This window comes from Gopherus evgoodei, chromosome 10 (assembly GCF_007399415.2).
Source record: "Gopherus evgoodei ecotype Sinaloan lineage chromosome 10, rGopEvg1_v1.p, whole genome shotgun sequence".
In the NCBI taxonomy this organism is placed as follows: Eukaryota; Metazoa; Chordata; order Testudines; family Testudinidae; genus Gopherus; species Gopherus evgoodei.
This window is the reverse complement of record NC_044331.1, coordinates 38,792,543-38,902,052: the sequence shown is the minus strand read 5'-3', so window position 1 is coordinate 38,902,052 and position 109,510 is coordinate 38,792,543. Positions and strand designations below refer to the sequence as shown.

Below are 109,510 nucleotides of genomic sequence, written 5' to 3'. Positions count from 1 at the left end.
CCCTCTAGACTGGGTTTGCTGCAGGCAGGCAGGATGGGGCACAGAGGCAGCCTGGACTTTGCTCTCCTGTGCTGGGTGGTGGTGGGGTGACCTGTATAATCCCTGGGATTTCTCTAGGAGTGACTCAGCCATCTGGAGACCCACCCCCTTGTCCACGAGCCCATGTACCTTCTCTTGCCCAACCAGGAAGCAGTGCAGTGCGAGGGGCTCAGCTGGTGATCACTGTGCACAAGGATTTGTTTGGGACTGGGAGACTGATCAAAGCTGCTGACCTGAGCCTTGGCCCAGCTGCCTGCCGGTACACATCCCTTAATGCTACCAAGAACACACTGACCATTCAGTCCCCAAATGGGTTTTGCTTTGTGCCTCCATGTACTCTGTGAAAGGGCTGTGAATATCTCTTCTACTAGCGCAGACTCAAAGCTAAGGGGATGGAGAAATTCTTGGTGTGGTAATAAGGCTTCACCTTTGGAGACATGGGTTTAAATCCAGTCTGGGGACTACACTAGAAACTAGTACCCAGCCCAGAGCCATCAAAATAGCTAGACCTCTAAATTCCATTGACAATAGGAGCCTGAATACCTTTGTAGTTCTGAGCCCCAGTGAGCAGTTGGCTTGAACGTCCCAAGGCCCATGCAGGTGATCAGCCTGGTGTAATGAGTTCCCACATCTGAGCTAAATGCAGGGCACACTTGTCTGGCACTGGCCTCCTAAAATATGCCTTGTACGTGGGTTGAGTTATCAACTTTCATGGGATACGCCCTAGATCAGAGGAACTCCTATAAGAGTTGAGTCCTATTTAACTCTCTGCCATATGTGTAGTGGCAGGTACCTTTGGCAGGCCGTACCACCCCTTAGCCAGTCTGATCTCACTATGGGCCATCCATGACCTCCAAAGCCGAATGCCCTAGGTCCTGATCCCAATCTCCCTTGCAGTGATAAAACCACCGCTGGTACAAAGGATCTCTCAGCTTCGTATCCCTGTTGGGAGTGACTCCTTTGCCAGGAGCCTCTCTACACTAACTGGGCCTCCTGCCCCACATGCAGATGTAAACTGCAGAGTCAGGGGGTCTCTTCCAGCTCACAGTACAGCTGCACTGAATCTCCTAAATAGGCCTCCTGTGCAGCGTTTCTCCCTCTTCAGGAAGCAATGGCAGCTGGGCTTAAGTTGTGCTGCTCTCGCTGGGAGATGATGACTCTCTTCCAAGGTGACTCCATCAGCCCTGCAAATAGCTGATCCCAGCACAATCGCTCCCTCTGTAGACAGAGGAAACAAATAACTAAACTGAACAAGCTGAGATCCCACTGTGGCCCAGCATGTCCTGGGGTACTTCTGTGGCATGTCCTAGGAATGGGGCATTTGTTGGAAGTATTTGAGCTGAACTCAATCTCAGTACCTTTTCAGAAGAACTACTTGCTCTTAACCCTTCAATGTCTCCTCCTTCCAGCTGACCTCTGACTGCTGGGTATACTGTACAAGCTGAATGCTGGAGCTCTAGGTATAACTAACAGCATGAGCTAAAGGCAGTGAACCAGAGTAGGCCTGGCCTTGGCAAATACCACCACACTAGGTATTGCTGAATGCCATGTAAGCACATTCTTGACTGGAGAGGATGGTACAGAAACACCCAGATATCTCAAGTAACTACATAAATGCATTCCTAAGAGACGGTACAAGAACACACCGACCCCTTGTAAGATAACGAGGGGATGACAGGATAACAGATAAGGATGTTTTGTTCAACAGCTGGAGGGTAATATGAAACTTGTTTGTATCAGTGTGTAAAAGGAGAAGTGCTCAGTAGGGCATCTGTGTATAAGCTGTGGGGACAGGACCCTGGTGTCCTGACCTGAGTCTTTATCTTGTCACAGGCATGGATGTTAGTGTCCCTGTGACCAAGACTTGGCACTAGTACCGTGCTTTGCTGACAATACTCCTGGCCAAGCACCTTCACCACCCAACCGAGCATGGGGTCTCTGGTTATGAATAACATTGAGGTCTGCTGAATTGGTAAGCGGCATTCTCTGCTAGTGCAGCTGGCATCGGAGAGCCAAGAACAGCAACGCTGGCAGCAATAATTCTGCAGCATCAGCAAATCTCTGCAGCACTAACCTTGGCGACCCTCATGTTGCTTACTTGGTGTTAGCTAATATCTACTGTGGTGTTTTGCCAAGGCCAGGCCTACTCTGGTTCATAACCTTTGGTTCATACTGTTACACCTAGGGCTCCAGCAAGGCCTGACCCCAGACAGGGACTTCTCTTCCTGCTATACTGTTATTGACTACAGTGGGTAAGAGCTGGGAGCCCTTTCTAGTCTAAAACAAGACTGATCAGAGATTCTTACTGTCCCTTGGTTCTTCTCTAGGTGCCTGCTGGATGGGAGATCAGATGACACCATTTCAGCCTTCATATCCCCCAGGCCGAGGCAAGACACGCTGCAGTTCACCAGGTTTGCCGGAGATGCAAGGAACTTGGTGAGCTTTCAGCTTTCTGCTCCAAGTTGATCCCCCAGGCTAAGCAGGGGTTGGTGAGTGTCCCCTGGGATGGTCCTAGCCCCTCTCTTCCCACTTCCCCTCCAGATCTATAATCACTGCTGTCGGAAAGTCACTGCAGCTGAGCAAGTCCCAGATGCCTTGAACAAGGCTTGTTCCTTCAACAAACACGTAACATGTGAGTAGCTGGAGTAGGACTCCATGGAGGTGGGGTTGGTGGAAAGGGCAGCCTGGAGAGGAAAAGTCTTACTTTAAGTGACTCTACCCCTTCTTTTGGTCCATTTGGTCTCCAGAGGAAGGTGTCACTGTCTGGAGTGGCTCATGACTATGAGGGCCTATCTCAGGGCAGACACCCCAAATTGATGGTGTTCTAGAATTAGATTTCACCAAGCCAGTAACAAATGTGAGCTCCTTGATCACTATAACAGCCTTGCCCTGGAGTCATAGGCTCTCCAGTCTATCTTGCCACCCAGACAAACTGGACTTGGTGATAAATGGTCGCTCACACCAAAAATCACACCCTATTCAAGTTGCTTCCAGTCCTGAGAAACTTATCAGTTACCCCCAGATCAATTGGTACCCTAGATCTTACACCAAGGGCAGCACCTGTAACCAATCCTGTAACAAACTATCTAAAGGAATGTTATTTATAGGATGTCAAGGCTGATTCCCCACTCTGGCACTTTGAGAGCAGAAGGCGGGGCCTGCAAAGATTCTAACAATTAATACTGGCTACTGCAGGCTTGTATTAAACTCCCAAGGTTACAGCTTTACTCTGACCTTGGCTGGGTAGATGCTGCCACCACTCAAGTGCAAAACCCCTTTGAGAATCCAGGAAGGCACATTTGGGAATTCCTTCCTGTGGATACCCTTAAACCCTGTCATTCCCCCCCCTCCCCCCAGGAAGAGCTGAGGAAAAAAAACAAAGGAAATCAGCTGTTGCCACCAGCTAATTAAACAACATGTGCACAAACCTCTTAGGACACAAAAATCAAATCCTGTTCTTAAAAAAGGTAAATGTTATTAAAAACAAAAAGAGAGAAAAATTTACAGTAACTCCTCTCTTAATGTTGAGGGTGGGGACTCGGGTGCCAGGACTGTAAGAATGGCCCCGGGGGCAGGGCACAGGGTGGGGACTCGGGTGCCAGGACTGTAAGAATGGCCCCAGGGGTAGGGCACGGGGTGGGAACTCGGGAGGCTGGGTTCAATTCCCCTCTTGGCCCCAGGCTTCCTGTGGGACCTTGGGCAAGTCACTTCCCTGATCCTGGGCCTCCATTCCCCAACCCCTACATGGGGATAGCATGTCCCTGCCTGGAGGGTGTATCCATTAGTGACTGTGAAGCACTGGGTTCCTATGGTGACAAAGGTCAGATAAGCAGGGCCCGACTTTCAGTACAGCTCAGCATCCACCTGCTCTGCTTCTAACCCAGTGAGCTGAGCTCTTCTCAGCCGCGTCCAGAGTGGGGCTGGGAAGATCTCCAGGGAAAGGTGGCCCATGGAATGGTTTTTCTGCTGCCTCTTGTTCCATGCCCAGCTCGCTGCCTCGGGACAGCCCTGGCAGACACTGGCTTCCACAGCAGAGGTGCCTTCCTCCAAGGGGCTCTGCTGTGTGGGGCCACGGGGTCCCGTCCCGTCCCTGCGCTGCCTTGGCCAAGTCACTTAGGCCAAGATCCTCAAAGATATTTAGACTCCCAACTTCCATTGAATTTAAATCAAGGGAAGGGAGGAGCCTAAGTACCTTTGAGGATCTGGGCCTTAGTCTCTCTGCCTCAGTTCCTCTTCTGTGATATGCACTTCCCTCCCTTCCAGGAATGTTGTGAGGGCAAATACATTAAGAGCATCAGGTGCTCACAGCCTATGCAGCTGAGGGCCGTCGTCGCTGTACCTTAGCTAGCATGGTTAACAGGCCAATGGACATGTAGTTGCTCAGTCACTGATCTCCCTTTCAGAGTAGCCCTGGGGGCAGAGGCAAGGTCAGTGTTTGCTTTGCAGCTGGGAATAGAAGTCCTGAGAATCAGATCTGAAGGTCTCTGCCGCCCCCTTCTGGCAGCAGAGAATTATAGTGTTACCACCTGCTGCACCTTACTGAGGTGGTGCCTCCTTTAAGGGCTTGTCTACATCACAAAGTTGCAGCGCTGGTGAGGGGGTTACAGCGCTGCAACTTAGGAGGTATACACATCTGCAGGGCATCACCAGCGCTGCAACTCCCTGTTTGCAGCGCTGGCCGTACTCCCGTTTTGTCTCGGGTGTAGAGGATCCAGCGCTGGTAATCAAGTGTAGACACTTACCAGCGCTTTTCTTGACCTCCGTGGAATAAGCAGGTATCGCAGCATACCTGAAGAAGCCTCTCTGGTAATCAAGCAGGTCTCCTTCCCCGGTTTGCTCTCGCGTTCCCCGAACCCCCGAGCAAGCAGGTCTCCTTCCCTGTGGTTTGCAGGGGGGTTCGGGGAACGCGAGAGCAAACCGCGGGGAAGCAGGTCTCCTTCCCCGGTTTGCTCTCGTGTTCCCCGAACCCCCGTACAAGCAGGTCTCCTTCCCTGCGGTTTGCTCTCGCGTTCCCCGAACCCCCGTGCAAGCAGGTCTCCTTCCCTGCGGTTTGCAGGGGGGTTCAGGGAACACGAGAGCAAACCGCGGGGAAGCAGATCTCCTTCCCCGGTTTGCTCTCGCGTTCCCCGAACCCCAGTACAAGCAGGTCTCCTTCCCTGCGGTTTGCTCTCGCGTTCCCCGAACCCCCCTTGAAGCCGCCCAACAGCGCTGCAGTGTGGCCACATCTAACACCACTTGCAGCGCTGGTTGCTGTAAGTGTGGCCACTCTGCAGCGCTGGCCCTATACAGCTGTACTAATACAGCTGTAACAACCAGCGCTGCAAAATTTTAGATGTAGACATACCCTTAGTGTGTGTGATTGTTTGTCACATTGGGAGTGGTAAGAGCACCTTGACCCTCAGTGGTGGCTCTTTTATCTGCTCCCTTCCTTCCTGGCTCCTCCACTGTTAGTGGTTTACATTGAGTTTCTTATAGTTTTGCTGCCATGGCCCATCCTAGACTCTAGTACAAGGATAGGCAACCTATGGCACACATGCCAAAGGCAGCACATGAGCTGATTTTCAGTGGCACTCACACTGCCCGGGTCCTGGTCACCGGTCCGGGGGGCTCTGGATTTTAATTTAATTTTAAATGAAGCGTCTTAAATGTTTTAAAAACCTTACTTACTTTACATACAACAATAGTTTAGTTATATATTATAGACTTATAGAAAGAGACCTTCTAAGAACATTAAAATGTATGACTGGCACACGAAACCTTAAATTAGAGTGAATAAATGAAGACTTGGCACAGCACTTCTGAAAGGTTGCTGACCCCTGCTCTAGTACCTGGAGCCGCTGGTCTCTGGTCTGCTGGGAAGGAAGCAGAGAGAGGGAGGAACAGGGGACCAGGGAATAGGAGAAGAAGGAACCAAAATAAGAGAAAGGAGCAGGGATTTGTTTCTCCCCTTTTACTCCTAATGGCACTAAAAATCTAACATGGCTTTTACTTATTTTGCATCAGAACCAATAGGACAGTTCTCAGAACAGGCCTTGAGAGATAGCCAGGCCTGGGGCTAGACTACAGCATTGGACTGGGCCTCAGAAGATTTGGGTCCTGCTCCTGGCTTAGGGTTGCCAACTTTCTAATCACAGAAAACCAAACAGCCCTGCCCCTTCTCTGAGGCCCTGCTCACTCCATTCTCCTCCCTCCATCACTTGCTCTCCCCCAGCCTCACTCACTCACTCATTTTCACTAGGATGGGGCAGAGGGTTGGGATGGGGCATGAGGGCTCTGGCTGGGGGGTGCAGGCTCTGGGGTGGGGCCAGGAATGAGGGCTTTGGGGTGCAGGAGGGACTTTGGGCTGGGGCAGGGGGTTGGGGTGCAATAGGGTGTGAGGGGTGTGGGCTCCCAGTGGTGCATACCTCAGGCAGCTCCCAGGAAGTGGCTGACGTCCCTCTGGTAGACCTGGGGTGGCCACGGGGACTCTGCACACTGCTCCCATCTGCAGGTACTGCCCCTGCAGCTCCCATTGGCCACAGTTCCCACAAAGTCCCCGTGGCCTCCCCTCCACCTAGGAGCCAGAGGGACATGCTGGCCGCTTCCCAGAAGCCGGGCAGGGAGTCTGCCAGCCTCGTGCCAACTGGACTTTTAACAGCCTGGTCAGTGGTGCTGACCAGAACTGCCAGGATCCCTTTTTGACCAGGTGTTCTGGTCAAAAACTGGACACCTGGCAACCCTATCCTGGCTTGGCCTCACCTGCTGTGTGATCTTGAGCAAGTCACTACCTCTGGCCCTGTCATGCCTAGTTAGATTGTGACCTGTTCAGGATAGGGACTTTGTGTATGTACAGCACCAAGTACCATGGGGCCCTGATTTCAGCTGAAGCCTCTAGATGCTCCTGTAATCATAGGCAGCGAGTTATATGGCCCATGATGCCCATGCTCCACCAATATTTAGGAACGTGGGCCTGGCTTCACCAATGTTTGGGCTTACTGCGCTTTTGGGGAGCCCTGCTCTTCGCAGGGACGTGGGGTCCAGGGCGGCCTGTGGGGTTAGCGGGGGACCTGGTGCTGGCAGCAGCAAGCGACCTGGCCCCAGCCCACCCTGTTCCGCTCTGCCCCACCAGCTCCTAGCATCACTTGGGGGAGGGGGCAGAAGCCTGAAAGAGGTGGGGGCTTGGGGGAAGGGGTGGAATGGGGGTGGAGCAGGAGCTGGCTGGGGCCAGGTCGCTTGCTGCTGCTGGCATCAGCCCCCCCACTAACCCTCCAGGCTGCCCTGGACCCCGCATCCCTCTGAAGCACGGGGCCCTCCAAAGCATGGGGCCCAGGGCGGTTGCCCCAGTCTGTCCTATGGACGGACAGCTCTGCCTGGAACCCATGGCCCTCTGAAGCATGGGGCCCCCCCAAAACGCAGGGCCCGGGGCAGTTGCTCCAGAGATGGCTCTGCTTGGACCCGTTCTGGACACCACCAAAATTATACAAACCTGGTGCCCATGACTGTAATATAAATAATAACAGGCGTGTTAAATGCAATTGCACAAAAGACTAATGTTTAAGTCCTATATAAACATTGGCTTTTAACAAAAACCTGACAGTGAGAGAAATTGGACACAAGAGCTAGTTAAAAGCATGCTTGTTTTCTCTGCTAGCGTGCAATCCCTTGATGTGTTCTCGGGTGAGTCACTTAAACTCCCCATCCCTCAGTTTCCCCATTTGCTGTGAAAGGACGTGTGAGATCAGGATGAAGACAAGGTCTCTGTCCCAGACACTTTACAGGCTAACTATCCAGATGAAGGGTGGGGCAAAGGCTGCAGCAAAAACAAGCAATGGAGCAGTGACATTAATTCAGGCCTTGTCAGCCCCAAGATTAGTGTTTCAATATTTTTATGGCCATTTTGCTCCCGCTGCTTTGAACAGGAGCCCTGGGGCCAAGGGAAGAGAGGTCTCCTGGGACAGTGTTTTAAGGGGGAGAGGCAAGAGGTTGGGTCCATGTGGGAGAGGAAATGCTACCAGTGAAATCCTATTGAAGCCAATGGGGGTTTTTACTACTGCCTTCACCAGGGCCAGGATTTCACCCTACAAAGTTCAGCTTGCAACATTCTCATCATTTTGGGGGACTGTGTGTGGGAGGGGACTAGTCACCCCAGCAGAAGAGGCAGGGGAGTTGGTGCCTAATCCATGGATGTACCTGGCAGCTGCATAGCTCTCCCCAGCTCCTCTGTGCAAGGTGTGGTGCTGGCAGGGAGCTGGCACTCCTCCCTCATCCCCCCCACCCCTCGGTATGCCCAGGCTGGTTACTTCCCATGTGCAGCCACAGAGGGAACGATCTTTCCACTGACCTTAATCCTGGGTGTGTGCAAAACACTATGCCCTAAACCCTGCCTCTCAGTGGCTTCCTTATTTTTAGACCCAGCTTCGCCTCCTTCTGCAGAGCTGCTTTTAATTCCCTACAGCTGGGGGAAACTGTCCGCACAGGCAGAAATTGTAGAAAAACAACATCGCTTGCCTCATAACCTAAGTCGTGCAGAACGCAATGCCATCCACAGCCTCAGAAACCACCCTGACATTATCGTCAAAGAAGCTGATAAAGGAGGTGCTGTTGTCATCATGAACAGGTTTGACTACCAAAAGGAGGCTGCCAGACAACTCTCCAATACCAAATTCTACAGGCCACTTCCCTCAGATCCCACTGAGGAATACACTAAGAAACTGCACCAACTACTCAAGACACTCTCTACACTAGCACCAGAACAAATCAACATACCTTTAGAGCCCCGACCAAGATTATTCTATCTACTACCCAAGATCCACAAACCCGGAAATCCTGGATGCCCTATCACCTTGAGCATTGGCACTCTCATGCACTGAAGGACTCTCTGGATATGTGGACTCTCTACTCAGATCCTACGCCACCAGCACTCCCAGCTATCTCCGTGACACCACTGATTTCCTGAGAAAACTACAATGCATTGGTGATCTTCCAGAAAACACCATCCTAGCCACCCTGGATGCAGAGGCTCTCTACACAAACATCCCACACACAGATGGAATACAAGTTGTCAGGAACAGTATCCCTGATGATGCCACAGCACAACTGGTTGCTGAGCTCTGTGCCTTTATCCTCACACACAACTATTTCAAATTTGATGACAATATATACCTCCAGATCAGTGGCACCGCTATGGGCACCTGCATGGCCCCACAATATGCCAACATTTTTATGGCTGACTTGGAACAATGCTTCCTCAGCTCTCGTCCACTCACACCCCTTCTCTACCTACTCTACATTGATGACATCTTCATCATCTGGACCAATGGGAAGGAGACTCTGGAAAAATTCCACCACGATTCTAACAGCTTCCACCCCTGTCATAACATATTTCCCAGATTTGGACCTTAGCGTCCAAAATATGGGTGTTAGCATGAAAACCTCCAAGCTTAGTTACCAGCTTGGACCTGGTAAAGCTGCCACCACCCAAAAAATTAGAGTGTTTTGGGGCACTCTGGTCCCCCCCAAAAACCTTCCCTGGGGACCCCAAAGACCCAAATTCCTTGAGTCTTACAACAAAGGGGAATAAAACCATTTCCCCCCCCCTTCTCCCTTCCAGGTGTTCCCTCCCTGGGTTCCTGGAGAGAGACACAGAAGCAAGCTCTGTGAATCTAAACAGAGGGACTCCACCCTCCCCATTTCCTGGAAACACAAGTACTTCCCTCTTCACCCAGAGGGTATGCAAAGTCAGGCTTAGTAAATCTAACACAAAGAGATTTCCCCCCTGACTTCTTCCTCCCACCAATTCCCTGGTGAGTTCAGACTTAATTCCCTGGAATTCCCACTAAAGAAAAACTCCAACAGGTCTAAAAAAGAAAGCTTTATAAGAAGAAAGAAAAATACATAAAAATGGTCTCTCTGTATTAAGGTGACAAATACAGGGTCAATTGCTTAAAAGAAATATTAATAAACAGCCTTATCCACAAAGAATACAATTTAACACATTCCAGCAACTACACACATGTAAATACAAAAAAACCAAACAATATAAACCTACTGTCTTATCTCTTTGTACTTACAACTGGGAAACAGAAGATTAGAAAGGCAGGAGACAGAAAGATCACTCTCAGAGCCGAGAAGGTCAGACCCAAAACAAAGGACAAAGAACTTACACCCAAAACTTCCCTCCACCCAGATTTGAAAAAGTCTTGTTTCCTGATTGGGCCCCTGGTCAGGTGTTTCAGGTTACTCCTTTCCAGGTGAAAGAGACATTAACCCTTAGCTATCTGTTTATGACAACCCCACCATCAACCTCAGCCTGGACCAATCTACATGGGAGGTCCACTTCCTACACACCACGGTGCAAATAAGTGATGGTCATGTTAACACCACCCTATACTGAAAACCCACCGACTGCTATGCCTACCTTCATGCCTCCAGCTTCCATCCCGGACACACCACACAATCCATTGTCTACAGCCAAGCACTGAGGTGCAACCGCATCTGCTCCAACCCCTCAGACAGAGACCAACACCTACAAAATCTTCACCAAGCATTCTCAAAACTACGATACCCACACGAGGAAATAAGGAAACAGATCAACAGAGCCAGACGTGTACCCAGAAGCCTCCTACTGCAAGACAAGCCCAGGAGAGAAACCAACAGAACTCTACTGGCCATCACATATAGTCCCCAGCTAAAACCCCTCCAACGCATCATCAGGGATCTACAACCCATCCTGGACAATGATCCCTCACTTTCACAGACCTTAGGTGGCAGGCCAGTCCTCGCCCACAGACAACCCGCCAACCTGAAGCATATTCTCACCAGTAATTACACACCACATCATAGTAACTCTAATTCAGGAACGAATCCATGCAACAAACCTCTATGCCAACTCTGCCCACATATCTACACCAGCAGCACCATCACAGGACCTAACCAGATCAGCCACACCATCACCAGTTCATTCACCTGCATATCCACCAATGTAATATACGCCATCATATGCAGCCTCTGCTATGTACATCAGCCAAACGGGACAGTCCCTACATAAAAGGATAAATGGACACAAATCAGACATTAAGAATGGCAATATAAAAAAACCTGTAGGAGAACACTTCAATCTCCCTGGACACACACTAGCAGATTTAAAGGTACCTATCCTGCAGCAAAAAAAACTTCAGGACCAGACTTCACCGAGAAACTGCTGAGCTTCAGTTTATCTGCAAATTTGACACCATCAGCTCAGGATTAAACAAAGACTGTGTATGGCTAACCAACTACAAAAGCAGTTTCTCCTCCCTTGGTGTTCACACCTCAACTACTAGAAGAGGGCCTCATCCTCCCTGCTTGAACTAACCTCATTATCTCCAGCCTGATTCTTGCTTGTGTAACCCTTCTGCCCCTCTGAGTTGGCAGCAACAAGGGCCGGGTTCAGTATCCAGGGGTTCCGTTTCAGTAACACAATGCATAACCAGCTCGAGCCCCCACCCAGTGACCTGGGACACTCACATATCACACCCCCCTGGGCGCCTCTAGGAGGCAATACTTCCCCTCTCGCAAGCACGGAGTCTGAGTGTGGCAAAATCTTTTTAATAAAGGAAGGAATCAATGCGGCATCCCATTGGAGAAACACCACAAACAGGGTTATAACACAAACCATAAACAAAACCCACCTCCAAGTACGTTTGGCACTGTCCTTTTTCCCCTTAGGGTTTTAAGTCCAATCACCCCAAAGTCCAACAAACCAAAAGTCTCTGGTCAATGCCACCCCAGAGTTTGAGAGTTTATCTGTAGAGGTCCCCCCCCCAGCCTGGGTAGAAAGGGGCACCTTACGTGGTCCAGGGCCAACTGCCCTGCCTCTCCGTGGGTTCTGCTTCCGCCTTCTCCATGAACTGCTCCGCTTCACAAGCCGCTCCACTCTGCTCCTCCAGCCGTCCTCAGAAACTGCTCCGCTCCACCAGCTGCTCTGCTCCATGAGCTGCTCCAGTTCTCCCTGCAAACTGTTTGGCTTCGCTCACTCTGTGGGCCGCTCCACCCGTCCCACAGCTACTCCGCTCTGCCAGCCGCTCCGCTTCCACCAGCTGTCCCGTGATCCGCTCCAGCCGTCCCCACAACTGCTCCACTCCACCAGCCGCTCTGTTCCACAGCATATCTTCAGGCTCCCCCACTAGTTAGCATAGTACTCAGTGCTCTCAGCTCAGTAATTTCAGCTCTTTAGTGATTTCAACTCTCAGTGATCTCAGCTCTTAGTAGGGGAGCCCCAGTGCTAGTGCACCATTAGCCCAAAGTGAATTCAGCTCAGTAACCTGTATTTAGATTCTTGAGGGAATAAAAAAAAATCAACTCTGACATTCCGGGGGGGGGGGGGGGGGGCTGGTGCTTCTGGCTCCACAAGGAGACTGCACCCCCAGGCCCCTCAATTCACTGGTTTTGGAACCCATGTCCCTTGTCTAGCAAGTACCACCCAAGTGAGGGTGAGTCATTTGTCACCGAGCAGTCCCACAGCTCAGCAGTCCAGGATAGGGTAGGCGTGCCTATGCAAATACACTCTCTGAAATTCTTTCCACCAGATGTCAGGGTAGAGCTTATCCTGACTCTGCTTACACTTGCATATATATACTTGCCTCTGGAAATTCCACTGCATGCATCCGACAAAGGGGGTATTCACCCACGAAAGCTCATGCTCCAATGCATCTGTTACTCTATAAGGTACCACAGGAGACTCTGCTGCTTTTACAGATCCAAACTAACACAGTTACCCCTCTGATACTTGTCTGAATCAGGAACACAGGAAGGGGACCAGTGTCCCAGTGCAGCGTGGGGATATTCCTGGCCCATTACTGAGTGAAAGGGAGCTGAGGAGGGGAAAGGTGTGTGGGGCCGGAGGCTGGAAAGCCAATAGGTGGGCAGAGAGATAGGAAAAGGCTCTAATCAAGAGCCAGCCCACAGTCAAAGCCCGACTGACCTCACTCTCCACTGCCCATCTAAACTGTTAACCCTTCCTGCAGGCATTGATGCCCTCTCATCCCATCCCCAATCCCTCCTGCATTTCCTACAGCTGTGTTAAGGAAAGCATCAAGCTGGTTTGAAAGTGAATGCATCTCAGTAATGACACAGAACTACCCCATCCCCAAAGCTTCCTCTTCTTCCCCACTCTCTCAGGCAGTGTGTCATAGGCACATTTTTGGAAGAGCTTGGACCAAACCTGCTCTGGATTCAGATCAAAATCTGAACTCCCCTAAGACTGGACATGTTTGGATTTAGGGCTCTAGTCTGGTCCATCATAGAGAGAAACCCAAGCAATGATATTTGGATCAGATCTTCCCTAGAATTTGGGGGGGGTGGAGTTGGGTTCCCATTCTTTGGCCTTTATGTTGATTACCCAGTAAAACTGATCATTCACTTCTTTAATTTAGCAACAAAGCAGAATGCCGGATTTACTCTTACTCAGTTCACTTTATCAGCTGTCTCACTCATGACAATTGGTGCTTTGCCTTAAAACCCCAACTCATGGAGTCATGAGCTTATGTGAGACTCTCAGCTTCCATTTAAAAACCCCATCATTTTCCAGCACTGCATAGAAAAATCTTTAAAACGTAAGACCTGAAGACTCAAAAACCAGACACCAAATGAAGAGAACCCCTGACAGTAGGAGCAGTTTTTAAAACTCATGATTTTTTTGGATGCAGTGTTGTTCCAGCCGTGTTGGTCCCAGGATGCTAGACAGACAAGGTGGGGGACGTAGGGGGTGACCAGATAGCAAATGTGAAAAATCGGGACAGGCGGTGGGGGGTAATAGGCACCTATATAAGAAAAAGACCCAAAAATCACAACTGTCCCTATAAAATCAGGACATCTGGTCACCCTAGGGGGAGGTGATCGCTTTTATTGGCCCAGCTTCTGTTGGTGAGAGAGACGAGCGTACAGTGCCTGGCCCGAAGAAGAGCTCGGTGTGGCTCGAGAGCTCCTCTCTCCCACCAACAGAAGCTGGCCCCGTAACAGACATCCCCTCCCCTACCTTGTCTCAGGACTCGGTAACAGCCCAGCGGGCAGCTGCCCCCTGTGCAATCAGTCAGCCGCCCCTACGGTTGAAGCGTCACTAAATCTGCGCTCAGCTGACTCGGCTCAGCGAGCGGCTGACAGGCTGCAGCGCCGGGGGGTCTGTGGTCAGCTGACCGCGCTGCGAGATCAGCTGATGGGTTCCGGCCCTGCCGTGGGCGTGGTCAGGCGTTGCAGAAGCAGCAGGAAACAATGGTGAGGGCAGGCGCGGTGCATGGCTGGGGGGTGTCAGTGCTTTGCTGGGATTTGGGGGCTTGGGGCGATGCAGAGCTGTGTCCCCGGGGCAGCAGGGACTCCGGGTAAGAGCTGGAGCCATGGCTGAGGACTCCCCGTTGCTAGCCCAGTGCTTGGGATTAGCCAGGCGGGTGTCACTAGCTTCCTAATATGGGCGTCTGGGGGTGGGTTAAATATTGTGTCTGGCTTAAAAACTGCTCCCTCCCTCCAGTGACCTGAGATCAGTGAGGCCCCGGGAAGGAGCTGGAGCAAACAGAAAGAGCTGCCCCTTTGCAGAGTAGGTGATTGGCCCGGGGAACCCACAGTGGCAGCCCTTTGAGTTCTAATACCTCTCTTAGTTAAGAGTGCTCAGGATAAATTAATCTCATGCTTCAGGCTGCAGGCCAGTAGCCTGCAGGGGTCAGGAAGAAACGCTGCCTTCCCTGCCTCACCCCCACCCCCAAAGTGCTGCACTGCAGGATGGGGCCAGTGAAAACTCCTTGTAATGCATCTTTCCTCCGAAACAACCAGCTCTGGCCAGGGCTGGGGGCAGGATGCCGGGCGTGATGGGCTGTTGCTGTAGCAGCACCTGTGTTTCTAAAGCAGGGAGTAGTAAAGGCTTCAGCACTGGATGTGCAGGGGAACGAGTTGATGGGGAAAGGATCATTTCAGAGCCATGATAATGTTAAACACCTGAGGGGGAATCAACTGTCCTTCTTCCCTCAACCCAGATGTCTGCCCCCTGCTCCGAGAGGCTTATGCCTGGTTCTGTAGCCTGTGGACCTGTATACATGAGACGCCAGGAGCTTGTGCCCTTGCTATCGCTGTGTAACTGCAGCTGGTATAAAGCGGCTGCTCCAGGATGCAGGCTCATGGTCTGTACCAGCGTTTGCTGGTTAAACTGCTGAAGCTGCAGCCTAACTGGTAGTTATTAGGAACAGGAAGGGGCCATCTGCCCTGTCCCATCTTCACCCCACCCCTTCATCAGACGGATCCCTCTGGGCACACCCTAGCCCTGTCCATCTCTTTCCTTCTCCAGGATGAGTGTCTCTCTCTCAGACTCTGGGCCCAGTTCAGCCCGGGGGGAAGCCCATGAATTCAGGGCAGTTGTATGCCCTCGTGCCAAGGCTGAGCTTGGCCAGGTGCATCCGGTCATTCTCCCCAGGAGCTTGCTCCAAAGACTAATGACCTCCATGCACGGAGCCGCTGTGCCTGAGTTTGCAGAGGCGTTATACATTTGGGACTCAGGGCCTGAGGAGGAGAGTTATTTGTACTGCTCTGGATTGACCCAGCTGCCATCTGACTCTGCAGCAAACTCAGCCATAGCAGAGACTGGAGATGAGGGCAGCCAAGTACCCAGAGAGGAGAGAAATCTAGGGGCTGCTCTTTTGGTGCAGTGGGGGCAGGGCAGCAATAATGGTGGGAAATGAGGGTTCCCCTGCTCTGGCAAGAAGAGCTGGGCTGCCCTGCAAAGGACACTGTACCGCTGACGTCCCCTGGCCCAAAGGCCACCTGGGTCCTAACTGCCCCCGATCTTCTCCTTCCAGAGGTTCCGGTTCTGTGGAGACTTGGACTGTCCCGACTGGGTCCTGGCTGAAATCAGCACCTTGGCCAAAATAGTTAAGTGGAAGTTTTCTCTTTCTCTGTTTTCTTCTGGATTTTACCCGGCGCACTGGGATCTGAGCAATTTTTGCTCTTAAAACCTCCCCAGAGATGCTATCAGGTGCTGAGAACCAGACAATCAGCATGAAGCCTTGGCTGTCGAGAGGGGTATCTACGGCCTGGGGCAGCAATGGGAATATCTGAGTGATGCATCCTGATCTGAGCTCTGGGACTCGGGGTGTCTGGTGAAGCGGGAGAGCTCAGGTCCCTGAGCGACTGGCATGAACTCTGCGCCTGTCTCTGGCTGACCGGGCTTCCCTAAGAGAGCGGGGAGAGGCTCAGGAACATAGAACAGGCTTTGATTAAGGGCTCGAGCAATACACTTAGTACAGCACAAGAACTGGCTGGTGCTTTAGCCTGACCATTGCATCCAGAAGTCAGGGAATCTCTTTGTGGAATCCAAACCATGGTGTTCCCTAAAGTGGCAGAGAAGTGAGTGGTTTAAAAACAACCCAAACCAGTGACTGTTTGGCTGGGGCAGGGCAAGGTTGAGATGGGTCCCTCTGATGTGGCAGAGAGTGTGTGTTTTGAGGGGAGCGCAGACTCCTGCCAGGCAGTGCCCGCTGGGCCCAGTGCTGCAGTGGAGTTTTATTTTCTTGCTCTCTCCTTTCCAGTCCTCGGTGAAGCTGAAGCTCATCTGTGGCCAGGTGCTCAAGGATCTGCAGGGAGAGGGGATTGATGTAAGTGAAGGGTGTTCTTCTCCCACGTTCAGACCCGCTGAGCAGGGATCCAGCGATCGCAGAGACTAAGTCTCCCCTCCCCCTGGCTGAGTGGCGTGGGCCATGTTGACCTGGCCAGCCTCAGGGCAGGCAGTACGGTGGAGTGTGTGTGGAGCGGGTATCAGAGTGGGAGTCAGGACACCTGGGTTCCAGTCCCAGCTCTGCCACTGATCTTGGGCAGGGTGCCTAAAGCCTGTGTTCCTACCTGTAAAATAAGTCCAGTGACACTCCCCCATCAGGGAGATCTGCTGGTGGAAAGGGCCGTATGGCTGCTAAGTATTTACTAGTAAGTATTAGTGTCTGTTTTTCTAAGGGTCCTGTGTGGTCGGCTTCACCTCATCCACCCATTGGTCCTGCCGTTGTTAGGGGAGTGGCCTGTGGTTGACAACACGGATTCCCTTGAGGTCTCCCAGCAAGGGGGTTTGACCGCTCGGGGACATGGGGCTGAGCCATTTGTAATGCCCATCGCAGACAGCAGCGCCCGCTGTTTGGATCATGGAGGTTCCCTGTAGGACAAGCCTGGAGCACTAGCAGCCAGTGGGAATGGCCCATCCTGTACCCCCCCATTGTGAAGGCAGCTTGGGCTAGTGGGAGCCAGGAACCCAGAAGTCCTAGTCCTGATCACCCATGTGGCCTTGGGCAAGTTACTTAAGCGAAATCCAGCAGCTTCTAGTAATTTGGTCCCACCTTGAGACACCTCGGCCCCGTTACTCAGAAGTGCTGAGCCCCCACCGCTCCTATTGACTCCAAGTGCACCCGAAGCCAGATGCCCCTTGTGGAGTGTTGGCCTTACCTTGGCTCTGCTTGCCCCTTGGGGGATCTGCTCAGCGAGGGCTCAGTGATCATTCTGTGCCGTGCAGTGTGCACTGGGGGCGGGGTTCCCTGGGGCTGATGGACCTGGGTGTTGCTCTTCTCTTGCAGTATGAAAAGATCCTGAAGCTAACGTCGGATGCCAGGTTTGGTGAGTGTTGTTCCTTTCCAGAGCTGTTGGGTGTCCGTAGCCTGGGCTCCTCTAGTACTGTCTGTGAGGCTGTCAGGGTGGATTTGGCTCTTTGCCTCACCTACCTTCCAGGGAGCTTTGCTGGCTTCATTACTAGAACTGCCATTCCTCTGTCTGTGCTCACGGCAGGGAGGCTGTGGCAAGCCGGTGGCTTTGGGATGCTAGGCCAGGCTTTGGCTGACTTTTACCTCCCCCTGGCCCATTCCACACCCCAGTGCCTGGCCTGAGAACATTTTACCTGCAGCGTTTATGGGCGCCGGGCTTGGCTTTGTTAGCCACATTGCCTGAAAAGCGTCACTGGCTGGGGTCACGAGTGGAGAGGCACGTCCTGAACCAGTGAAAGCCTGAAGAGTTAATGCCCAGCCGTGGAAACCGACCGCACGCTGTGCTCGTGAACAAGCACAGGAGCCCTGCTAATCTCCCAGGGTCCTTGCTCCTATTCTGTTTGGGGGCGATGCTGCTAATCGGCAGCCTGACGAGTTCCCCCTGCTCACCCCAAACACTGCCCTGGCTTTATATTTGGGTGGTTCTGGGCCTTGCGTCAGGGGTGCAGGGGGTAACACCATTTCCCGAGTGTGTGGAAGTGCCCTGGGCCTGGTGGTTGTGGTGATCAGAGTAGCAATCCACACTTCCCAGGTGCTGCCCAAACAGCTGAACAGCCGCCGTCCCTGCTGTCAAGGTATTTTTCCCCCAGTTTGAACTTTAGCGTCCAAAAGTGAGGACCTGCATGGACACTTCTAAGCTTAATTCCTAGCTTAGATCTGATAGCATGCCACTAGCCAAAATATAGTGTCTGGCACACTTTCTGTTCCCCCAAAACCTTCCCTGGGAAACCCAAGACCCAAACCCCTTGGGTCTTAAAACCAGGAGAAATAAACCATTCCCCCTCCTTTCCCCCTCCCAGACTTTCCCCTCCCCGGGTTACCCTGAGAGGCTACACTGATCCAAACTCCTTGGATCTTAAAACAGAGAGGAATTAACCTCCCCCCTGCCCTCCTTTCCCCCCACCAATTCCTGGTGAGTTCAGACCCAATCCCCTTGGGTCTTAGGCAAGGGAAAAAAATCAGTTGGATTCTTTAAAAAGAAAGCTTTTAATTAAAGAAAGAAAAAAGTAAAAATTATCTCTGTAAAATCAGGATGGAAAATGTTTACAGGGTATTCAGATTCATATAGCCTGGAGGGACTCCCTCTCCCCTAGCCTGAGGTTCAAAGTTACAGCAAACAGAGGTAAAAATCCTTCCAGCAAAATACACATTCACAAGTTAAGAAAACAAACATAAGACTAATCTGCCTTTTCTAGCTAGTACTTACTATTTTGAACATGAGAGACTGTTTCAGAAAGATTGGAGAAAGACCTGTTTGCACGTCTGGTCACTCTTAGCCCCAAGAGCGAACAATGAACAAAACAAACAGCACAAACAAAGACTTCCCTCCACCAAGATTTGAAAGTATCTTGTCCCCCCATTGGTCCTCTGGTCAGGTGTCAGCCAGGTTCACTGAGCTTCTTAACCCTTTACAGGTAAATGAGACAGTAACCCTTAACCATCTGTTTATGACACCAGCCCTGCAGAATTTGCTGTTTTAGTGTGGCAATGGAGAGGGGAGAGGGAGGAGGGGTCCCAGGAACTCAGCCAGGTTAGCGTCACAAAGAGAAGGTTAAGGGGTGACTCGATGGGAGCCTGTAAGTACCTGCACTGGGAACAAACAGCTGATAATGGGCTGTTCAGTCTAGCAGACAAACGTCTAACATGAGCCAATGGTTGGAAGTTGAAGCTAGACAAACTCAGACTGGAAATAAGGTGTTTTTACAGGGTCATTAACAGTTGGAACAACTGCCCAAGTGCTCCCCATCACTGGCAATTTCTAAATCCAGATCTGCTCTGGTTCAAACAGGCATTAATTCAGGGGCACCTAGTGGGCTGTTACGCAGGTCAGGCTGGACGATTGAGGCCAGATGGAACCATGGTGTGAAATGTCTGGTTTGGTTTTTATGGATGAGCTGACCCTGGCTGAGTTGCCGTGCTGTGGCTTGGCCCTGTCTTACCGCCACTGGCCTGGTTATTGTGCAGTGCTAACCTTAGGCTTTGGCTGAACAAATGGTTAGTTTTGGGAAGCCAGGGTGTAAATCTGCCATGCGCTAGGTGCCCAGGTGGACCCTGCTCCACACCCTGAGTTCTGCAGCGCGCCTAGGAGCTGCCTGCTTGGAAACAGTAGGTGAAAGTGCCCTAGGGAGCTGTTAGTCCGCGGCAGCAGGGTCCTCACGGACAGGGCATAGCTGGCTAGGGCAGGGTAGCTTTACACCCCAGCTTGCCACGAGCTAAGTGTGCACTTAGACAGGCCCTTACGCCTCTGGCCCTTGGCCATTATTAGTATTTGGATCCCTAGCATCAATCGATTCTAGTTAGACTCCTGCCTATCCCAGGCTTGTTGAAATCCTAACCTGTTTTGACCCCTGCCGGTTGCATTGACTCCCCCTCCCCAACACACACACAGTCCCCTGCCCATCACTGCTTCTTACCCAGGTTGGTGACAATGAGCCCAGTTCTTTCTGCCTGTTTCCTTGCTGCCCCTTGTGGCCCATTGCAAGGTGGCGTCTGTGCGTGCACCCTCTCTGGTCTCTTGCAGGCGATGAACTGCAAAGGGCAGGCCATGGCAAGGGCTGTTGGATCCTACGTCAATTTTACGGGTCTGTCAAAGCTGCCTCCCTGCAGGGAAGAGCCCTGCTGCCAGGCAGATTCCCAAAGGTTTCTCCTCTCTCCAGAGTCTGGGGACGTGAAGGCCACTATTGCTGTGCTCAGCTTCATCCTCTCCAGTGCAGCCAAACACAGTGTAGACAGCGACTCTCTGTCCAGCGAGCTGCAACAGCTGGGGCTGCCCAAAGGTAAGGGAAGGTTCAGGGGATGGGTCCCTCGGAGAGGGCTGCAGCGCACTGGGGAGCCCTGGGGTCAGTAGCAGCAGCCTGACTGTCTTGTGCAATGTCAGCCAGAGGAGGGCACCGGGGAGCAGAGCAGAGTCTGTCTACGCCATGCACCAGGCTGTAACCCTGGATAACTGTATCCTTCCACCCTTGCTCCAGCACTGTGTGGACTTCAGTATGTTGGCTGTTGGGGAGGAGGCGATTGCTGCTGGGTTGTGTGTCCCCCGCACTCTTCCATCAGTGAGAAGTTAGAACTTGCTGTGTCAACCAGCAGGAAAGGCTTTGGAGCAGTAGCTGGGCCATCTTCTGACTGAAATGCCCTACGGTACCATCATCCCCCATTATCCAACGTGCGCCCCAATGTCAGTATCCTGCTAGAGTCCCCCTGCTAAACAGGCCAGCTCAGCAGTTTGCAGCCAGGGTCCCTTCTGAGCCCATTGGAACCAGAGTCGTGTTGTGTAGGGACCGATCTGATGCTCTTTGGTGGGTCGTTTCTTGGTCTCCTTGTTTTGTAGAACATGCCACAGGATTGTGCCGGTCCTATGAGGAGAAACAGAGCCCCCTGCAGGACAGCCTGAGGACACACAGCCTGAGATGTAAGTGTTCCCCCTCTGGCTGTGCAAACCTGACACTGCTCCAGGCAGCGGTTGGGAGATGGTCCTTCAGCAGGGATACAGGCTGGCGCCCACTGTCCCCACCCCTCTAGCTGTTCCCCTGTGTCCATGGATGGAAGTTCAATAGGACTTTCTCAGCCATTCTCCTCTGGGACTTCCTGGGACGAACTTGCTCCTGAAGACTGTGGGATAGGATCAGAGTTTGCTGAGGGCAGATGGGTTTTCAGCAGTAACCGAGGGGATGACCAGGAGCTGGGACCAGAACCCTGTTGTTTGACCCCCTTGGGCTGTGACCTTGTTGGCCTGACAGGTTAGGATCTGGCCAGGTTAGTTCACTTCCGGAACAATCCAAGTGCAGCAGGGAGTGGGGCAGGTGATGCACTAGGCGGTGCTCTGCCTTCTGCGTTATCTTTCTTGGCCATAAAGAGAGAGAGAGAGAGAGCTTAGGCGGTGCTAAGCACTTGGACTCATGGGAATCTATGCAACAAGTGGTGGTAGCTACATTATCCCAGCCACACTCCATCTCGGAAGGCTCCACTCCACTGACCTAAATTCCCTTGTTATTTCAACTGGAGACATTTCTTTCCTGTAATGTCTTACATTGTTGCTGTGGGCCGGTAAGACAGCTGCTGTGTTGCATACACCAGAGGTGGCTGCATTTCAGGAGTGGGTGAAGCCACTTAATGCTTTTGAAAAATGCTTCTCAAATCCATATTGCCAGCTTGTGCATAGAGAGGGTGTTTTACACTGACAGCGCAAACCTGAGACTGGCTCTACCTCTGTCCTCAGTGAACCATCTGGACTCTGTGTCCTGGAGGGTGGATCAGACGCTCAGCTCCAGTGAGCTCCAGCAGGTCAATGAGCCCCTTGTGCACCTGAAGTTCACCGTGCGAGATGGGGACCGAGGCATGATGGAGCCCTTTGCCATGACCGTGTCGGCAGAGAAGTTCCGGGTCTTACTGGCAGGTGAGTAGACAGCAGACGGGCAGCTTGGAATCGCTCGCCTCGTCCCCGCCCTGCCGACTGGTGCTTCCTCTCCTGTGTGCCCGCTGCTCTCCCTACTGGCTGAGACAGAGATCAGCTGTCTCCATGTCGTGTCATTTCTCTGTTCCTGCTCACAGCACAGAGGTATTCTCTGCCCTGCTGTGACCGGTGAATTGGCAACTGGCTGCAGTGCCCCCTGTGAGATTTAGGTCAGTGTGCCCCATTGGCTGTTTGCATCTCCTCTTCCACTTTCAGAGCTGAGACAGGCCCACGCCATGATGAAAACTCTCAGCTGAGGAGCCGGGAGGACGGCAGCGAGCGTGGAAGGAGCCGGCTGATTGTGCTGCTGCCCATCGGAGAGTCTGGAGGATGCGGTTCCTCCACTGGGGGAGCCTTTTGCTGCACACAGCCACAGACACTGCCTGGGCAGAGGTTGGGCTGGGCTCTGTCCTCCCTTCTCAGACCCCTGCAGCTGAAACTAACGACTGCTCTTCCCACTCTTCCTGGCTACTGTCCCCCCGCCGTCCACCCTCCAGCTCTCTTGCTGTGAAGCCTCCTGCCTGCCCCTCCTCCATCCTGCCCACAAGCCCTTGTGTTTCCAGGAGCCCCACCCCAGGATCCATCCCCAGAGCAATGGTGGATGGGAGCTTGGTGGCTTCTGCATCTGTTAACGAGATCTCCACCTCGAGACCAGCTTCAGCTCAGAGTTCCCATAACAAAGGCGTCCAAACCCATGGGCTGTGCCACCGTGTAACACACACGCCTCCGGAGAACACCCAGGCCTGCCGGCTGGAGGCTGCTTTAACAGTGAGAGACCCTGACATCCCCTGCCCAGCCCTTTGTTGGTGGCTCTGTTCCTGAACAGCTGCAGGGAGCTGATCTTTCCTTTTTGCTTCTGCCTACTCCAGGGCAGGCGCTTGGGCTCCCATGTCTCCTCTGGAGACTAGCATGCAGCAGCCCACCAAATGCTGCGGCTAGGCCAGCTCCACATCACCCACTAACTGAACTCCTGCAGCAATCCAGGATGCCTGTGGCTGGGGCGACTCTGCCAGTCGTACATAAGAAGTTGGAAAGTTTCATCAGCCGAAGCGCGGTGGAGCGTTCGCTAGTCCCTTCTTGCTCCTCTGCCTCCCTCCCTTAAAAAGCACTTTGCCTCTGTTCTTTCCACTTCCTTTAAAGGAGCCCCCAGCCTGGGGGATAAATGCAGCTTTTCTGTCTTTCCTTCCCCCCATGCTCCTGCCACCTTTCCCAGGGCAGCTCCGTGCATGGAATAAAGGATCAGCAGGAACGTGCATCTGGGAATCTCTCCATGCGTTTCCGGTTGGCCTTGGCACATGAAGCCAGTTATTTGGGATGTTTCCTATTTTGCCAGCGGGATCCAATAAAGCCACGTGGAGCATTTTGAATTTGCATCGCTGCCTCCCTTGTCACCCCTGCACCCTCACTTCTCACACCCTCAGACCAGGAGCAGAGACGTGTCTTTAAATAACTGGAGTAAATCTTCCCTATTTGAAAGGGAGAGATTGATGCCACAGACAGAATTCATCATAGGGGCAGGTGCTCTATAAGCTATTCCTACTCCCTGCAGCTCTGTCAATGTCTCTCCATCCCACATACACCCTCCCTGCTCCTTCAGTCCTGACCTCTTCAGAAACCAGAGCCGGGGTAGGCAAAGTCCGTAAACTATTCGCTTCCCCCAGCCTTGTCTCATAACAGCCCTGACTAGTCCAGCCCTTGCCCCGGGCACAGCTCCGGTAACAGCCATCGACGGACCAGCTGGGTTTTACTAATTTCATTTAAATTGTGCTCAGTTTAGATTGGCCCCTGCCACTGGTGCCCTATTGTGCTAACCCCCTTTCCCGGTTATTGCTCAGGGCTCTGATTTCCAGGAACTTCACAGCTTGGGATGATGCAGTTGCTCCTTTAGAGCAAAGCCAGCATAGCCTGAAGGCAGTGAAGTGGGTAAACATTTTAACTGCAGACTCTGAAATAATTTGGTAAATTGCTGTTAAACAGCAAACGACCGGGGCAGCCTTTTATTTTTAAGAACAAGGCTGTGCTCCATTGAATTGAAAGGCAATACAATTAAAATGGTACGAAGAATAGTTTGTTAGTAATAATACCTTACTCTTCTATCACACGTTCAGAAGTAAATCTCAACACACTTTAAAAAGGTGGTCCGTATCATTATTCCCAATTTACAGGTGGGGAAATAGGCAGTGGGAAGGAAATGACTTGCCCAAGGTCAGCCAGCAGCAGAGCTGGGTCTGGAAACGGGTTTTGAGTCCTAGTCTAGAGGACTGTCACCTCAGCCACACTGCCTAGGTTACACAACAGGTAACTAACCAGTGGAACTGCCTGTTGTAAGATATTGTGGCAAACAGGTAAATCTTACCAAGCTTAGTGTTACACATGGATAAGAGTAGCTTGGGTGGTAGAAGATAAAGTAAAAGTTACAACAGCTCCCACGGTTTCTGAAGCTGCCGCTGGAGGCAAAATTAGATGGTGCTGGGGAGGGAAGAGAGAGGAATCATCTCTATGAGTGAAGAGCTCGGGCATGTTGTGACATTGTGCCCAGCAAGTAGGTTATGAATAACTGCTCCGCAGGCAGGCTCTGGTAAATCTAACTGCGGGGCAGGGAGGTGACCCATCCACATGGGGAAGCTGGCAGCAGTGCTGCTGAGGTAGCTGCTGTAGGTGGGTGCAGGACAGTGGGATGCAGGGGTGTCCATGCAGCAGATGGTTGGGTGTGGGCGCAGGACAGTGGGGTGTATGGGTGTCCATGAGCTAGCTGCTCTGGGTGGGTGCAGGATAGTGGGGTGCAGGGGTGTCTGTGGTAGCTGCTCTGGGTGGGTGCAGGATGTTGGGGTGCAGGGGTGTCTGTGATAGCTGCTCTGGGTGGGTGCAGAATGGAGGGATGCAGGGGTGTCCGTGTGGTAGCTGCTCTGGGTGGGCGCAGAACGGTGGGGTGCAGGGGTGTCTGTGGTAGCCGCTCTGGGTGGTTGCAGGATGGTGGGGTGCAGGGATGTCTGTGTGGTAGCTGCTCTGGATGGGTGCAGGGGTGTCGGTGTGGTGGCTGCTCTGGGTTTGTGCAGGGGTGTCCGTGTTGTAGCTGCTCTGGGTGGGTGCAGGACAGTGGGGTGCAGGGGTGTCTGTGGTAGCTGCTCTGGGTGGGTGCAGGACGGTGAGGTGCAGGGGTGTCTGTGGTAGCTGCTCTGGGTGGGTGTAGGATGGTGGGGTGCAGGGGTGTCCGTGTTGTAGCTGCTCTGGGTGGGTGCAGGATGGTGGGGTGCTGGGGTGTCCGTGTTGTAGCTGCTCTGGGTGGGTGCAGGATGGTGGGGTGCAGGGGTGTCCATGTTGTAGCTGCTCTGGGTGGGTGCAGGATGGTGGGGTGCAGGGGTGTCCGTGTTGTAGCTGCTCTGGGTGCGCGCAGGATGGTGGGGTGCCGGGGTGTCCGTGTGGTAGCCGTTCTGGGTGGGTGCAGGACGGTGGGGTACTGGGGTGTCCGTGTTGTAGCTGCTCTGGGTGGGTGCAGGATGGTGGGGTGCAGGGGTGTCTGTGTGGTAGCTGCTCTGGGTGGGTGCAGGATGGTGGGGTGCTGGGGTGTCCGTGTTGTAGCTGCTCTGGGTGGGTGCAGGATGGTGGGGTGCAGGGGTGTCCGTGTTGTAGCTGCTCTGGGTGCGCGCAGGATGGTGGGGTGCCGGGGTGTCCGTGTGATAGCCATTCTGGGTGGGTGCAGGACGGTGGGGTGCCGGGGTGTCCGTGTGGTAGCCGCTCTGGGTGGGTGCAGGACGGTGGGGTGCAGGGGTGTCCATGTTGTAGCTGCTCTGGGTGGGTGTAGGATGGTGGGGTGCCGGGGTGTCCGTGTGGTAACTGCTCTGGGTGGGTGCAGGACGGTGGGGTGCAGGGGTGTCTGTGGTAGCTGCTCTGGTGGGTGCAGGATGGTGGGGTGCAGGGGTGTCTGTGTGGTAGCTGCTCTGGGTGGGTGCAGGATGGTGAGGTGCAGGGGTGTCTGTGGTAGCTGCTCTGGGTGGGTGCAGGACGGTGGGGTGCAGGGGTGTCTGTGGTAGCTGCTCTGGGTGGGTGCAGGACGGTGAGGTGCAGGGGTGTCTGTGGTAGCTGCTCTGGGTGGGTGCAGGACGGTGAGGTGCAGGGGTGTCTGTGGTAGCTGCTCTGGGTGGGTGCAGGATGGTGGGGTGCAGGGGTGTCTGTGCAGTAGATGGTTGGGGTGAGGGCCTGTGCGGTGCTTTTCCCCAGCCAGCCATAGAACACAAGGCACAGGACGGAGGAGGAGGAGAATTCCATTCCTTACCCGTGCCCCAGAGCCGCTCCTAGCAGCCACGCGGGGCTGGAGACCTCCCACTCCGCACCCTGTAGGCTGATGCTCCCCTGTGGAACTACAACTCCCATCGTGCCCCGCGCTACCCCCCCCCCCCCCAACCGTGGAACAGTGCGAGCGGGAGCTCAGGTAGGCGGCGGGGCCTGCTGGCCGGTCGGTTCTGTGCTGGGACAGGCTGCCGGGGAGCTGGCCCTGTGCTGGGGCTGTGGGCGGGGACTGCGGAGCCGGCCTGCTGCGGAGCCTGGTTGTGTAACTGCTCCAGCCCCGCTGCAAACCCGAGCGGGAGCGTTATAAGGGGAAACTGGCGGGGGGAGCCAGCCCTGTACTTTATGGGGGGGCAGGCTGGGGGGGAAGCTGGCCCTGTTCCGGGGGGGGCGCTTGCTGGAGGGGGAGCCGGCCCTGTTCTTGGGGGGCGGGGAGACAGGCGGGGGGGGGCGACAGGCTGGTGGGGGGAAGCTGACCCTGTTCCTGGAGGGGGGAGCCGGCCCTGTTCTTGGGGGACGGGGGGGACAGGCTGGTGGGGGAAGCTGGTCCTCTGCTGGTGGGGTGAGGGGGATACTGACTGGGGGGGAGCTGGCCCTGTGCCCAGGGTGGGGGAGGGACCACTGGCTGGAGGGGGAAGCCGGCCCTGTACTCAGGGCGGGGGGACAGGCTGGTGGGGGAAGCTGGCCCTGGGACAGGAGGGGGGATATTGGCTGGGGAGGGAAGCTGGCCCTGTGCCTGGGGTCAGGGGGGACCACTGGCTGGGGTGGGGAAGCTGGCCCTGTACTCAAGGCAGGGAGACAGGCTGGTTGGGGGGAGATGGCCCTCTGCTGGCAGGGTGGGAGGGATACTGGCTTTGGGGGGAAGCTGGTCCTGTGCTGGGGCTCTGGAGGGGAGCTTCCTGGCTCACGGGGACCCAGGGCCCATCTCTGTTCCTGGTCCTAGCCAGCTTGGTGGTGCCCATCTCCTGGCTGTGCACTGGCTTCTCATGGAGAGGTCGGTGGCTAAGCCCATGGCCTGGTGGTTCCTAATACCCATCCTCAATGGTATCCTTGTCCACTGGCTCAGCCTTGCAGTTGTCCCCTGCACACCAGCCGTTGGGTTCATGTTCACAGGCCAGGAGGGTCCAGCAAAGCCAGGGACGGAGAGAGCTGCCTGCCCTGATTGGTAAGATGCACGTGCTACAGTAGCTGCTCTGCCTTAAGCCTGGATCTTGCCTTCATTTGGGCAGGTGTCTAAGATGCCAGAGGGCCCAGAGCTGCACCTGGCCAGCTGCTACATCAACACGGTATGTGCAGGGCTCATCTTCTCAGGGAAGGTGGAGAAGTCTGAAGTGAGCAAGAACCCAGAGGTGCTGTTTGAGAGTGACGCGTACGTGATCTCTGCCACCTCACGGGGCAAGGAGATCAAGCTGACCCTGACACCACTCAAAGAGGAGAAGAACACGCTCCCTGGCAGAGGGAGGGACAGGGAGGAGCTGAGCCAGAACGGTCTCCAGCAGCCCATGGATCTTGTCTTCCGCTTTGGAATGTCAGGCAGCTTCAAGTTCACCTCCGCAGCTGAGCTGCCCAAACACGCCCATCTGCGGTTTTACACCAAGGAGAGCCCGCACCGAGCCCTCTGCTTCGTGGATTGCAGGCGCTTTGGGAGGTGGGAAGTGCATGGGACATGGCAGCCGGATCGAGGGCCATGTGTGATGCTGGAGTACGAGAAATTCAGGTGAGATCCACCATGACCTTTCATCTCTGCTTGAGAAACTGACCAGGAGTGTGTGTTGAGGAGGGGAGGGGAATGAATGATAGACACAATATTCTAACAGTGAATTCTGTGGGAAGCCTGGTGATAGAATATGGGGTCTTTCACCATTACAGGGACATTTGTAGCTCACGTTTATGGAAAAACTGTCTTGGGTTGAAGACTGTCTGGTGCTTTGCCTTCCCAGAGATCTCACTATGAACAAGGGAACAGGCTTGGTTTAAACATCCTCCTGTGTGGCTTTTTCTTATATAACAAGCAAACAGCACAAAAATAATTCTTAAGTATTGCAAAAGGGAAGAGCACAGCTGGGCGATTTAACCCTCACAGCAATGGCTCTCCAGTGGCTATGCAGACCACCTTGCTATCCACTCAGTTCAGCATGTTGAGAACCAAGCTGCGGGAGGCTGAATGGTTGGGAATGAGGTAGGTCCATGAGGTCTGTTACGCAAAGAGGGAGGCTGGAAAAAGCTGGAGATCCCCTGGGTTATCTATATGAGACCCAGAGGGCTTTGGTCGAGCTCTTGTATTACTTGGTACAAGTTAATGTTTCACTCTTAATATGTGTCTATTACAGTTGTGAAACAGTGCAAGAAAGCGAGAACCCTGCTGTAGCTACTTTAACACCCGCAAAATCCCATGGCAGGCAAGGAGGGGCTTGTAGCTTGATGGATAAAGGGCCTGGTCCCCAAAGAGATTGGGGGTCCTAACTTCTGTTGGAAGAGCCTAAATACCTTAGAGGTTGTGGGCCAAAGTGCCCACTTTGTATTTCACAGGTAGAATTCATAGCTGAAGGACGTATCACCAACTGACAGAGGTTGGAGATTGAAAGGGGTCATTGAGTTGTTTGGTGTACACACACATGCCTGCCTGTCCAGGTACCATATGGTACGTTCATTAGTGGATTTTCAGGGTTAGTTTTGAATTTGCTGAGCATTTGGATTTCCACCACTTCCCTTCCAATCTTTTTCCCCCTCCTATTCTTAAATCTTCCTTTCTCTAATTGTATCCCATTCAGTCCTCAGAAGCTTGGTGAGTTTGTTGATTAATTCCCTGAGCACCTTGTCAAAGGCAGGTTGCGTAAAAGGATTCCAGAGTCCCGGTATTGAGTCCTTGTTCATTTCCTCCCCCTCCTCTTTGATGAATGAGCTACTCCCTCTTCAGTGCATTTCTGCGTGGCTTATATTTATTTCCCTTTGGCAGCATTCCTTGAACCCTTGTCTCTCCACTGCAGACCTCACCTGGCTCTACATGTTGGTGTTCCCTTATCTCTTTGATGTGCAGATCTTAGAGCCAGCCCTTCATAAAGCCACTCTTCAAAGGCTCCTTCTTGTTCTTTGTATTCGTCAGTTTCGGAGGACTCAGACTGCCTTCAATGCCTTAATGGAGATGTCTCTCACTGTTCCTCCAGCCTTCTTTACGCTGTGGTGGGTCTTTAATGCTTCCTCTTATCACACTCAATTTCTTAATTTGCTTCCCTGCAATCAAATACCTTTATAACTTCTGCATTCCGGGAACCCATTTCCTACGGGGCTGAATTCAAGTAGCTTATAGCACTGCCCCTGCTAAGGAAACAGCGGGTCATCCCTGTACCTTGACCCAAAAGGTTTCGCCGCTACCTTTATCATTACCTGTCTTATTGTAACGCCTCTTGATGTCTAATGCTACCCACTCCTCTCTCCTACACAGATTGTTTGCATCTGTATTTACAGTCTTGCTATAAGATCCATCCCCCAAGGTTTCACTTGTGCCCGCTAGACCATAACCTCCATCATTTTTAGTTTCACTTCTCCCTCCTTATGTCTGGAGGCAGACCCTTCTGCAGCAGAAAACCCCACTGGAGAGCAACCCCACCTCCCATGTTAGTTACTGTGTTGGAAGCAGTCACAGGCGAGTGAGGTGGTCGTTTCCCCAGCCCCTCCTCCCTAGCTGACAGGCCCTGCTGTCTTCCAGGGAGAACGTGCTGAGGAACCTGTCTGACAAGGCTTTCAACAAGCCCATCTGCGAAGCCCTGTTAAATCAGAAGTTTTTCAATGGGATTGGCAACTACCTCCGAGCCGAGATTCTCTACAGGTGAGCAGGGTGCATAGCGGAGAAGAGGAGGCATGGCCTGAGGAGATGTGGTCCAGTTCCCTATTCCACCCCAGGCTCCCTGTGTGACCTGGAGCAAGCCAGGCCGTGTTTACACAGGGACGCTGAGGAAAGTTGTGATGAAATAGCTAAAGCTGTGAAGTTAATGCGTGGGACTTCGAGTGCATTAAACCCCCGAGGAGGATTCAGCTACAGCAAACTAAGGCCGCTTTACTTCTGAATGAGCCTCTTCAAATAGGGGGGTATGATACACTTTCACTGATGTGCCTTCACTTCACAGCTTCAGTTAACTGGTCTGAACACCCTATGGAGACAAGCCCATAGCCTCTCTGTGCCTCAGTTTCTTTATCCATACAATGGAGATATTAGCACTACCTCAGGGGTTGGGAGGATAAATACATTAGAAAGCATGAGGTGCTCATGTATGTATAGGGTCCCTTTTACATAGTATTAGGCAGCCAGACCGTGTGATTCCCATCCCTGTAGCTACGAGACCAGCACCATGGAAGGGTCCAAACTGTTGAGACGCCACCCATTTCCCTTGCTGAAATGCAGCCAGCCCGTGTCCATTCCAGCGCTAAGCACCCACAGACAGCACTGCCAGGGCACCTCATCTTTGAGCACTGTGCAGTTCCTGCACTACACTCGCTACTAACACAGCCCTGACCGGTTTTTTTCCCTGAGTGGCCTATATATGCTGGGCACCTCAGATTTGGCCTGCAGTGACACTTTCAGTCCGGGACCTCGCCTGGGGAGCTGAATTACACTGTGCTCACGTGCTGTAGTCTGAATGCACCAATGTTTTACTGTGTAGATTACATCCAGCTCGTAGAGGTGAAAAGCCAGTGTTTCCATCCACTGCATCAGCAATCTCCCTCCCCTCCCTTAGGCCGCAACTTCATTTGCACTGGCTGGCATTTGTGTTGGGGTCCTCACATAACACATGGTCTCTCCTAGGTTAAAGATCCCTCCCTTTGAGAATGCTCGGACAGTGCTAGAGGCTCTTCAGCATCGGAAGCAGGTGAGGAGGGTGGAGAAGGCTCACCACAAACACAGAAATGTTCCAGCTCATCACATAGAACTCGGGGTTTGGTGCTCGCCCTGTAGCGCCTGAGGATTGCAGCACATGGGGCATGATGGTGTCAGTGGCTCTCGGACCCTCTGCAGCCCCAGTTACGAGTTGTAGCTTTAACCCTAGAACTTCCACCTCTTCTGGTTTGGGTCCTGTTGCTCTTTCTTCTTGTTAGAATTGGCTGCTGTCTCGGAGGTGGATCCTCACCATGAATCAGGAGGCCAGACACTCTGCCTTCAGGGCTTGATCTGGGTCTCACAAAATCCCTTCTTACGGGGGATTCTCAGTTTAATTCTTCAGGCTTTACCCTCCCCGTGACATGCAGCCACACTGCCATGGCCTGGAGTCTGTCAGATCACCCCTGCTCAGCCATATCATTATGTGCATGGCTTGGATAGGTGGCCTGTGCAAACAATAGTGGTTCCCATTTAGCAGTTGGCTCTGAGTCAGGCCTGGAGCAGGCAATGCTCCAGCATGGTGTTTGGTGGGGTGGTTTTCTGGAGAGCTGTGAGACAGGGCCTGTTCCCATGTGGTCGTTAAAGCTCCTCTGGCACCTTGTCCAAGCAGGGATGTTAGCACCAGAACTCGCCAAATCCCAGGTCTGCTGACTGCATTCTGGCTCCTCAGTTAGCTACGCAGCTTGAGTGGGAGACGGAATTCTTCCCTCCCCGTGTTCAGACTTGTTGTGGGCTCTTTAACAGTTCAGTGAGTGCATCTGGCTCCTCCAGGAAAGAATCACTCGCTTCCTCGTGTGATGTACAGCACGTGTGTGCTTAGTTTATAAAGCACGTTGGGGTCCTTTGGGAGGACAGATGCTAAGCAAACATCCACTTATCCTCCAGTGCCTTTAACTCCTAGGAGTTGCTATTCAAAAGTGTTGTATGTAAAACTTGTTTGCAGATCTTGAGCCAGATGGAGCATGACTGCCTATCATGGCATATACGTCTATGGCTCCTGCGTTGTGTACACGCTGGCCTTTGCTGAGGGGGACTGCACACTGAAATATGCAAGTGGCTACTATACAAGGCAGTCACTTGACCATTCCCTCCCCCTACCAATCTCAAATGTATTCAAAGGGATTTAGGCACCGAACTTCCACTGATTTCAAGGGAAGTTAGGAGTTTAAGTACCTTTGGGGATCTGGGCCAAAGATCCTAGTTGCTGTGAAAATAACCCACAACTAAGAGGACCACTAGTTTAGGTTCCAAATCTGACTATTCTGGTCTAGTGCTGTGTGACCTCTGGAGGGGAAGTAGCTATTTAAAAAAAAAAAAACAAATACCATTTTTGTCTGATTGGCCTTTCTCCCTCCTCTCCCCTGGCCTGTCTGTGTAACAGCGGTTAAGTTACAAATACCTGCGGTGCAGTCAGTGATGCGTCCCAGCCATAAGAGATCTTTAGCTTTCAGATGCAGCCAGGCTAAATTCAGCCCTGCATAGAGTGGTAGAGTGACTGATGCATACAAGTGGGTACTTTACAGAGGCAAGTCAGATTCCTAACTGCATCAAAGTCTATGGAGTTAGCCCTGCTTATGCCAGGGCTGAATTTGGCCTGGCACCTGGACACAGGGAGCATTTAGCACCTGGAGGGAGAGGAAGCTGGGTTGGAGCACATGTCAGGGCAGACTTAGGCCGCTGGTGAGGGAAATCTTGGGGAGGGGCGAGGAGCAGGATGGCTTGGCAGCTATGGAGGAGTTGCCTTATAGGAAGGGCTGGACAGCTGGGAGGGGACTAGACTAGTTGTTTTTGGAGTGGGACCAGCTGCTACAGAGGGGCTTGGGAGTAAGATCTGCACTGCAGTCAGAGGTGTAAGTGCAGCCCGTGTTGACATGGCCAAGCTTTCTTTGATTCTGCCACCTCACTAAAACTAGCAGAGAGGCTGTGGCGCCCGGGCTAGCCACTCCAATACAAGTCTGCCTGGGACCTGGGGTATGTACGCCGATGGCTATTAGCAAGCTGGCTCAGGTATGTCTGCACCTGCTGTAGTTGCACCTCGGATTGCAGGGTTGGGCCTACCCTTGCTGGGAGGAGGAAGGGCTGGATGACTGGAGGGTTGGCTTGGGCTGTGTCCGGGCTGCCTGTTTGAATCACCTCCTCTCAAACCCAGCAGAGTCCAGACCTGACCTTGAGCAAGAAAGTGAAGTTAAAGCAGGAGAATCCAGACCTGCTGGAGCTCTGCCATGCGGTGCCCATGGAGGTCATTCACATGGGTAAGGAGGCAGCTCAGGGAGCACAGTCTCAGGTTCCTGCCCTGCAGCAGGCCATGGAGCCTGGGGGTGGGGGTGACTCAGCCGCACTGGTAGGAGGAGGTGCAATGAGATGTTGAAGTTGGGATTGGATCCCTGCTGCCTCCAGCTGGGCAGACTCTCAGTGACGGCGGAGGGGTGGGACAGAGCCCTCCTGGGGTGGCTTGGGGTGAGGGGTAGCAGGAAGCAGGGGTGCTGTATGAAAACGCTCGTGCTGGGCATCTAATGCCAGTGGGAGGAGGCTGGGCCTTTGCATGAGAGGCAGGATGACACCAGAGGTGCTGCATGGGGCGCACCAGTGGCCCCTGCAAAGCTACTTCCATCACGCTGAAATTGTTCAGGTTTCAATGGGTAGCTATTGTCATTGACCAGTAGCAAAACTCCCCAGCAGCCAGAGATGGGACACTCAATGGCTTGGGCTCTACGTTACTCTAGAGAATTCTTTCCCAGGGGTCTGCCTGCTGGGTCTTGCCCCCTTGCTCAGGATCTAATTGATCACCATATTTGGGGTCAGGAAGGAATTTTCACCCAGGTTAGATTGTCCAAGAATCTGGGGATTTTTTGCCTTCGTCTGCAGCATGGGGCACAGTTCACTTCCAGGTTTTAAACTAGTGTCAATGGTGGATTCTCTGTACCTTGAAGTCTTTAAATCCTGGTTTGAGGACATCAATAAGTCAGCCAGAGGAGTGGGTGGGTGAGGTTCTGTGACCTGCAATGTGCAGGAGGTCAGACTAGATGATCCTGGTGGTCCCTTCTGACAGTAAAGTCAATAATAGGAGAGACCCATGGTGGCCCTGTTTGCTGAAGAGCGGAGAGCAGGTTCATGTACTGTCCCCCTGCTCAGTGTTCTCAACACAGCGGTTGATTGCACAGGACAGACTTCACTCCCTGTCCCAGCTGGGATGTGTCCCTGACTCCATCTCTGGGACTAAGCGAGGAGAGGCCCCATGGTCCATCCATTATTATCCCTCTCTTGCATCCTTTCTGAGTCTGCCTCTGCTTCAGCCTGCTGTAGGTTGTGGCCAGACTTCCCCTGAGGATTTCAGCAGACAGACCCCTCCGCCCTGCCAAAGCTAACTGCATTGTGCTCTGGCTGTGGTGGCCAGAGCACAATGTGGGGGAGATGCAAAGCAAAGACGAGTGAGCCCGGATACAAGAGAAATCGATGACCTCTTGGCTTTTCAGAGCAGTCGATGTCTCCAGCTGGTGTGGAAATAGAGGCACTCCCTTCAAAACACCAAGCTCCAGAGAGCTGAATGCTTTCAAACTGCGTGTGTGCAGGCTGGAGAGGTGCAAATCCATCTCCAGACCATCTCACATGGTGTACATGAGAGGGATCCCCTGGAAGGGTTCAGAAAGGTGTAGCTGAGCATTGCTGCTGCCCCCAGCATGGGTCACTGTAGCATAGAGCAAAGCCCACAGCTGATCAGCCCCTCACTGCTGGAGTAGCAGGGGGAGCCCTGTAGCTGAGAGTTTTCCCTGATGCTCATTTTTGTGTCCCACCAGGGGGGATGGGTTATGGCCCAGAGCACTCTGACGATGCCGCGGCCTTTGAGGAGTGGCTGCAGTGTTACTGTGTCCCTGGCATGAGGTCGCTGCGTGATGGCAATGGCAGGACCATCTGGTTTCAGGTATGAACTGCGGTGGCCTTGCATTTGGCAGGGCTTGACTCATGACTCATGTGGGGCTTGACCCTGCTGCAAGAGGAGCCTGGCAGGATGCCTGCCCCTGAGCTGGATTAATGCAGGGGCTTAGGGGCTGCAGCCCAGGGCCTTGGGCTAAGAGGGGCTCAGTGGGCCAGATGTGGGCCAGATGTGGCCCACTGCTTCTTTTCGTTCAGGCAAGTCTCAGCGCTGCAGGCTGGACACCTGTCCCCGAGCCTTGGCACCCCACCCTGGAGCTGTGAGTGCCAGCTCGCTGATGTGCTCCTGTGGCCCCTAGGTGGAGGTGTTCAGGGAATCTCTGTGTACCAGCTCTGCAGCTCCCATTGGCTGTGTACTGTGGCTAATGGGAGCTGTGGGGGCAGCACCTGCAGGCATGGGCAGTGTGCACCGCGCAGAGCAGCCTGGCCGCTCTGCCTAGGGGCCGGACATGCCGGCCACCTCTGGGAGCAGAGCAGCGTGGAGCCAGGGCAGACAGGGATCCTTCCTTAGCCCTGTTGTGCCACCCAGGAGCCGCCCAAGGTAAGTGCCCGCCAGCCAGAGCCTACACCCCACACCCTAATCCCCTGCTCCAGCCCTGAGCCCACTCCCCACTTCAACCCCCCGTGGTCCCCACAAAATCTAATAGCCCTGGGCCCATGGGAGAGAGAATCCAGCCCGTCCCGCTCTGCATCACCAGGAGACATTAGTTAAGCCTAGTACAAAATCTGTCCCTTTGTTACCTGCACAAAATTCTCTCACTTGCACACTCTAGAGCACCCACCTCTACCTAGTTCCTAGGGCTCAGGTGTGACGCTCTTAATTTAGGCATTCTAACTTTACCCTTCCATGGACTCTCTCTACTCCTCCAGGCTCAGAGCAAACACCCATTCCCTCTGGACTCAGGGCCTAATCTTTCTGAGGGTTTGCAGGGTCTTTTACAAGTGAAGGAGCCTTACACAGTTAAGCTCTATTTATTAACAATCACCAGAACAGAATGCACATGCTACACATACAATGCTCACCACTCCCAATAAGACAGATGAACTTTCCCTGCTGGCCAGTCAGAATCAGGTCATCTGGGGACTCCAGTTTCTGCACGGTGTGATTGGCAGGGTGTTGTGGTCTGGCAGCTCTGATCGTGGGGCTGTGTCCTGGAGTTGGTTCCCAAGAATTTCCTTTTGGGCCCCAGTTTATATAGTGAAACTTGCATCCTGCTTAGCTAAAGACAAAACAATAAAGAAATGAGGATTTCCCAACCACAACTATAAGTGGTTTCTTGCCAGACGGAATGCTGTCAAACTGAGTCTTCTTTAACCATCTTAAGATCCGTTTCTTTATCTGGTGATAGTGGGCGCTATTAGGACAGGGTCTCCTTATCAGCCCAATGCTACATTCTTTTAATGTAATTTAGATGGAAAGTGAGGATGTGACTTCCTGCTTCTTAGCTAGTGGCTGCTGCTCTCAATATGGCTGCAGACAAAGGCCTTAGGCCTTACCATATGGCTACAAGAAAAGGCCTTGTCCTTACACTTAGAGACTCGGAGATCTCTCCTACTCACCAGCAAGGAGACCGGATGTGCTCAAGAAATCCTGTCTCGCTCACCTGGGCAACTTGGAGGAGCGGTGGAAAGAACTGGAGGACACAAACTCCAAGTCTAGGGTGCCAACATTTGGGCTTTTACACTATTTTGAGTGAGCTACTGCTGCTCCGAGATGCCATTCTGCCACTGCCTGTTGCTCTGGCTAATGTACGGGTGCCCCTGCTGCAGGGTCTGGCAGCATTGCTGATGCCTGATGGGGGTTTGAACTGCCCTTTGGATTGGGTTAGGGCACTGTCTAAAAGCTCTTTCTTCCTTTGCAGGGGGAGCCTGGACCTATGGCCCCGAAAGGTGAACATCAGCTTTACTCTTTCATGCTTTGCAGGGTTCTCTTGCTTCTGGTTGGGTTGGGAGAGGCAGGGAGAGCCGTCGCTTGCTGTGGAATTGTTAAGGAAACTAGCGATGCTCTTCTCAAACTCTAGCTCGCTACCCCAGAATCCAGTAGTGGTTACGCATCATTACCCCTGGGTGACAGTTCAGCAGCCCGGGTGAAAGGAGATAGTGAGTCTCCGAGGGTCCCATTATTGTTGGCAGCCCAGTATCAAGTGGCCTGTGTACCCTACAAGTGTCTGTGCATGTGAACGTGGGGAAGCTACCACTGTCGCTCTCTGTGCTATACCTGCTCTGTGGAGGGAGAGCTATGCAAACCAGCCCACTCTGAGCACCCTCAGTGCACTCAGTTCATGTATAGTCCAGGCAGGCCAGCTGTATCCTACCTCTCTCAGAACCATCTCCAAGCTTCCAGACCAGATGGGGGAGCTTTTCTTCCTTGGATGGCTTCCCAGAGGAACAGAGGGCTGGGGATTAGACCTCTGACTCAGCTGCAGTCAGGCCCCTTTCTCATCTCCAGAGTTAAACTATCATCTTAACATTCTGTCCTGAAGGAAAAAAGTCCCGCAAGAAGCACTCGTGGGTGAATGCTGACCCTGAGCCTCCAAGTCCAAAGGTACAGAGCCTTTGTCTAGACATCTCCTGTATCTCTCAGTTTTTATGGGGCCCCTCTACTCCCAGAGTCATTCTCCTGCTGCCCCATTGTGCATTTCATTGGATCTTTGTATGGAAGAAGCTAAACACCATCTCAGCCTTCACAATCCCCCCATTATTCCCAGATGAGAAAACTAGAACAGAGAGGGACCAATGTGTTGCCATTAGGGTTTGATGAATCAGGACTAGAACTAATAAACCCAACCTTGCACTCTTGTCTTCTAAGTACTACCCTGGATAATACCACCTCTCAACTAGCCCCCTAAGTCATGGACACTTTACTGACACGTATCCTGACACTAGATGTGTGTTTGTACATACGTTTGTACACACATCTCTGTAGAGAGGCTCAGCATCCCAGAGATATTCTGATAGCTGGGATCTCAACCCCATGCTCTCATTAAGCTTATCTCAGGATGAAACAAATGCAGTACAAGAATAACAGGTTACTTTATTTTTTAGTAGTCTGCTGGTTTGGCAGTTCTGTCATCCACTGGCCTCAGGGGTGGGGTTAAAGAAACACGCTTGTATTGTCCAGACGTTATTAAATCTCACGTTCGAAGGTGAGCAATGTACTGCAAATGTCTGTTACTTGAGTAAGAGACAAATCGCTAACAGGGTCATGCTGACCAAGGGGCATTTTTGGAACAATGGAAGTTGTGCAACTTGGTGAAAGGAAGCATCTTACGAGTGGGTACAAATGCAGCTTTTTTTAACTGCTTAAGTCCCTGCAAAATGTTTAATCAAAATACAGCTGCTATTGACCCGAGGCTGTGGCATGTGACTGGTACTACTGCCCTTGTTTGGGTTAATAGTGAAACAGCTAATCTAGTCCCCTTTGTTGTTAAACTGTGCAAATCCACAGACATCCCTATGCATCTCTGGCTGGCAGACTGTCAAAAACCTGTGTCTGTCTGTCTGCCTGTGTAACATAGGCACTATCAAAATAAATATTCTTTCTAAGGGCCAGCCAAGAACCCCACTGCACTAGGTGCGGTACAGACAGAGTAGTAGATGGTTCCTGCTCCTAAGCCAATGATGTGAGCTCTGTCTTTGCGTTGCACAGCACCAAATGTTCTCTCAGCATGTATTGTAAGGGCTGCGTGAATAGCTGATGATGTGCATTCCTGAGGTGGGGAACTTTAGGGAGAACAAGGCCAAATTTTCACATTTGGTGCCTGACTTTAGGCAGGTTAAGTTTTAAAACTTGCCCCAGTTTGCTCCTAGCGGATGTGTGTGAAGTAAACTCCATAGAACAGATGGTTCAAACTGTGCATCTGATGGTTGAGCCGAGAGCAGCTACAGCACTTCCCACAACAGCCTTTGCCCCTGGTTCCCCTGAACTTTCTAGTGAGACCCCAGAATGTACAGAAGTTAAAGTCATGTCCCCGTGACTGGGAGTGCACATTTCAATCATCTGCCCAGGTTACAAAGCCGGTGCCTAAGAGAAGTTCGAAGGGCAGCAGCAGCCAAGAGAAGGTAGCAAAGCGATCTGGCAGGAAGAAGGGGAAAGAGCTCATCCAAGGAGCTGAGAATGCCAAGGCACATGAAGCAAGAAAGCCAAACACCAGGTCCAGAAGGAAAGCATCAGCAAGTCAAGCGTCTCCCACGAACAAAGCTCCTGCTGCAGATAGGAAGAGGCAGGCATCTGCTCGGAGAAGCACAGGTTAGAATGCTGCACTGGCTCCAACATAAGCATGGGACAGGGATAGGCCCGGATGGCTTATGCCGGTCAAGGTCAATTTGGCTTTTTTTCAAAAGTGGAATAAAAGAGCTTGTGTTCTGCAGGGAAAGGGAAGCCGCATCCACCACCCACGCACTGTAGGATTGTTGGCCGGGCACTGGAGTTAGAAACTCTGAAGCTAATTCTCTGTGCACGTGTTGTGTGACCAGATCACTGACCGTAGGCATGGTGGGTCCGCAGCGAGTGATTCCTTAATGGACACCAGGATAGCAGACTGGTGGGTTGGGGCAGGAGATGCCTTATACAGGATCTTGAGGCCCCAGTTCTGCTGCTTTGACTGCAGAATTTCCAAGTATCAGGATGCAAATCTTTAAAATTGCCTGGTCTGCTCAAGGCAGGATGGGTACTAAGAGAGAGAAGGGTTAATCATGAGGTGATGAGGATGGCTTTGAGGACCCCAGCTGCAGTAGAGGGGAGGAAGGAGAGGACCTGGCCAGGACTGAGATCTGAGTTCTATTAGGAGGAAATTGGCACTCCCCCCCGCGCCCCCAGGATTCTCAGGCAGCAGAGGTAGCTTCCGACCCCCTTCAGTCTTCCCATGGGAGAAAGTGAATTTCCCCTGCTGCAGGGTACAGGCAACTTGACTGTCAAACTTTGCCCTCTCACTGCTCTGACTTTCTCCCCTGTCTTTTTAGGAGCAGTTACTGCTGCCCCAAGATCCAGGCGGGTGAAGGCTGAATGACTGGTCTGGCACGGCATCTGTCCTCGCTCCAGCCTGGAGTAACTCAGATGGGAGCTCACTTGCTACTGCTGCACATGCTGAGGGAGACGCGCTGGGAGCAGCTGCTGGGGTGATTCTTTTCTCAACTGGGCGTGCCCGCTGCATTGTTTCTTAGATCCCTCCTCAGAGGAGGCTTGCTGCGGGGGCTCTAAGCAACTGATGCAAGAACCCTGCCCCATGAAATGAAGAAGATGATGCCATGGCGTCAGCCTCCCTGCTCACCTTCCCCATAGTGTGGTTCTCTGACCCAACTGCCAGTGCTTTTAGCAATCTGATTTTAGTACTAACAATAAAATGTTACCATAAACAATCCCTTGTGTGGCTGCTTTGCTGTCACTGCAGGAGACTGACTGCTGTTCTGGAGGCCAAGTATTAGGGCAAAGCAGCAATACAGTAGTAGTGTGGCTTACAAGGCATTCTGCTGGGACCTACCCTTTCTGTGCCCTAGTGGTTCAGATGTGCCTCTTTTCCAGCTAGTTAAAGGGAATTCCTAGTGGCCATAGCTAAACTGTGCTGGATTCCTGTTGTGAGCATTCACATGGGGAAGGATGCTACAGAAATACCTGTCCATAAATGGAATAAAGAAGCCCTTCTAATAACTGGGAATTAATGGCAGATTATTCTGGCGCCAGTTCAGGTGCTAGCCTGGATCATTTGGCTAGAACAATTTTTTTCATGTCTGGAGAGAGTTGGAGGGGCCTTTGTGGGTGAGAACCCTGGCTCCCCATCTCAATTAGGAAACTGTTGAAGTGAAACTGAAGGGCTATTGAGAATGACCATGTAACAGTCTGTACCCTTATGCTCACCACTTTGTACAAGCGTGATCATGGTTTTGTAAAAGTATGCCTTGTGAGGTATCATTTGAAAGATCATAAATGTCTGAACATTATTGTCCTGGTAAAATATGTGCAGCAACGTTGTGTGTACAATTGTAAGATTCTACAGTGTGACTTTACTGGGACATGCTCCAAGTTTAGAAAAATAGTTTCAAAGTATTTGCCCAGAGACCAAGGCTAGTCAGCACCTCAGCCAGCTGTCAGCACAATCAAATGGACTATCGCCTGGTTAAGCAACCATTTTTTGGCAGTAAGAAAGGTATGAGCGAGAAATTTACATCTTGGCAATGGAACAGCTGGGCTAAACAGACTGGCTGTCACGTGAATTCCAGCTGGAGATGATCTTCAAAGAGGAGGAAAAGGTACAAAAATGAGGAATAGAGGCCCCAAATCACCTTTCTCCCCTCATCTCTACTCTCAGCATCGACAGTGTTTGAAAGACAAAGAACCTGGGGAGGGGTCCTGGCTTGGGAGGAATCCCGTGAGACTGTTGTAAGCCTATCGTGAGAGAAACCTTCTTGCTCCAAGTTCACTTAGCTTGTTAGGTTAGGTATTAGTTTGCATTTATTTCTTTGTAAACAAATCTGACTTTTATGCCTTATTCCTTGTAATCACTTAAAATCGATCTTGGATTGAAGTGTTTGGGGAAACTCCATTTGCACAGCAAGGTTTGTGCATATCATTTTCTATTAATGAAATGAGCTTTTATTGACAAGAAGGAGAGAGCTGGGCAGTGCAAGTCACCCATTTCTGGGGACACATCTGGGACTGGGAATTTGCTTGTGTCCCTCTGCAGTATAATTCAGGAGTGGCTAGCAAAGAGCACTTGTCTAACTCAGCTGGGAGTAGGTTACCTGCTGGAGGCTGTGAGCAAGCCAGGAGTGGTTGCTCTCACAGCAAAGTAGTGTAAAAGGCAGCCTATGGTGGAGAACTGAGGGGAGACAACTGTCCAACAATCCAGATTGTACCCTGGGTGGGTGAAAGTGAGCCGGTAGAGCGTATCGGTCAGGAGCCAGGACTGACCCATACGCAGCCCACGTTAAAGCTCTATGGGCAAAGCTTTAACATCCCTGTCCCTTTTGCCTTCTCTGTCTGCGGCCCTGCCCGTAGGGTCCCTACCGTTGCCCCTTCCGCCCCCTCCCCGGTTGGCAATTTAAAAGGGCCAGGGGCTCCCGGCCACTGCTGCTGCTGCAGCGGCCAGAGCCCTAAGCCCTTTTAAATCATCGCCAGAGCCCCAGGCGGTGGGGGTCAGGCAGCGTAGATGGGTTGGCTGGGGGAGGCTGACCTCCCCAGCTCCGCCCCTTCCACCCGAGACCCTGCCCCTTCTGGGGCTGTCCCCATACTAGTAAGAATTTATTATTACTTTTACCCTTGACTCTGGAGAATGTCACAACCCCTAACCTTTCCACTGCGTCATCTTTACCAACATCCAAGGCTCCTATGCTAACAGGCAAAGGCCAAGTCTTTCACCTAGGAAACAAGTGATCAAAGCAAGTTCCTACAGAAATGCAGCTGGTTTTTCATAGGAAATACTTCTCTTGGCCTGATGAATGATAGCACAGCTAAACTGTGCCATGCTGAGAGGTAACATCCTAGCCCCAAAACAGTGTTTTTCAGAAGTGACTTCCTGGTGCAGGGCATGGTAAGAGGATTCATGGCCCAGGGTGGCATCTACTGTTACGAAAGTCCCAGTTGAGCAGCAAATGCCCCCTGCACCTGGATTCCTTTCTTTCACATTTATGTATCAGTGATCTCACATGCATGTGTCTCTTGTGGTAAGTGGGAGACACACGGTCCAGTGGATCTAGCTTACCCACTGGCTTGCTGGGTGATGTTTAGTCCACCAGCCAGATTTAAAAAGGGGTCTTAGCGACCTGTCAGCTAGAAAAGTGTCATTGCTATCATGTTAGATGCATGCCTGGTGCTCATCACCAGGTGTATGGAGCTGCTGAAAGAGGATCAGTTTTGGTATATCATGTAATGCTTAAATGTTATTGGGTAGCCAATCTGGAAAAATTATAAAATCCCAAGGAGCAATAACTTGAAGCAACATAGTGTAATTTTGACCAGAATTGGCAGAAAACTTCTAAATACGATTGATAATGTAACTATACACTCAAACTAGTATTGGTTGGGAAATATTTAGCCCGAGGTGATACCTTTTATGCATTTTCCCTTACTTTTTTGCCTTTGGTTAAAGCAAAAGTCTGTAGTCACATGACAGCATGAGCTTGTTTGACTATGTGTTACACTGTCGACTGCATTTATGAGAAGTTTTTCTCCAGATATTTTATGACTATTGGCTACTGTCCAATGGTTCCTGCACTGGCAAATGATGATAATACAGTGTATACCATGAAGAACTATTTTCAGGCTATGTTCTGCTCTCTGGACCAAGACTGGACCTATGTTGTGTATGATGAAGCAATCTACTGCAAAGCACAGATTATTAAATAGAGGAATCAAAAGGAATTTGACCATGACCACCTTAATGTGGGAGGCATGTATCCTGCAATGAATTTCATGGGTGGTGTAAGCAGTATGATGCAGGAAAATGGGCAGCCACTATGGTGCTTCAGTCAGCCATACACTAAAAAGGACAGCATTAAAATCCATGAACTTATAAATGAGGCAATGAATTGCTTGAAATGGATGGCACTTGGTGATTCCATGGACAATAATGATCTCCCAGAAGATGAGACACATGTTGGAGAAAACTTGAACATGCTTTGAAGCTTTGGAGAAGGCACACAGAAGACAGAGTGGAAGCACAGAATGCTGTGGCAGATTTCATGAACAGAACCCAATCAGCTCATGGACTCTTATGTTACCCAATCTGTTCAGATACATTTCTGTTCTGGGAGAACTATGTAATGGATTTCTCCCAACTACCGATGGATTACATAGCAGCAAAGAGAGATGATAACAAGTCTATATATGGAACCTGAGACATTTATAGTGTGATCACATGAATTATGCTAGGTGGGGATGTGTAACTGTAGCAGAAGCCAGATTTCTGGAGGAGAAGCCAGCTATACATCATGCCGTAGCTGATAGCCAGGGAGCAGTATACTGGACTGCCAGACCTTTCAGTGGCATATGGTGTGACATGGCCATTGAGCAATCTTTCAGCAAGGACTGTGAGAAGCATCATCATCTTTGCACAAAAGATAAGGCTCTGACCAAGTATTACCTGACTGCACATTTTGAGGCAGCTGTAACAGCTATGAGAAAACAAATGTGTGGAATGCAACCTTCAGCAATAGAGCTCCACCAAGAAGCTACTACACAACGCATGGCTGAAGATGAAACTGCTGTCCCAGATATTAGAAAGGTTGTGACTGAATGACAAATCCTTTTAGCTCTGAACCTGGAATGAGCCCAGATGACAGATTGCAGTGTTCACACGTGGCTATGTGGACTGGGGCCCCACCTGAAATTGTAGAAAGTTTGTGCATGAGACGTGAGGATGGCTTACAAGAAAGGAAGCAGTTTGTAACCAGTAGGCTGCAAAGGGGTGAGGTAGATCTCTTTGATCTCATAGACAGGTCTAATCTCAAATCATTTGGTAATCTCAATCTAACAAAAGAAGCAGCAGACAGCATAAGGGAAAGCTACTGATCATCACATATTCCGCAAGCTGACAATTATCTAGCTCAGAGATGTTGGTAGCTAGGGTGATATGAAGTGTGAGCTGGCACCTGTTCTACTTTCCCTCTTACACTTGGATGGAACTCTAAGGGCTTGTCTACACTACCCGCCGGATTGGTGGGTAGCAATCGATCGGGGGAGTGGTCGATTTATTGCATCTAGTATAGACATGATAAATTGACCACTGAGCGCTTTCCTGTTGACTCCAATTCTCCACCAGAATGAGAAGCACAAGTGGAGTCGATGGGACAGTGTCAGCTGTCAACTTACCACAGTGAAGACACCACGGTAAGTAGATCTAAGTACGTCGACTTCAGCCACACTATTCACACAACTTCAGCTATGTGATCTTAGATCGACCCCCTGTGGTAGTGCAGACAAGCCAAAGAGCAGCACATTGTCTTGGCTGCAGGAAAATCTATCAGTGATTAAGCTACCAGCCTCCTGTAAGCCAATGTTAGCTATTACTGATGTCACAAGGATTCTACCAATGGTATGCACAGACCCTGCCAAGTGGAAAAACTTTTGGGGAGCTGTCTGATCAGCTATTGAACCTTTATCCTTGGACTAAAATGACAATACCCTGCTGTTGGTGCAAATGAAGAATCAATGAAAACTGGTGAGAGCCCACAAGGGGACTGTCCAAATGCAAGAAGTTTGGAACCAGGCTGTGGTAACACCATTACCAAAGCAAGACTTGAAGCTCATATCAAAGAATACACGTAACAATGCAAACTTTCTCCTCAGTGACTGGAGCAGGGAGTGTGAACAGATGATCAGCTGGTCATGAAATATACCTTGTTGGTGGGTTTCACGTCGCACAAGCAGTGAAAGTAGTGCCTGGCACCCATTCTGCAATACCAGAACTTGAGGCAGATCACAAGGAAGCAGGTTTGTGAGTCACATGCAAGAACATGCTTGAAAGTCTCAGGGAAGGAGAACACCAAGCTGGAGTGGAAGGAAACAATCCCAGAGTTAGGACCCTCCTTCCAGGTGATGACATGGTATCCTCTCATTAAGGATACTCCTCCATGGGAGGTAACCCCAGTTATTAGAAAGAGACAGATAATCATAGGACTGGAAGGGACCTTGAGAGGTGATCTAGTCCAATCCTCTGCACTCATGGCAGGACTAAATATTATCACTAGTTAGGTTTTGTGATGACTGGGAGAACTACATAGTGAATTGCCTGCAGGTTGCAAAGGATGGGGACCTGTCAAGACATCTAGATTGACCAATGTGCAGAACTGGGGGTGGAGCCATTGGTTGTGGTATGTGTTTGACCTAGAGAAAGGAAGGAGAGAGGTCCTACAGGCCAAACTTAGGCTGCTAGCTAACAGTTTGAAGTCCAGGAACTCCATAGTCACATTCCCTGAAATGCTTCCAGTTCCATACATGGGTCTAGACCAACAGCAAGAACTACAGGTCTCACTGCATGAATGAGATGCTGGTGTTTGGATTTAGGTTTATTGGGAACTAGGGAACCTTTGGGGAAAGGAGGAGCCTATACAGGAACGAGAAGCTCCAGCTAAACCAAAATGGAATGAGAGTGCTGGTATGTAAAATTAAAATAGGTCATAGTTTAAAAACTCTAAGGTCTAATAGCTGCAGAAGAGCATAGAGTTTGGACAGACCCATCCCTTAGGGGGGGATTAATTTAAAGGGGATACTCTATCTATCTCCTAATAAAGAGGAGAGGATAGAAGCTGATTAAGTGCAGGTAGGCACTGAAGAGTCAAAGAAAGAAGAGTCCCATTCAGTTACATCCCATGAAGGCAGACAACTAAATATTGATATTTTGTAAGTGCTTGTGTACAAATGCTAGAATTCTAAAGACAAAGTTGGGTAAACGTGAGTGCCTCGTATTAAAGGAGGCTAGTGATTCCTCGACATCACAGAAACTCAGTAGAATGATGATCAATGAGACAGTAATACTAAGGTACAAAATATTTAGGAATGACAGAGTATGTTGTGCTGGTGGGGGCGTGGCACTATACTGGAAAGAAAGCATAGAGTCAAATATAGTAAAAATATTAAAGGAATCAAACTGTACCACAGAATCTCTATGGATGGAAATTCCATGCTTGAATAATAAGACTATAGCAGTAGGGATGTTACCCCCTCCCCACCTGCCTAGGAAGGTGACAATGACTGTGAAATACTGAGGGAGATTAGAAAGGCTAGAAAACCCAGTAATAACTGGGAGATTCAACTATCCCCTAGTGACTGGGTCCATGTCACTTCAGGAAGAGCTGCAGGGAGAAAATTTCTAGACACCATTAAACGACTGCTTCTTGGAGCAGCTAGCCCTGGAACCCCCAAGGGGAGAGGCAATTCTTGATTTTGTCCTAGAGGACCTGGTCCAAGAGGTGAATATAACCAAACTACGTGGTAATAGTGACCATAATGTAATTAAATTTAACAGCTCAATAGAGGGGAAAATACCAGAGAAACTCACCACAGTAGCATTTAGATTCAAAAAGGGACAGGACACACAAGGAGAAGGCTAGTTAAATGGAAATTAAAAGGCACCACAAGAGTGACATGCCTGCAAGCTGCATGGCAACTATTTACAAACACCATAATAGAGGCTCAAATGAAATGTACTGTATACCCCAAATATTATTTTTTAAAAAAGCCTCCGTGGCTAAACCATAGCATAAAAGAGGCAGTTAGAGGCAAAAAGGCATCCTTTAAAAAAATGGAAGTCTCATCCTACTCAGGAAACTAGAAAGGGGCATAAACTCTGACAAGTCAGGTGGAAAAGGTCAGTCCAGAAAGAATTTGAAAAGTAACAGGTGAAAAGATTGAAAACTGACAATTTATTCCTACCCTTTGTTTTCTAAGTGGAGAGAGTTAAACAGTGGGGTCCCCCAAGGATCTGTACTCGGACCAGTGATGTTCAACATATTCCTAAATGGTCTGGAAAAGGAGTTAAACAGTGAGGTGGCAGAGTTTCCAGACAATTACTCAAGCTAGTTAAGTCCAGGGCCAGCGCCAGGTTTTCTGCCATCCCAAGTGCCCCCTGCCCCCCCAAAAGCCACAGCAGTGCAATTGCGCCGCTCCACTCTTTGGCAGCAGGTCCTTTGCTCCGAGAGGGACTGAGGGACCCACCACTGAATTGCCACCGAATACCCAGACATGCCACCCCAAGTACTTGCTTCTTTAGCTGGTTCCTGGAGCCAGCCCTGGTTAAGTCCAAAGCTGACCACGAAGAGTTACAAATAGATCTCACTAAAGTGTGTAACTAGGTAACAAAATTCAATGTGCAAAGTAATGCACATTAGAAAGCACAATCCCAACTGTTCATCCAAAATGATGGGATCTAAATTATCTAGTACCACTCAAGGACACGATCTTGGGGTCATTGTGGCTGGTTCTGTGAAAACAGCTGCTCAGTGTGTTATCAAACAAAATGTGAGGAACCACTAGGAAAGGGCTAGATAGGACAGAAAATAGCATCATGCCATTTCCGTGAATACTGCATGCAGTTCTGAACTCATCTCAAAAAATAGAGAGTAGAATTGGGAAAAGTATAGAGAAGGGCAAGAAAAATGATTAGGGGGGATGGAACAGCTTCCATTGGATGAGGAATTTAAAAAAAACTGGTCCTGTGCTGCTTAGAAAAGAGGTGATGGGGGGTCGGCTGATAGAAGTTTATGAAATCATGAATTGTATGAAGGAAGGCTCCTTTACTCCTTCACATAACACAGGTATCAGGGATCACCCTATTAAATTAAATAAACAGAAGGAAATGCTTCTTCACAAAACACACAGTTCACCTGTGGAACTCATTGCCAGGGGATGTTGTGAAGGCCAAAAGTATAACTGGGTTCAAAAAAGAATTAGATCAATATATGGAGTATACGTCCTTCACTGGCTATTAACCAAGATAGTCAGGGATGCAACCCCATGCTCTAGGTGTCCTTAAACCTCTGATTGCCAGATGCTGGGACTGGATTGCTTAATAATTACCCTGTTCAGTTCATTCCCTGTGAAGCACCTGGCATCATCCACTATAGGAAGACAGGATACTGGGGTGGATGGACCATGGGTCTGACAAGTTGTGGCTGTTTGTATGTTCAAAGCAAACACTCGAAGTAAGCAGAGTGATAATGTGGAACTTGGACTCAGGCAATATCTTGGAGACACACATGCATTATTCTTTAGGTGGTACTGCCAGGAAATTTGTTTACCCAATTCGTAGTTACTATGTAACAATTTTTTTTTCTTGCCTTCATGTTAGCTGCCATTCGTTTGTTGATTTTTACCTGTGTATTAGTTAAACGGTTTAGCAATGTTATGCACATTGTAAATGTTGTACAGTAATAATATAACAATACAGCACTCATGCAACTGGTTTGTGCATAGTAGCCAAATTCAATTAAATGACAGTTTAACCTGGTTCAGCTCGTGGTTTCTAGCTGCTTGCCAACTTAATTGTCCATATATGGTAAACTGAGGTGTAGTGGGCCAGTCTCTTATTTGTAAAGCACTTTATTTTTAGGTTTTTTAATGCTAAGGGGTTCCTTCACCATAAACTGATATCTTCTAGTGGCTTTGGTCTGGGGGATGCACTTTTAAACAGCTAGTTAGTTAACATAATAAAGTTTTTTGTTTTGTTTTACATTTCTTCTGGGTTTTAATAATACACATTTAATACACAGATTAACTTGGTCCTCATTACACTGTAAACAAACTAAGTCTTTTATAACACAAGCTATACCTTTGCAATTGTATAGATATTCATTTTTATTTGAGGTGCATTACTCATATTTGATACTAAATGTAATGCTTAATTGCTAGAATAGATGCTCACAATCTTCTATTAGAAGGTGTGCTGCTTTCCCCGGCCGAGCACTCTGTTTTAGCAAAAGTTAGTAACATCATTTACACCAACTTTTTAGAGTTAATTTGCTTGTGATACCAATTCCACTTTTAAGTATTTAGAAACACAAACTTTAACAACTACTTCCCTGCAACAGAACATAAAAGAAAAGTGTGTAACCATTAAACCAAAATAAATTTTAAATGCAAGTTCATGCAAACCCACTTTAAGGGTACTAAATTTTTATGACACTTTGTTGTGTTTGGGAGCCAAAGGTGGAAACCTGTTGAAACCCTTTGGTTAGCTTTATGAATAAAATTGTTAAACATTTTTGCTGACATTTTTATAGGGATATTTAAAATTCCAAACAAGGTCATAAAAACCCAAACAAGAAATTGACATTTTGTTAATATTACCTTTACCTTAATGCTGAGATTTACCCTTACATTTTTTTCTTTGAATTTAAAAAAACCCAAAAAACTGATTAATAAGAAGAGAATTTTTGGTTTTTAATTGTACATATATTTCTACCTCAACAAATAATGCATCTATTTATAACTGAGACCTTTTTGAACTTTAAAAAAATGGTGACAATAATATTGTGATGCTTATACCCCAAACATAATTGTAAAATAGTGTGGTACCACTTATATGTTTTTAAAAAAAGGTAGAAAATTGACTTCTGTTGCAACAAAATAAAGATAATTTTTTAAAAAGTGATGTTTTACACACACACACACACACACACACACACACACACAAACACAGGGCAGCATACATGATGTACATGACAAACTTACAATTAAAAACTAATGGTGCCAGACTTCTTATTTATACCTGTACGAAATAAAATATAAACATATTTTAAAAAATTAACAAAATGGTTAACCATTTAAATAAGTTATTACTTTTTTAATAAAAATCATTAATATTTGCAAAAATTGTTGTATTAATTTAGTAACAAGGCATTTTCCATAATTTTATTTTAAAACTCCATGATAATAAGAAAAGCCCATGTTTCAAGTATTAGTTAGTGGTTAAGATTAGAAGCAGAGTGTGCATTTCTGTTGCTTGGCAACCATATCTTCAAGCAAGTTAGGAGTAATTCATAGATTCCTAGACTCTAGGACTGGAAGGGACCTCTAGAGGTCACCGAGTCCAGTCCCCTGCCCTCATGGCAGGACCAAATATTGTCTAGACCATCCCAGATAGACATTTATCTAACCTACTCTTAAATATCTCCAGAGATGGAGATTCCACAACCTTCCTAGGCAATTTATTCCAGTGTTTAACCATCCTGAGTTAGGAACTTTTTCCTAATGTCCAACCTAAACCTCTCTTGCTGCAGTTTAAGCCCATTGCTTCTTGTTCTATCATTAGAGGCTAGGGTGAACAAGTTTTCTCCCTCCTCCTGATAACACCCTTTTAGATACCTGAAAACTGCTATTATGTCCCCTCTCAGTCTTCTCTTTTCCAAACTAAACAAACCCAATTCTTTCAGCCTTCCTTCGTAGGTCATGTTCTCTAGACCTTTAATCATTTTTGCTGCTCTTCTCTGGACCCTCTCCAATTTCTCCACATCTTTCTTGAAATGCAGTTCCCAGAACTGGACACAATACTCCAGTTGAGGCCTAACCAGCGCAGAGAAGAGTGAAAGAATGACTTCCCGTGTCTTGCTCACAACACACCTGTTAATGCATCCCAGAATCACGTTTGCTTTTTTTGCAACAGCATCAGTGTTGACTCATATTTAGCTTGTGGTCCACTATAACCCCTAGATCCCTTTCTGCCGTACTCCTTCCTAGACAGTCTCTTCCCATTCTGTATGTGTGAAACTGATTGTTCCTTCCTAAGTGGAGCACTTTGCATTTGTCTTTACTGAACTTCATCCTGTTTACCTCAGGCCATTTCTCCAATTTGTCCAGATCATTTTGAATTATGATCCTGTCCGCCAAAGCAGTTGCAATCCCTCCCAGTTTGGTATCATCTGCAAACTTACTAAGCATACTTTCTGTGCCAATATCTAAGTCGTTGATGAAGACTATTGCTATTGCATTCCTGAAGGGTTACAATTATTTATTTACAGGAGTTTTTTAAAGTAGAATATTTACCCTGGGTTTTCTCTGTTAGATTAAAAATAGAACAAAACAACAATCATTCAGAGGTTTCTGTAAAACTTACAACTTTTTGGGGGGGATGGGGAAAGAGGGGATGAAGAGCAACCTAGGAAGGTAGTGGGACCTGAGCCATGAGACATTAACTCTATAAAGTTATCTTAAGGTACAAGCAGCAGCAAGTTTAGCTTAGCTTAACTGTTTTTGGGCAACACCATCTGGTAATGCATCTTTTAATTTTGCTAGGGCCACCTTTTTCCATTTCTGTTCCATTCTTGAGGCACAGGGTAGCTACCTCAAGCTTGCTGATGACCACAAATATTTATAACAGGACAGCACATCTCTCTTTTTTGCGGGGGGGGGGGGGGTTTACAGCTGTTTCCATGCTTGCTGTCTCTGGAGTGCTTGCTGCCCTGTTAGGAGAGCAGGAGCATTCTAGGGCTCTGTGGCTTCTCCTGCTTTTTTTAATTCTTTGTTTCTGTTATTTGCCCTGCCAATTTTGTGGCATGTTGTCTTAACTATTTAACAGCCATGGTTATAGTTTGCAATATTCTACATTTGAAGGCTACAGTCTCAGCCCTAGCCTTACAGATTCCATTCCATGTTCCTTCCCCACGTGTCTCCGGCAGATCAGATAACCTCAAAATGTGTTTTATAATTAAGGAGTAGGGGGCCATATCTGCATAACTTCAGAAAAATGGCAGACAGAAAACCTTTTCTCAGATGAGTGCATTCTAGAATGACAAATATTTTGATGTAACACATGGTACAAAAACTCAATATGTATAAAATATATCATTGGGGGGTAAATATTTCCCAAGCATTCCAAACCAGTGTTATTTTGAATATGTAGTTCCATTACCAATTGTATTTCAAAGCTTTCTGCCAATTTTGGTCAAAATTAAACCACCTTTCTATGAGCTGTGGTTCTTTTTGTGATTTTATTATTTTTTCAGATTGGATGCCTGACAACATTTAAACATCATGTGATATAGAAAAACTGCACCACTTCCACCATCTCTATCCATGCTGGTGATGAACCCTAGATAGGTGCCTAATGTAGTAGAAACAACTTTTTTCTAGCTGATGCGTTACCCCTTAGCGCTCACCCAAGGTCCAAGCTAGTAGACTACTTGGTCAAGCCACAGCACCACTCTGTGCCTCAGTTTCCCAGCTGTCAAGTGGGGATAATGATATGGAAAGGGCTAAGGCCTGAATCCACAAAAGGGCCTGCGGCATCACAGTGCTTAACCTTTAGACACCTAGAAAATCACAGGAACAACCCTGAGGTAGGGGCCTCCACCATGAATGGGGTGAGACAGGCGCCTTTGATAACAATCCACAAAGCCAGCAAGGTGGGCGGGGAGTCAATGGAAGAGGCCAGCAAGAGGGATGTGCTAAGCCCCGCCCCTCTGAGTTCAGCCCCCAGGTCTGGGCTGGTGGAAAGCACCTATCTTTGGTAGCAATCCACAAACCAGGAGCAGACAGGGGTTTGGCTGCCTCAGTCACAAGTGGGGCCCAATCCACTGAGTGTACTCAGCTGCCGCCTAACTCCACAAAACATCAGGGACAAAGGGGGTTCAAGTCCCTCCTCTGCCAGACGAGAAGGGATTTGAACAGGCCACTGCCATGTCTCAAGTGAGTGCCCCAAGCAGAGTCATTCTAACTTTCTCTGCCCTTGTTAATTATTCAATTACACCTCTACCTCAATATAACGCGACCTGATATAGCACAAATTCAGATATAATACAGTAAAGCAGTGCTCCAGGAGGGCCAGGCTGTGCACTCCAGTGGATCAAAGCAGGTTCGATATAACGGTTTCACCTATAACATGGTAAGACTTTTTGGCTCCCGAGGACAGCGTTATATCGAGGTAGAGGTGCATTTAATTAAAGTGAAACTTCAATAGGAGAGATTGAGAGACTACATGAGAATATCCCATTCTCAGGGCCCTGCCTGAGAGGTAGCAGATCCCTGCTCAAATCCCTTCTCCTACCTGGCAGAGGGGAGACTTGAACCAGTGGTCTCCTCCCAGCACTCTAACCACAGGGCTTCAGCTGACAAGGAAAGGCCTCCCCCCACACTGGCTATCCGGTGGAGCTAGGCAGTCTCTGAGCATGTCCACTGGCCCCACCCATGACTCAGGGGAACACCAGGCTGTGGCTCACTCACTCTGGGGTGTAGGTGGGAGACAGGTGCCTTGACACCTCAAGTGAGACAACAACATACGTGTAGAGAGGCAGGATCCTAGCACCTACTGCAGAACCTGAGGTGCCTGCAGAGTTAGATGGCAGCTGAACAGAAGCTTTGAGGGTCACAGCTGAGCCTAAAAATCTGGATTTAGGAGCCTAGAAAGCTTTGTGGCTCCTACACTAGGGATTTTATTATCTGCCTGGTGCTGGTCTGAGTGAAGGGCAGTGGCTCCATTTCTGATGCCACAGGCAAAAGTCAAACAGTCAGAACTTTACTCAGCATGTGATTCCGTGTTTAATGCTGTTTTTACAGAAAGACCAAGCGAAAAGATGCTGCGTGTCTGCAGAAACAGTGAAGTGCCTGTAAACAGGGCAGCACAGGACTGTTAAGAGTTGTAGGACACGCAGTAAAAGGAACCGATTCTGCCATTATCAAAGCTCAAACCCCAGCACTGCTCCCCTGAAAGGGACAGGATTCTATTCATGATGTCCACTTGTTGGGTAAGTCAGTACATCACCCCCCTGCACCCAATCGAGATCTCCCCACCCCCTGGCATTACTAAGGCCATGGCCCGCCAGTCAGGCATTTACACTTAGAATCAGTGCTGACTTGAGCCCAGAAGCTGCTGACCTCTGTCCTGACTCCGCCCTTTGGCACACACTGAGAAGGGGCAACTCCTTACTACCCCACTGTGTAGCGCTGGAATCGACATGTCCATGATTTGAGAAGCGAGTGAATTGCACCAGAGCACGGTGATTTCTGCCTGATTCCGGGATTGGGGCTGGGCTGCCAGCAGCGGCGGCCCTCTTACTGCCTCAAGATCAAGAGGACAGAGCGCACTTGGAATGGCGTAAAGCAAAGCTTCAGGCCATGCTCCTCCAGCGGCAGATGGCTGCTCGGGTCTGGCCGTTCCAGAAGGTCACAGCTGGGGAAGGAAGAGAAAGAGAGAATGAAGCTGAAGCCCCAGAATACAAGGTCTCACAGCAGCCTCTCCCTTCCCCCACCTACTTACTTGATTGCTTCCTTCACAGGAAGGGAGGTCTGGAGCCACGTGACCACAGTGCTGCCATGTGACTCATACAGCCTGACCACCAGCCCGTCCAGCCTGTCCTCAGCCTTCATGGACAGAAAGAAACATCACTCTCAGGCTCAGCCAGATGACTGATGATACCTGACCTCCAAATACTTTACCGGGGGGTGGGAGGGGGGCAGCATAATTACCCCATATTAGAGACATGGAAACGGAGGCACAGAGAGGGGAAGGGACACACACTGAGTAGGCCTGTGGCAGAGCTGGGTCTAGAATCCAGGTCAGCTGAGCCCCAGTTCAGTGCTCTAGCCACTAGCATATGCTGCCTAGACAGCACAGTGCCTCCTCCCAATCATCAATGTGCAAGAGCAGCTTTGGTTCACCATTTCAACTAGAGGATAGCCAGCAGGAAGAGGTCAAACTCTGAACCTGGCTGGGTCGCCCCTTTTAGAACAGACGGACCCCGAGTTCTGTAAGTCCCTGCAGGAGTTGCTATTCTCTTCCAGAGCCCTCAGGACACTGACGCAGGCAGGAATTGTTCAGCCCATCTGGGCAATGGAGATATCCAGGCCTGAATTTCCAGAAGCAGCCACTGAGTTTAGGTGCCTGCACTGTGAGTGTTCACATTGGGCCTGATCTCCAGAGGAGCTCAGCCCCGTCCCCACCTGGCAAAGTATGCTGGATTTGTGGGCACTCAGCAACTTTGAGCATCAGGCCAAGACACTGGCAGCTGGGGGCCTAAAAATGGAAGAGAAGCTGCCACTGCTCTGGGTGCAAGATTTTGGTTAGTGTGATTCTCCCAAGTCCAAACAGTGAGCCAGGCTGCCTGACTCCCAGACTCCTGCTATAACCACTAGCCCACACTGCTTGCCCTGTCAGTGTAGGAAATTCCAGCTCAGCTGAATGTCAAAGATCTGGGAGGTGGGGGGCAGATTAAGGATGAATGGAAAGGTCCAATCACTGGACTAGGACTTAAGAGCTGTAGCTAACTCTCCTGCAAGGCACTTGGCCTCTGTCAATCCAAAGTGCTGTAACAATGCACGATGCTAATACAAGAGCTGCCAGTGCTTTTGTGTCTGCAGATACCGCAGCTGGCGTCTTTCAACACAGTGCTGCCCTCCTCATCTCTCTTTGGGGCACGTGCCTGTTTGACGGTTTCTAGCACAACCGCTGGTGAATGCACAGAGAAGGCACTCCAGGCTGGACACCGTGCTGACACAGCTGGCACAGTGTGCAGAGGGAAGTTCAAGTTGTAGGCATAATGGATCACACCCGCCTCCTGGAAGGAACCTGCACAGAGAACACAACAGCAGCTGTCAGGAGCTAAGCGTGCAGCACAGTAAGAAACAGCAACAGCGCCATCCCCAGTGAGACGGGAGCAGTCGCTGTGCCGTGGTCCCACATGGGAGAAGGCTATTTTCCTTGCCCATGTGCTCCCTTCAGGAATTGGCAGGCTCCTAGGGGGCATATCAGTGCTGTGCTGCTCAGCCTCCGAAACTCACCCCTGTGAGGCATCATGGCATAGGTGAACTCATGGGGTCCAATATCTGCAGTGGCATCTGGTGACTTTGGTGCTCTCAACCTGGAGGAGAGGGATGGATTAAAGGGGTGGAGCCTCTTCCACTGGCCATGCATAGAACCAGCCCCACTCCCTTTAAATGCTAATGCACATGCACTACCAGTGTCAAATCACCCTGCTGTTCCATCACGCAGCAGGGACCCATACAAAATGCACCACAGTCAGGCTCCGTGGCACTGCCCCGTTGGGGGAGGAGCTCCTGCCACAAGACTGCAAACACGTGCTGCACTCACATGCCAGAGGCCTAGGTTCTGTCTTGACTTGTCACCAACACTGACCCAACACTAGAATCAAAGTATTCAAGAAATTGATCCCACCACAGAGAGCAAGGGGCTGCAAGCTCAGTAACCAGATCAGTGATAGGCAATCCTTAGTGGCATGAATTCCTGACCACTGCAGGAAAGGGTTAAAACCTTGTCATCTCCATACTTGGGGCAGACAGCGGATCCTGTTATAAACGGGACACATTCTAAAGCGCAATATGCACTAGGACTTTCATTTCCAGTCCAATCCCACTACTATATGCAGGGTGCAGACCACAGCATTTGCAAAGTTAAACAATAGTGCACATGGGACTGCAGCAACCCCAGCAAGCAGAACTGTAAACCCAAGGCATCCATTGCCCAGACCCGCCCCCCACCCACTCACAGCGAGAGGCTCATCACGTTCTTGTGCACCGACGCGCCGTATTTGCAGTCATTCAGCAATGCCACCCCGAAGCCATGCTCAGACAGGTCCATCCACTTGTGAGTCCACACCTTGAGGAAACAACTGGTTCTAGCATTAGGGGGCTCTCACCTGAGATGGTTATTTGTGGAGTAAGGTGGGTGCCACACAAACTGTCCTACTGATCAAGAACACAAAGGGTGGCTGGGGGAGGCAGATGGCCCCTTGGGCTCTGTAGAGGGCCAATCCCTGTGAACAGCCTAGATACACCAATCAGGAGCGTAACTGGAAAGCTAGTCCCCATGAAGGAAAGGCAGCTTGGACTCCTTCATCAAACTGACCAGCAGCTGTAGTGAGGGCAGGATGCAAATTCCCTAGCTCTGGGGAACTGCATGACCCACTAACTCTGAAATGCAGCCTCGTCTGCCGCAGGCCTGCTCCACACAACAGCAAATCACAGGCCATTCCAAGACAGTTCAGCCCCTGTCTAGATCCCCTGGAGGGAACTCATGATTGGGCAATGGGAGGCTGGTACTTCGCTAGGTCAGTGTACAAAGCTGTATCTGCAGCCTGGCTAGGAAAGATGTGAATAGTGGCACCGACTCAGCGACCCAAAATTTTGTTCTCACTGCGGTCCATGTTTAAAGTTCGGCTCTCTTGGGATATGGGGACTCTGCTCCCTGCTGGGTTCACCTCTCCCCAGGAGGAAGCCTATCCATGCAGCAGTTCAGCAAGCAGGTATAGTCTGAGGCTAACTGTTCTCAGAAGGCACGCAGGGTGGGGAAAAAAGGGACCGTGTCGATCTATCAGGCCTATTTCTGCCTAGAGAGCTAGGGAAGGGGCAGGGCCAGGGCCCAGGCTGCTGCCCTCCTACCTCAAACCGAGCCCAGTCCCAGGAAGTGTTCCAGTGTGTCGGCCTCTGCAGGTGCCCAAATTGAATTTCATACGTTGCATTCATGCTCCGAACCCGCAATGGGAACTCCACCTTCAGGAATCGATGAGCCTCATTCCAGTCAACCTAGAGCAAATGGGGTGGTCAAAAGGAGGCTCAGGTCATTGTGGGGGAGATGGGAAAGAAGGCGTCATCTCCACCACAGTGGCTCCCCTGTGCTAAATTCCCCAGGAACTCCTCATTATTAACCCCACCCAACAGGTACCTGGTTCAAGGATAACAGCAGGAAAGTATCGAGCAAGGACTAAACCTGGCCCCAGGACTGTACTCTATTGCCTCAGAACGTGGGAGAACAGTCCATCCCAGTGGCTTTAAACAATCCCAAGGCTCTTCCGAAGTGCTTCGTTATACACGAGGGGTGGCCAAACTGTAGCTTGCAAGCCACATGCAGTTCTTTTACAGTTAAAAGGTGGCTCACTGAGCCCCCCCAACCTCCTCATTCTCCCCCTACCAGACTGGGGAGGAGAAGTGGGGGGAGGGCTTCTGTCCTGCAGTGGGGTGGTGGGGCTCACGGCTTCTGCCAGAGACGACTGGCACCTGCTGAGAGTGGGGGGCACAATTAAAACATTTGCCCCTCCAACAGCTTGAGTGATGCCCTCCCAAGCACACACACCCCTTACCCTCAGTGGCCCCTGCCTGCAGCTCCCAGGTGTTAGCTCCTTGTGGAGAGACAGTGGCAAAGAGTTGGGAGCTGCAGCAAGGGGTTGCTGCTTTAGCTCCATGGGAAGAGGCAGCAGCAAAACACCATCTCTGCAGCTCCCAACTGTGTGCCGCTGCCTCCCCCCACGGCTGCAGCTCCCAGCTTGCCAGCTGTAGCAGGTGCTGTGCAGGGAAGGGGCCTGGCAGCACCATGTGACTCAGTGGGGCTAGCAAACCCTGACAAATATCTGGGGGGGCATGTAACCCCACACTGCCCCCCTCACCTCTGGCTTCTGCCCAGCAGGGTGGGAGGTCTTGGGGCTCCAGTCCCTTGAGGCATGCCTGCCAGGGTGCAGGGCTTCAGCTGAAGCCCCAAGCGGCATGCCCTGCTCTCAAACTTCTGAAAATTGTTGTATGCAGCTAAGACTCTTGGTAAGTTTGGCCACCCGTTATACGCAGTAAAGGCTAGATGGGAATAGGGGCATCCAGGAGAGGCAGCGGAGGCGATGGGTGTTGCCTCCAGTGAGGAGACATGCCTGTCTTTGGTTACGAACATTCACTAACTTGGCTGTTGACTCTCCTCCAGTTCTGGTCTTGGCTTGCCTAGGATTTTCATAGATTCAAGGACCAGAAGGGACCTCAAGAGGTCATCGAGTCCAATCCCCTCCCCTCATGGCAGGACCAAATACTGTCTAGACCATCCGAGATAGACATTTATCTAACCTACTCTTTAATAACTCCAGAGATGGAGACCCCACAACCTCCTTAGACAATTTATTCCAGTGTTTAACCACCAGTTAGGAACTTTTTCCTAATGTCCAATCTAAACCTCCCTTGCTGCAGTTTAAGCCCATTGCTTCTTGTTCTATCCTTAGAGGCTAAGATGAACAAGTTTTCTCCCTCCTCCTGATGACACCCTTTTAGATACCTGAAAACTGCTATTATGTTCCCCCTCAGTCTTCTCTTTTCCAAACTAAACAAACCCAATTCTTTCAGCCTTCCTTTGTATGTCATGCTCTCAAGACCTTTAATCATTTGTGTTGCTCTTCTCTGGACCCTCTCCAATTTCTCCACATCTTTCTTGAAATGCGGTGCCCAGAACTGGACACAATACTCCAGTTGAGGCCTAACCAGCGCAGAGTAGAGCGGAAGAATGACTTCTCGTGTCTTGCTCACAACACCTGCTAATGCATCCCAGAATCATGTTTGCTTTCTTTGCAACAGCATCAGTGCTGACTTACATTTAGCTTGTGATCCACTATAACTCCTAGATCCCTTTCTGCCGTACTCCTTCCTAGACAGTCTCTTCTCATTCTGTGTGTGTGAAACTGATTGTGCCTTCCTAGGTGAGCACTTCGCATTTGTCTTTGTTAAACTTCATCCTGTTTACGTCAGACCATTTCTCCAATTTGTCGAGATAATTTTGAATTATGACCGTATCCTCCAAAGCAGTTCCAATCCCTCCCAGTTTGGTATCATCTGCAAACTTTATAAGGATGCAACCTTTCTTTGGCCCTCGCCCCGGTCATCCACCTTTGCCACCTCTATGCTCCATTCCTGCAACACACTCATTCTTCTGGGATTCTCTCGTCCCCCAACAGCAGTCTGTATAAGGAGCATGTGGTCTGAACAAGCCTTTCCAAACCTGGGTCAGGAATCGAAGATAAGGACACATGGCATCCAGGATGACTTCCTGGGTGATGACACTCCGCTCACTGATCTGCAGAGAGAACTTCACACTTCCTCGCAGGCCCCCAGTCAGTACAATCGCCAGAGGCTTCAGAAGGGTTGTGATTGGCTTCCTAAAACAGATGTCAAGCATAAGGGCTAAGATTCAGGGGGTCACAACTGTGTGTTCAAAAGGTTAATGTAAGGCTCCTACACTTGGAAGACAAGCAGGGATACTCCCCACCCACCTGAGGCTGCGTTTTTCTCAGAGGAATTCTTAGAACCCCTCCCCAGGTGCTGTGTAATTTTTCACTATTCTACACTACTCCCTTGGACAGAAAGAGCTGGAAAAAACAAGCACATAGTTTTCCATTGCACAAGTTTTGTCCTCTCTCTGGGAAGTTGGTTCTTTGCTACAATCCCAAGAGGCAGAGAGCTTTGCAGAGTCCTAAAGAAGTACCAGTACCCACAATGCACTGCTCATCTACCTGGTTTCCAGGTGATAATCCATCACGTCCCAAGCATCCCAGTACAAAGGAACATCATCAAATATCACAAACTGGTTAGCACAGTGACCATCCTGGACCGATTCTCTGAAACAAAGCAGAAAGGCAGAGGATCAGCAAAGGAACAAGAAGCTGTGGTGAATGACAAGAATTCTGTGACCTGAAACAACATTCCAATAGCCTGGAAACAGACATCTGCCACTTTAGCTTCTCTGGGAGGAGACTAGGTGGGAGAAACGAACCAGCCTTTCATTTGGCCGACTGATGTTCAAGCCCCACAGGTGGCCTTAGTTATGATGAAACTGAGGAGAAGAGGAGGCCTGAAATTAGTCCCCACTGGGTTTCACACCCTGGTCTGTCCAGGCAAGATGGAATCACTGGAAATGGTTTCTGTGAGAGCAGATCCACATTCTATGAACTTTAAGTAAAACCAATGTAGACAGTCAGCTCTTTGGGGCAGGGTCCATTTGCTCCTGTATTCGCTCACTGCCTGGCATAACGAGGGCCTAGTCTGGATTGGCCCTCATAGCTCCAAAAAATACAATGAATAATCATCATACCTCCCCGAGTGCACTAAGTAAAGTGACATCACGCGCCCCATAGAGTCCAGGTGAGCCGCGATAACCCCGTTCTCCATGGTCACTGAGCCATCTGCCTGGTGAGAAAGAGGAAAGAATCAGAAGAGAGCACAGGCTCCACACCAGCCAAAGAGTGAGTGAGTATGTCTGTGTGTGTGTGCAATGCTACAAGTTACTGAAAACAGTATTGCAAATCAAGCTTGGGCTTTGCCCATGGAGCTTTCTAATGTGTACGCAAAGAACCGCACAGGGCAGCTCACCTGTTTTGTCACCATCACAGGATGAGGGGATGTTAACGAATCCTCCACGGCAGAGTAGCCCATACTAGGAACCTTCACCAGGGCTGAAAGAAGAGAGGCAGAGTGGTTCACTCAAATGCTTTTTCCTTTAGGAGATGTTTTCTCTCTCATTCCATGCCATTGGGCCCCCTCTTCATTAGGAAATACCTCCCCGCTGCTTCGATGTCCAGGAGCTTCCCAAGTGAAAATAATTTTCCATGTGATGCTGAGGGAGATGGAGACTATTTCTAGAGATCATGGATAACCCTGATCTAGAGATAATGTATGAGTCAATGTCTGTCTCAGCTGTGCAAGAGGCAATGGCTCTGTATCCTCCATGTGACTGGAATTAGACAGCCATCACTTTGTTGGTCTAGTTTTCCTGGGCCATCTCCCCTCCTCTGCTCCTGTCCCTCCCATCAGAAGATTTAGGGTGTATCTGTGCTTTGTGAGGGACGATCAGCAAGTCTTTAGATAGGCAGAACAATGGCACCTAAGGTCTTTGCTCCAGTCCTGGAGATGACTTCAGTCCGTTCCCAGGGCAAAGTGTTCAGAACAAGGAGGCTTTCTGCTCTCTCCTGACCAGTTGGCAAAAGTTCTCCAAACAAGGACCGAACAGCATCTTTAATGAGGAGACCACCCATGCTACGGATTTCTGGGCAAAGAAAAGGCATTTCAGTTCAGAGCAGACTACAGTAACTCCTCACTTAAAGTCATCCCAGTTAATGTGGTTTCTTTGTTACACTGCTGACCAATTATGGAACATGCTTATTTAAAGTTGTGCAATGCTCCCTTCTAACATCGTTTGGCAGTCGCTTGTTTTATCTACTACTTGCAGGAAGAGCAGCCTGTTGCAGCTAGCTGGTGGGGGCTTGTAATCAAGGTGGACCGGCAGCCCCCCTATCAGCTCCCCGCTCCCCTAAGTTCCCTGTGCAACAGCTGCCTGCAGTTCAGCTGTCCCTCCCCCAACTGCCATGTGCTGCTCCTGCCCTCTGCTTGGAGCTGCTCCCCAAGAATCCTGCTTCTCTGGGGGGAGAGGGGGGAAAGGAGGGCTAATGTCAGGGTGCCCCTTCCCCCTGCTCCTGCACCCCCCTTATCCCATCTTCCATAGAACGGGGGGGGGGGGGGGGGGGGACGACACACCAGGGCTCAGGATGGAAGGTGCTTGCAGCAGCTGCAGTCTCAGCAAGCTGATCTAATTAAAAAGGCAGTGTACTTAAAGGGGAAATGAGCATCTCTCACACACATACTCCCTCCATTCCTACTGCCTTGCAGAGTGAGAGAGTTAACCCTTGATGGCTCAGCCAATTGCTAGTTCATCATTTAGCAGTAAGGGAAATAACCCCCCCTCTGACTCCTTCACTTCAACTAAGCTTCACAATCATCTCACTGTGTACCAGTATTAAATTGTTTGTTTAAAACTTATACTGTGAGTGTGTGCACCCACAATTATTATATATAGTCTTGTCTGGTGAAAAAAAAATTCCCTGGAACCTAACCCCCTCATTTACATTAAATTCTTATGAGGAAATTGGATTCGCTTAACATCGTTTCGCTTAAAGTTGCATTTTTCAGGAACAGCACTACAACATTAAGTGAGGAGTTACTGTATTATTTAATTATAGAGCACCCCAAAGTTGGCTAGGCCCTTCAGAGACATTCAAAAAGACAACGGAGTGAGAGAAAGGATGCAGTACACAATGGCTTAAGACTTGCTGCGCCTTTTGCCCCATCATGCCTAATCTTACTAAGCAAATTTTCTTTACCCTAATTCCCCCAACTCCCTTCCATTCATCTGGTGTGTTTAACTCTGGGCTGCATTTTTTCCAGTTCAACTCTGGATTCCCTCCTTGCACCATCCTAACATTCCTCTGTCCTCCATGCAAATTCAGACTGGCCATAAAACATACATTTTTTAAACAGGGAGGGTAATTACCCATTAGAACAACCTACATGGGTCGTGGTGGATTCTCCATCATTGGCAATTTTTAAATCCAAGATGGATTTTTTTTCTAAAGTATCTGTTCTAGGAATTATTCTGGGGAAGTTCTCTGGTCCATGCCCTACGGGAGGTCAGCGAATTCTTTCCCAGATATATGGCTGATGGATCTCACCCACTTGCTCAGGGTCTAACTGATCTCCACATTTGGCGTCAGGAAGGAATTTTTCCCCCCAGGTAAGATTTGCAGAGACCCTGGAGGGGTTTTGCCTTCTCTGCAGCATGAGGCACAGATCACTTGCTGAACTAGTGTAAATGGTGGATTCTCTGTAACCTGAAGTCTTTAAATCATGATTTGAGGACTTCTGTAACTCAGCCAGAGGTTGGAGGCCTACTACAGGAGGGGGTAGGTGAGGTTCTGTGGCCGGAAATGTGCAGGTCAGACTAGATGATCGTGATGGTCCTTTCTGATCTTAAAGTCTATGACACAGTGAGATGATCACAATGGTTCCGTCTAGCCTTGGAATTGATGCATCTCTGCAGCCATTCCTAGCAACCTCTGAACAATTCTCCCCATCCCCACTGCTCAAACCAATCCTTCACATGCGTGGTCTCTTCCAGTCTCTCAGGCTCCTGGGGCCTGCAGAGGAGTCTCCACCTGCCGGGATGGTGTGGGGGGAGTACTCTGCTTGTCAGACTCTGTGTAACCAGACATGGTTGGGGCTGGTTTTCTCTGCGTATCGACAAATGGCATAAGGCAGACTGGCTGAGTGCATCAGGGCCATGGCCCAGGGAACTATGGGCATCCTTCTTCCTACCAACCTCAGTGGAAGCAGGATGCGCAGGGGAGGAAAACAGATCGGCTCCCATTTGTTATTACCAACACCAAGAGCACCACCTATTCATGTGGAGTCCCCAATGCCTCTAGGGCTTGTAACAAAACCAAACCACAACCAAACCTTCACCAAACAAGGCAAGGAGTCAGATCAGAAAGCAGGACCACCACCTTTCAAAACCCACCTGGCAGAGAGTGTTACAATGAACCCAACCCACTTGGCAGAAAAAGCCTCTTAGTACAAATCACTCCTCACCTGCATAGTATCTCATGGCATCCTCCACAACCAGCTGGATACAACTGCCCGGCAACACGTCATGGAACTGATTCAGGAGCAGCAACCTGAGCACAGGGGACCAAGGCAAGAACCAGAAGAAAGCTATGGATTAGCATCACTATGAATGAACTATGCCACCCTCATTTGAGAGGACAAAGCCCTTTATATCTTGCTGATGGGGACTGCAACAGCCAGGCAGTTCTCACATGCACATGGTAACTGTGGCCTTCTGGCTTCAGGTCACCACTTTCATTCCATCCATCAAAAACGTGAGTTCTGCCAGACCCTGCTCTGCTACAATGGGAGACAAGAGAGTGCAGCCGGCTCGAAGGCCCTGAGCTCTCTCAGCAGTCACCTGAGCCAGGCATTCCTAGTCTTTTTCTGGGAAGATTCCCTGGGCACAGGTTTGGGAATTCACAGAAACAAAATATATTTGTTTCTTCAATTCCCTGCCTTGTCAGCAACCGTGGGCATTGGTGGCATCTCAGTGTCTCCTGGTCTCTGCCTGTGGCACACAACAGTTTAGCCTCCTGAGGACCAGAGGGGTATTTCTAATAGCCTGTGATATACAGGCAACTGACATACTTGTCCATAAAATGAATTCTTCTAAGAATCAGTCTGTTGAGAGAGTGTCTGGGGTTTGGTCTAAGCTATAAATGAATGAGGCTACTTTTTGGTTTGCTACTTAATATATTGTTTGTTATTATGATCTATTGAAAACACTGTGCTTGTTTTTTATATACCTGAGTGTGCTTAACGCTAGAGCCCTGCAAATCTGCGGTTATCCACTTTATATCCGCAGATATCTGCATCGCAGATGCGGTTGCATTGTTTACCATCTTTGCAGATTGCGGACAGGATGCTGATCCAAATTTTTGTATGTGCGCAGAGCTCTACCAGTGAGATAGAGTGCGGATGCAGATGCATATAAAAGGGGGAGTGGGGATTGCAGGTCAGATACAAGTTAATTATCACGGATACAGATCCAAATTTCTGTATCGGCACAGGACTCCAATCATCACTGCAGCTTTATCCAATCAATGGTGGCACTCGGACAAACTGCTTTACCTCCAGAGATGCTGCAGTTTGATGGAAGGATACTGGAAAGTATTTTTCTGGGTCAGAGCAAAACTACTCAGGACTTCAGCATCATGGAGTATCCGCTCGCACTCCCGATTCCCTTTCTTTATCTGATCCCAAAGGAGGAGAAAACAGGAAGAGCTGTATCAGAGGAGATTTTTGCCATCAGTAGCAAAACATTATATCAGGCATTGGGATGTAGACAGTATCTATTACTGGGGCAGGGGGAGGGATAGCTCAGTGGTTTGAGCATTGGCCTACTAAACCCAGGGTTGTGAGCTCAATCCTTGAGGGGGCCATTCGGGGAACTGAGGTAAAAGTCTGTTTGGGGATCAGTCCTGCTTTGACCAGGAGATTGGACTAGATGACCTCCTGAGGTCCCTTCCAACCCTAATATTCTATTTATATTCACAAATAGCAATGAGATTCTCTTTTCCCTGAAGGTACCTTCTCCAAAGCCCCTCCCACTGTAACAGCAGAGATTACAGTTGCTCAGAAATTAGCTAGCTGTTCTGAAAGATGCTACTTCCCACAACGCTCTGTTAATCGATAGCAGCAGCCAATGCTGCCGTGTCAGTTTTGGAAACAATAGGGTTTGGGTGGCAGCCTCTCTTTACCATGTTTACAGAGGTCAGGCAGAGAGAAACACGCAACTGAGGGCTGAATGCCCCTTCCTACTATGGGGAAAACCTCCAGTGGCTCAGCAATCAACCCGAGAGCCAATGAACAGCTTTAGCTCATCTCTGGCTCAAACAAGAGCATCCCTCTTGTTTTCAAACACAGTTCAAAGAGACCCTGTCAATAGTTTAAAGCTGAGACTTAAGGCCTGTAAAGAAGAAAACCTGAATTAACCAAAAGCAGTGCTAAAAACCCCAACCCACCAATGCTGTGCCAGTGCATGAGACCTGGAAAGTGGACTGACTAGAAACAGGGTGTGTCTACGCAGGAACAAGGCTTAAATAGAAATGGCTTTCAAAACGGATCATCTGCAAGAGTCTTGTCTACACTAGGGATCAAGCCGATGGGAGTTTTCTGTTAATTCATGGTGCAGTCAGAGCACTAATCATTGTAGCACATAGGGCTCTGTCCTGATAACTTTTATTAGACTAAATGGGAAAATTACATAGGCTCAAAGCTTCAGAGAATCACAACATCTTCATCGGGTCCTACTATGGCACTAAATTGCATCAATGATGGCACACCAAGGAGATGGATTCAGAGTGGAAGTCTTCCCTACTGATCAGAGTTAACATTGATCTAGATAGTTTCCACCCACTGCCTTATCTCCTTTCCCATCCTGGGCAAGTGGTAACCTGGGCCTGGGTGGTATAAGTGCCGTTGTGCAGCTCCAGGAACAGTTCTCCTGTCCAGGTAAACAGCTGGGTCTTCTCCTTCTCCAACATAGAGAAAAAATGGTCAGGTGTGGACATTTGAACCCTATGGGGGAGAAATGCAGATAGTAACAAGACAGGCTTAGCAGCTGCTGCCCACTGCAGAGGGAACAAGGAGCCCTGTGGTTCCTTCCCTAGCATGAGTGGATGGGATTGCAAGTGGGAAAGCAACAGCCCCAGCCGTGAATCATCAGCTCCCTCCAGCCCCACTTTCCAGAATGCTAGGACCAAAGGAGTTAGCAGAAATCTCTAAAGAGTCAGCAGTCGGCACTGAGCTCTGAGGGACACATGAGGAGAGAAAGCAGAGCCTCCACAGACCTGGGCAGCCCATCTGTATCACTCATTCTCTTCAGCCTGTCCAGCATCTTCTGCGTCGGGCCACCTCCTCCGTCTCCAAACCCAAAGAGAGCGGCGCTGTGGTTCACACGGCCTTTGTCTTTGTTGTTGTTCATGGTTTTCAGCATCTAGAGATTACGTATACACGACACGTAGTGTGAGGCCCTCACATAGTCAAGCCAAGGAGAGCCCTGCAGGCGTAAAGATCAGGCACTAGTTTGTCGTCTTCTCACCATGTTCATTCTCTTTTCAGCTCTGCCTCCTGGGATACATCCACCAGGCCCCAAGGAAACAGGAGAATCTGGAGAAGTTGAGAGCCCTCCTACAGTGACTCATCAGCTTCCCACTACCCTGTAAATTTATCTTTAAAATGCAGCTGATTATAGAAACTCAAGGCTCTGACACATTGCATGGACAGACAAATCTGGGCTTTACTCCAAACATCTGAAGCCCCCAGCTGCTTGTCCTATCACCCTTCCCCACCTACTTGCTATGTGGCACTCCCCTCCAACAGCCTTTGCTTACAGCCCAATGGCAGTGACATTCCCTTGCAAGCTGGATACATTGGGACAGAAAGGCAGAAGCATACCCATCTGCCTACAATGTCATATTGCTCACCTCCTCCACACGACCTTTTAGTTCATAGGAATTGCCAGGCGGGAAATGGGTCAGAACTTGGGAGCCGTCGATGCCTTCCCAGAAAAAGGTGCTGTGCTGGAAGAGAACAAAATGTTACCAAGGGGGAGTCTATTACAGCCTCACAAGGGGACACTGCAAGGAGAGCCAGAATGGGGCACATGAGTCCAGGGAGCTACTGAAAGAAAACTTCTGGTTGCCCACCATTAACTTTTCAAAGCTGTTGGCTTCATACTTCAGCACCTTACCATGATGTGATCAGTAGCCAAATCTTCTCTGGTCGTGGCTAATGAACCTGATCCAGTCAGCCTCATGTAAAGCTCTGGTGAGCTCTCTGAATGAGGGCATGTCATGGTTCCTTCCCCACTCTGAACTCTAGGGTACTGATGTGGGGACCTGTATGAGAACCTCTAAGCTTAACTACCAGCTTAGATCTGGTTTTGCTGCCACCACCCAAATTATTTATGAATTATTTGGGAAACTCTTTCTTCCCCCCCCCCCCCAAGAATATTTTCCTCCCAAGTACTATCACCCTTCCCTGGGTAGCCCTGAGAGGCTTCTCCACCAAGTTCCTAGTGAACACCGATCCAAACCCTTGGATCTTAAAACAAGGAGAAATTAACCATTCCCCTTCCTTTGCCCCCCACCAATTCCTGGTGAGTCTAGATCCAACCTCCTTGGATCTTGAAACAAGGAAAAATCAATCAGGTTCTTAAAAAGAAGGGTTTTAATTAAAGGAAGAAAAAGATAAAAATCATCTCTGTAAAATCAGGATAGAAAATAACTTTACAGGGTAATCAGATTCAGAAAGCCCAGAGTAACCCCCTCCAGCCTTATGTTCAAAGTTACAGAAAACAGAGGTAAACCCGCTAGCAAAAGGAACATTTACAAGTTGAGAAAACAAAGATAAAACTAACGTGCCTTGCCTGATTGTTACTTACAAGTTTGAAATATGAGAGACTAGTTCAGAAAGCTTTGGAGAGCAGGGATTGATGTCTGGTCCCTCTTAGTCCCAAGAGTGAACAACCCCCAAAACAAAGAGCACACAAACAAAAGTCTTCCCCTCACCAAGATTTGAGAGTATCTTGTCCCCTTATTGGTCCTTTGGGTAGGTGTCAGCCAGGTTACCTGAGCTTCTTAACCCTTTACAGGTAAAAGGATTTTGGTGTCTCTGGCCAGGAGGGATTTTACAGTATTGTACACAGGAGGGCTATTACCCTTCCCTTTATAGTTATGACAGGGCCTATGCCCAGAAAGCCGAAGGAACAGTTCAGCTAGTAGGAAGATTGATCACACGCAAGCCCACTGGGCAGATTTCCACACACACGTGCATGCCCCCCACAACAGGAAAGGCCAGCTCACCGGGAAGGTGTTCACCAGGCTCCAGCTGAGTTTCTGAGTGAGGAACCATCGTATCCCACAGCCATGCATCAACTGGGGCAGCTGGGCCGAGTATCCAAAGGTGTCTGGCAACCAGAACTGGAAGCAGAGAACAGAACGTGCGAGAGGGAGAGAGAGAGAAACACAATCCCATCACCTGCTCAGATGTCTCTCAGACAATGTAGCCGGGTCCACCTATCTCCCCACACATCTCTAGGGCAGAGATGGGAACAGGCCCAAATTCTGGATACCCCATATAGCCAGCCACGTATCACTGTGGCCCTAATACCCTCCACAGGGCACCTCAGCCTGGAGGAAATATTGCTAGGTAGGGGGTGCTATATGAACTAACCAAGGCCTACATACTGGGGGGTAGGAAGAGGTACGCTGCACTAATATATCCAAGGCCCCAGCAGGCTCCAGCTGGAATTTCTTGTAGATGATCCAGTCGTTCAAGCACTAGTTTAGGACCTGAGAGACCTGGAATAAAGTCCCTGCTCTGCCACAGACTTCATGTGTGACCTTGGATGAGTCACTGGGCCGGTCTGTGCCTCAGGTTTCCCCATCTATACAGTGAGAATAGCAGCACTGCCCTTCCCCACAGGGACGCGTGAAGATAGATCCAAGAGAGATCGAAAACTCAAATACCACAGTGATGGGCTACAGACATACCTTAGATAGATCACTCCAAAGTGAGCATGTCCCACCAAGAATGAAGCAGAGACACCGGGAATATCAGCTCTGGAAGGGACCACATGGATCACTTCTCCACCCCCACAGAGAAGGAACACAGAGGATCCACCGAGGAGGAACACATACCTCCAAGCAAAGCTTCCCAAACTGCTGCTGGAAAAAACGCTGTCCCTGCAGGAACTGACGCACCATTGATTCGCCACTGGGAAGATTCCCGTCCTGGGAGACAATGGCAGCCCTGAAGAATTCTATGCTGATCTCCTGCCCCGCATGCCAGCGGAAAAAGGAGAGTGTCCACCCCAGTAGCATGCACCCATGGCAGGCCCAATCCATACAGCTCCCAGCTGAGACACTACAGTCATGAATGGACTTGACACACCCTCCAGAGGGATGGGGGAGAGTAATAGAGACTGGGGAAAGGGAAGAGCTGTGTTCACAATACAGCTGAGGGTGCTACTGGGTTATGGTTCTAGGGTATAAGGCTGCCTAATCTACAGTTAGGGGTACAGAGGGTAGGACTCCCTGGAATAGGGCTAGGATTCTAGTTGGCAGGACACCCCAAGCTAGTGCTATGGTTCCAGAGGGTTGGGTTCCCAAGGCTCGGGGCTAGGGTTCACATGGATAGGACTCCTGCAGCTAGAGTTCAGTTCCAGAGGGCAAGGCTCCCCAAGTTTGGGTTAGATTTCCAATCGATAGGACACTCCGGCTAGTGTTAGGTTTCCAGAGGTTAGAGCTCTCCAAACTAGGGTTAGGGTTCCAGAATGTAGGACTGCCAGGGTTAGGGTTCCAGAGGTAGGGCTCCCCAAACTCAGATTAGGATTCCATCAGATAGGGCCAGCCCAAACTAGGGGTACGGTTCCAGAGGGTCAGGTGGCACAACTGGGGTTAGGGTTCCAGAATGTAGGATTGCCAGGATTAGGGTTAAGATTCCACAGAGTAGGACTCTACCACCTTAAGTTAGGGTTCCAATGGGTAGAGCTCCTCTATTTTGAGTTCTAGAGGGTAGGCCTCCCCTGGTTAGGGTTCCAACAGGTAAGGCTTGCCAAGTTAGGGTTCTAGCTAGGATTAGAGTTTCAATGGACAACACTCCCCAAGCAAGGGTTAGGGTTCCCAGGATAGGGCTATTGTGAGAGCACTGGATGCGATATAACTGGCAGCCTTTTTGTGCACTTAGGCCTCCATACACTGGAAGCGAGGACACCAGATAGGAATAATCTGGCCTTGCTTAGGCAGATGGAACAAAAAAGAAACTGCAAGCTGCAGTTTCACTAGCTGGGACAGAAAGTGAAAGGCCAGATTCATGAGAAGGTGTGTGAGGGAGGGAAACACGGAAAACTGACCCTGATTCTGGTTGTCTGGGTTTCTCAGATTTTTTTGCTGAAGCTGCTTTGCTTATACAGAGAATAATGAGTTGTTATTGGCTGTTGCAAGGGAAACTGTTAGCCTATTAGAGGCTATTATTAGTTATGTGCTTTGTCTGGAGAAAAATCTATAAAGAGTTTAGTTAGAAAGCATGCTTTCTAACTAGCCAGAGGAAGCTTTCTAACTAGTCAGAGGAAGCTTTTCTTCAGTCAAGGAGCCGACACTGAAACTCCCCATCAGCTCCCCAGAAGGGCCCCCAGAAAGCTGGCTGGTGATCACTCGAAACCATTTCAGACTTTGGGGAAATATAAATGTTTGGAATGCTCTAGCCCTACTGCTGAAGCATTGGTGTGTGTGTGCGCACTTCAGACCTAATAAAAAAGTAGTTTAGGTAAAAGCACTCTTGTTCATGCCAATTATTTATCAGATAGAAGAGCTGTGTCCCCACTGATTCTCTCTAGGCAGTGTCAGGATAAAACAGTCAAGTTACCACTCCAGAGCTGTGGGTTCTGAAAACCCAGGGTAACAGGGCTGCCCAAGCAAGCATTAGGATTCAAGATGGTGCAACTCCCCAAGCTAGGGTTGGGATTCCCAAGGTAGCATTAGGGTTCCAACTCCCACACTATATTTAGGTTTCCAATGCATAGGACTCCCCCAGCGAAGGTTAGGGTTTCAGAGTATAGGGCTCTTCAGGATACATTTAGGTTTCCAAAGGGTAGGAGTCACTGTGTTAGGCCCCAACGCCTTGGATTAATGTCCCAAAGGGTAGGGGTCGATGAGCTAGGATAAGGGTTCTAAGGGGTAGTAGTCTTCAAGTACCATTAGTATTCCAAATGGTAGGGTTAGGGTTACGTTTCCAGAGGGGAGGGCTCCCCAGGCTAGGGGCTGGGTTCCAAAACCCCTCTCATGATTCCACTTGAGGGTCTGAGCAGAAGAAGATGTTAAGAGAAGGCATCTGAGACTCAGTAACTGATCTGTTAGAGACAAGACTCAGAGGGCGATGCAGAAGGGCTGCTGTGATCTTACCATTTCTACCCAGGTGCCACCAACAGGTATGAACCGTCCTTCTTTGGCGTAGTCCTGAATCTGAACGTACAGCCCAGGATACCAGTTCCTCACCCACTCAAACTGCTGGGCCTACAAAGACGACAGAGCCATAAAGCACCCGGAGACTATTTTAGAGATTATCCAATTTGTCTAAAGCTTCTGACTCTCAGCAACGGCAAATCTGAATTTTTAGCAGGCACTGGAGCTCAATGCAAATAGGACTGGTCCCAGACCTGGCAGGACAGCTCTCTGCTACCAGGCAGGAGGCTTGGGCTGAAATCTGCACCTGGCATCTGGGCTTGGGAGCATGGTAGAAGCAACTTGGAGACCAGGGATAGAGAAGTCCCTTGCATAGCAGCCCCCCTCCCAGCCACTTACCATACTCCTTAGAACATGCACTAACCTTCCTCCTCTCATTGCTCCAAGAGTTTTGCTGCCCACCTGGGAGCGGAAGATGACAACTCACCTGTGAGCAGACAAATGTGAACTCCGGGTTCTTCTCCATCAGGCGTACAACGGTCACCCAGCTGCGAGCACACTTGCGGATAGACTCCTCGTATGGCCACAGCCAGGCTGCAGGGACAGAAGCAGGTTGAGCTCACTGTGGCCACATGGCCTTTCCATTTTAAATGGCCATTATTTTATACACACATACAGCCTGCCGCCTGCCAATGCCCATTCTGTGCTGCCTTCCCCTCGCTGGAAAGACACAACTGAGCCTCATCACAGCTGTAAAAACCTGTCACAGACCATGAAATCTGGTTTCCCCTGTAAAATCTGATGTTTTGTGTACTTTTACCCTGTACTATATTCTTTTATACTATAGGGTAAAAGTATATACAAGTACATAGCATTTCTCAAATGGGGGGCTCCCAACCCAAAAGAGGGTCTCAAGCCTATTGTATAGGGGTTGCAGTATTGCTACCCTTACTTCTATGCTGCCTTCAGAGCTGGGTGGTTGGAGCGCGGCAGCTGCTTGCCAGGCACCAAGGTCTGAATGCAGTGCCGTTGCCAGCAGCAACACAGAAGTAAGGATGGCATAGTATGGTATTGCCACCTTTACTTCTACCTGTTGCTGCTGGTGGCACTGCCTTTAGAGCTGGGTGGCCAGAGAGCAGCGGCTGCTGGTCATGAATCCAGGTCTGAAGGCTGCGCTGCTCCTGGTGCGGCACTGCCTTCAGAGCTCGGCATCAGTCCAGCAGCCGCCATGCTCCAGCTACCCAGCTCTGAAGGGAACACAGAAGTAAGAGTGGCAATACCGCAACTAGCCCTACAAAGTTTTGCAACCTCCTTTTGGGTTGGGACCCCTAGTTTGAGAAACATGGACCTAAGGGCTTTACATTTTTGTATTTTGCTCTTTTTCCATACATATTCATGCTTTGTTACAACTCCGTGAAATTAAAGATTTAAATATCTGAAATTGTGACAATCAAGATTTTTAAAATGTTATGACCATGAAATTCACAAAGATGGACTGTGAATTCGGTAGGGCTCTGCTCATCTGGGATCCAAGCTGTGCTGCCTTAAAAGGATCGACCACTGCGGGGTGTGAAGACATGGGAAAAATCACACAATTAAAAATGTCAATTGATTGAAGCACGGCTGTAAGTCCTGAAGAGTCCTCAGCTCACAGGGCTGCTGCCTGTCCTGGATACCTCACTTCCTTTTCCCACAATAGCTTGACTAGGGAAAACCCCTGTGGTAAGTCACCATCTCCAGTCAGGCCGATACGGCTACAAACACTTTGTAGCTGAGAGCTGAGATGTCCCTGTCCCTTTCTCTAGAGGCTCAGAGCATCACTTCTACAGAACACTCAGTGCTTGCTCGCCTGAGAATTGCTCCCCTGTGTCAGCACTCAACGTCACTGGCCAGCCCTACTAACCACAGGCCTTTCAGTAGCACGTAGCCCCTGGACCCATTCTTACCAGAATCGATGTGGCAGTGGCCCATAGCATGGATGGTGTGCTGGCTCTCGCCATTTTTCTGCCTGAAGATGGAAGAGGCGAGGTGACGCACCGCAGGGAAGGTAGAAGAGTCCGACACATCAAGCAGGTTAACCATCTGATTAGCCACATAGAGCGTCTGGAAGCTCCGCTGGTTTTCCTCCCCGAGGAACTGAGGGAGGGCAAGAGTGAGAAGAGAGGCATTTAGCTCAGCAACTCTTATACTGGACAGGCTGAGAGTCTATATGATGGATAGCACGCTGAACTGCTGCACATGTGGACAGCCCATTAGCTGTGTCCTACCAACTTCCCACCTCTCTACCAATGACACGTGTAGCCTGAGGCAATACAGACACAAAGGGGGTGTTTCCTTCCCCTACTATACGCATTTTACATTTTCTGGAACTCAGAGGCTGCAGATGTTAACTGGCAAGATGAGACAAAGGAGACACTTCCGGGTCTACACAAGCTACAATGGCAAATACTTACTCCTTCAGGTCTTTTTGGTAGAGGCTGGAGAGCTGGGGGAAGGAGGTCAAACCAAAGGAAAGTCATGAAAAAAGAAGGGAGGGAGGGAGGTAGAGGAGCTGGAGAATAAAAGAGACAGAGGACTGAAGTATTTACCTTGGCCATGTCCACTAGTATCTCAAAATCTACCAGCAGCTCATGGACATCCCTGTTGAAGACCACAAGCTCCGCCTTGTGCAGGGTGAACTTCTTGTCAGGGTCAGGAGGTGCAATCAGGCTGCCTTTTCCAGCCCCAAAGAGACCATTGCAGGCAACTTCCACGTAGACAGTCAGACTATAGAAATGAGAAAAATGGAAACAGATGTCACCAGAGATCAATGAGCAACTCACTGTGTTCTCTGCATAGAGGCTGGGAAACAAGATCTGTCAAAAGCACAGGAACGGTCAGACCAGGCCAGACCAGTGGCCCCTCTAGTTTGGTATCCTGTCTCTTATGGTGGTCAGTGCTTCAGAGACAGACATACTACATCTACCTAACTGTGCAATCCCACTATCCCATGTGGGACAAATGTCTTCCTGATTCTAGCTAGTGAGCAACTCACACCCTGAAGCACAGCAATCAATAAACCTTGTCATTGTAATCCAGCTTGATGTTACCTCATGAGCTGAGCAGCCAGTAGGTGACAATGCTGCATCACTGGTCTTCACAGCTCTGAACAGAGAGGCCTGGGCACTTTCCCTGTGTGGCGTGGCTGTGCCAAGAGTACCTCATAGCCCCTCCAACCAGTGCAGGGTGGGGATTTCTCTGAATTTCAGCAAGCATCAGTGCTCACCTGTGAGCTTCCGCCTCCTTGAGGCTGTCTGTCAGGATATAGCTGGTCTTCTCCCCTTCTTTAGTCAAACCCTGTGTGTCACGACAGGGAGGAGGGACATTAAAATAGCTCCATGACAACACTCACGTCAGAGATGTTAACACAGGTTCAATGGGAATGGCTGCCATTCTGCATCAGTACAGAATCACTAACCCATGGCTTGTTGATACATACCAGCAGAGGGGCCCCTTTTGGCACATGGCAGATTACCATGGAGTTGTGTGTACTGAGACTGTGCTCACTGTTTGCCTATGGAACTAGTACAAAGACCATTTGCAGCACCCTGCTGAGTGAAGATTTTGCTCAAACTCCCTAGGACATGTCTCCATGCCCCATCAAACAGACACTGAAACATCATGGAGAGGGTCAGCTTCTCCTATAGAGCTGCTGCAACCCCAGTGTTAATACCAATCCCATGGGTATTCCATGCCACAGACCAGTGGTCAGGAATATTGCATTACAAACCTCACAAAATAGGGAAGCGCTATATAATTAGAGGACATTAAAATCCAGTCTGATTCAAACCGTGTAACAAAGGGCAAGGAATTCCTACAGCCCGGTTATAAAGGATTGAGGCAGAGGACATGTCATGGAAACAGCATTGATTGCAGCACTGCTTATGACATATTTCTAATAAAGATATAGCACTGGCACACGCACTTCCTCTTACCTGAACCGGCTGCGCATCCCTCCACACCATCCCTTCCCCATCGCTTTCCCACAGGAGATGCACTTCTTTCCCCACCCATTCTCTGGGGATGCTAAGCTCCACTTTAAACCAGCAGGTCCACCACCTGAAAGAGACAGGTACATACACTTCTGAACTGATGTTGAGCCATTCATGATTAAGGATTTCCCTATGAAAGGTTAACATGCACAAGACACTACAGCCTCAGTAGAATCTCTAAGGAGTTTGTGGGGAAACCACGTAGTATGTACAGACACTAATGTACAAACACACAGAAGACTATCCCTCCAGGTCTTGCTTTTATTTTTTCATAAGAGTGAAAGATGCTCAATTGACAGGCCCATAGACAGAGATCTGCTCTATATAGATCAGGTATGATAGGGTATGGTCAGCAGCAGTACAAGCACCCCATGCTCTGCCTCCACCCATACACATCAAGCCAGACCCACCAGGAACACCCATGGCAGTTTGTTCTCCATGGCTCTTCCAATCAGTCATCCATCAAGGGAGGAAAGTTTAGGGCACTTTTACAGTACAGACACCTATTGTCTAGGAACTGGATTCAGAAGCCCATACATTCCACCCAGGTCCCAAAGAGCAAGGGCATCTCAGCCAGCTGTCTAGCAATAGTTTGACCTGCTCTCTCAGAGAAATCAGAACAAAGGAGCTGCCATGCTGGAAGCAGAAGGGGCACACAAAGGGGGCCTCACATTACCAGCATGGAGTGAGACCAGAGATTGTGACTGCAGGGATAGAGAAACTAACCACCAGGCAGGAAAAGGTCTCAGAAGGGGAGAAAAGAGATGAAATCAACCCTATTTCATGAAGGCCCAAGTCTCAAAGATCCACTCCCTGCACCTCCATAGTCTAACATGAAGGATTCCACAGGGACTGCTGTCATGGGAGTCAAGTTGGAGAGGGGCTAAGGATGGATAGAGACAGATCAGTAGCTCCCAGAGTTCTTGGGTCAAGTTTTAGTCTGGAGTTTATTTTTATAACAAATTACAAAACAGCCAAGAAACAGATATTTATGGTACCTCCTTTAACTGCCCCAGCATTATCACAGGCCTTCTGTTCTGCCTGGAGATTTGCCGATAGGCCCAACGCATAAATCAAAATCCAAGTCCTAAACATGTAGCTGAAAGAATCCAAAAGAGCGAGGTAGATGGCTGAGTAAAGAGATTTCAGAGTGCCCAGCTTGCAGTCTAGTCCTGCCTCTGACACTGACTTGCCACAAGGCCTCAGTTAAGTTACTTAATGTCTCCATCCCTCAGTTTCTTCTCAAATATAAAACAGGGAGGATTAGATATCTTCTCTCCTATATCATCAAGGGTTTGTGAGGATTAGCTAATAAGCACACAAGTAACCTGACGTTCAAGTGCTAAAGATATCTTTAGGTGTAGAAAAAAACAGCTGTATACACACACAGGTGTTGCACACAGTACTACTGATTAATCTGCAGCACCTGGGCAGTAAAAATGGAATCTCACACACAGAGCTCATTGTGTCCCTCAAGGGGAAAAACAATAGCAACTTCACATCACTTCCTCATTTAAATAAATGTCAGTTAAAAATCAATTCTCATCACTTTGTTCCTCTAAGGCTGGTACTTACGTGGGTCCAAAGGAATCCCCAACTTTTGCAGGTCTGAATTCTTGTCTGACAGCTTCATCATGTGGGATTCGCTGAGGGGTCTGGAAGCAGGAGAGACACACCAGGGGGCAGGTGTCCCCAAAAAGCCTGCAGTAAAGATGATATGCAATAAAGCCAATCACCCCAAAGTATGAGGATCTGTCTCCCAATCTCCTGATGAAGGCTAAAGCTTTGTCATGCTTGGTTTTAACCCAGTGGTTCACCATTGCAGAAACATTCAGTTTAAAAAAACCCAATGTTTTTAAAAAAACTAACAATCCTGTTTCTTATTAGCCTGACAATAATCCTGGGTGCCCAGCGTGGCATGTGGTCACCATTGGTAGCAGAACACCTGTATCTGCCTTGTATATTTTCACCACCACAAGTGCCAAGCCAGGGAGATTTTCTTTGTTCCCACAAATCACACCATCATAGAAAGGTACGGCTAGAAGTGACCTCTAGCCCAGCCTCCTGTGCTGAGATAGGATCAAGTAAACCTAGAAGACCATCCCTGACAGGTCTTTGTCCAAGGTGATGGGGATTCCACAACCTCTCTAGGTAACCTGTTCCAGAGCTTAACTATCCTTATAATTAGAATTTTTTTCCTGATGTCCATCCTAAATTTTCCTTGCTTCAAATTAAGTCCATTATTTCTTGTGGATATGGAGAACAATTGATCATAATCTTCTTAATAACAATGTTTCCCTTTTGTTCTTTTCTATTTAAATGATAGGAGCCCCCATTCAAAGCTTTACAAAAACCTTTGCAAGCAAAGGTTACAGTATATTAGCACTGGATGAAGCTATGACAATCTACACCACCTGACTATCTGTGCCTAAGTGAACTCACATGAACTACATATAGCAATACCATGGTAGAGTTATCTACTTGTACAGATTTTAAAGACTTGAGCTGAGCAGCAATAGTCACATTAGACTTCAAGCATGAAGCGGAAATTTATAGTACAGACAAAGCAGCAAAGAATCCTGTGGCACCTTATAGACTAACAGACGTTCTGGAGCATGAGCTTTCGTGGGTGAATACCCACTTCGTCGGATGCAAATCAGTACAGACAGAAATTCCACTCCTGAAGCAGCAGAGTGAGAGTCTTAGACCCAACATGTCATTCATTCATTGGAGTTCTGAAGAAGGTGGTTATAATGCAATTATTGGTTTGTTCTTTTCCAGGAAAACAGGAATGAAAGACTTTTTAAAACGTAATACAAAGTCAGGGGTTTTCAGACATCCCCCCAGGTTAGTGGCTGAACCATGCTGCTATCAGAGTAGTGCACCTGTGCAGAGACAGGGAGCTAGATGTGAGAACAGAAGTATCGCTCCGAGGCTGGTTGGTTCCCACTTTCTCCCACCCAAAACAGCCTGACTCCTTTGTGCCCCACGGCAGGCCTGGAGGGAACACACACACGTGGCAATCCTGTTTATCTCACACTTAGCTTCCTATGCATGCATATATTCAGGCCCCAATCCTGCAATTTATTTTAAGTGGATTGGCTGTACGTCTATGCAGAAGCCCTATTAACTTCAATGAGGCTCAGTCTCCACAGCTGGGGTCCTCCTGAGCAGAGCCAGTTGCAGGAGCAAGGATTTATGTGACAGCTGCCAGGAATAGATGCAGTAAATGTAGGGTCTATGAAAGTAGTCTTTTCTTTAAAATATTTGAGAGCTAAATAACAAGAAGATTGTGGTGCTGGTAAGACAGATGGGTCTGTGAGAGGATCTCTGTGGAGCTGCTCCATAGGGTGAAAAGGAGAACCTCCTTCCTACACTGTGAGAAACCCAAAAGGATTGTCAGAATCCGAGAGAAAGAAGCAGAAAAATGAAACTGACCAGCCTAACTGCAGAGTGAAACAGCAAAGGCGAAAGAGAGAGCAGCAGAGCACCTTTGATTTTTAAGGCCTTTAAACGCGCAATAAAAGATCTTGCAAGTGTCCCTTCACCTGCCCCCCCCCCCTGCTCCAAGCCTTCAGAGCAGCGACACCCGGTGTAGCAGGGGGGACACCCCACCCGATGGCCCCGCCCCGGCGCACGGCTGGATTCACTGCGACTCTCAGGTTGACCCACAGCCCCAGCAGCGGGTTTCACTGCGGAAAAGCCACGTCGCTTTCCAAACCCAGACCCGTCCGATCCCGGCCCGCGCTCACAGCCGGGCCAGCAGGAACCAGGGGCCGGTGGCGGCTCGGGTCCCCCGCCGGGCAGAGGGGCTCGCTCCGCAGCTCGCCCGCGCACCCCCGGCCCAGCGTCCCGAGCCAGCCCCGCGCCCACCTCGGTCCTGGCAGGCCGGGCTGGGCTGGGCTGCTCCAGGCACCTGGGGGGGGGGGGGCGGCTGGAAGTGAGGGCGCTGGGGGGGGAGGGGACAAGCGCCGCCGCAGGGGCTGGAGGCGGCCGGACCCCGCCCCGAGCGAGAGCGCAGGTCCGGCCCGGGGGACGCCCACGGGCCGCTGGTTCCCGGCCGGAGGGGGCGGGGCGGTCCGGCTCCCACCTGCCCCGGAGACTGCAGTCGGGGAAGCCGGGCCCGGAGAGGAACTTCTCGGCCCGCTCCAGCGTGGTGCGCCGGTGCTTCAGCACCTGGGACCCGGCCATGGCCCCGCAGAGCAGCGCGGATACCGGCCGAACCACCGCCCAGGCTTCCAGCCACAGGGGAAGCCCGAACCCGTGGGCTACTGCGCATGTGCATTGCGTGGGGGGGTGGTACGGTGGGGAGTGAACGCCCCGGGGGCAGAGCCTACATTCCACCTCTATGTCGCCCAGCAACGAACCTGTAGGCTACTGCGCATGTGCCTTGCCGGGGGTGGGACAGTGGGGAGAGAGCGCCACGGGGCGGGGCCTGGGTCCCGCCTCTCCCTGTCGCCCAGCAACGGGCACTTGAGTCCCTCCATCTCCCTTTCATGTGCTATTCTATAGTCATCCCTGCACGCAAGAGAGATGATTAATCCATTGTAATTAGCGACAGCACTGGGTCTTTACTGACTCTGACCCCGTTGCATGGCAATTTTACACCTTCAAATAGTTTTACTCACACCACTATCTTGTCACTGTTACATCAGCTGCATTGTAAATGAATCGTAGGTAGAGAGGGGACCCCCTTTCAAACACTCTCAGGCTCAAACCCTGCTAGCAGCCCCCTGTAGGTGGACGCCTGCAGAGTCTTCGGTGAGCTTCATCCTAGGTGCAGTGAGCCACTCGCAATGATCAGCTTGTAAGATCGGGGCCTTCGTTGGGACGACTTCTCTGAGGATCAGAACAGTTGCTGAAATCAGTCCCAGAAGTGTGAGCAACCAGAGAAGCTTGAACTCAATCATGTATTAAAATATACACTCTCTGCCTCCACTTCTGCAAATGTGCTCAACAGGCATTCACATTGTCCCCTAAGATTTTAATAAGCATGGGCTATTATGGAGCTAGAAATCAGGCAAGGGAAGTCATTTAAAGATACAGCTCTGTAAGAGAAGAATTTGGGCCCTGTGAACTTCCCATGTTGCAGTATTTGGCTTCCAGAAAGTAGTTGAGTACAGAAAGTTCCACAGCACCGTTGCTTATTCTCTCCATTCACTCCTACTGTACCATGATCCTTTGTCCAATGAGGGTTTTGATCTGAGCTGAATTGTTTTCAGGATGCAGTTTTTTGGGATTCTATGGCTAAGTCATCCCACCCCTATGGTGAAACACATGGTAAAAAGCTCTGGGGGAGGAAATCTCCATGAGGAGACCCTAGCTGAGATACCTCCACATCATCCTGGTGGGTGAAGAGGGAACAAAGCCTCAAGGCCCACCCTCAAGCCCTGCACATACCCAGAGCACTGCAGAAGGCCGGGGCTCTCCATGCAGAGGCCTTTAACGTCCATGCCAGCTCTAGCCCCAAATTCAGTTGAAGACAATGGGAGCACTAGCTCCACAGCCCCACTGAAAATCAGCTCCCAGGTGTCCTCAGTTGGGCACAAGAAATGAAGGCACCCAAAAATCAATAGCTGCTTTTGAGAACATTGACCTCCCCCTCTCTGTGCCTCAGTTTCCTCATTTGTAAAAGGGAGATTATACTCCTCACCCACCTTGCTAAAGCACTTTGAATGATGAACGCTTGGTAATGCTTGTTGGAGAGACTGTAAAGAGAGAGGAACTTTCCTCACACACATATCAAAGAGACTTAGCAGCAACCATATTGCTTCTCACCCCTTTGACTGACTCCCTGGAATGCCCAGTGAAAATATGCATCCACTGAAGAATTCTAGACAGACTTTGCATCTCTCATGGCCACTAAACTGCTCCTCGGTGACATACTGGAAGAGCAGATGTCCCTGACAATACTGCCTGGGGTTGTGGGGACAAGCTACTCTTGTTACAAATGAACATTGAGATGATCAGAAAGCCAGAGCCAGGGACCATCCTAGAGTTTGGCAGCTTTTCCTTAGGAGAGTCAAGAGCTTTGATTCATTCTAAATTAGACTCTCCCTCAGTCACTCCATGTGAGTGTGTGGATACAGAGAGAAAGTATCTATTGGGTGTGTACCTATGTGGGTAGGAAAAAGCAAGGAGAGGATGCAGGGAGCAGAGACAGACACTAGGGAAAGACACCCATGGGAAATGGGGAGCAAGTGGGTTGGGGGAAGAAGAGCCAAAAATGGACAGAAGGAAAGAAAGAGGCGGGGGAAAAGAGGCCTGGCGGGAAGGTGAGCTGGGGAAACTCAGGGGAAGTGCCCACCAGCCCCAGGGCAAAGGGTTGGAGGAGATGCAGAGGAAGAGAATAGAAAAGAATGGGGGTGTGGGGGGGGGGGAAGGGGGAATCAAAATCATAGAGAGGAGAAGGGATAAAGAAATGGCTCAAGGGGAGGAGAGAGCAAGACAAGCCACCATGTTATTATCCAGCCAGGCTAGTGTAGCCTGGTGTAATAATCTGAGTCTCATATGCCTACCCCGACTGTAAGCTTAACTTTGGGTAAGTGCATAAAAAATTGATCAAATGGTCCAATAACTCATAACAGGAATGTGGAGGAAAGGGAGACAGACTGAGTGAGCCCAAACAGAAAGGTCAACTACTAACTCAAGGACAGTGTTAAGATCATGCCTGGTCAACAAGAGAACTGTGGGGCTGGAAATCAAGGGACCAAAACTGGTGTGTCGGAAATGAGGTCTAATTGGTGGACAAAATAATAAGGGGAAGGACTATTCCACTCATCGCTCCCTTTGGAGTCCATTAGAAAAAAGACCTTCGGGGAGAATGAAGTGCTCTGACTAGCTGGGAGATGGGTGGACAGGAAGAAGTGAGCTTCACTGCATGGCTGCCACATCCACCATCTCCTAGGGACCTCAGGATCCACCGGAACGCTCTTGGGCCTTCATGATCTTGATCCTGATGCTGAGACATATCTTGTCCAGACCAGGCCTGAGAGAGAGGGACCCAGATGACATGGCCACCTCCACTGTATCCGGCCAAATCCCAAACACCACCGGGGAAGTAAGACTTTGGTTCCTGCTGTCACCCCCACCTTTGTGTGTCATTTTCTTCCCTCCTATTTCTCCTCTTTCCTCTCCCTCTCCTTTTGCCTTCTGTTTAAGAAGAGTCTGGCTGAGCTGGCCAAGCCTGCATATTTTGCAGCACTGCTGTGATCCTGTGACTAAAGAGGCAGCAAAAAGCAATGTTCTAAGCAACCCAATGCTGGTACAAGTTTGTCAGGTCTCAGAGCGGCTAATCGGAACGTGTGCTATGCCTTTAATTTGCCAGCGGTAAAGCTGTAAGGGAAAGTTTTTCAATCTTCCCCTTTTTGCGTGTTTTTGACTTATTCTGTTTTTTCAGAAACAGCATCCCTCTGCAACAACAGATCCAGCCCATCTCAGTTTACTCCTCTCTACCAAAAACAAACAAACAAAAGCAAACAAAAAAAACAAAATAACAAAGGGAAAAACAAGGGACAGCTCTTACCATCTTTAATACCATCAAAGAGACCTTCAGACAGGGCTTGTCCCTTCTAAAAACTCTATAGCAAAAGAATATTGTTGAAACAAAAGCCTCACTCAATACGCTATAGTTCAAATGTGTGAACTGTTTCCTTCTTGTTCTGTGCCTTTAATAAAAGGTTACAAAGATTTTTAACAGGGTGTTTGCTGCGGGACTGAGCAGACCAGTGTCTGTGTGTTCCAAAATCCCAAGCCTTGTTTCACTGTTTAGCGCTGTACAGTGGCAGGTCATGTTAACACCTTTCAATATCTAGGCCAATATATTCCATTAAACAGAATACAAAAACCTTCCAGGCTACGACTGCCCCTCTGCCCCCAACTCATACTAGCCCTTGGGAGAGCTGCATTGCACAGCTGCCTCACACCTTCCCCCACCTAGTGCCGGCCCCACAGCCACCCTCCACTTCATCAACCCCACAGTCTCAACCTTGGGGTTAGCTACAACTCTGCCCCTCCTTCTCCTCCTCCCCCCACCCCACATCCAGGCTGCTGCCCAATCTCGCCAGTCATAGAATCATAGAATATCAGGGCTGGAAAGGACCTCAGGAGATCATCTAGTCCAACCCCATGCTCAAGGCAGGACCAATCCCCAACTAAATCATCCCAGCCAGGGCTGTGTCAAGCCTGACCTTAAAATCCTCTAAGGAGATTCTACAACCTCCCTAGGTAACCCATTCCAATGCCTCACTACCCTCCTAGTGAAAAAGTTTTTCCTAATATCCAACCTAAACCTCCCCCACTGCAACTTGAGACCATTAGTCCTTGTTCTGTCATCTGCTACCACTGAAAACAGTCTAGATCCATCCTCTTTGGAACCCCCTTTCAGGTAGTTGAAAGCAGCTATCAAATCCCCCCTCATTCTTCTCTTCTGCAGTCTAAACAATCCCAGTTCCCTCAGCCTCTCCTCATAAATCATGTGCTCCAGTCCCCTAATCATTTTTGTTGCCCTCTGCTGGACTTTCCAATTTTTCCACATCGCTCTTGTAGTGTGGGGCCCAAAACTGGATACGGTACTCCAGATGAGGCCTCACCAATGTCGAATAGAGGGGAACGATCATGTGCCTTCATCTGTTGGCAGTACCCCTACTTACACAGCCCAAAATGCTGTTAGCCCTCTTGGCAACAAGGGCACACTGTTGACTATATCCAACTTCTCGTCCACTGTAACCCCCAGCTCCTTTTTCTGTAGACCTGCTGCCTAGCCATTCAGTCCCTAGTCTGTAGCAGTGCATGGGATTCTTCCATCCTAAGTGCAGGACTCTGCACTTTCCTTCTTGAACCTCATCAGATTTCTTTTGGCCCAATCCTCTAACTTCTCTAGGTCCCTCTGTATCCTATCCCTACCCTCCAGATTATCTACCCTCCTCCCAGTTTAGTGTAATCTGCAAATTTGCTAAGGGTGCAATCCACGCCATCCTCCAGATCAATAATGAAGATACTGAACAAAACTGGCCCCAGGACCAACCCTTGGGGCACTCCGCTTGATATCAGCTTCCAACTAGACATGGTCATGGACCCATTGATCACTACCTCTTGAGCCCGATGATCTAGCCAGCTTTCTAGCCACCTTATAGTCCATTCATCCATCCATCCCATACTTCTTTAGTTTGCCAGCAAGAACACTGTGGGAGACCGTAGCAAAAGCTTTGCTAAAGTCAAGGAGTAACACATTCACTGCTTTCCCCTCATCCACAGAGACAGTTATTTCATCATAGAAGGCAATTAGCTTAGTCAGGCATGATTTGCCCTTGGTGAATCCATGTTGACTGTTCCGGATCACTTTCCTCTCCTCTAAGTGCTTCAGAATTGATTCTTTGAGGACCTGCTCCATAATTTTTCTAGGGACTGAGGTGAGGCTGACTGGCCTGTAGTTCCCCAGATCCTCCTCCTTCCCTTTTTTAAAGATAGGCACTACATTAGTCTTTTTCCAGTCATCCGGGACCTCCCTCAATCGCCATGAGTTTTCAAAGATAAATTAGCTTTTTCCATATCCTCTGTCACTAGGTTGCCTCCCTCATTCAGTAAGGGGCCCACAATTTCCTTGACTTTCTTCTTGTTGCTAACATACCTGAAGAAACCCTTCTTGTTACTCTTTACGTCTCTTGCTAGCTGCAACTCCAAGTGTGATTTGGCCTTCCTGATTTCACTCCTGCATGCCTGAGCAATATTTTTATACTCCTGCCTGGTCATCTGTCCAGTCTTGCACCTCTTGTAAACTTCTTTTTTGTGTTTAAAATCAGCAAGAGTTTTACTGTTATTTACTGTTCTTTCTACTGTGATAAAGTTCCTCCTCTACCTTGGTGGGTCCTGTGCTTATGGGCAGATTTGCTCTCCTCAGAGAGCTTCCCCTCTGGTGGAACCCACAATCTGGGTCAACTCCTCCTGTGTCTGATCAGGAGTTGGGAGGTTTGGAGGAACCCGGGCCCGCCCTCTACTCCAGGTTCCAGTCCAGGGCCCTGTAAGCTGGTCGTGTCGGGGCTCGTCCCTCTCAGGCGCGGCAGGGAGCCAGGGCACCTCCTAGCACGCTGCAGTCCGGGTAGGCTTAGCCCCTTCACAGGTGTTGAGGGGGGTATAGGGTCTGCAAACAAGGTAGAGCCCCGGCCCTCTAGCCGGGGTCGGGGCTCTCAAAGTAAATAAGCCCCAGCCCTTGGCAGGACGGGGCAGTAGCAGTTCAAGCTCAGGCCTCTAGCAGGGGCTGAGCAAACACAGTATCAGCCCAGGCCCTTGGCAGGGCGGGGCACGAAACACAAGTCTAGTTAGCTCTGGCCCTCTGGATCAGGACAGAGCAGTGGCAAAGTCAAAGGGGCCCAGCCCTTGGTTCAGGCAGGGCACCAAACACACGTCTAGTTAGCTCTGGCCCTCTGGATCAGGGCAGAGCAGTGGCAATAGGCAGGAAGCAGGGGAGTCTGCCACCAGGTTACGGGGGGCAGGGGGAACGCAGGCCCTCCCACTCCACTGCGTTCCAGCCCGGGGCCCTAGCAGCGGTCAAGACCCGCTGCGGTCAGTGGGGATCCTGGCCGCAACACACTGACATGGGTTCGGGCTCTTCAGGAGCCAAACCAGGGTCGGCTACCCCCGGGCCACTTCCGACCTCCCCCTCTCTGGGTACCTGGTCCTTGCCAGCGTTGTCTGGGGGGTCCCAGACCATGGGCTCCTCCGGGTACCGGTCGTGGAGAAGCTCAGGCCACTCCTCAAGGTCTCGGGTACACGGCAGGTCAGGCCGACGTTCCTCTGGGTACCGGATCTGAGGCAGGTCCGGCCAGCGCTCCTGCGGGTAGTGGGCGCGGGGCAGGTCCGGCCAGCGCTCCTGCGGGTAGTGGGCGCGGGGCAGGCTGGGCCCAGCGGGAGCCCAGGCAGCAGCATCTGTCCTCTCCGGCAGCCTGCACCCAACTGAGCGCTGGGGCCGGGCTTTTATACTTCCTGTCCCGCCCCTTGACTTCTGGGGGGCGGGGACAGGCAGTGCTGGCTCCGCCCACTGAGGCACCTGCTCTGGCTCATCCCTCTCAGGCACGGCGGGGAGCCAGGGTGCCTCCTTACAGGCCCTATGGATTGCAGCTGTGTATAGTGCCTCCTGTAACATCTGCATGACAACTACAACTCCCTGGGCTACTTCCCCAAGCCTTCCTCCAAACATCTTCTTTATCCTCACCACAAGACCTTCCTCCTGGTGTCATCTGATAACACTTGTACTCCTCAGTCCTCCAACAGCACACCCACACCCCTCCTTGCGCCTCTTGCTCCCAGCTCCTCACATGCGCACCACAAAGTGAAGGGAGATCCTTTTTAAACCCAGGTGCCCTGATTAGCCTGCCTTAATTGATTCTAGCAGCTTCTTGATTGGCTGCAGGTGTTCTAATCTGCCTATCTGCCTTAATTGTTTCCAGAAAGTTCCTGATTGTTCTGGAACTTTCTCTGTTACCTTACCCAGGGGGGACCTCCTGCCACCTCTGGAGGGTGAGGAGCCCCGGTGGGCCAGCCTCTACTCCACCCTGGTCCCAAGGCCCACTGGGGATATCAGTTGGCGGCTCCTCCATGGGGCCGTGAGCACGGGCGTGTACTTGGCGCGGTTTACCCCTGTCCCGGACACCTGCCCCTTCTGCGGCGTGAGGGAGACCCTGGCGCACGTGTATTTAGAGTGTGCCAGGTTGCAGCCCCTACACCGGCTCCTCACAGCCATCCTCTTACGTTTTTGGTTACACTTTTCCCCTCACCTCCTTTTGTATGCACTCCCTATCCGTGGCCCCACGAAGTCCCGGGACCTCCTGGTCAACCTCCTCCTCGCCCTGGCGAAAAAGGCCATCCACGCGACCAGGGAGGGGAGGTTGGCCGACGGAGACTCCGGTGACTGTGGGGCTTGCTTCCGCTCCATGGTCCGATCACGCATCCGGGCGGAGTTCCTCTGGGCGGCGTCCACTGGCTCCCTTGACGCCTTCGAGGAGCAGTGGGCGCTGTCCGGGGTTCTCTGCTCGGTGTCCCCGTTAGGTTCCCTCCTTCTGACCCTTTGACCTCACTCCTGTCCCTGTTCTTTTATTAGTTGTCCCCCGCACTCAGTGGGTTCTGTGGCCCTGTGGTTCCTCCCCTTAGGCTGGGGGAGGATCCTTTAGCAGTGGGCGGGCTTTGCCCGCCCACTTCCCAGACACCCAATAGGTACCTTACCCAGGGAAAGGGGACCTACTTAACCTGGGGCTAATATATCTGCCTTCGCTCACTCTCCTGTAGACATGTGTCCTGAGCAGCCTATCACACTACACATCAGGATGGTTTGTTCCTGCAACCTCAGTAAGGATTCTTTAAAATACAGCCAGCTCTCCTGGACTCCTTTCCCTGTCACGTTATTCTCCCAGGGGATCCTGCCCATCAGTTCCTGAGGAGTCAAAGTCTGCTTTTCTGAAGTCTAGGGTCTGTATTCTGCTGCTCTCCTTTCTTCCTTGTGTCAGGATCCTGAACTCGACCATCTCATTGTTGGTGTCACTCTGGCATAACCCTAGGTAACTCGGAAAGGTGATAGACCACAAGTGTCAATGAAGCCCTTCTGTTGTAGGCCTTAATGAACCAATGTTCCTCCATGTTAAACACTTTGTGTAACCTAGTGTAACCTAATGTACTAATAGCTGCAAAAATGTAGTATTAGCAGTTAGCTTTTGATTGTAATAGCCAGTTCTCTGCTGTAACACATTGAAGCTAGGCTAGAGCATGTTCAAGGTCGTTTTAAGATACTGTATACATGTCTCAGCAGCGGAGAGGGGGGAGGAAGGGGGAAGTCAAAAGATTGAATGAGAGAAGATACTGCAGCTGGATGGGAAAGGAGGGGGGAGTAAGAAATCAGCTAGTCAGCAAGAAAGTTTTGTAGTAAACAACTGCGATATAAAAGGAAGAAACTGCTTGTTTTAGGTGTGCAGGATCTGAGATTGTTATTTCTCCCTGGCACCTTATTTGAGCTCAAATAAATTTGGTTGTTTGCTTCTCCACCCTAGTGTGTTTATTGGCGCTTAAGCACTCTAGGCAACGAACCACTGTTGCTTGCCTCTGGCACTGCTGTGTCTGCAACATCATGGTCACTGCCTCCCATGTTGACATCCACTTTTGCTTCCTCTACTAATTCTTCCCAGTCTGTGAGCAGCAGCTCAAGAAGAGCTCTACCCCTAGTTGGTTCCTCCAGCACTTGCACCAGAAAATTGTCCCCTACGCTTTCCAAAAACATCCTGGATTGTCTGGGCACCGCTTTATTGTTCTCACAGCATATATCAGGGTGATTGAAGTCTCCCATGAGAACCAGGGCCTGCGATCCAGTAACTTCTGTTAGTTGCCGGAAGAAAGCCTCATCCACCTCATCGCTCCCTGGTCTGGTGGTTTTATAGCAGACTCTCACCACGACCTCACCCTTGTTGCTCACACTTCTAAATTTAATCCAGAGACTCTCAGGTTTTTCTGCAGTTTCATACTGGAGCTCTGAACAGTCATACTGCTCTCTTACATATAATGCAACTCCCCCACCTTTTCTGCTCTGCCTGTCCTTCCTGAACATTCCTTCCTTTACCATGTCTCTACAATCCCCCTCGTCCTCTCCAGCCCACCTGCTCCAGGCCTTGATCACCCATCCCATTAACTCTGCCCTCCCCCCATATCTCCTCTCATTCCCCTTCAGAGCCCGCTGTAAAATCATCTCACCCATCAGACCAGTCCATTCTGATCCCTCCCCTGGCTCCCTCGCAGGTCCTACACTAGCACTAGCAAATTCCCCTAAATTGCATCTCTCAGGGCCACCCAAACCACGTGCGAATTCAGCAAATCCATTCAGCCACACACAAAAAGGGAATGTTTTGTTTTAAAAATCCAACCAGTCTGTTTGGACCATTCCACAGCAAAATGTTGCCACTTTTCATTTTGAAATTGAGGCAACTTTAAAAAAAGAGGTGGGGGGGGGTCTTGAAAGAAAAACACCCACACACGACCTGAAATGAACAACCAAAACAATTTTGTTTCAGGCCAAACTGAACCTATATATATATATTTAATTCTCCGACTGGCCTCCAAACTGAAAAGTCAGTGATTCGCTCAGCTCCATTCAGCACCCGAGTGCAGCTCCTTCTTGAGTCTTTGCAAACTTCGTCCCCATCTAGCTCTCCAGGCTCATTCCCCCAGCCAGCCATTCCCTTTGTGTCCTTCCCTGGTTCTCCCTTGCCAATTCCCTGCCATGCTGCTCCTCAGGCTAACATTATTCTCCTCTGTTCCTGCCCCAAACTTCCCTCTCTTCCTTCAAGTTCCACCTTATACAAGATCCTGCTCAGGACAATGGGAAATCAAATAAACCAAGCAAGAGATTTGCTGCCCTCCCCTATGTTGTACAGCCCCCAGAATGCTGTTGGGACTCAAGAAATACCAATGAGTCCTGCTCTCTGACTGCCTTTTATTGCAGCCTTTAGGAATGGGATTTAGTGTCAGCGTGTATCCTTAGGAAAGAATCTTCTCAGCCCTTTTATTCTCTCGGCCCAGGGCACCGATGCAGCTGTGTCTGGACTAGCAATTGGAGCACCTCATGCTGAGACAGACGCCCAGTCCAGTCTCATGCTTCAGGGATTCGATGGTCCCTGAGGGCTGAGGAAGGAATTTTTTACCCACATGGCAGAGAACAGCAAAGCTGGCCAGGTGCATTGTGGGGATTTCACCTTCCCCTTTGCTGCTGCAAGAGGCAAGATACTGGAGTGGACTGACGCAGAATGATTGTGCACCTTGTGGTTGAATCTCCTTTTCTCATGACACATTATACAGACAGGTTTTGTGAGGAGACCTTGGGGCTCCCTTGGATTAAAATTCCCATCAATAGCCAAGACCAATCTTCCCTTAATCCAGTCTGGGGGATGCAAACCTCAAGGGCCCTAGCCAGACAGCCCCAGCCCACCTTGCCTCTGTGATGTCAGCAGTGACCCTGTGTCACAAAGGGGGTAGGCCCTGTGTCACCAAGGGGGTAGGCAGCTGTGGCTCAGTGTGCTTTGGGAGCTGGAGGAGGGAGCACACGGCTGTCTGGGCTCTGCTTTTCAGACAGTTGGGAGCATTTTTTGGAGCATATAGCACCTGTTTACATAGAACTCGCAGAGGAATCCACATCTTCACTGTCATCTGCAATTATATGTGAGACATCAACATTCTTCTGTGGCTCGACCATCCCAGCCCAGAGGTGAGGGACCTTTCTTAGTGTATCCTCAGAGTTAGGAAAGAGAAGGACGAAATTATACCAAGCTCTGAGAATCAGCATTTCTTTAGGTAAATATCTAAACAGTAAAAATGGAAAACCAGGTTAAAATCACTGACTTCAATCAAGATATCTCTGCTTGCTGATTTAAATCACAGTGGAAATCATTGATTTGACTCGCTCTGATTTAAACCAGTCCATGCTACTGTGAACTCGGTGTGGGGTGGAAAGGGGTCATTTTAAATGGTGTTGGGTGTCAAGTAATTTTATCCCAAAACTTAGTAAAAATAGGAAGAGCTCGTCTAGCATTGCTTGTTTCTATCTCTTTTTCTGACCATTCAGAGGGTGACTCCACTGTTTTAGTCACAGGGGCTCTTTTACGTACCTTAGGGGACACCAGGATTAAAGCCAAGCAAAAGAATCACTGTTATTAACCATGGCTATTTGATTATTAAAGAAAAGAAAACACTAAACAAAACAGCAAAAGAGAGAACACAAATGAGAGAAGGCTGATTTCTGTTCAGTCTCATCTGTGTGCTTCTCTCTGGAGCGCTTTTAACAGATGACACCTTTGTGAGCAGCCCTGCCTTTGATGGGGCGCTTTTCTTTTGGTAAGTTGAAACCAAGGTCTTATTTCCCAAAATTATTGTGAGTCATAGATACTAAGACCAGGGCCAGTGCTTCCATTTAGGTGACCTAGGCAGTCGCCTAGGGTGCCAGGATTTGGGGGAACTGCATTTTGCCGCCTTCAGCAGCAATTCGGCGGTGGGGGGTCCTTCTGTGCTCCGGGTCTTCGGCGGCAATTCAGCAGCGGGTCTTTCACTCGCTCCAGGACCCGCCGCTGAAGTGCCCTGAAGACCAGGAGCACGGAAGAACCCCCCTGCCGCCGAATTGCTGCCGACTGGGAGCGTGGAAGGACCCTCGCCTATTTTGCCAAAAACCCTGGCACCGCTCCTGACTAAGACTGATTATGGATGGGCAAAATAATTTTACGAGCAGACGGATCCTATTAATAACTAGACTGTTTATCTAGATGGGACAAGTAAGCAATTTTACCTAAATCCTCGGAAACAGAAGAAAGTAGTAAAATTACTGAGTTAGAAGAAACCATTTAAGGAGCTGTCTAGAGACTGGCCAATGAACAAAATATTTAGAATCTTAAATACAGTTAAATCCCACGATTTCTCTGTTTCCCAACTTTTAGCCCTTGTCTCTTTCCCAAATGCATGGTCGAACCATTTAGTGGTTCACAGGAGAAACTGTTAAACATCTTAAATTACAACAATATTTCCATATCACAACAAAATTGTTACAAGAGTTTATAACTCTAATCTCTTGGCAGAGTTTTAGTTAACTTCTCTTACCAACACATACTGAAGTTTTGGGGAGGTTTCCTTGGGCTGGTTTCTTCCCGAGGCTTCTCTCTTCTGTCTATGTCAGTTTGCTTGTAGAGAGGGAGAGGATGAGTTGAGTTTGAGTAGGGTAGCAGAGCATGTGTAGGGTGCTCACTTAGAGTTTTTATACTCGCCTCTTCCCTATTTCCATGTAATTTTAGAAAAACATACCTTTCTCAACCTTTCTTTGCCTCCGTACATTCATGGAGCCTCTTCATCTTATGTGTAGGTGGTTTGTTAATGGGTATATGTGTTAGGGCTGTAAGTTTTTCTTGACAGTTATATTTCCTTTGTTTATGTGGCAAAGACTCTCAAAACAGCTTCAAATTTAGTCTTTTAACTCCTCTTATTCAGTTCATTTTCTGAGATATTTCTTCAGTTTCATTAGGGTTCAGCAGGAAATGAAATTCTGTTTTTAAAAAGTCCAAACATGCCTGTTCTTTATGAGAAGGTTTTTAGTTCTTGAAGCACTCTTTGAAAATCACATCATTCTTAGCAAGTCTTTAGCTTAAATAGTGATTGAAGAAGTTGTTGATTCTTTAGAACAATTATTGGAGAGATGATTCTTCTTATCTTTCTGAGTTGGGGGAAGGAGTGGCTGGAGCTCTACTAAAAATAAATTAATTTCTCATTAATATAATAAATAGTCTAGACTTAAATGTCTTCTTATATTGGTAATCAGCTGAGCAAGGTCATTTGATTTCATGTTAGCACATAATACATTTTATCACCTGTAGCAAGGATATTAGAAAACCATATTAGATGCTTTTCATTCAGTTAAAATACTTTGCAAATATGCCGTCCAAAACAGTTTGCCATTTCAATATTTTAGAAATCAACTAAAGTTTTCTACAAAACTTTTTCTCAACTACACACATTTTTCTCTAAAGTTTGAAGGACCCAAGCAGAGGGTTTTGTTGCAAAGAGGGGCTGGTAGAGTGCACTTTGTGGCCTGGATTTATTGTGCTAACATATATGGAGATATACTTATCTCATAGAACTAGAAGGGACCCTGAAAGGTCATAGAGTCTAGTCCCCTGCTTTAACTAGCAGGACCAAGTCTTGAATTTTGTTCCAGATCCCTAAATAGCCCCCTCAAGGATTGACCTCACAGCTCTGTGTTTAGCAGGCCAGTGGTCAAACCACTGAGCTATTCCTCCCCTGCCCTAGCCCAGCTCTAAATTCATTTTGGAATATCCAACATAAATAACATCCTCACCTTCTACAGGGCCAGATCTTTCCTAAAACATTTTTCTTTATAACATGTGTTTTATTGAGTTAAAGGATTAGATCTATACTAAACTGGCAGCTTATAGAAGAGGGGATGCTCTGGTGTAGATAAAACACTCTTTTGGGTGCTTTGATTCTTGACCCGAATTCCTTAGATTTACAAGTGGTTTGTTATAGCAATTCAACTTCTATTAAATATTTTGTACAAAGCACAAATGCCAATAATCGACACACATTTTAAACAGAGCCCAAAAAGAAAATAGTATAAAAGTTAAAGCAAATTAAAATGAGGACAGTTGCCTTTGTAAGTTTGTACAGATACTCTTGCAGGACATAAACAGGTTTATGGTTAAGGAGATGTTATTTTCTGGACATTTGCTCATTTCTGGATGACAGAAAGCTGAAGCCTTCTGCAATTTCTTTGATTAGCGTGAACATTTTATAACCTAGCTAACTAAAACTGGGCTACTCATATTTTCAAGCATCCTAGTGATAAATGTATATTTGAATGTTCAGTAAAGGCACAAACATGTCTGTAATGACCTAACATTATAAACATAAGTTATAATAATGCTATTCATAAAAATGTTTACATCAATGTTGAGGTCTCGCCACCTCATGGTGGTCTTGTCTCTCCAGCCAGGCAGGCAGCACAAAACCTAAGTCTGGGTCTCCTTGGCCCATCTAGAAGCATGTGTGAGTATGGTGGGGTCTGTGTCATGGAAAGAAAGCCCCAGGGACTCATTCATGTTGGTTCTTGTCTTAGGAGCCAATATGGATCTTTACGGCTACCTCTGCCGACTGCTGGTTCGGTCTGGAGGTGAGTAGGAATTCTCCCCAGGAATGGAACCTCCTCTCCCTCCTTTCCTGTCCTCTCCAGAGCTACCTGCAGGGGACTGCTGGGAATCTGCATGGAATCTCCATGTGCTTGGGGAGTCAGGGTCTCCTGATGGAGGAGGTTTGTTTTCTCCAAGGTTCCTTGGAACATTTCAGCTTTATTTAAACCCCTAGACATTTCTAGCCCTTCTGGACTGGCAGGGAATTCTCTGATGCGACCCCAATGCAGCACTACCATCCCAGCCTTGTCTGCACTCTCCTTGTCTCCTGCGGGAGATCTCTTATTAACTAGAGTAGCGGGGACAAGCAGAGCTGGGGAAGTTCTGGCCTCTAATGGAATCCTGCTGGTTAGAAAAGAATTTGGGGCAGATTCTCCACAAATTCCCACCCCCCGGCCCCTATTGCCCCTGCCCATGTTATCTCAGCTCCCTACCTGTGGGGTGAGGTGTTTGTCAAATGCTTTGGAGATGGGTGTGCAATATAAATGCTCTGGGCTGTGACTGGTGGCAGTCCCTCTCCAGAGGTGCCCTGCAGTGTCGTCAGTTCTCCACACAGCTGTATTGTCTACCTCACCCCTTGTGGTTTCTATCAGTGGCACGGAAAGGAGAAATGACCCCCTCCCCTTTGCACTTTTCCACAGCCACCGACCAGGGGAATGAGGCTACGGCAGCCACTGGATGTTGCAGCCCTTCCCTATCTGAGCCTGCTGCTTCAGGTAAGTAGGAAACAGGGGTACAGACTCCTCAGATTCACCCCGTTCCCTACGTAACCTTCTGTAACCTTGATGCTAAAATGTAACACAACCCAGGTTCAAGCATCTAGGTCGGTTTCAGAAAATGTATTTAGGCGACACTATGAATGATAAAACCAAACTTCATTCCGAAATAAAATGATTCGTTGAGCAAACAGGTGTGCAGTTACCACCTACACTGTCATCACTGAGTGTTGGATTGTGGATCCGTGCGGGATCAGTGCACGGACAACAGCATGAAGTACAGCCTTAGAGCCCTGGGACAGAACGGTACCTTGGGGTGTTGATTGGAGCGCTCACCGAATTAACAAAACAACTCCCAGTAGAAGCTATTCTCAGACTATTGAACATGCAACTGCGCCTTACACTGCTTATATTTCCATCGCCTCCTTATTGACTCTCTACATTACATGTGGTTTACATTAACATCTGCACCAATATCCTTCCCATGCTATTAGTATACATAACATTTTAATAAAACAGTCACAGTTCTCAAAAACACTCATTCAAAACCCTGCTTAAGCCAGTTATAGCCAAACAGTAGCATAACCCCAGGCCATGTGCTTGCTAACTCTTACGTTCTATAACAGGATCCCTAACTTATTGCTACCTTTCCTCACGCTAACAACTTCAGTTTTCTAAACTCTTCTACACTTGAGCCAACTTAGGCCCCAAACCTATTTTCTACTTATTTCTTAACCTAAACCATCCCATAGGTAGGCCAAATTCACAGCCACGAAAAAGTCATGGACCATGAAATCAGACCTTCTCCCTGAAATCTAGCTATTGGAGGGGTGGGGAAGGGCAGGCTCCTACCATGGCCCTGGCTCTAGCTGCTAGTCCCCTCTGGGCTGGGGAGGGAGGGAACTGGCACTTCCCCTGCACAGCCGCCCTCACGGGGGAGGATCAGACCCCCTTCCAGGTACATACACCTGTTCCTCGGAAGGCAGTGCAGAAGTGAGGGTGGCAATCTCACAACCCTCCTACAACAGTTTGGCGGCTCCTCCACAACTCCCTTTTGGGGCAGAACCCCCACTACAACATTGTGACATTTCAGAGGTAAACATCTGAAAACCTGAAATTGATTTTCAAATCCTATGGCCATGAAATTGATCAGAATGGACCATAAATTTGGTAGAGCGCTATCTATAGGCTATACCTGCCCTTTGCCAACTCCTTCCAGTGGGTCGGCCCCCTCCTTCCCATGAGGTTCTGCTTGTGCCTTCCATTCGACTTTTCCACAGGCCTTGTGGTCTGCACTGCCCAGGGCCGCCCAGAGGATTCCGGGGGCCTGGGGTCTTCGGCGGCGGGGGGCCCCCTCTTCAGCAGTAATTTGGTGGCAGGGGATCCTTCCAGTCCAGGACCCCCAGCCAATGTGCCCGGAAGACCTGCAGCGGGGACCCCCTGCCACCGAATTACCGGCGAAGCTGGACCCACCGCCGAAGTGCAGCCGGGTCTTTGGCGGTAATTTGGCGGCAGGGTAAACCACTGTGGGTCTTTGAGGCACTTCGGCGGCGGGTCCCAGAACGGAAGGTCCCCCACCGCCGCCGAATTACCGCCGAAGACCCGGCTGCACTTCGGAGGCGGGTCCTGCTTCAGCGGTAATTCGGCAGTGTGGAGTCCTTCCTCCCCGGAGTGGAACACCCCCCGCTGGCGAAGACAGGGAGCAGAAGAAGCTCTGGGGGCCCAGGTGCTGCGAAAGTTTTCTGGGGCCCTTGGAGCGAGTGAAGGACCCCGCTCCAGGGCCCCCGATAAACTTTCGTGGGGTCCCCTGCTGGGCCCGGGGCCTGGGGCAAATTGCCCCACTTGCCCCCCCCTCTGGGCAGCCCTGGCACTGCCTGAATGAGGAGAGCTCTTGGAGTCTCCATCTCCCTGCAGTTCTCCCTCCCAGGCACTGCACGTACAAGATTTCTAAATCCTCCAAGTTGTGTTTGCTGCAAGCTGAGACCCCCTGCACTGCTGAGACCCCAGGGCCGTCCTTAGGCATAGGCAGAATAGGCAGCCGCGTAGGGCCTCATTCTGCCTGGGGACACCACTCTCCAGGCAGCCCAGACAGTGGAGAAGCAGGGCTGCTGGGTCCTAAAGAGAGCCGAATGCAGCACAGTCTGAGGAATGGGATTGGCTGCTGGGGTCTCTGGGAAGGGGAGGGGGTGGGGGTTGGGGAAGGAGCTCACCTGTGAGTGTGACTCTTTCCCCCTGGCTGAGGTCAGGTGAGGCAGGCTCTGTGGCTCTGGAACCAGTATCCTTTGTTGTCTCCCATAACATCCATTCTTCTCCCCCCTGTCCCACGGAGCACCCCCTCCTTTCTCCCTCCTCCCCAGGAGCACCCCTCTCTCTCTCCTCCCTCCCCTCCGTCACGGCTGGGTTGGGTGAGGTGCTGGGGGTAGGTGGGGGGAGGAGGCTGGCTGGCTGCCTGCTGAGGAATGAAAGTGAAAGTAACTCACTTCCTGGGCAGGCAGCCAGAATTGGAATGTCACACAGGGTTTGGATGGGGTTAGCCAGATGTGTGAAAAATCAGGATAGGGGTAGGGTGAGCAGATATCCCTATTTTATAGAGACAGTCCCAATTTTGGGGTCTTTTTCTTATATAGGCTCCTTTTACACCCCCACCCCAACTCATCCCTGTTCTGATTTTACACACTTTCTGTCTGGTCACTCTAGGTGGGGGTAATTGGTGCCTATATAAGACAAAGCCCCAAATATCGGGACTGGCCCTATAAAATCAGGACATCTGGATCTGGCCACCCTAGTTGGGGAGCGCCTCTCCCCCAGGCTGGCAGCTGCCAGTGATCCATCTCATCCGGGGGGAGCTGCACAGGGCAGGATGAGCTGCTGTGGCTCCATGGGTGCCCTGTCCCTGAGATCAGATGCTGTGCTAACTTCACCATGGTCCATAAGGCTGGTGGTGGTGCCCATTGGCGTGTGATTGGACCTGAGGGTTTGCTGCTGCTGTTGCCACTCTGCACCCCAAGAGGTGGAGTTTGGGATCCTGCAGTTTTCCACCTATCTCCTCCTCTACTGCAGCTTTTGGGGGTGAGCCAAGCATGAAAGCAGTACTGTGTTGCCATTTAGATTGTCATTTAACAACTTTGTTTGCCAAAAATTCTTGCTAACAATCCTGAATCCAATTTCAATATTTTTTTTTAAAATCAATATCTTAGCCAAAAACAGAAAATTAAGTTGTTGACAATTATTAGTGACAGGTTTGGTTTGAGGCAGGGAGTGGGCCAGTTTTCATCAGAGAAATAAAAAATGTTGACTGACTTTCCTATAGCCTGTTACTCCTGATAAGAGCCCTCCAACGACTGTAATATGCTCATCTCCTTACTAGTGTATAAAGCAGGGGTCGGCAACGTACGGCACACGTGTCAAAAGTGCAGGTGAGCTGATTTTTGATGGTATGCAGCAGCAGGCTGAGCGGCTCAGCCCATCACTGCTCTGGGGTTCCGGCTGCTGCCCTATTGCCAGCTGGAATACCAGCCATCGGCCCCACTCAGCACCTGCTGTTGGCCTGGGCACCCCCAAGGAATCCCAGGCTGGCAGTGGGCTGAGCAGGCCAGTTGAACCACTCAACCTGCTGTCAGCCTGGGGTTCCATTCACTCAGCCGGCAGCGGGCTGAGTGGGCTGGTGGCGGACTGAGCAGGGCCGGTGGGGGGTTGAGTGGCTCAGTCTGCTGCCAGTTTGGGGTGCCAGCAGCATTCAGCCTACTGCTACTCCGGGGTTCCGGCTGCCGGCCCCTTGCCAGTCAGGAGCTCAGCCGCCAGCGCCACTCTGCCTCCTGCCAGCCTGGGTGAGCAGAATCCCAGGCTGGTAGCGGGCTGAGGGGGGGTTGGCGGCCGGGATCCTGGCTGGCAGGAGTTGGTGGTCATAACCCCAGACCAGCAGCGGGCTGAGCAGAGCCTGGGATCCTTGTCTAGGGTTCCAGCCACCAGCCCGCTGCCGGTTTGGGGTTTCATTTACTCAGCTGGCAGAGGCCTGAGCAGGACTGGTGGCCAAGACCTCAGATAATAACAATAGTTTATTTATATAATATAGACATAGAGAGAAACCTTCTACAAACATTAAAATGTATCACTGGCACGAGAAACCTTAAATTACAGTGAACTTGGCACACCACTTCTGAGAGGTTGCCGACCCCTGGTATAGAGTGACCATCTGTTGTACTAAGATTCTCCTGCTTTTTTTTCCCTTGTGAGTCAGTATAACTTTTGCCAGCCCAGAAGTTGGGCAGCCAATGTTTTACGTTTTCACAATGTTTTCTCCAACTTTCATAAAGTAAATACATAGTTAATATGAGTTAAAAAGGCCAGGGACACTTCTTTGTGAAGAATCTGTACAGCAGGTCATGCCCATAGACGATCCAGAAAAGAAATTTGAGGTTGAATTTTTTAATGTTGTGATGGATAAAGCAGTATCTGCTGTTGATGAAAGGTTTAATACCTTGCAAGTACACCATGAACAGTTTGGATTTTTGTATAACATAACTAAATTCAACAAAATAGGAAAACAAGAGCAACTAATGACAAAGTGCAAGAATCTAGAGAGCCTCCTGAAGCACGGTGATAGTTTTGATTTAAATGGACTTGAACTGTACGAAGAATTGAGTACACTGTCATCAATGTTGCCACATGCAAAATCGGTGATGGACATTGTACAGTTTATTCATACTCGCAAACTTGTTGACATATATCCTAATGTGTACATTGCCACTCGTATTCTACTGACAATTCCTGTAACAGTAGCATCAGGAGAATGGAGTTTCTCAAAACTAAAGCTCATTAAAAACCATCTCCGCTCTACAATGAGTCAGGAACGCTTGACTGGTCTTGCTATTCTTGCGATCGAACAAGACATGACTTTGTCTTTGTCATATGATGACATTATTACTGATTTTGCAGCCAAAAAAGCCAGAAAGATTGCTTTTAATTAAAAACAAATCTTTGTTTCAATACCTCTTCATATAAATTTCCAATAAAATTTTGATAAATTAAAAAATATATATTATTTGCATCATTCTGTCATATCAGAATTTTTTCTATAGTGCTGCTTCTTTAGTGCTAGTCCATCAGCATTACAGTGTGCTTAATTAAGTTAAACTGGTTTTAATAATGTGAATGTGGCAAGTTTTCCAATATTATAAGCTTATGTTTGTGTTGCTAAGAGCAGATCAGGCACAGGGGCACCAGTTTAATAATCTCACCTAGGGCACCATAAATCCTAAGGTCGGCCCTGTGAGACCCCATCAAGCACTGTGTGGGAGTTGGGGGCTGTGATTGTTGGCACCAACCTGTGACAGTGAGAGAGAGAACTGGGGTGGCTTTGCCTCTCTTTAGAGAATCACTCCTTTCTGGGTCACACAGATGTTCTCTGTAACCGAGAAAGTTCTTTGGTGACCCAGGTGTGACTGTATTTGTTACTCAGTGAAATCAGCTTCACTGAAGTGTCACAAAAGGACTGGCCCCTGCTGCTTTGGGTACCGAAAACTCCCCTCCCCTCAGCACTATCATTCAGATCATTCCCCTGGGCATTCAACCAGAGACCTTTAATGGAGAAATTTAACCCTTCTCTTCTATTGACAGGCACAGCAGTGCAAGAGACTTCAGTGTCAGCCACAGATGGCAACCCACTTGACACTGAGTCTCCTGGTCCAGGTAGGCAGAAAGCGGCGTGATACACGGACAGAATTCCTTTCCGAGGCCAAAGCTGCTGTTCATCTGCAATGTCTTTTACAGAATCAACATAATGTTTAGTATCGGGGGTAGCCATGTTAGTCTGTATACACAAAAACAACAAGGAGTCCAGTGGCACCTTAAAGACTAACAGATTTATTTAGGCATAAGCTTTCGTGGGTAAAAAACCCACTTCTTCAGATGCGTGGAGTGAAAATTATAGATGCGGGCATTATATAATGACACAAATTAACATAATGTTTAGTTCTAGCTTGTGCAAGCAGTATAATTCCCATGGGATCCTTCTGGGTGAAAAATGCTATATTAACACAGGGTGCTATATTAGAGAATCACAACTGTTATTATGAGAGTAAATGTCTCATTAAACTCAGAATTCAGAAGGATGTCCACAACTGCTTATTAACTTGTGTGCATGGTTGCAGCAATTATCCAAGCAGTTGCAGTGACTACTTGTGCAAACTATCATTGTGATCTGTAACTGGTTGATTGTGTGTCAAGTGACCACGGCTGTGGCTGGAACTGTGGGTGCTACTGAGCCACACTCATTCCATTCCTGGAAACAGATACCAGCGCATTTTTCATGAGTGAGATGCCCATATTTTTCATATGTATATCACAAATGGCTTTGTGAGTCATAATCAGATGCTGTCTCAAGCACTGCTGGTTTGGTGGCTGTGCAGTGAGGTGGGCCAGAATAGGTAACTTCTTGGTCAGAACATACCTCATAAGCTCAAATGCCTCATGGAACCAAATGGTCTAGGTGATAGAGCCGCCTTGCTGAATCCCAAGGAAGAGGAGAGGTACCAAAAAGGTTTTATCCCCAAAGAAGGGGGATTCCACATTTCAGTGCTGCAGCTCCATGCATCTACCTCCATCTGAAGCTTGCAATGTCTCTATTTCCTTGGGGTTCTCCAGCTCATGAGTTACATCCTTCTGGCTGAGGGGAATCCAATGGAATCCCCTTCAAAGTCCCTAGTCAAGCAGAGAGCCTCCCCATGTAAATGGAGCTTCCCCCCACCTGGAGCAATTCCAGCCATCTTGGGAGCCGCAGATCAGCACATAGAATTGAGCCTGGGTCTCATTCCACATGGCAGTGCAGAGCACCGGGCACCAGAGCGCTAGCTTGGCCTCCCAAGAGTGAGGTGTGAATGTTAGGGTGACCAGATGTCCCGATTTTATAGGGACAGTCCCAATTTTGGGGTCTTTTTCTTGTATAGGCTCCTATCGCCCCCCACCCCCACCCCCTGCCCCGATTTTTCACATTTGCTGTCTGGTCACCCTAGTGAATCTTCTGAGGTCTGTGCAGTAGAAGAGAAACTCCTGAGATCTGTTTACATTGGTTCTTGTCTTAGGAGTCAAGATGGGGCTTTTGGACCGTGTCTACCAAAGACTTACTCAGACTATTGGTGAGTAGGAATTCTGCCTGGGAGCGTCCCCCATGGCACAGATTTACCCCAGTTCCCTTCTGATTCCTATTGCCCTTACAGAGACTCAGTCACATGACACCTCACCGCACCACTGCCCTTCTAAATTACAGGACGGACACCTTTCCAAACAGACAGGACAAATCTGGACTCCAGCCAGCCAGGCCCCACTGACTCTTCCATCCCAGGTAGGAGTCAACAGCCTTTCGCTGTGACAAATCATCACATTTCTATTGCAGTCCCATCAGGAAGTTCCATCCCAGTGCACACAGGATCATTCAGTGCCTCAGTTTCCCTAGCTTCATAATGGGGCTAACAAGACTCACAACCTTCACTGGGGTCTGGAAGGTGTGGGTAATGTTTGTGTAAAGGCACTAGAAGGGGAAATGCCTGATCTCAGTGTTAAATAACATGACACTGTCCGGGCAGTGATTGGTGGAAATCCCTCGCCAGGGGTTCCATAAGTTGCAGACAGTTCCCACACAGCTATACGTCCCTGTGGCCCCTAGGACATTCTATCAGTGACCATGATTGTGGGAAATTAACTCACGGTCTGTCTGTATCCACAGACACAGAGGAGCAGAAGGTGGCCCAAAAACAAGACCCAGCGCCACAAACCCTGGCTGCAGGAGCGGGCAGCCCCTCCAGCACTTTCTGTGCGGAGCCTCATGATCCAGGTAGGCCCATGCCCAGTACCGAGTGCCAGAAATAAAGGGGGGGATGGGAAAGCAGCCACAGTGACAGCAAAACCCCAGTGCTGAGAGGGCAAGAAGAGACTCCACCCAGGCTCTGTGCCCTTCTCTGCACATGCACATAAGCCACTGCCCTGGGCTCCACCTTACAAGCCAGCCTCCATGCCATCCCACGCTGGGCTAAAGCCCTGCTGCCATAGGGCAGCACTGGAATCGCCACTGGGCAGCCTGGGTGCCAGTAAAGGGGAAATTGACCTACTAGGCAGCTCCCTCTACCAGCTCAGCTCCCCACTGGCTCCTCATAATGATTCCCAACATGTTGCTAGTTCTTTTGACTGCCGCTGCATATTGAGTGGATGTTTATGGAGAACTATCCACAGTGACTCCAAGATCTCGTTCTTGAGTGGTAACAGCTAATTTAAATCCCGTCATTTGGTATGTTTTCCAATGTGTGTTACTTTGCACTCATCCACACTGAATTTCATCTACCATTTTGTTGCCCAGTCACCCAGTTTAGTGAGATCTCTTTGTAACTCTTTGCAATCTGCCTGGGACTTAACTATGGTGAGTAATTTTGTGTCATCCACAGATTTTACCACCTCACCATTTTACCCCTGAACAGCAAAGGCCCTAGTACACATCTCTGGGGACTCCACAATTTACCTCATTGTGAATACTGAAAATAGATTCTTACCCTTTGTTTCCTGTCTTTTAACCAGCTACAGCCCATGAGAGGACCTTCCCTCTAATCCCATGACTGCTTACTTTGCTTAAGAGCAAACTTAGTTTCCTTCTGTTCATTTTAGGCACCAAGCGAAAGGCCTATTCATCACCCAGGGGACAGCTCACCCCAATCAGCAAGGAGGAGGAGAAGGAAAGGCCAAGGAAGACCAGAGTGAGTGAGGAGAGAACGGGAAATCCACAGCACACTGGGGAAGTGTCCATGGCACAGACAGTACAAGGTTCCCTCCATCACCAACTCATCCTGGACTCCCACCCCCTACTGCCTTCTCCACAACACACTGACCCTCTAAGGTTCTGACCCCCTTTCCCCATCCGCTTGCTCCCAGATTCACTGCCATTCTCTGGCCCTAGAGAACATGCTCTGACCCCCCTTGCCAGGGCAGGTGTTGCAGACGGGAGGAGAGAGGCGACTCCATTTCCAGCACCTGGCTCTGCTTTCTTTCTGCTTTGCTGGCTGGTCAGCAATGGGCTGCACTGGGGAACGAGAGAGAGAAATAATAACCATTGTCCTGAGCTTCACCTCTCCCCAGAGTGTCCCGCGCACTCATCTCTCCCTGGGCCCACGGCAGGGTTAGCTCTTAGCCCAGCCTAGACCTGTGGAGAGCAAGGCTCCGGGAGGAGAAGTGGCTGGCCCAAGGCCAGAAAGCAGGAGTATCCCTCCCTGGTACACTCTGGAAGTGACCATTGTAGGAAGTGAGCAGGCAGAGACAATGGGCCAGATCCTTGGCCCCTGGTAAGACCGCATGAAGGGATATTAAACTCTCCCTTCCAAGCTCCCACGTGGTTTCACTCCAGCATGGAGGCAGTGGGGAGCCCTTGGATGCTGTCTCCCCATCCCTGACCTGTCTGTGTGGGTCTCTAGACTGTCAGCCCTTCAGGACACAGATTGTCTCTGTCTGTGTTGTGCTGCACCCAGTGCAACAGGGCCTGATCCTGACTGGAGCCTCTGGGCGCTGCCATAACATCAGTAGTGATAAATAATCAGGGCAGCCCCCACTCTTCCAAACCAGGCCCCGCCATCCCTGCCATCCTGTTAGCACACACCACCCCAGCTGGCACCATGTACAACTGTCCCGTTGAACCAACCATCAGTGATACTAGGCTAGTGCAAACAAAGGGGTCAAATGCCCCTCCCAGAGAAGGGAGAGTCTGGCACCAGCTGGAAGCTGCTCTCCACCAGGGCCATAACTTTATTCCTTCCAAGTCTGGGTTGTGGTTACCCAGCTGCTGATGAAGACTCTGCACATTCGGGCTTGTCTGCCTGACATGTCATCGCCATGTCCTGCCTCTCTTCTCTTGCACAGGGCTTTGCTTGCGTTAGGGATATGGATGAGGCTGCCCTAAGGAAGGACATTGGCATCCTCTTCCCAGCACTCCACTCCATGGTAAGAGATGCTGGGATCACTCAGGCAAAATGCCGGGGCCCACTGGCTTAAACTGGGTAGGCTGTGGGAAGAGCTGTCCCTGCCTCATCCTGTTCCCACTGGGGGATGGATCCTGGAGAACTCTCCTTTGGTTTCTTTTCCTCCCACCCACCCCAACCCCTTTGACCGGGAACATCAGCATCCCGCACCTTGTTCCAACGCTCCACATCTTCGGTTCCTGACCCGTCAGACTCTGCTTCTACATGAGCCACAGCCCCCAAAGCCTCGGCCTCACTCATAGACTGATCCAGCTTGCTGGCCTGTTCTTTAGATGGGAATTAGAATTTGCCTCTCCACCCTCATCCCTTCACTCTGCCATCCCAGGGCTTGGCCTGAGAGACACTGGATCTAGTTTACCTTTGCTGGTGTTGCTTTCTTCCCTTAGGTGTGTCATCTCCCCAGTGAGCACCTGGAGGAGCGGAGAGAGGCCCTGGACTCTCTGGTCCATCTGGGTAAGAAACCTATTCCCCTTTCCCAGAGAAGGAGATCCCAGCCTGTGGAATTTCAGAGCCCAGGCACAGAACTATACTCCCTTCCCCTTCACCCCATTATGATTCACTCCTCTTCCTGCAGCTCGCTTCTTCCTGCTGGAGCTGCTTGTGTTCCTGTTCAGGAGGCTGAAGAAGGACGAGGAAGAGGAGACCTGTGCCAGTCTCTGCATTCTGGACCAGATAGTCCGATCCAACAGTAAGTGACCCCACAGCGAGGCCTTGTCTTTTGATGTGTTATGGCCTCTTGTGCAATTAGCAGCGCTTAGCACTGGGCCTCATTGGGCTCATTTGTACCTGTCTGCAGTAGACAAGCCAAGTCCTGCAGCCCCTCAGCCGATGCTGCGGCAATGAGAGAGGAAAATCACTGCTGGAACTGCCAGCGTGGGCAGATGCAGCTGGTTACCTGCAGTGGTAACCTCCAGGAGGGTCATGTAGGGACACTGAGGTTGCTCTAAGGTGCCTGAAATCTCAGGTTCCTGCACACCCTGGTTTAACATCAGCCCTGCCAAGCCGGTGTCTGTGTCTCTTACAGTTTCCGAAATGTCACAGCACACAGAGAAGCTGTTCATAGCCCTGGGGCCAATCCTGCAGAGCACAAGCATACGGGTGAGTCTGGAACCATGGCCAACACGTCCAAAGCTAGTGAATGTCTGCCTGCCAGTGCAGAGCCTGCCCGGGAGCCTGTGCATCGAAACACATGACCCATCAGTGCTCCATAGTATAGGGCAAAAGGTGGGGGAAAGAATCCCAGCAGGGCTCCACCTGCAGTGCCATCTCTGGGCTGCCTAGCAGTATTTCACCAAACACCTAGCTGAGAAAGGATCCCAGCCTGGACTGGGAAGGGACAAGGTCCCTCTACACTGTGTGCAAATCATTTCTGTTTCTGTCTGGGTCTGGCAGGTCAGAGAAGCCCTTGCTTATTTTATACGCACCACGGGGGCGCATGGGCTCTTGGAGAAATCTGATTCAAGACCCTTAATTGACTTCTTGGTGCGTCAATGCACCCTGCCCCTCGACAGCACGGTAAGAATCCACAGAGATTTTAGCGATGGGGGTCCGTGAACAGGGCAGAACATGGGATCAAGAGATAGGGAATGAGAGGCAGCTGCAGACGGGGACGGGCAGGTGATGGGCACCAAATAGGGCTTGGGAAGCAGATAGAACTGGGGACGGCACCCTCCGTCTACTGATGGAAGATGATGACAAATGGAATACAGTGTTTTTACCTTCCAGCCCATTCTCTCTGATCCTCTCTCAGCTGCCATCTGGGCTCTGTCCCTTGCACTGGGAGGGCAGGACCCCTGGCTTCCTCCTTCTCTCATCCCACCGTGATCATCCACCCTACAGGAGACTAAGGCATGATGGGTCTGGTTTTCACTACACAGAGGGGTGGATCCTAGAACTGGCTCCACACAGACCCTGGGCTGGTTATGGCACAATCACAGCCAGGGTTCTGCCTTTTCCCTTCAAGCCCCATTTGCACCCCCTGCCATGCCCACTATAGGTACCGTGCAAGGGAGGTCTCCACTGAATCTATATCTCCCTGGTGTCTCCTTTATTTCTCACCATCAGGAGGCAGCAGACGGGAGGCACACCATGGAGCTTGAGGTCCGCCAGCTCTGCTCCAGCACCCTGCAGTCCCTGGGTGACTCCCCCAGAATGGCCAATGTAAGTGACTCTGCCCCTCTCCATTGGACGCAGGCCTCTCTGGGTCTGAACTTTTCCATGAGACAGGCCGCAACCAGACTTATTTACCTGAGCCTCCCCGCTCCAGAACATCATGGGGTTGGGTAAAATGGACCCTGGATCCGAGCCAGACCTGGTTCTTTGGAACAGGGAACACTCACCAGCTGAGTGCCCCTGCATGCCAGGTTTTGGAATCACAAGGGCTCTTCCGCTCTAGCATCCCCTGTGGCCAGTCATGCTGCTTCTGCAGCTTCCATAGCTCAGTCCCTCTTCATTGGTCCCTCTGTTAACTTTTTCCTGGCTGGCACAGGGTGGGGTCTATACAGACCATTACATTCTTGTTTTGCAAAAGCCAACCCTAGCCCAGGACTTCCTGCCTCTCACCCACACTACCCTGGTGCCGAAGGGAGAATCCACTGAGCTGGGAGACACTACATCCAAATCTCATCTTTGCTGACTACTGCTTAGCTTTCCACACACTGCACAGACCTGACTACTGACCCAGGCCTCAGAACACAAGCCTAAGCAGTCAGGTATTAGCCAGCCCCTCCCCAAACTGAACAAATTAACAGCCACGTTGTGCAAAGTCACTTCAGGCAGAGCTGAGACTGGAAGCCACATTTCTAATAAGGCAAACCCAAGTATTGTGCCCTCAGCTACACTGTCGTTCAGACTGAGCGTGCCAAAGACATGTGCTTTAGTTACTACAGGTGGGGAGAGACCCCCGGGAGTTCCTGCTCTCCACTATTCTATACTGTCCAGCAAAGAGTTGTGTGACCCTGTGGCACAGTGTGTGTTAAGTCCCCCTCTTGTCCACACAGCAGACAGCAATTGCATCTGTGGTTCAAGTGGCGCAGGCCTGCGTGGGGATGTGAAGGTCAGAGCTCAAACCTCCCTGAGCGCCTGTCATGGTTTCACTTGATGGTATTGGTTTTCCTAGTCTCCTCTTTATTGATCGAGCTGGTGTATTGCGTTCACGCCGTGAGAACACAGCCTGTCCAAGTGGGACTGGAGTTAGGAAATACGGTGCTGGCAA

General features: G+C 49.9%; 5 protein-coding genes across 16 annotated transcripts in view; 4 read left to right on the top strand and 1 right to left on the bottom strand.

The window, feature by feature from the left end:
• Positions 1-14,183: 14,183 nt before the first annotated feature.
• COMMD4 (COMM domain containing 4) lies at positions 14,184-23,592 on the top strand. Of its 4 annotated transcripts, XM_030578324.1 has the most exons (8): positions 14,184-14,268; positions 15,834-15,905; positions 16,563-16,628; positions 17,589-17,628; positions 20,429-20,548; positions 21,100-21,180; positions 21,988-22,164; positions 22,438-23,592. In XM_030578324.1, the coding sequence occupies exons 1-8, from the start codon at positions 14,266-14,268 to the stop codon at positions 22,476-22,478; spliced, it is 600 nt and encodes a 199-aa protein (XP_030434184.1). In that variant the 5' UTR covers positions 14,184-14,265; the 3' UTR covers positions 22,479-23,592. The 4 variants fall into 4 exon arrangements, with proteins under 4 accessions (XP_030434184.1, XP_030434185.1, XP_030434186.1 ...); XM_030578325.1 differs by lacking the exon at positions 20,429-20,548; XM_030578326.1 differs by lacking the exons at positions 14,184-14,268; positions 15,834-15,905; positions 16,563-16,628 and adding an exon at positions 16,649-16,953.
• A 3,025-nt stretch (positions 23,593-26,617) lies between these two features.
• Positions 26,618-40,667, top strand: NEIL1 (nei like DNA glycosylase 1). Of its 9 annotated transcripts, none has more exons than XM_030577736.1 (10): positions 26,618-26,650; positions 27,735-28,222; positions 30,212-30,331; positions 31,307-31,370; positions 33,528-33,630; positions 35,173-35,297; positions 37,171-37,198; positions 37,792-37,853; positions 39,317-39,557; positions 40,271-40,667. In XM_030577736.1, the coding sequence occupies exons 2-10, from the start codon at positions 27,744-27,746 to the stop codon at positions 40,315-40,317; spliced, it is 1,269 nt and encodes a 422-aa protein (XP_030433596.1). In that variant the 5' UTR covers positions 26,618-26,650; positions 27,735-27,743; the 3' UTR covers positions 40,318-40,667. The 9 variants fall into 9 exon arrangements, with proteins under 9 accessions (XP_030433596.1, XP_030433594.1, XP_030433595.1 ...); XM_030577734.1 differs by having other exon boundaries at positions 26,632-26,650; positions 27,572-28,222; XM_030577735.1 differs by having other exon boundaries at positions 26,634-26,650; positions 27,619-28,222.
• Positions 40,668-54,259: 13,592 nt separating this feature from the next.
• On the bottom strand, positions 54,260-81,120 carry MAN2C1 (mannosidase alpha class 2C member 1). The gene is given in 27 exon segments (XM_030576943.1): positions 54,260-54,861; positions 54,864-54,903; positions 54,991-55,094; positions 56,153-56,298; positions 56,511-56,590; positions 57,236-57,345; positions 58,128-58,271; positions 60,490-60,646; positions 61,001-61,105; positions 61,579-61,673; positions 61,857-61,939; positions 62,368-62,529; positions 64,905-64,990; positions 65,994-66,115; positions 67,319-67,442; positions 67,715-67,860; positions 68,351-68,446; positions 69,731-69,847; positions 70,568-70,660; positions 72,830-72,940; positions 73,317-73,423; positions 74,776-74,965; positions 75,418-75,595; positions 76,095-76,165; positions 76,804-76,927; positions 78,436-78,561; positions 80,951-81,120. Coding segments are annotated over 27 exon segments (3,303 nt in total). The 5' UTR covers positions 81,052-81,120; the 3' UTR covers positions 54,260-54,576.
• A 17,392-nt stretch (positions 81,121-98,512) lies between these two features.
• On the top strand, positions 98,513-108,690 carry LOC115658811 (maestro heat-like repeat-containing protein family member 1). The gene is made up of 12 exons (XM_030578264.1): positions 98,513-98,532; positions 101,903-101,974; positions 103,366-103,419; positions 103,551-103,625; positions 104,007-104,114; positions 104,936-105,024; positions 106,178-106,258; positions 106,683-106,749; positions 106,871-106,984; positions 107,321-107,394; positions 107,689-107,811; positions 108,361-108,690. The coding sequence occupies exons 3-12, from the start codon at positions 103,374-103,376 to the stop codon at positions 108,580-108,582; spliced, it is 999 nt and encodes a 332-aa protein (XP_030434124.1). The 5' UTR covers positions 98,513-98,532; positions 101,903-101,974; positions 103,366-103,373; the 3' UTR covers positions 108,583-108,690.
• A 787-nt stretch (positions 108,691-109,477) lies between these two features.
• The window catches only part of LOC115658810 (maestro heat-like repeat-containing protein family member 1), a 4,225-nt gene continuing 4,192 nt past the window's right edge, over positions 109,478-109,510 (top strand). The window contains exon 1 of the mRNA XM_030578263.1: positions 109,478-109,510. This exon is cut by the window's right edge and continues 389 nt beyond it. The gene's annotated coding sequence lies outside the window, so the exon portion shown is untranslated.

Coding starts and splice junctions, on each gene's coding strand:
- NEIL1 (XM_030577736.1), top strand. CDS start 27,744: ATGCCAGAGGGCCCAGAGCTGCACCTGGCCAGCTGCTACATCAACACG. Junction 28,223..30,211: donor CTGGAGTACGAGAAATTCAG/GTGAGATCCACC, acceptor GCTGTCTTCCAG/GGAGAACGTGCTGAGGAACC. Junction 30,332..31,306: donor CGAGCCGAGATTCTCTACAG/GTGAGCAGGGTG, acceptor GGTCTCTCCTAG/GTTAAAGATCCCTCCCTTTG.
- LOC115658811 (XM_030578264.1), top strand. CDS start 103,374: ATGGGGCTTTTGGACCGTGTCTACCAAAGACTTACTCAGACTATTG. Junction 106,750..106,870: donor GGACTCTCTGGTCCATCTGG/GTAAGAAACCTA, acceptor CTCTTCCTGCAG/CTCGCTTCTTCCTGCTGGAG. Junction 107,395..107,688: donor TGCAGAGCACAAGCATACGG/GTGAGTCTGGAA, acceptor TGGGTCTGGCAG/GTCAGAGAAGCCCTTGCTTA.
- COMMD4 (XM_030578323.1), top strand. CDS start 20,200: ATGAGCCCAGTTCTTTCTGCCTGTTTCCTTGCTGCCCCTTGTGGCCCA. Junction 20,549..21,099: donor ACAGCTGGGGCTGCCCAAAG/GTAAGGGAAGGT, acceptor CTTGTTTTGTAG/AACATGCCACAGGATTGTGC. Junction 22,165..22,437: donor GTTCCGGGTCTTACTGGCAG/GTGAGTAGACAG, acceptor TTCCACTTTCAG/AGCTGAGACAGGCCCACGCC.